Source organism: Cylas formicarius, unplaced genomic scaffold, assembly GCF_029955315.1.
Source record: "Cylas formicarius isolate icCylForm1 unplaced genomic scaffold, icCylForm1.1 PGA_scaffold_4__25_contigs__length_36172078, whole genome shotgun sequence".
In the NCBI taxonomy this organism is placed as follows: Eukaryota; Metazoa; Arthropoda; class Insecta; order Coleoptera; family Brentidae; genus Cylas; species Cylas formicarius.
The window spans coordinates 269006-413184 of NW_026844334.1; the positions used below are offsets into that span (position 1 = coordinate 269006).

Sequence of the window (144179 nt, forward strand, 5' to 3'; positions counted from 1 at the left end):
CAACGGCCGAACCTGTGACGACGGTCCACTATATTTCGCCCGCGAGCACGGCGTCGGGACGCAGCGAGCGCGAGGGTGACTTCGTCGACTATTATTGGCCGTTTTACGCGCGTGACGGCGCCGAAAGGCGCCCGGTCGAGGGGCCGGACTCGTCTTCTTCAAGTAGCGTCGCGTCGTGCGCGGAACACGGCCTGCAACGCACTCTGGCCATCGTGAAACCGGAAGCTTTCCAGTTCAGGGACGTGGTGCTGCGCGCCGTTCGCGAGAGCAGCTTGAAAATCGTCAACGTAAGCACAACGGTTACCGTAACATACACGCTATTCACTCATCCGAAGTGGTTCCGCGTCGTCGTGGTCTGTGGCGACCTGCTTCGCTGTTTTTGTTAATGGGCGAACGGCCTAGGTTGATTTACCTTATGTCACGTTCGGTGCGTAATCTGTCAAAGAGCTAAATCGCAGCGGTCCGTCATTTTGTCCATTGGCCTCGCCTTTATTTCGTTCGTACGTTTTAGGAGAGGGTGGTGCGTTTGACGCCCGAGCAGGTCTCGGAGGTGTACGAGAAGTACTACGGTACCCCCGCGTTTCCGCATCTCGTGGTGAGCGCGAGTCTGTCGCCGGTGTTGGTGCTCTCGCTGCAGGGGATCGGCGCGGTCGATGAGTGGGAGCGCGTGATCGGGCCTCGCGGGCCGCTGAGGGCCGAGTGGTTCCTGCCGGCGGCCCCGGACCCGCGAACCGCGCGCAGGGAGAACCGCTACTTTTTCCCGCGAGGTGAGAAACGAGACGTAGCGAATTTCTGGAAAACGCATCCAAAATCTGGGTTTTTCAATATCTTTTTCCTATAAAAAAAATCGTCCCGGTGGTAAGTAAGTTAGGGAATCATGATTTATTTACATATACAACTTTATCTGGGAACGCGTTGCAATATTTACATGGGAAATTGCATCTTGTCTACTTTGTGTGTGTGTGTTAAGATGTGTTGGAGCCGTTGCCCAGGGAACCCCGTACAGTCGGCGACTACGTTTCGACTAGAGTCGGACCCATTCTGCTCGAAGGACTGACCGAGATCGTCCGGGCGAAGCCACTCGATCCAGTGGTGGCGTTGGCTGAGTGGCTGCTGCTGCACAACCCGAACCGGCCCAAGTATCCGTATTCCGTCGCGATGGTACCGACTTAACGGATAAAGAATTTTTTTAAAATATATATACGGATCGCAGTATGAAATTTTTAACCTTATTTATGCTGCGGCTTAAGTTTTAAGCTTTTTGTTTAGTTCTTCGCACAAATTCGTGTAGATGATAGAAAAATGGCGTTTCTGTGGGACCAAATTAATTAATCCGTCGATTTTCGCTAAAGGGCCACTTTGCGTCTTGTTGCCTACAAAAGCTTAAACCGGCGAAATATTATTTGAACGTAATTTCCATATAACCTAAAATCTTTAAAATCCCATTCTTTCGAGTCATTATCTATATTAAGATAAATAATCTAATGCCGAGTAGGGAAAAACTTCATTGCGGCTACAAAATCCCAGTTTGACTGCTAACAGTTTCGAAAAGATACTTTTCACGGTGATTTGACTTCAAACAATTATCTAACAGCTTCGGCTCTTCATGCTTTACTAACCGTGCGTGACTTATTTTTAATTCAAAGTATCCGTGATTCTATGAAAGGGTGAGGTTAATGTTCAAACGCTTATACTTTGACTAATAATTGGCGAGCATGTTTGAAAGTTTATATATCAAATCGTGGCATTGAAGGTTGGCCGGGTGATTGTAGCAATTAGGGCCAACGGAAGCAAAGAAGAAGGTTTAATAGTCTTTGTATTTGGGCAATTTGTTTGCCGAGCTACGCTATTTAAGAATTTTGATTGTCGAAGATGATAAAAAGTCGTTAGCGGCCAGGGCCGTCGGTGGGGTTAGGTGGTTTTGTGGAGTGTGTAGGCATACAATTTTAGGCAACTAAGCGTGGGTCCCTTTTCCCAGGTGTAAAGTGTAAAATCACCTATGAATTATTAATATATATTGTGTTCGGCCGATATAGCCGGTTCAGGCTATATATTACTTTGCTTTTATTTTTTAGGCTCTACGGTTAATTCAAAAAGCATAATGTGATACGACATTAATCATCATTTAATCTACCCTGACGTTCGTCATCTAGTTTGAGGTGTCTGTTAATCCTTTCATAATAATAAAATGTTTTAAGTTTAATTCCAGGTTTCTATGCTACTTCGGTAAAACTGAAATAGTTTGTGGTTGTTTATTATATAAAATAAAAGAATTTCAATTAAGATGAGTGTCTTCCTTTGGACGGTAATTCCTTGAAATAATTATTTCATAGAAAATGGAGGTACACTGAGCATTTAATTCCATCTGTTGTTGCATACTTCAACTAAGGAAAAAAGTAAATTAACGATCTATCAATGCTGGCATCAATTAATTTTAAACCTACAGGTACACGACACAACTAACGCACAATTGGCGCCTGCTTGAATCGATTCCGCGAATTAGTGATAGATGGCGCCACTATCGCTTCACAATTAATTAATTCCACGAGTTGTCGGCAGAAGGCGAAACACAGGCACCTTCGAGTAATTAGTTCCGTATGCCAATGAAAGATGGTCTTGTTATTGTTTCAACTAATTAGTTTAATTTATAAGGACAAATGAGAGTGCAGAGAAGACAACCAGAAAAATTTTAAAACCTTTTAATAGAAATTGCAATTATACTACATAAATGTTCGAGGCCCATCACGAGCACAAAATGATCCAAGCCCCAACCGCGGGGACTCTGTTTTAGGGATCTTTTTCTTGCACCCACCTAAGAATAAGTCAAATCATGCTAGGATAGTTACAAAGCAAACAACTTATGTGCGGGTGTGCATTTAAAGCCCTTCCGTTAACCCGCACTTTCTTCCCTAGACTTTCATCGAAATTCTTCCCATTTCACGTTAAAAGTTTCTTAGTGGTTCCTGACAGTTTCTTCTAAGTTTGTCCAAGATGACCGACGCTACTTTCGTCGCCAATTTTTTGAAAATACTTCTGGGGCCATCGTAATCGGCGGATCATTTAACTAACGTGAGAAACCACGTCCACCATTACAATTTCCTACGATCTGGCGACCTTACTTCTGAGCTTTTCCTATAGGATGAGCTACAAGTCAGACGCGATTCGATTTCCTCATTCTGCAATTGCTTCTTGCACATTTTTTACCGCTCGTCACGATGTTTTCCATCCCGTGGCTTCGAAAATGTGGATCTAAACGGTTTTCCTGATATAAAAGCCTCAATACGAAATACATGTTACACTTTGGCGAGGTTTAACCTAAAAGTTTCTTCTTCTCTTATGAAATCCCGTTGCAGTGGACAGCAGTAGAATTTCCACTATTCCAAATTTAATAAAAAATAACTCGCGCTTTTATCTGGCAAATTTCTCGACAAAATCTTTGCGAACCGAACCAAGGAGCGCGCGTTACGCGGCGATTACGCGAGGCACGGATCGCGGACGACCGACGTTCGGCACGGACCACAGAGTGAACGGCTCGACCTCGGGGTCCGGAGTCGAATTGGCGGGTTCCGGGCGCGGGCCACGGGAGCGGCCCGCCGAAGAACCGGCCACCGCCGCTCAGTTTATCGCGAGTTTCGTCGGGGTGCGGACGACGAGGACGAACGAGCGCACAGAGAAAGAGAAAGAGAGAGAGAGAGCGCGACGCGATGTGACAGCTCGAAATGTGTGCCACAGCCGCCCCTGCTCTGCTCTTCGTTCTTGTCCAGTGGGTCCTCATGACGCTATTAGTGAGTAGCCCGCGTTTTTTTGTGCTTTTTTCATGCCGGACTCGATGCGCTCTGTCCGGTGATCGAAAATCTCGTAAACATAACAATAGATGAGAAAGACGTCGATATCTTTCGACGTTTTCGTCGTTGTTTTCGTGGTCTGCGATCGGCATGGACGAGAGGCTACGCGCCGAAATTCCTACGCTACCGAAAAGTGACACCCCCGCGCCTTCACCGCAAGGTCGGCCGGTGACGTCACGCTTTCCCGCGGCAACAATGAAAAGTACGCGACCTTGTCAAAAATTCCGCGCCCGTGCATTTTTTCCGTTTTTTTTTTTCGTTAGCTCGACGCGCCGAAAACGACCGAGCTTCCTCGATTGTCGCCGGTCGAGACGGTTTTTGACCTTTGGCGCGACGATTCTTTGTTTTCGGACGAAATAAGGAAAACCGCATTAGCGCGGGTTGTTTACCCGACGGCCAAGTTCAATTAATACGGCCGACCGCGATTTAACGCTTGTTCTCTTTCGAATCAATTTCTGGAAATAATTTAATAATAATAATGGGTACCGGGTGATCATTTATATTTTGGGAGAAATTGATGGTACGCCACTGATTTCTCTTTAAAAGAAAATATCCTTACAATCTAAAGTCATTTCCAAAGAAATTTAGTTTCTTGATGTTTTTCGGTCCGACGTACGCTAAAAAAATAAAAACCTCTTCCCTATATGACAGTACGCAGAGAATTATTGTCATCGTCAAAACTCACCAAAAAATATTGAAAATATGAACATGCGTGAAAAATGACGTCAGTTTAGGCTGTTTAAACTTTGTTTTTAGGTTGATTTCTACAATTTTCTGCCTTCAATCATGCAATACAATCAAGCTGTTATATTCTACTACATCGCCATTTTCTTCAGCCCATTGGATAACGTCATTAACAGATCGGCTCGTTGAAACAGGCTTGTCTTCTGCATTTGACACAGTATTGTCATTGTCATCTTTTTCCGAGTGACAATCAATTTTTATTTCATTCCCCAACTGATTTAAGTTTGTTTAGGGCTATTGCTCGCGAAAACTTAAAACATTAACAATAATTGATGAAAAAACGGAGATTTGAAAAAATATGACATGACAGGCTGGAAAATGAACATTTAAAAGCAAGCACAGCCTGGCTGGCGCTATTTTTATTGTTTTTTGTTCGTACTTTAGGTCTAGTAATTAGCATTGTTCGGTTGTTTAGATTTTTTTTTAATAAAAAAATATCATACCTAAAGTACATATGCATTTTTTCTCCCTATAACTCGAACGTTTTTCACAGTCCATTCAAGTTCGAGTCATAGAGGTTTATAGCACTCTGTGCATTTTGACAATAACTGGCTTAGTAGGTTTTTACGATAAAATAACTTGGTAATTCTGATAAAGTTCTAGTCCGTTGGCTGTATTAAAGGTGTCAGATTTCGCGGCATAAATGTTACAGTAATAAATAAAGTCGAAAGAAGAACATTAAAAACTTTTCTGGGCAGCGATTTTTTCAAAAACCGTTTTTCAATATGTAAACCACCTAATTTGAATCGCTGCGCGCCGCCTGGCGGCAATTTTAGGGACTCGTCATTTCAGGCACTTCCTTCCTCTGGACATGCCTGCTTTTTTTTTTTTTTCAAAATTTTAGTATTTTTAGTATGCACTGGCACACCCTGTAAGCGTGGCTTACTGTCGACCGCCATTGTTGGCCGACGACCTTGGACCGGCATTTTTAGCGACACTGTTCAACTCGACTAACGATTTTTCCGTTGCATACTCCGCGTTGCTTAATTTAGAAAAAAAAGCATACATATCGATATAACGCTAATGATAATGAAAAAACCGTTTTAAAAGTGTCTTTCTTGTCGCGTTCTCACGCCTGCAAATTTTTCAGCGTGATATTCCACTTTCCGAGCCGCACCTCTGTGTCGCCAAAGGCGCTTTTTATTTTCATTTGTTTTTCAAAGAAACTTCCATAGCCGACTGCGATACTGTTTACGAATATTACGCTGACGTCTCGCCGATCATCACTTGCTCGACTTGCTCAAGAATGGGCAATAGTTAATACATTCTATATGGACCAGGAATATAGCGCTTTTACGACCCCGTGATTAACGGACCTATAATAAAGCTTGATGTCGTGATCATCCACCCTATAGTCCAGATATGGCCCCCAGCGACTATTATTTGTTTGGATATTTGAAAAAGGACTTACGTGGACGGCGGTTTAACGACGAAGTAGAGTTAAAAGAGGCTGGTTTAGCTCATTTTGCCGACAAACCAAAAGGGATTCAGTTGTTAATGAAGAGATGTAATACGTGTATTGAAGTTAAGGGGGATTATATTGAAAAATATATAAAAAATTGTTACTCTACTTTTTCATATTCAAGTCGGGAAATTTTGGCGCTGCCCTCGTATTTTAGGACAAGATCCGCATTTCAACCTGTAGACACCTGATTTTTGAGATTTCCGACATTTCGTTTTATTGTTTTTTAAAAATTTTCCCATTATCTTGTTTGTTCTGAAAGCTATTTTTAAACCACATTTTGACAAATGTTTTGAAACTTTTTCACTGGGTTCTCCTATGTATGTAATTGTTTTAAATTGTTCGTGTTCTATATTACGTTTCGGATAAATAGAGTTTATTGTTGTTTTTTTGTTTGTAATTTTATCTATAATGGACGGATTGTAGCCGTTGTTCAGTGCAATTTGTTTAATGTTATTAAGTTTTTTGCCGTAATTTTCTGTTGAGAGTGGCGTAGTATTTTTATTTACGTATTTACGTATTTAAGTTCTAGCAAGTAAAAAGAGTCACCCACCTGTAAAAAGAACTTACCAGATTACAATTTAAATCTTATCAAATTCAAATAACAACTTCATTAAAATGTACTAAATAAGAAAATGTTTCAAAAATATTTTAAAAAAATCAATTTAAATTGCAATCTGCTATCGAAATTGAAAATGATAATCCAATAGACTTTCTTGGCTTAATGTCAATAAGCGATCTTGATGACACTAGCATAACACCGATACTCTCCTTTGCTTTCAGTGGGCAACGTGTCCTGGACACTCGCCCACCGCCGCAGTTAATAGAGCAGCAATAAATAAATTTTGAATAGTTCCACGGCGATGAAAATTGAGAAAACAGCGCCCCTTACCGCGAGACGAACAACTAAATTCACATTTGCGTGTTCGAGCTTCATCCCCGCGGCGCCCGCCCGATCGAGATAGCCGTGGAATTTCTTCGTGACGTAAGCGCGCGCGACGTATATCGATCAGTGTCATCCGCGGCCGCCTGCGTCCCCGCGTTAACCGAAACAAACAACGAGCGGAGGGTTACGTGAGGATTTCGCGGCGTACGTCACGCGAAGGACGTTCATTGCCACGTCCGCGTTTTATGCGCTGCCCGGCGCCATGGTCGCCCGTCGCGCGATACGCCTTTTTAATCGGGCGCGCTTGTCTTTTTTTTTTGTTGGCGCGATAAAGCGGGCGCCGTCGTAACGAATTATTGGCTCTCGTCGAGCGCTTCTGCTTCGGAATTCCGAAAGCGGCGGCGGCGGGAAAGGTCGTCTGAGGGCGGCGACGAAATATGGGGCCGTCGCGATTAAAGTTTTCGTCGAGAAATGTCTCGCAAAAGTCGTAAATTTGTACGATTTTTCACAACAACTTTTTTTGAGGGCGATTTAAAAATAATGTCTCAAATCTGAAGCGGAAAAACGGACTCTTTAATTTTATACAAGTGATTAAAGTCTGAGTTAAAAATTTCTTATAAAACATTCGAGTTTCGAGATCGATTTAAAAATATGGAGTCATTATCAGCAAATAGCTGAGATCTTGTACTACAACGGTTTAAAATTTGAAGCGGAAAAACCGGCTCGTTAATTTTTTACAAGTGATTAAAATTTGATCTACAAAATTCCTTATAAAACATCCCAGTTTCGCAAAAAAAACGCAACTTTTTTAAGGGCGATTTAAAAATATGGAGTGGTTGAAGCGGAAAAATCAAATCCTTTATTTTTTTACAAGTGGTTACAATTTGACTTACAAAAAAATTACAAAGCGTTGAGAGTTTACAAAAAAAAGTTTGAGTTACAAAATTTCTTGTAAAATATTGGCAACGCCATCGATTTCCTTATTTTTCCTTTAAGAGCAGATTTGGTTTCCTGTTTTTTTTTTTGGAAATTATTCATCTGACCCAAAAAATAAACACGCTATTTGGAAGACAATTTAATATGCTTTAGTATGAGTTTAAATTTGTCAACAGCGGTTAAACAAATGAAACGTGTTCGTGCAGTAGTTATAGCGATAGTAACAAACGTGTTATAGACTTTGCAACTGGAATTTTTCTTTTTAAAACGTACTCTGGGTACTAATTGAAGACATTCGCCGTGCATATTTTGTTTAAATCGTAAGCGAAGGTTCGACGCCTGATCGCCCGTCGACGTCGCCCCGGCATCCCAATTATTAGGCAACCCGTCCGACGAATTTGTATTTGGGGTTGAGGCGCCATCAAGGCCGAGAGAGAACGGTGCAGTGCCGACGGTTTTTATCCGCAAGTGTTTTTTCTCCGCGCAAATCAAAATGTCGGCCTTGGACAATGCTATTTATACAATTAAAAATGGTCAAGGTTAATGCGTAGGTAAATATATATTATATTGTTCTTACATTTTCGTGACAGCAACGTTTGGATTTTAAGCAGAAGCAAAAAAAAAATGCATAATTTTGATTATCCATCTGGTAATCTTTACAAGTTTTGTATTTACCAATTTCTCATCAATCAGATAATGAATGTTACTCTATCGTTATTTACTAGTTGCCTTTTGTGCTTGTTCTGAAGTGACGAAAGATATTTGCATGCTTAACATGGAAATTCTTGAAAATAATTGTAAAAAAAAAACCTAAAAAATTAACCTGAAATGATTGGCTGAAGTTATTAAAAAAATATATATATTTTCTAATCTCTCCGTATTACTTGATTAAATACACAGATTTCTTTTCTAAGAGCGTTAACTCGATAATTGAAAAAAATCGAATTAACTATTGAAAAAGGAAAAAATTTCGATATAAATAATAAAAATAATAATTTAGAAGTTAAGGAAAACTATATTAGACGAAAAATGACATAAACAAAGAAAAATTCGATCAAGATTTTATTAATAACTGAAATATATGATATCATACAAATGAAGTCAGTAAAAAAAACAATAGCTAAAAACAAGTATTACAGTAAACAAGTGTTACGAAGTAATACGAGGAAATACGGTGATACGAAGAAATACGGCGAAATATTAGGGTAATACCAGGAAATACGGAGGAAAACTTGGGAAATATGAAGAAATATTTGGGTAATGGGAGGGAATTCGGGGAAATATTTAGGCAATACGAGGAAATACGGTGACATATATTGAGTAAATATAAAAAAATGTGGAAAATTATTTCGTAAATACGAAGAAATACGAGGAAATATTTAGGTAATAGGAGGAAAACGGAGAAATATAAGGAATTACAGGAAAATATTAGGGTTAAATAACCCCTATATATATTGGAGAATATAGAGAAATTTGGGAAAATACTTGGGTGATTCGAGGAAATACGGAAAGGAAATTTTAGAACAATACGAAGAAATACGGGGAAATATTAGGGTAATACCAGGAAATACGGAGGAAAACTTGGGAAATATGAAGAAATATTTGGGTAATGGGAGGGAATTCGGGGAAATATTTAGGCAATACGAGGAAATACGGTGACATATATTGAGTAAATATAAAAAAATGTGGAAAATTATTTCGTAAATACGAAGAAATACGAGGAAATATTTAGGTAATAGGAGGAAAACGGAGAAATATAAGGAATTACAGGAAAATATTAGGGTTAAATAACCCCTATATATATTGGAGAATATAGAGAAATTTGGGAAAATACTTGGGTGATTCGAGGAAATACGGAAAGGAAATTTTAGAACAATACGAAGAAATACGGGGAAATATTAGGGTAATACCAGGAAATACGGAGGAAAACTTGGGAAATATGAAGAAATATTTGGGTAATGGGAGGAAATTCGGGGAAATATTTAGGCAATACGAGGAAATACGGTGACATATATCGAGTAAATATAAAAAAATGTGGAAAATTATTTCGTAAATAGGAAGAAATACGAGGAAATATTCAGTTAATAGGAGGAAAACGGAGAAATATAAGGAATTACAGGGAAATATTAGGGTTAAACAACCCCTATATATATTGGAGAATATAGGGAAATTTGGGAAAATACTTGGGTGATACGAGGAAATACGGAAAGGAAATTTTAGAACAATACGAAGAAATACGGGGAAATATTGCAGAACTATAGGGAAACATGGATAAATATTTGGGCAATAGGAGGAAATATGTCGAAATATTTAGGTAATATGAGGAAACATGGGGAAATATTGAGTAAATATAATGAATTACGGGAAGATATTATGGAAAAATGAGTAAATATGGGGATATATTGAAAGAACGCGGGGCAATATTTGGGTGAAAGAAGGAAATACTGGAAAATATATTTGGATAATACAACGGTGGACTATATATTATTAAATATTAGGGTAACACGAGAAAACACGGGAAATATTGAGGAAATATAGGGAAATGACGAAGAAATATTTGGGCAATAGCAGGAAATACGGGGAAATATTATGGTAATATATTGAACGAATATAAGCAAAGGCGAGGAAATATTTGGGTGATACGAGTCAATACTGGAAAATATAGGGAAACATTTGGTAATCCGGGTAATATGACGAAACACAAGGAAATACGGGAAAACATTAAAGTAATACGAGAAAATAAGGGGAAATATGAAGAAATATTTAGGTAATACTTCTAAATATCGAGGAAATATAGGAAAATACGGAGAAATATTTAGGTAATATGAGAAATCACGGGAAAATAAGGAGAAATACGGGGATATATTGAAACAATATACTGAATGCGGGAAAATATAGGTATATATTTTGGAAAAACTTCCCTATGAGAAAATATTTATCTAAATTTTTGAAGGAGATTTCCTCTGGTTTCTTCTTTATTCGCTAGAGACTTTACATTTTCTTTCCTCGTAAAGCAATTCTTTCCGCCTTCGTTTTATATTATCTTTATTTTTCCTTTTTTTTTTCTTCAAATCAAGTCAAACATCGCCGGGTTTTCTTTTCCTTTTGTCGACTTCGATTTCGACATTATTTTTTCCGCAATCGAATCGAAAAAAAAAAATTCGCTCAACGCTTGCGTAACTTTAATCGCCCGCATGTTCGTGTCCTTAACTCCGATCATTTCGTTAAAAAAAAATAAAAATACGGCCGAATACCAGAAATGCCGACCCACATACGACCGCCGCCGACCTAACCTCAAAGAAGAAAGTGACGTTTCGTAATTTCGTAATGGCGGTCTATTTTATACAGGGCGGACCACTGCGAAAGCTGTAATCCGCATGAAAGCGCCTCGCGTATCGAAAACAATTGTTAATGTACGGGGTAATTCATAAATTAGGAGCGAAAAATGTGCAAGCGAAAACCTCTAATATGCAAATATTAAAAAATTAACGTCATTTTAAATAAGGCCAGTACTATTTCTTTATAATTAAACTCGTTCTACTAAAATCCTATAATTTTTTACCTATATTTTATTATTTTCTGTAGTTTTTCGATTTATTTTTGACTGAATTTGACTAAATTTACCCAAATTTTGGCTTTGCTAAACTCACCCCTAATGTTATATATAATAATTGTCACTGATAGTAACTATTTAAATTTGTTATTGTAAAATTTATCAGATTCTCGAATGCTCCGGCTTTAAGCTAAATCCATAGAATTGTCCAAAAGATAACATTGAACTGAGGTGGTAACAACTAAAAGTTCAGATTTCCACGAAATTATATGTTTTCACATGACAATTGTTTCGACAACACCGTGTCTTTATCAAATGTAATATTCACAAATTACCTGCTTCTATATATACCGAAAAATGACGATTAAACCTTAATTAATGTTGTGAGAATTTAAGTTTAATCATGGAGACATATTTAAATCTAATTGATCGTTAAGCAATACATTTGAGCGTCTCGTTTTGTTAATTTCCATGGCTTCCAATAAATTTGATTTTCTACTTTTTGTGGCTGTATGTAAAATATCAAAACTGTCGTCAAAAATATGTTTTTCTGTATTAAGCATAATTAAAATCTATTGTTTTTAAACGCCCTTTTATGTTCGTTAATGCGATGTTTGAGAGTTTGGACACTTCGTTTTATTGATTTTTAAAAATTTTCCTATTGTGTTGTTAGTTCTGAAACTATTTTAAAACCTCATTTTGAAAAATGTTTTGAAACTTCTTCGCCGGGTTCTACTATGTTTCAAATTGTTCGTGTTCTGTAGGTTTCGGATAAATAGAGTTTACTGTTGTCTGGATTTGTTTTTTATTTATAATTTTATCAATAATGGACGGATTGTAGCCGTTGTTCAGTGCAATTTGTTTAACGATATCACGTTCTTTGTTGTAATTTCCTGTTGAGAGTGGCGTATTAAGAAGTCTGTGTATAAAAGAGTGAAATGCAGCCATTTTGTGTGTATAAGGCTGATTTGAGCCGTTATTTATGACTGTGTCTGTCCGTGTGTGAAGGTTTATATTATATAAATATAAATTATAGAGTTATCCTATTCAATCTCGATAGTGAATTGTATACGATTATATAATGAGTTAATGTAATTTAAAAAAGAATTGTCACATCATCAAAAATCATCGGTTATAGACTCTCTTGTTTATTTATCAGTGTAAAAGAAAAAGTGAGAAATTCAAGAGGTATAAAATCGGGCGATCAGGGAGTCGAAATCCTTGCTAACTGTTAACGCGCTCCGAGGCTTAGGATGCCGTTTTTCGAATTGGGATTAAAAAAAAAAAGATGACCGTCCATAAGCAAGCTTGTTATTGGCGGAAACTACCGATGTGGGTGCGTTTCCGCAAAGCGTGGGATCCCGAGGCCTTCTGCATAATAAACGAAAGTTCCGTCAAGAAGTAATTAACAAAGTAATTGCGTTCTTCGGGCGTCTATCGTCTTCCTATTTAGTCATCCCTAGAGGACGACGGTTTCGCTACCCAGCGCTAGATGGCGACAGTCGCGTGGTTTTTAAATTATCGCTAAACGAGTAGTGCCGTATCACTTTTTTTAAATCTTGCGAAATTCAATTCTGGAGGGTAGTAAGGATATTGACTATCTAGCCGCTCTTTTGATTGAAAGATAATCAAGATATGTTGTGGAGTGTTTTCATCTAAGGAAATCACTTCCTAATAGACAGAAACCTGTAAAACCTAGAAAACACAATATCAAACAAATTGAGTGAATTGAAAAAAAAAAGGGTTTAAAATGCCAACAACACAAAAACAGCTGGACTTAATTTAACCTTAGCTAATATTAATCTATAGGAAACACAGGAATGGCATTTAACTGAAACCAGAAAAAAAAGTCTGGTGTCGCATCTGCATTTAGGTAATTCTGCGGCATCCGCCGAGACGTAAACAATTGACATAAGCGCTATCGGTTTGTCTGCCTCAGTCCAATTGACTTTTTCATTGCGTCAATTCCTATCGAAGACCGCCATTTACCGTTCGAGGGTTTTATTGATCGCACGTAATCGCCAATATATATATATATATATGTGTGCATTGCGATTACGCAATTTTTGTCGGTTTTCGAGTACCCTGTTCTCGCCTACGTAAATAAACAAGATTGCTTTCGAAAAATCGCCGCTGGGCGGGGCAAGTTCGTAGTGCGTAGCGCGAAGCAGCTTTTTATTTAAAAACAAAGAGCTTCGCGGTTTCTCGTGGTGTTTTTCTATCGTGCTCATGCGGACCACTATTGAACTTTCCCAAAACCGATGTAATTTAATTGCGCATGCACCCTGTATAAAGTGTCCTTCACATCTCGTCGAACTTCAAAACTTCATTTATCGCCAATAATTTAGCCACAAAAACGGAAATTTTTAGGATCTTTTAGATTTTTTGCAAATAAACGACACACCCTGTATATGATACAATCATTGTTCGAATTAGAGGTTATAGCCCTGGACTTTCCACGCTTCCTGGTTCAAGAATTTTTTGTAGTCTTTTAGATTTTTGTCTATAATTGGAAAGCGCTGTATGTAATGGAAATGGATATAGTTCCGGATTTCCTCCATCTCCTGGTTGATAAATTTTGTCTATCGGGTTAATAGTTTTCGAGAAAATAATGTTTTTCTGGAAGTCAAAATATGACAAAAAAAAATCAAAATTTTTAAAAAATTGCTTTGCGGGATTTGAGCAAGTTCTGTTATGACAGATGAAATGTGGGTGTGGACTTCTACCCTTCTGCCCAATCTGAAGTCGATAGCTGCAAATTTGAGACACCTGTTAATTTTTGAATATAGCACTTAATATCTTGAACATCCTGTACAATAGGTGAAAATCTTAAATACAAAAGTTTTAGCTGTCAATGCGAGCTATATCGTCATGTAAAAGAAACTGATTTGCGAAACACGGTCTTTTAATTATGGCCACTTTTCAATAATGGGGGGACCCATCTTCCAGTTTTTTTTTGAATTTGGATATTTTTTAAAAATTGTCAAGAATAGATGTTTATGTTGCCAAATCTTCTGCGTCTTCCCGTTCAAGAATTTTTTCGATAGCACAAACGATCAAATGATCTTTCTCTTGGATCCTTGCAAACGCGATTTTTAATTTTTCAAAAATACTTTTACCATTTTTCAAAAACCGTTTACGAGACCGGAAAAATTCTTGAACCAGAAGCCGCAGAGGAAACCACTCCATAAACTTTTATCCTTGACAATTTTTCAAAAATATACAAATTCAAAAGAACTGAAACTATTATTAAAAAAATTTCAAATATGTGTTTTAGATGTCAGTTTCTTTTACATGACGATATAGCCCACATAAACACATGGTGTTCGCGATATTCCGTGCAAATATTAAAAAACATAATAAGTACTCCAAATTTGCAGCTGAAGACTTCAGACTTGGGAGAGAAATTGGAATCTGGACCCGCACTTACACTCCTTAAATTTTGAACAATGAAATAACGCGAAGTATTTTTTTTTAGTTTTTGATTTTTTTTTAGGTTTTTTTCCATAGTGGTCCGCAGGAACACGATAGAAAAACGATGCGTCCCTCTAGGACAAGAATCCGCGAAGCGCCCTCTTTTTAAAATAAAAAGGTGATTCGCGCTTTCCGTCAATGTTTGTAATAAAAGCTATCTACATAAAATGATACAGAGTTAAATTCCAAACCCAATAAAAGCGTTAAATACAAGGTGTTCCATTTTAAAAAATAAAGTCGGTTATTGTCCTCTGTATACATAAAAATACTGTGAATAAAATATACACGTAGGGTCCAACACTTCTTGTATTTATTTGCTAATTGAGATAAGATAGAGGGGTGTCTTAATTTGGTCTTAGTTCTCGCTCTGAGTTCTATATATTTTATGGTTTTGATATATACGGGGTGTCTCATTTAAGAAAATGTCATGAAACCAGTGATAGGAGCCCGATAACAGCTGGCAAAATCGGGCCTTGGTTGTTTTTCCTTTTCTTCCCGTGTGTGTGTGTATGTATGCGTGTCTAGTTTCAGCGAACGTAACGTTTCAAGGGAGTGTCGTCGATATATCCACCCGTGACCTTAAATGTTTGCGCAACAATCGCCTATCGTAACGCGTAAGACAATCTCTCTTTCTCTCGCGAAAATGATATATAGAAGCAACCCACGAAAGATAACGATAAATGTAAACACCTTCCATACATAGAATTATTAAAAGTTCAGATTTCCACGAAATTATATATTTTCACATGACAATTGTTTCGACAACACCGTGTCTTTATCAAATGTAATATTTACAAACTACCTGCTACTATATATACCGAAAAATGACCATAAAACCTTAATTAATGTTGTTGCGAGAATTCAATAAAGGAGAGGTATTTAAATCTAATTAAATTTAAATCTAACTGATCGTTAAGCAATACATTTGAATGTCTCATTTTGTTAATCCCCATGGCTTCCAATAGATTTAATTTTCTACTTTTTGTGGTTGCATGTAAAATATCAGAATTGTCGTCAAAAATGTGTTTAAGTGTGTAGCATAATTAGAATCTAGACTATTGTTTTTAAACGCTTTTCATGTTAGTTAATGCGTTTCTTGGAGGATCTACCTGTTTGTCCAATATGAATTTTAGGACAAGATTCGCATTTCGACCTGTAGACACCTGGGCACTTCGTTTTATTGTTTTTTAAAAAATTTCCTATTGTGTTGATAGTTCTATATCTAAATATAAAAGAAAGTAAGATCTGAATCATAGTCTTTCAGTTATAACCGATTTTAAATAATAGGGGGACCCATTTTTCAGTTTTTTTGAATTTGCCGCGCACCCTGTATATTTTTGAAAAATTGTCAAGAATAAAAGTTTATAGAGTCGTATCTTCTGCTACTTCTGGTTCAAGAATTTTATTTGGTTTCTTAAACAATTTTTGAAAAATGATGTTTTTTGTAGACCCTGGCACGCGCGATTTTTTATTTTTTTAGAATATTTCCCGACCCGCCAGCCCCCCCATTTTCAATAGGTTCCGTCACGGGGCAAAGGTGCACATACGTGGAAATATGAAGTCGATTGCTTCAAATTTCGGACAATTATCGAGTTTCATAGCAAGATCCAGAAAACAGTCGAAAATCGCGAAAAAAAGATGGATATCGGCGTTGGATCGGGGCCATTTCTTATAAACTTATGTGGCTCTTGGAAGCTTAGAAAGGAGGCAAATTTCAATTTTGTAGCTCCAACGGTTCGAAAGTTATTCAGGAAAAACCAAAAGACGAGAACGGAGAACAGAGAGACAAAAAAATTTTTTTTTGAGGGTGATCATTTCTGTACCAACGGCGATCCCAGAGGGCCTACTTGCGAAAAATTCGACTTCATCGATGTTCGAAAGTAACAAGTGTATTACGATGGACCAGAGCCTAATAAAAAGTTTTAAGAGTCGATACAGGTAAAACATTTTAGTGGAAATGATCGAGTCCGAAGACAAATGCAGTCAACTTTATTAGTCATGCAGGACTTATTACCGGGACAGAATGCGAATAGGACTTGGAAGATGATCAGCCACTAAGCTAGTGGACACAGCAGTTTCAAACAACAATTACGTTTACAAGTGAGGAGTTGCAAGATTTTACGGTGATAGGTCAGGATTTGCCTACAACAGCAGACTTGACAGAGGAATCCATATTACAACAAGCTAGAAAAGACGAGGAAGAGCACCAAGAAGAAGAAGAAGAACAAGAAATGGTGAAAATGCAAGCCAGAGTACGAGATACGTATTGACATACTAAAAAAATTCAAAAGAAAATGACCGATTATTTGAAACATTAAATGTAGTTCTGAAATATTTATATATAATGTTCCTAAGTAGATGTTAAAATATGTATATAAATTAAATAAATATTACAGAACACATATGCGTGTTGTTTATTTTTCAAGTGCCTATAACTGTTTATTAAGTCAAAAAAAGCAGTCCCTTTTTCGACTGTATACTAATTCTTGGTTTTCACAAGGTGACGCGCGTGACCAGCGCGCCCTTGGGCGGCGAATCCGCCCCCGACGACGGCGTCCTCGCCGGCCAGGACTTCCTCTCCGTGTTCCTCGAGTCTTCGATGCGCCGCAACCCCCGCCCCCAGCCCTTCGAGGACGCGACCGAGCCCTACGCGCGCGCCTCGAGGGAGACTTCGCCGGAGGAGACGACGGAGGCGCCGCCCCCGACGACGACGACGCCCGCAGACGCGAAAAGCGTCGCCCCGCGGGACAACCGCGACCTGGCCACGCCTCGTTTCAACGTGTCCGAGCTGATAGGAGTCGGGGGCGGCGCCCGCCAGCCGCCCCCGTTCCATCACAGTTTCATCTACCACGACGGGCCGCGGGAGGCGGCGGGCCGCGCGAGGTCCGTCTCCTACAGCACCGTCATCCGGGCGGCGCCGGAGGCGGCGGGCAAGGGCGCCGCCTCCGACGGGAGACGCGTCTACGGCCGGCCGGAGCAAAACTACGAGGTCGACGAGACCCTCAGCGTAGAAACGAACGGTAGAACGCACGGCGTCCAGGCGAAGACGCCGACTATCGACGCCGCCTCCAAGGAGGAGGACGGCCAGAAGGTCGGCTACGTGGTGGAGGGCCGGAACTACCGGAAGTACAGGGTGGAGGAAAGAACGGCGGACGGGTTCATCGTAGGCGAGTATGGAGTGGTCAGCAACGACGACGGCTCGCTGAGAGGGGTGCGGTATACCGCGGACGGCACCATCAACCCCCGTCTCATCTACGACGCCCTGATGAAGTTCCTGTCGTTGTGACGAAACGCGTAGTCGAAAAATTGCGTACGCCCGAAAAGGGAGCGTCGCGCAAAATACAGAGGGCGGTTCGTTTTTTCGAGGACTTTCGAAAATGTCCCGTGCGTTCTTATTTCAAAGAGTGCGAGTCTACTTTCTGTATAATAAAAGTGCAACCGCGGCTCGTCGTCAGTATATTAGCCTTTATACAGAGCACTGAGCTCATTCAAAACAGATATTTCCAAGGCTCGCAAAGCAATTGGCAGAAAACGGTAACATATTAAGTGACGTGACTGACTGCAAAGTAGAACAAAGTAAAAAATTCTTTAACTATTCTAAATACTGCCGTAGGTGACCACCATTTTTCATCACCCTAATTGTATGATATCTTGAGGGACACCCTCTTGCCTCTTGCTTGCCATATAAGCAGCGCTCATATATTTAGGGGTGAATTTTTTATATATTGTGTCGGTGCTCTAGGAGTTGCAAATAATATACTTTTGATATATAAATATCCGACCCATCTATGATACCACACCATACATTAATTGATTGGTACCCCTGGGTTTTTATTTCACGTATTTTTCTAGTATTACTTAAAGACCGAACTTTCATCAGTCCATAAAATGTTTTTCAAAAAATTATTGTTCTCATTACGTCTATTTAAAAAATCTAAACACAACTCTTTTGTCATTGTTCTGCACTTAGTTTTTGAGTTTAACGGAATTTAAATGCATTATATTTATATTCTTTCAAAACTCAAATCCCAGAGAAATACCTGTGTCTTCATATACTCTAGCAATAGAGGAAACTGAACGTGCTTCATAGAATCCTAGTATGTTTGCCTTATTTTCTTCATTTCAAACAATATGATTCCAGCATACCTTTTTAGGATTTGATACGTTACCGTTTTTGTGCAAATTTCTTTGCAGCCTTGGAAATCTCTGTTTCGTCATATGTCAAAACATATATATATTTCCTTTGTCAGTCGGGACACTCTATCAAATTATATGAAAATACACATATATAATATACACGGTGTTCCATTTTTAAAAATATGATGTAGGCTTATATGTCAGACAATTGATATTGTTTTGTTTTATACGTCACTTGGAAAAAAAGTTGGCCATATCTCCAAAAACAAAAAAGTTTAAAATGTTGAGGTCTAGTACATGTACGCCAAATTTCATTAAAAACGTTCACGTTTAGAACGCAGGCACAAATGAACTTTTAGAAAACACCCTGTAAAGACGTTGGGTCAAAAACCAAGTACATGTGGCGCCACAAATATAGCGGAAAAAGATCATTTTTAATGAAAATAGATACAACAATAAAATATTACGAATGGCACTTTTTGGGAAAGGCTGTATTGGAGTACCCTTGCCAATCTTCATAGATAAATTTATAAAAAAAAATCCGCAATAATAATAATAATATGTGGATTTGTGTTATGAATGATGTGAAAGAGTAGTTCAGCTGCTTGGTTCGCAAAGCGTTTAAAAAAAGTCTCAATTAGATGATATTTAATTGAAAGACACTTGACGGGCATCGAAAGCCTCCGAAAACTCGAAATTTTTTTCGCGTCGATTGCTGTTATTTTCGAAAAAACGCGATATTTTCGTCGGGAGGGGGGTGGGGGGTCGTTCGGCGTCGAGACAATGCGCGTTGCCTCCGCCGAAAGATCCTTCGCCCATAAACTGGGTGTCTCAAAAAAAAAACGATTATTTTTAAACAACAGATTTTGACGTTTTTTTTTTTTTTGAAATACCCCGTGTGTACGGGGCGTTAAAAAGTAATAGGCCGCCTCGTATACGCAAAACGGGTCGGGAACGCGGCGTTGCCAAGTTGTCGTTTATTTCCCCGGATCGACGGGCGCGATAACAATATATCCCGACTGCGCGACGTTGCAAAATCGTGCAGTTTTTCGCTGTTTAACGACGCCGACTTTAGGCACTTGCTCACTGTTTTATTTTAAGTTTAAGTGTAAAGAATATGTAAATAGCGCCCGCGTCATAGACTATCCCAGCTAGCTAATATATATACATTAAACCACGTCCCTAAAGTAAAATGTGTGTTTCTTTTAGTTTTCGTTTTCCGCCGAACGGCGATTTTTCGAAAATCCGACAACGTCGCGACCAAACGGTTGGCGTGCTAATTTTTGTCAATAGTTTTTGGACGAAATTGGGCATTACCCTTTGTTGGACCAATAAATACTATTTACAAATGAAGAAGAACATGACATATTTAATTAGAAACAGATTTAAATAGTTTGGACTTTTTCTTATTCAACTTATATAATTTTCCATTGGACATTTACACTGTATTACTCCCTCGCGTTGAGAAAAATGCTATAAAACCGGCTCCGGTTGAAACAAATTATTATCGTTACGTTACCAACGCGATCTGACACGATCGCATCGATACGAGCCACGGACAGGAAGCCTGCGTCAATTTAACATTCACCATTGTTTACGCTCTCGTGACGTAGCAACGCGATACCGCCCGACCGCATCAGAAATCGCGGGCGGCCTTGCAAGGTCATCGAACACCGAAAAAGTGCGACGCGAGTATAAAATTCTCCGGGCCCAAGTCTATCCACCGGTTTTATGAAAAAATGAACAAACTTCAATGAATGAATAAACGAATTAAGAGTAATAAAAATAGCGAAAAATCAATTAAATAGCCTTTAGACTGGTGAAACGTACGTTTTTTACAATTCCAATAGCTTTTTTCCGATATTTTAAATTTTTCCAAGAAGAAATACTAGTTTTCACATCTGCTATGGCGGTATTTGATATTACCGTGATTCGATGATATATGCAACAGAATTTGAATTAGATGCTACATTGAAAAATCTCGATTTTTTCCCACAAAAACCTACAATTTTTATTAACCATTTTAATATAAATGTTAAATACAAAAGTTATAGAGAAGTGTAAAAAATTTAACACCTATTAGAACCTACCTATCCTTATGGTTTCCATTTGGCAAAAAAATTATTTTCTTAATTCGTCCAAATTAACAAAAACCTAAAAACATAGTACATAGTACATATTTTATATTTATAATATTTGTGGTTGGTAGTTTCGGTAATTTCTCGTAAGTGGAGGCAAATGTGATGGGCTGCCCTGTATGTAAATGTGTGTGAAAATATAATATCCACCTTCAGAAAAATTATTATCAGCGTCAAAAGAGTATTTTTCAAGCAAAAAAAAAAAGTATCCTTCGAGCCGGATTTGAACCAGCGACCTATGGATGTCCGACACGTTTCTCCCACTACAGTCCACCGCTCTACCAACTGAGCTATCGAAGGCTTGACGATTTTCTGGCGGATGACGTATATATCGCGCGCGCCGTCTCCATTAAACCATCGATGGAAAACACTAATTCATAGCGTGCGATAATTTTTTTGAAAAAAATACCACATGGTTAACCGATTTTTGCAACGCTTGCGGATCCCGGGGCAGGTACAAATCCGACTCGGAAATTAAAACATGTTTGTAATCTCGACCTTTCAACGCGACCATTGACGGATTCCGCAAGCGATTTTACGCAGTCATAAAAGGGCGATTTGTCATTCCGATGTCAAACAGATCGTGCCTTTTGTGATCGGATCCGTTGTTACGCCCCCGGCGCTGTTAAAAGGTCCATTCATGCGGAGCACCGGCTTTCCGGCACACAAAACTCCGAAATACCCGAACTGACAAATGACGGCTCCATTGTGCGATACACGAGGTAGCGTAGTCAATTTTAAACGCGTTAAATCCGCGTAGATTTAATCTAGTTGGCAGGCATGCAAAGCGTGATACTACTTACGTCTTATTTGCACAAAAACAAAATTATTAGGCACCCGACAAAATGACGATTAACGGACAGGGAATGCGCCAATCGCGCCATCTAGTTGATGGAGGCGGACGTTTCGCGAACTAATTTAAAAGCGACGCGACTAACGTCATTCAACGGTCGAAAATTCCGATTTCCACGGCCGCCTTTTCGTTGGGATCGCGTTCTCACAACCCGCGGACCTGTTGGAGCGGAAGCGTCTTCTCGAATGACAATGCTGGGGCGCTTTTCAGCGCGGGATAAAAGCAGAGTATCGCGTGACGTATAATAAAGTTCACTTCGGGGGCAAGTTAAGACGTTGTGCGTCAGGTGACGGTTGTTCAGTTGAAGCCGCGGAGGATGTGACCGTGAAAAGTTCCGAAGCTACGTCCGGGGCGGCGCCGCAGCGACCTTTTTTGCCCACCGAGAACGTCGGCAGCGATCGGAAATACCGGTTTTTATTGTTTCGCTTTGCTTTTTAATAATGTTCTAATTGAATTGTTACGGCGTACATAATTGCCAAGAGAGAGACTTATCGGCAAAACAGGCCGCCGGCTGCCCCCCACTCCCGTCGTGTAAGTCGGCCATCATCCTTTTGTGCGAAATCGTCCTACCAACTAATAAGGATGCCGGAGTTAGGTCAATTCTTTGAAGGGAATTCACGCATTCGCATCCAGGTGTGCAGGCTCGGGTTCGGGCCAGTGGCGCGCCGATGGAGTTTTTTCCGAATGCGGAGTAATAAAAAAATGCAGTTCTAACCCTAAAATCTAAAAACTACGGTTTTTCTTCTTCTTTTACAGTTGTATTTAGAACAAGATTGCTTTCAAAAATCGTGGCTGGGCGGGGCAAGTTCGTAGCGCTTAGCACGAAGCAGCTTTTTATTCTAAAAAGAAAGAGCTTCCCGGTTTCTCGTGGGAACGGAACGCAATGTTTTTCTATCGTGCTGTTGTGGACCACTATGGAACTTTCGCTAAATCGATGTTATTTAATTGTGCATGCACGATGCACAAAATGTCATTCACATCTCGTCGAACTTCAAAGTTACAGCAAACAACGGTAAATATTAAAATTTGCTCAAATAAATCTCGCACCCCGTATAATCGACGAAACCTGGAACTCTCTCATGACACGGTTTACGATACTCTTCAAATAAAAATATCCTATCTTTAACGGTTTTTCATTTTTCGCCAATAATTTACCCACAAAATCGGAAATTTTTAGGATATTTTAGATTTTTTGCACATTGTGTATGATAGTCATTGTTCGAAGTAAAGGTTATAGCCCTGAATTTTCCACGGGTCCTAGTTCAAGAATTTTTTGGAAATAGTAAATGGTTTTCGAGAAAATATTTTTTTTCTGAAACCATGCAGTGCGCCTTGATAATCGATGACGTCATCGCGTCTTGACAGCCCCCGAAATCACGATTTCAATATGGATTTTTTCAAAAATCCCGAGCAGTGTATGTGATAGACGAAAACCGCAAATACAAAAATTGTAGCTCTTGATGCGGCCTGTGACACCGTTTGAACCAACTAGCCCTATTTTTTATTCAGGAAAAACCAAAAAACGAGCACGGAGAACGGACAGACAAAAAAAATTTTTTTTTCGACGGTGATAATTTCTGTACCAATGGTGATTCCATAGCACCTACCGTTACCGACATATAAACTTTTTATATGAACGCAGATACTTTCGATAATTCGAGTTCATCGATTTTCGAAAGTAACAGGAGTTGGTTAGTTTTTTAGTAAAACGAAGATCACGCTTGATTAAAATCTACACTTTTTCGGTGATTAAAAATGATTAGCGATTCGTTGCATTGTTTTGTCTGATTCGAAAATTTAACGTCGGAAACTTGAAACGGGCGCTTTTTTCCGACCCCAGCGGCGCGTACGTAGGGGATCGTCTCATTGTCTTCTAGTTCGAACACACCATTGTTGTCGGTACAAGAAGAGCTCGACACAAAAAGCACCCCGATGCGTCAGCTCTTATTACTATTTGTCTGGGAACAGTTTAACTTATCAATTTGTCCATTGAAAAGCCCGTCGAAGTCGAAGTCGAAGCAGCGGCGCCCGTCTCAACGGGTGAATTTTTTTCCTTTCAATTGAGTCGTTTAAAACATCTATCGTTAATTTGTTGATCAATTTAGGGGCTTTATATGAAAAAGATTTTTGAGAAAACGCCGTGTTGTGGTAAAAGTAGCGACCGCTTTTTCTTGTATTAAAACTATTTAGCTTAGTCTACAATAAAATATGTCACCAAGGTTTTTGTTACAATTCACAAATTTCAAACCTTCACCGTTAGGAGAAAAGGACATCACACTGCATTTTTTTGCATTAAGTTGAAGATTATGCTTAGAAGAATATAGAAATAAGTTACGCAAATCCAAATTGATTACATAATTTAGAATCGAAGGAGTAGAATAGCTGGGTGTCATCAGCAAATGAATGCAAATTCAAATATTCGACGGATGTATAAATATCAGAAATATAAATTAAGAATAATATAGGTCCAAGGGCGGAACCTTGCGGCACACCTGATGAAACAGTGAGAAATTCAGAATTTACATAGTCGAGGGTAACTCTCTGATATCTGTTAGCTAAGTTGTTTTCAAAAAATCGGCGCACGTAAGTTTATGGTCAAGCCGATCAAAGGCTTTTGAGTAATCTAAAGATCGTTGATGTGGATACTGATTGGACGAAGATCTGAGAACTGACTGGGATTGTTAGTTTTTGCCAACTTCCAAACAGCAACTAATGATATGTTTAACGTATGGCGCGGTAAGTTGGAGGGTCATCTGAAACTTATAAATTTTTATAAGTGAGCGCGAACCCTTTCATTATAAAGCTTCGAATTTTCGTTTTTTTTTTAGGTATTTCGAAAAATCGCGTCGCATTGCAACTCGTACGTTGCACTATCCGCTTCCGCGCACAAATTCGATAAATAAAATTCCGATGATATCGCCGGGACCACAGATCGTATACGTCAAGCGAAACTGACTCAGCTGCGTGCACTCCTACTTGAGTGCCTTGTTTTTCGATTTCATCGATTTTCGAAAGTGCCTACGCTCGTATAAAAATTTTATATCTCATTAACGGTAGGCCTTATGGGATCGCCGTTGGTAGAGAAATGATCCGTTCTCCGTTCTCGTCTTTTGGTTGTTCCTGAATAACTTTCGAACAGTTGGCGCTACAAAATTGAAATCTGTCTCCTTTTTAACCCTCCACGAGGCACATAAGCTTGTAAGAAATGGCCTCTATCCGAAACCGGCATCCATCTTTTTTTCGCGATTTTCGACTGTTTTTTAAACATTGCTATGAAACACGATAAGTGTACGAAATTCGACTTCATATTCGGCGCATTTATGCAGCTTTGTCCCGTGACGTGAAAATGGGGGGGGGGGTTGGGAAATATTCTAAACAAATAAAAAATAGCTTGTGCAAGGGCCTACAAAAACCATTTAAGAGACCAAAAAAATTCTTGAACCAGAAGACGCAGAAGATACGACTCCATAAACTTTTATTCTTGACAATTTTTCAAAAATATACAGGATGCGCCGCAAATTCAAAAAAACTGAAAAATGGGTCCCCCTATTATGGAAAATTGGTTATGACTGAAATACTATGATTCAGATCTCACTTTCTTTTATGTTGCGATGTAGCCCGCATACACAGCGAAAATTTTTGTATTTAAGGTTTTCACCTATTGTACAGAGCGTTCCCGATATTCCGTACTAAATGAGAAATGTGTTAAGTGTTCTAAATTTGCAGATATCAACTTCAAATTTAGCAGAGAAGTAAAAGTCCGTGTCCACAATTGAACGGTTTTTTTGTTAAAAAATGTTGAAATTTTTTTTTGGCAATTTTAGCTTCCAGAAAAATATGTTTTCCTTCATAATCGTTCGCCCGACATTTTTTTGAAAAAATCCATATTGAAATCGTTATTTCGGGGACTGTCAAGACTCGATTGGAAAAAGTCGCGCGAGCAAGGATTTTTTTTTTAATAAGCTCGAATTCCGGCGCCCACCGTCCCCTCCCTCTCGCGCGGGCCCTCCCGTAATATATCCGGACCACATGGCGTGGATATTTCCACCCCTAATTTAATATTCCGGAATTCTATGCCGCGAGTAATATACCCGGGGGGCGCGGTGGGACTTTCGATCGCGTGGGGGGGAGAGAATTCGGCGTGATTCACCCCCCAATGAAAAAAAAATTGCTCCGGGTAGAACCACTGCCTCAGTACCCGAGAATTTTGCAATTTAGAACCTGAACTCCTGGTGTTTTAGCATCTAAGCTTCGAAATAAAAGTTTGCTCGTTTTCTTTGTATCAAAAGATTTAAAAGCGCCCCTTGGAGGACTGTAGTTCTGCCGGAATTCATTATAAACAGACATTCTAGTTATTTTATCATCTGTCGAAGTCTTTAACATTTATATTTTTTAATTTGACAGCTGCAGATTGGTGGAATCTCTTTAAACCGGATTGAAAGGCACAGAAATCTCGAAAATAATCAAAACAAACCCCCAACAAATTGTTCAAAGTTCGACCCATATAAAATAATATGCGAACTAACCAAAACGAGAAAAGAAAGCGTGAATATAGGATGTTTTCTAATTCAATTTGCCTATATTCTTTGAAGAAGTACTGCATTTAATGTGGTCCTAGTATCTAGTGTCTATGAGTTATTAAAAGATAATTCTGTTAAAAATTATTTATAGTAGGTAGATTTTTTTAAAAATAAGAATCGTTTATTATTTATCTGATTGTATGGATGTTATGTTATTTCATTAAAAGTGTAAAAGTATAAAGAACAGTCTTCCACTGGCAATTAAATTTAAATTAAAAATAATTTTTATTTTAATAGATTTTTTATTTATTTTTATGGACACCCTATATTGTTAGCCACTGATTTCCTTAAAAAAAAAGACATTTGCATTCATTTAATCAGTTCACGATTCAACTTAGCCCACAAAAATTATTACTACACAGCAAACCTTATAACTACTACACTTACACTATTATGTATACCTCACCTAAGTAAAGTAATAGTTCTACGTGCTTAACTGCCCAGACTTTTGTCGTCACAGAAGATTAAATATTAGTATTAATAATAACAGTAATAAAAAGTTTGGAAACATTAAAACCATATCCGAAAAAAAAGGAAAAAAAATACCATACCAACAGTATAACACAAAAAAAAGAAAAAGGAAACGTAAGGCACCTCGAATTCCAATATCGAGAACTATAAGATAACTCGAAATGCGTTATTAATTCACTGATAAGAGATAATGACCAGATTTGATCGAGAAATTAAATTTCTTTAAAAATGATTTGAGATTCTAAAAAAAAAAATTTATGTATTTTATATGTGTATGTTTTATATTCCACTTTTTTTTCAAAAGGTGGTTATTAAATTATTAAAAGACAATTTTGTTAAAAATTATTAATAGTAGGTAGATTTAAAAAAAAGAATCGTATATTATTTATCTGACTCTGAGGATTTTGCGTTATTTCATTAAAAGTGTAAAAGTAAAAAAAAAAAACGGTCTTCTAATTTTGTTTTTCAAAGGGCCACTAGAAATTAAAATTCTTTAGAAATGACTTGAGATTCTAAAAATAATTTTTATTTTAAGAGAAATCAGTGGCGTGCGGTACCCTAAACAATGCCTCTCGAGACATGGTACGTGTGCGCTGAATATCATTAAAATATCTCAAGCGGTATTGCAGATATATTTTTGAAATGCATACAACCAAACGGAGGTTTTTTGCTTGTGTTTTTTTTTTAATTGCCGGTTTTTAACTAAAGAGTATTATAACGTGTGTAAATGTGTTCAAAGTTTCCGCGAAAAAGGCGTTGTTTGCGAGGCCAGGACGCAAATATGGCGGCGGTTGCCTTTGTGACTAAACAGGGGATTATCTTTACCGACTCGGTAGGGTGCCGAGCTGTCGGCGAGGTAATGCAAGGGTAAGAGCCTCGTAGAAGCCGCCTTATTTATAGAAAACACCAAATCCGGTACCTATCTACCTAAAAATCTTTTTTTTTTTTGGTATCGATTGCTTTTTTCACCGAACTTTTCGTCGTACGTCCATGTACGCTGCCTGCCAAATAAAACGACACACTACACGATCTCTGGAACCCCATACGAGATACAGGGTGTCCAAAAAGTATCCCCCCCCCCGACATTAACTTTGTTATTTTAAATGGAATACCCTGTATATTTCGGCATTTTAGGAATCCTTGGTTAAAATAATGGTCACTTTCTTAAGAAATTCCTATTCAAATTTTGCATAGTTTAGGCGGAAATTGAGATTGTGTCTTTTTTTTCATATTTTGATATAACAATATTTGCTATTGCTAACAATACGTGGAAATTTTGAAAAAGATCGGCTCTATGCTAAACACTTAATAAAACTTCAGAATTCATATTTAAAGAAATACATAATTAAAGTTTATAGGCTAACCAAACAAGCTAACAAATTTGAATAAATAAATCTATAAAACAAAAAAAAAAACAGAAATAATAAGTAAAACAAATTAAATATGGTGATACTGTAATATATTTTCAATATACAGTCGAAACCCTATATAGCGAAATTTAATTCGTTATAAAAAGTTATAGGCACTTGAAAAATAACAATTTTAACATCTACTTAGGAACATTTTATATAAATATTTAAGAACCTACATTTAATGTTTCAAACAATCGGTCATTTTCTTTCAAATTTTTTTAGTATGCTAATACGCATCTGCTTGTTGGGCAGGTTGTTTACTTCTGGCATTATTGTATTTTGATGCGATATTAAAAAAAATTCCTGAATAATTCTATTAACTTTTTTTTCGTATTTTAGCCCCGGAAACTTTCTTTGATACTCCGATACTCCCTTAATGCTAAGGCTGCACTTTTACCGTTGGTCAGATAGCATTCATACAATTTTAGCGTTTCCTGAGCAGTATATTGCGGCATTGTAACCAAAAAACTATACAATATTTGAAATACAAATAAAATATACGACTATATTAACAAAAAACTTGTCAACTATGGACTTTTTAAGGAGAAATATGAAAAACAACAAAAACAAACAGAAATGTTAAAGTGTGTTTATACCTCAATCCGTCAAAAAAAAAAAAGATTGTGATGTCATAGCCAACTAAATTTTTAAATATTTTGATATTTCTTTGTTGTTTTGATGCCAGATGAAACGAGCATTTTCAGAAGAACATTTTGAACTAAACTTTATGGACCGAATTAACGAACTACTTCTAGTTAACTTTTTGTTTTATTTTTATTTTTTATCAAATTTGTTACCTTCAAATTGCCACTTATTAATGGACACCCTGTATTGTTAGCAATAGGTTTTATTCGTATATATTTTTAAAAGAATTGCCAAAAAGTGGCCTAACTCGGTCAGCTTTAAATGCAACAAGAATTTATACGGGTGTTATCTTAAACCTAGAATATCTCAAAAAGTAAGTAAAATTGAAATATAAGATAAATTACACACTTACCTTATTACCTAGAATTGAGATCCATTTGGAAATCTTGAGATTTTGTTAATTGAATTCGCCAAAACGGCACCACCTATTTGGGACGCCCTGTATGAACTAAGGCGCAGCTGTCAAACTGATTGACTAGTGCATCATCTCCTTAGTCTGCGGTTAATTTTTCGTCGCAGTGGCGTCCCAACGCAATTTTATAAGGGACAGTCAAAAGAGGAAAAGAAACAGACAAACTCAGTTGCTGCCTAAATTATGTAAAATTCGAATAGGAATTTCTTAATATAGTGAACTTTATTTTAACGGAGGATTCCAAAAATGTCGACATATATAGGGTGTTCCATTTAAAATAACAAAGTTTATGGTTGGGGGAGGACAATTTTGGGACACCCTGTATCAACATAATTATAATATAAAGGGGGAGTCCAAGAAACTTTTGTACGAAACTTATTTTGGTGTATTTATGGGTTTCGGGATCGTATAGTGGGACGTTTTATTTGGCACACGATGTACGTAACGAACGTAACGTGGGTTGATCATAAAGCCCTCATGGACCCTACTCGCGGGGGCAAACCGTAGAATAAAAACCGCAGATAACATCGACGACTTATCTGGCGTTCGCGGTTCAAATCTTCCATTGACCGGGTTTTTTTTTAATTCAACAGTTCTCCCCTGTAAGACACGCACGACGCATAGTTTTAACCCACAACTACACCCGTGCATCGATGGACACTAAATAAAACGGAGAGCCCCTAAATCGGACATTCTTGCGGATATTTTCAATTCTTACGGGCGACACCAACGGCGTTTTAAGGTAAAAAAAATACCGATTTCACATTAAAAGAGTATGAAATATGAGGCGGCAGCTAAAAGATGAAGAATAACAACAAACATCAAACATTTTTTTACATTCAGGTTGTGCTATTTTAAAAATGAAGGTTGTTACTTGTCCATGAAAGTACAAGCACCCCGTATATATAATAATATAATATTTAAATGAGTACAAATGAACTCAAACAACTTTTGTCACTAAATCGGGAGAAAAGGTGGAAAAAAAATTTTACTGGCAGATCGACAGAATTAAAATTAAAAATAGGTATTTGGTAATAAATAATAAAAGTTGTAGTTTTTGTAAGATCTTTCGGAATAAACAATATTATATAAGACTTTTAAAAGGAATCGGAATCAAAATATATACGTTAATATAATTTCAAGTCATAACCTCTGATACCAATAAGATAATGAATCTTACTCTATCATTGAATCACCCTGTATAAAACTATGGCACAAACATTTAAGTTGATCAATTAAATTGTTTCCCTATTATTTTATGTTTCACCAAATATGTTTGTTCAGAATGCCTATCGTCTCTTCCGATGTCGCAGGACTTTTCATTCTGAACAATTAGTTAGATGAGTGTGGGTCGACAAGATTTGGATCTGTTAGCCCTCGAACGCGGTAGTTCTCACAATCCCGACGATAACAGGTCGCTAATTACCCATACGTAATCGTGGGTGATCGATGTCATCACTGACCAAATGACGCGATCAGCTCTCACGATGGGGTCGCGACATATGCCGCGTGGGAATGACGTCAGCGGTCCTGCCGGCCAGATCCTGCGGGGATGTCACGGAATGCGCCGCCATTTGGCCGGAGAGCAACGTGGGAAACTACCGCAGGACTACCTATGTCTACGCAATAAAACATTGACATATGATACGTCTAACGCAATAATAATACAATACACGTAACCTTAACTTTTAAAAATACCATCCCGAATTTTGCTTTAAAATACTCACTCTCATTACTAATTATTCCGTAAAACCATTTTCTAAAAAGCTGGAAAATGTCACTTGGAAAACCATTAGCTAAAAATAATGCCTCGACAAGTTTCAATGACGTAAAAATAATAAGTATATTACCAGTACTATCAAAAATATACGAAAAAGTTCTTTATAATCAAATGTATACCTGTGTAATGGATAATAGAATAGTACCAGAAAGTCAGTGCGGTTTTAAACGAAAGTCAATTACTGCGAATGCTCTTATAAGTGTCATTGATGATATTGTCCGAGCCACTGACAAAAAAAAACTAATGAGTGCCGTAATACTTTTGGATTTTTCAAAGGCATTCGATACGATGAACCATGACCTATTGATTGCCAAGCTGAATTTCTATGGTTTTTCAAATAGTAGCTTTCAAATCGATATCAGAAAATATACTGTGATAGCAGATATTCGAAAGTAATTGAAGTTTTCTCTGGAGTGGTTCCATTCTAGGGCCGTTATATTTTTTTATTAACACCAGGACATTTTAAAATCTTTAATATTTGCAAAATTCAGGCGTACGCCGACGATACTCAATTGTATTGCTGTTTTGATTTTAATGGTAGCATGGATGCAGAGGTATTTGTAAATCGAGATCTTTACAGGATTAGTGAACTTTCTCGTGTCCACAACTTAAAGCTAAACCCATCAAAATCGCATTTGATATTTGGAAATAAACTCACGCGTATTATTATTATAGTTATTTTCAAAATTAATTTTAGCGATTGTGGTGAGACTATAGTAGTTGAATGCGAGTTTCGGGTGAAAAATGAAAGTATTTAATTTTTTCGTAATTTTTTAAAAAAATATTAAGAAACCGTTTTCGCGGATTATCGATATTATCCTATTTTGTATGTTCAGTTGTTTTTTAGTTACAAAACTACAAAATAACAATAGTAAATAGGTAAAAAAGAAAAAATAATAAAAATGAACGATTTTTCGAAAATATTTGATATTTTTCTGACGCATAGTGCTCAACGCGTCGATTACTCTTATCGACGCTTATATACTTGACGTTTGCGCTGCAGTACAGGCACAATTTTATTTTTTCGAGGCAAATAATATTTCGGCATATCTGTAAATACGAAGGAGTAGCTCTCAAACCGCCGAATTACGTCAGAGATTGCGTTTATCTCGAAATTCTAGAAACCTTTTGTGCTATTAATAAATCCGCCCGGAAAATACGATTTGCAATCCGAAACACATAGCGAAAATACAAAAAAAAGAAGACGATGACTCATAGAAAAAACCGTTGTAAAATTTAAAAAAAAAGCTAAAGATTTGAAAATTGAACTTTTGAGCTTTTGAACTTTTACTTGAGAATCCATTTAACAAAATAAATAAGAACTAAAAGTTCAGATTTACACTAAATTATATATATATATATATATATATATATATATATATATATATATATATATATATATATATATATATATATATATATATATATATATATATATATATATATATATATATATATATATATATATTTTTTTTTTTTTTTTCTTAGACCTTCTCTATGTTTATGTTTAGCTTTTGGTTCTTGGGTTATAGGTCTTTGTATTAAAAGCGATTAAAATTTTTTGTCCATATAATGACGTTTCGGTCTTCTATGACCTTCTTCAGAAAGGGGTACAGTCAAAAAGAGACAATCACAAATCTTAAAATTGAAGAGGTAGCGTCATATGGAAGTTTATACTTTAAAAGCGTTTGGTTTTGTCATAGTGCCCCTTGATAAAAGATAAAAGTCCAACAAAAAATGATTTGTATACGGCAGTCACACACACAATACACACAAATTTAACGAAACAGTTAAAAAACACCGCGTCTTCATCAAATGTGATATTTACAAATTACCTGCTACTTATATAACGAAAAATGACAATGAAACCTTAATTAATGTTGTTCGACCGAGAGTGCAACATTCTAATAAATTTTTCACGTCGTTTGCAAAGCCGCAAAAGTCGGTTTTTCAAAATTGCGGCCATTTTTAGCTTTCGCAGTTTGGCGAGACCTCTAAAAATATTTTTTTTTCCAAAAAATTGTTTTTTTTTAATACAAACGCCAATACCTGCGTTTTGTCCGAGGGTAGGGTTTTTCCTTGTTTCTTCCATTCGAGTGGCTAGACAATGCCGCGTCGCCTTGTCAGCGATACTTCGATGAGTCGCGACGCCTCCTTGACCTTGTTTTGACGACGGAAAATAGATTATTTAATCGATCTAAAAGGTTAGTGACGTCTGTTTTTATTTTTTAAACATAAATTCGGCGAAAATCAAAGTGTGAGTATTAAGACGTATTTTATTTTTTACAGCACCGTAAAGTTTAGACCAGTGGTGGGGAAACTTTTTTTAAGACGGGCCATTTGTAAGTAGACGATTGTAACGAGACCAAGAATAATGCTTAATCGTTAAAAAATTTACGCGTTTTATTATAAACAATAATAAATATATTATTACATACAGATATTATCTTAATAGGAAAAAAGCAAAAGGTAAGAAAATTATAAGGATAAAATATAAAATGAATTTAATGTAGTTCTTATTACTGGTTCTCATTACTGGTCGACGTTGCACGAGAAAAATGAAATTGAGACTGTTTTATCAACATTTCATCATAGTCGCTCATCTGTAATTCTGTTTCTTAAAGAAGTTTTCCTAAGCTTCATTGTTGAAAAGATTTGTTCCCATATATGAGATGAGCCGAACGTTGTCATTATCTTCATTGCATGAGTAATTAGACTTGGGAAATTATATGGACTTAAATGGTAGGCATATTTCTCACTAAAAATCTTATACAGTAACAGGCATATTTTAAATTTTAGACTAAGGAAACAATTAGGTGAATCCCTTGTTCCCTCTCATTATAACTACTGTGATGTAGTGTATGGTTTTTTTATTGATGACGAGTGTAAGTTTCAAAGGTTGCAGAATGCTTGCGTTCGTTTTGTTATGGGTCTTCGAAAATATGAAAATTGGCTTAATTGGCTTAAAATGGAACAAAGAAGAGCTCTTCATTTCAACATACTCGTTATGAAAATTATCCGTAACCTCGATTCACCCACTTTGCCAAGAGAGCGGCTTACTCCTAGGAGTATTATCCATTCTGTGAATGTAAGATACAGGAACAGACAACGGTGCCGCATCATCAGAGTGCGTTGTTTCGTAGATCCTTCACATTCAACGCAATTCGTGTTTATAATTCTTTGTCACAGGAATTCATTAACTTAAATTTATATTCATTTAAAAAAAGGTACAAAGATCATTTGTTACCAATACAGTTTTCCTAATAATGTGTTACTAATTATGTTATATTGAGTTATCAACTTTTTTATCTTCAATTGCATTTTCTGTAGTGTGTGGCAGAGTTTTGTTGTTCTTCCGATTTTGCAGGTATTTTTCATATTTTATTTGTTGTTCATTAATTTTTTATTTCAATAAATAATGCGCAATTTATTGATTACATAAATAGTTCTTTAGCGGTTCAGTAGAGTAGCTATTTAAAGCTAGACTGCCCCGCTTTTGAGCTATCTGTTTACTTTGTTTGGAATTATATTAATAAAGGCTATTTATTATTAAAAAACTGAAAAATGGATCCCCCTATTATTGAAAATTGTCTATAACTAACGATATAGCCCGCACAAACAGGTAAAACTTTTGTATTTTAGGTTTTTACCTGTTGTACAGGGTGTTCCAGATATTAAGTGCAATATTCAACAATTAACAGGTGTCTTAAATTTGCAGCTATCGACTTCAGATTTGACAGAAGGGTAGAAGTCCACACCCGCATTTCATCTGTTGAAAAAGGACTTACGCAAATCTTGCTCAAAATATAAAAAAAAAAGATTTTTGACTTTCGATTTTGACTTTCAGAGAACAGATATTTTCTCGAAAATCCAATCGGAAAATTTGTGAACGAGGAAATGCGGGAGATCCAGTATTTTTGCCATTGACAGGGTTTTTCAATTATAGACAAAAATCTAAAAGACCTTGAAAATCGTTCTTTTCGGTATTAAATTATTAATCGTAACTCAAAATTTGTGAAAAATACGCCCAATTGGTTTAAACAGTGACATAGGCCACATTGAGAGCTACAATTTTTTGCTCATCAATGAATGCAAATGTCACATTTATTTAGGTTAATCAGTGACGTGTCGCTGACTGCCTATGGACAAATAATGTTTTGGTTAGTCAGCACTTTTTTTGCGAGAAACGAAATATCTGGTTTTTAGTTTTGGTTAGAAGTCTTTTTACTTTTAAGAAAATAACATAACATCTTAACAGTGAGGTAACGATTATTATTAAAAAGAAATCTACCTACTATTAATAATTTTTAACAAAATTGTCAGTAAATGGAATAATAACAACCTTTTTCAGAAAAAAAATATTTTGTTTTTGAAAACTTTACCACCATGTATAACACATATAACATTATAAATATGGCCAGAGTGGGGCACCACTTATAAAATCAATAAATGAAATAAATCGACTTGACGGTTAAAAACCACAAAAACTAATGAAAAGCTCAAGTGCGCCGCCTTGCCCCGCCCTTCCCTACGTATTATTATTATATCGTTATTATTGTATTTAATATTTATTATTTTATTTATTTGTAGTCCTTTCGGTTGGCCTTTTTTCGGTGCCAATGATTTTACCTCCCGTTCTCTGCACGCATGAGCTTGCTTGGGTTCGCCAGAGAAAAAAGTGTGTCGTTTTTCGGGCGTTTTTTTCGAAAAAAAAAAAACAACGCTCGGATCGGCAGTTTCTGCGCGAGGGTCTCGCGGGACGTCCACTATTCAAAATTCGGCATGTTTTTCCGGTAATCGAAATGGTTGACTGTGGCAAACCGAACCGTTTGAGCTTCTTTTATAGGCGTCGCGACATCGTCCCGCAAGAAGGTGAGTTCGCCGGGGGAGACGCCCTGCGTCAGTCGAAATTTTCAAAATAATCAGCGTTATCAGGTTAATTTTTATAGAAGAAATTAATAAACGATGCATATACATTAAAATGGAAGTTTTGTGCCAAAAAAATGATTAATTGCCTTTATTGTTGTATATTGTTATATACAAGTGTATAACAACAAAGCTACTCCACTTAATACATTGATATATTAAATATACAATAATAGATAAATGTAATAGTAATATGGAACAATAGATAGTTATTAAAAGTAAAAGTCAAAAGAATAACATTGATAAGTTATCAGCTTCAAGAAATATAAATTAAGAATAATATAGGCCCAAGGACGGAACCTTGCGGTACGCCTGGTGAAACAGTAAGAAATTCAGAACTTACATTGTCAAGGGTAACATCATCGAAGCCGTGGTAACTGAATTTGGCGCATAGAAGTTTATGGTTAAGCCGAACAAAATCTTAAAAAGATTTAAGTGCAGTCGCAAAACCATTATTGAAGAACTAATAACGTGATTTGATATGTAAAAGTAGACATACCAATTTTTTTCCTGTGTTTCCTACGTTTTACTAATTGAAAATAACGTTATAACCTTAAAAAAATTTAATTTGATAAAATTTCGTGAAAATCTATTTATTTATTTTTATTATATTTTATAAGAAAACTAGAAAATAAGACTTTGCCAGTCCAAGAATAGCGTTGACAGAAAAAATGGCATTTCTTTACCATTTATAACGATGCCCTCTTTTTGTTTTAAGTCTCCATGTTTAAATTGTTATTTGAATATTCAAAATAAAATTTTGCGACGCTTATTTTATTATAATTTGTATGAGTTCCTTTCCAATCCAAATACAGACAATTTTTTTTAATAATAATAATAATAATAACAATTTATGAAAATGCACCAATGAAGCAAAATCGTATTGAATTTTGATCAAATTTTTGAGTTAAAATTACGAAAAGAGGCAGAATAAGCCATATTCAACAAAACCATACCATACGATACCAAAATACCATAAATAATGCTTTCTTATGGGAAAATTTAGGTATAGAACATTAATTATACGCGAAATATATTTAGAATTTTACGCGGAATCTGAAAATGCAATAATATTTAAAAATAATTCATAAACTTTTTTAGCAAATTTCGTTTCGCAATTTTTATTAACTTTTGGAACAACATTAATTGTGTTTCGGTTTAAATTTGCAATGTGTTAATCTGTGATCAGGAACATTATACGGAATATGGAGTGTATAAAATTAAGCATTACAAAATAGTGCGGCCAAGAGGGCATAAAAGGTCACAAATAAACATTGTTTTATTTTTTTAATTCTAATATCCCATGCTAAGTAAAGCAATTGTATGATTGAAAAAAATCTGTTCGTTTCATTTAAGACTCATGTCATTAATTAAATTTCGTGGAAAATATTAAATTTTATAATAAAACATTAATATTGCATGCGCCTGAAACTAAAAAATTAAAAAATAAGACTTTGCCAGTTCAAGAATAGCGTTGCCAGGAAAAATGGCATTTGAACTTTTTAAATAAAATTTTGTGACGCTTATTTAATTATAATTTGAAGGGGTTCCTTTTCAATTCAAACGCAGATAACACTTTTGTTTTAACAACAACAATAATAATAATAATAATCGTAATAATAATAACAATTTATCAAAAAGCACCAATGGAGCAAAATCATATTGAATTTTGATCAAATTTTTCAGTTAAATTTACCAAAAGAGGAAGAATAAGCCATAACCAACAAAATTTTGGTCGATGACATTTAAAACAATAGCTGCAGCCGAGATATCGCAAATGATTAAGGCTTCCTTATGGGAAAATGTAGGTATAGAATGTTCTACGTGAAACATAACTAGAATTTTTCGCGGAATCTAAATATGCGATAATTTCATAAACTTTTTAATCGAATTTCGTTTGGAACGCTATGAATTACGTAAAAAACCTTTAGAAAATCGAAAAATTTAATTAGAAACAAAGATCAAGTTCGTATTCCAGTGGGGGACCGCTCTAGGAACGGATTCCGATTTGTAAATTCGTCTCGCCTCGCCTCGCACGCTGCCGTGCCTCCCCGCAGTCGTGGGAAGGGCCGTAGGGCCGCGACGCAAGGGTGGGGCGCCAATAGGGATTCGGGGGTTGCCCTTCGGTGGTTGTTTCCTTTTCCCTAATAAATCCCGGGCGATAACGCGGGCGAACTTCACTGTTCGCGACGCTCTCGGGAGTTGCGGAGCAATTTTTCGAAATTTTTTTTTCCGTTTTTTTTTTCGATTTTTCGCCGTGTTTTTTTTTTATGTTGCCGTTCGATGTCGGGATGATGTTGGGTGCGAGTGTGGACGCGTTGGTTAAGCTCGAGCAGGGACAGTTGAAGACCCAGAGCCCCCCGTCTTCCAGTAAGGGTCCCATATGTACAGTATTCACTTGGCTGTAATATTTTTTGTTTTTAAAGATATCAAGGTAAACAAAAAAACAATATCTAGGGTTAGTGGACGAGTTTTTTTCCAAGTGACGTATAAAACACCCTGTATATTATATATAGAATATCTTATTCCGATTACAATGATGTAATACGCTTTATATTTTAGTACACTCGTTTTTGACGTGTGTTACATCATTGTAACTGGAATAAGATATTCTATTAAACGCATATATAATATACAGGGTGTTCCGTTTAAAAAAATATAATGTAGGTTTACATGTCAGAAAATTGATTGTGTTTTGTTTTTTACGCCACTTGAAAAAGAACCTGGTTGGTAACCCTGCATTTTGTTTTTTGTTTGCCTTGATATTTCTAAAAACAAAAAAGTTCCAGCCAATTAAAATGTTGTCGTGAGAAATTGAACGCCCGGTACAGGTTTCCAAAGTTACCACAAAAAAGCACCTCATTTTTAAATGTCGGTTGAATTACAACAAAATGTATTAATCATGTTAATTTATTCGGCTTTACGAAAATTGTTCGAAGTTATTTATTCGGTTATGAGGTAAAAATCTATCATTTTGTCACGGGCGTTATAAAAAGTTGAAACAAATTGAAAATCATCGAAAAATCTTTCGGAAAACATAATAATATGCGCGAGTGCCGTTTAAGAAAATCGAAACCATCCTGTAAAATGAAAATATCGCAAAAGCTATTGGGTTGTTCGGAAAGTCATTTCGTTTTTTTTGGGGAACATGAAAGACAGTTTTCGTATAATGAATAAATATTTTATTAAATTATATATTGCCCATTCTGGTCCAACACCTTTTGCCATCTTTCTGGCAGTAACATAATTCCCCTCTCATAAAAGTTTTGGTCCTTGCTGCCAAAAAACTGGTTCAGGTGGTTTTTGACCTCTTCATTTGAGGTAAAGATTTTGCCATACAAAAAATTTTGCAGGGACCGGAACAAATAGTAGTCGGAAGGCGCCAGATCTGGAGAATATGGTGGATGTTGCAGTACGTCCCATTCAAGCTGTAAAAGTTTTTGGCGAGTGACCAAACTTGTGTGAGGTCTCGCATTATCCTGGTGGAATACTACAGCCTTCCTGTTGATTAATTCGGGCCTCTTCTCTTTAAGTGAATCATTCAATTTGTCCAGTTGATGACAATAGACTTCTGAATTAATCGTTGTATTGTCCGGCAAAAGCTCAAAAAAAACGATTCCTTTGACATCCCACCAAACGGAGAGCATCACCTTTTTTTGGTGAATATTGGCTTTTGACACGCTTTGAGCCGGTTCATCTTTTCGGCTCCATGACCTCTTGCGTTTAACATTGTTGTATACAACCCATTTTTCGTCCCCAGTAATAATCCGCTTCAAAAATGGATAATTTTCTTGACGTTTGAGGAGCGAATCACACACGTCAACGCGACGACACAAATTTCGCTCCGTAAGGATAAGGGGCACCCACACATCGAGCTTCGAAGTTAAGCCCATGCCTTTCAAATGGCCATAAACAGTCGAATTCGACAAATTTAATCTCTCACCGATCTCTCGTGTGGTTATTCGCCGATTTGCATCAACTAATGCCTTTATCGCATCTTCGTCAGCTTCGACCGGCCTTCCAGACCGTGGTGCATCTTCGACATCAAAATTGCCGGATCGAAATTTTGCAAACCAGTTCTGGCACTGGCGTACTGCTAACACGCCTTCTCCATACACATCCGTCAATTTTTTTCTCGCTTGGACAGCATTTTTCCTTTTCTGAAGTAAAAAAGTAAAATATGACGAAAATGCTGCTTATTGCTCTCCATATTTAAAAGGGCACCAACCAAAAACTACTGCGTAGAATTAATAGAACTTTTTCACACACAAGCCTTGCAATATCAACTCTCAAGACATATAATGGTTATGCGGCTTAAGTGTGAAATTGGTTTCGAAAAAACGTAACGTCCTCTGACGGGAAAAAACGAAATGACTTTCCGAACAACCTTATATTTAGGTTTGGGGACGTGTTATTATTAACAGTAAAATGGCTTTGAATTGTGCGTTATAATGATCTTTTCAGCTTTTGGCTTTATCGAGACGATGAATTCTATAATTGACGCACCCTGTACGAGTCTTAGTGTGTTGGAAGAGTTGAAGTACCTTTAGATTTGGAAAACGAATGAGAACGTTACGTTCTATATTGTTTCTGGCCGCAAAAAGGGTTACTGCCAAAGAACTTCACCGATGTGTCAAATATATTTATATTATAATTCATATTAGTTATAAAACCTTAACGAGTGTTATTGGGTAAAGCCATTTACAAAAATTTTATTCCTCATGTATTTCTTGAGTGTAGACCATAGAATAATCGTTTTTACTCTGCGTTTCGGAAAAAGTTAATAATAATAATAATAATAATAATAATAATAATAATAATAGTTATAATTAAATTTATAAATTAAATATAGTATGATAGATAAATGTAATAGTAATATGGAACAATACAAAGTTATTAAAAGTAAACAGATTGCTTTCGAAAAATCGTCGGTGAGCGGGGCAAGTTCGTCGCAAATCGGCTTTTTATTTTAAAAAGAAGGCGCTTTGCGGATCCTTGTCCTAGAGGGACGCAATGTTTATCTATCGTGCTCCTGCGGACCACTATGGAACTGTCGCAAAATCGATCCAATTTGATTGTGGATACACCCTGTATCAAGAGTCCTTCACACCTCGTCGAACTTCAAAGTTACAGCAAACTTCGGTAAATATTAAACATTTTATTGGTAATTGCAATTTCAAATTATAATGGGAACTACTTCTTTTCTGAGACCATGCAATATGTGGTAATATTAAATGACGTCATTGTGTCTAGATTGACAGCGAGAAATAGTCATTTTCATTTGGATTTTTTCAAATATCTCGAACATGTGATAGACGAAAACCGTAAATACAAAAAGAACAATTTTCAGGGTCTTTTAGATTTTTGTCCATAAGTAAAACAGTTATAGCGCCGAGTCTCCCACGTATTACTATCGGATGAACGGCTTTGGAGGAAAAGCTGTTTTTCTGGATGCCATAATAACCACAAAAAAAAATCAAAAATTAAAAAAATATACTTCGCTTTATTTTATTGCTTATGTTTTTTTTAATATTGCACGGAATATCGCGAACACCCTGTACAATACTTGAAAACCGTAAATACAAAAGTTTAAGCTGTCTATATGGGCTATATCGTCGTGTAAAAGAAACTGACATTTAAAACACAGATTTGAAATTATTGCCAATTTTTCATCCATTTTTCTTTTTTTTTAATTTGCAACAGGCGCACCTGTCTATTTTTGAAAAATTGTCAAGAATAGAAGTTTATGGAGTCGTTTCCTCTGCGTCTTCTGGTTCAATAGTTTTTTCGCTCTTGTAAATGGTTTTTGAAAAATGGTCTTCTTTGTAGACCCTTGCACACGCGATTTTTAATTTTTTTAAAATACTTCCCGACTTTTTTTCTAACTCAAAATTACTAAAATTTATATTTAGATAAAAAAATCTCTTTTTTCACCATTAACGATACCAGAACGCTCACTGCAATATGTTCACAAAAACGAATCTTTCGATCGTTGGTATAAAATCCAACCCTTATATATTAACGGCTTTTGGGACAACCTGTATAATACGACAATATTGAAGCCCTCCGAACGCCTTTAATCACGTCCTTTGCTATTGCTCTTATCATAGATGTAGAATGTATACGGAATGTCGGGCGCTTATCGGCCTTATCATCTGTACCATAGGTTATCGATTGGTATTTTGCACGCGAAATCTGTTTTGCACACAGTACCAAAGTCGATTAGCAAAGCACCGTATATACAAATTACACTCAGTTTTAAGGTGCGTTCACAGCACACGGGTGCGTCTGGGTCAGTCCTGGTTATATATGGTTTGGTTTGTTTTTCTTCACTTTTTATGTCGATTTCCATCAGACTACATTCGAAATGGGACTTTCCGCTACATATTGCACCCATGAAACCTACAGAGACTTCGCTATCTGTCGCACTGGGTTAGATACTGTCAAATCGGCACAAAATATACATCAGTAGGCATATTGGTACCTACTGACGAAACCATCAAGTCTCTTATTACTTTAACTTATGTATGTATCAATAATATACTGGGTGTTTCAAAAAAAGCGATTACACACCGCACAGGATTTTTTCCGTAGATTCTAGGGGTGTAGTTTGTCTTTCACTTGCTCTAACAGTTTACTAGTTATCTATATTATTTTTCACATTAATTGGAAATAATTTAAGATTTTCAGAAATATATATTAGCACAGCACAGTTCGTTAGGACTAATATCGGTATATCAGATTTTGGTAACGTTACTTCGGGAGTGCCACAGGGTTCAATTCTTGAACCTCTGTTGTATCTCTTGTACACATTTGATATGTCTAAGGAAGTCAAATTTTCTCAAATTCATTCATATGCTGATGACACCCAGCCCAGCCAAGTATGATAATGTCGAAGCTAATCTTAATTTGGATCTTAAAAGTCTTTTTCAGTATAGCAAAGAACCCAATCTTAAGCAAAATTCTAAAAAAAAAGGCAAATTATGCTACTTGCTCCCCCTAGAAGCTATAATTTTTCGCGTGATCATGTTAAAATTCAATGGGAAAATGAGGATCTTAAATTTACAAATGAAGCAAAAACTTAAGAGCAATAATGGATAGTGGCCCCATTTCTAATTTATGTTGCCCTGGATATCTGTGAAAATGTTTATGTTTTCACGTGTATATATATATATATATATATATATATATATATATATATATATATATATATATATATATATATATATATATATATATATATATATATATACGCAGAACAGCTGAGATCTCAGTTATTCGACAATACGAAGTACCTACACGCGAACCTAAATAAGTTCTTATGAGTTAATACTTCGTTTCAGTTACTGAATATATATTTAAATATGTATTTGTTTTGTCTTTTAAAATATGAGTTCGTCAAGAAGAAAGTGTAAATGTAGTACTGATTTGTTTTGTTATATTTCCGGTATTTATTTATTATTATTATTATTTATTTACCAAAAAAACAACAACGAAACATTACAGACTTTATAAAGGAGGCTTACTCTGAATATTTCGGTTTTAAAATGGACAAACCATGGGTTCCTCATAAAGTTTGTAAGTTATGCGTGGAGTCTTTGCGGTTATGGAAAAAACGAGAACGTTCTGGATTAGACTTTGGTATTCCGATGATCTGGATGGAGCCTACAACATTTCGATGATTGTTACTTAATACGTGATCTCTATTTATCAAAACAAAGGTGAGAATTATTAGCCTCAAGATTGAAAGAATTTATTGGCCCCAACAGTGACAAATACGACATACAGGACACGAGGGTTATTGCAATTTTTTAGTGAAGGTCTGGTGTGCTGTAATGATATCGCGAAGCTGCTTTTATACATGGGCTTTACAGCATACAAACCTACTGAGTGGCGACTTTTTATTGACACTTCTAAAAGAAGTTAGAAACGCTTTTTACTGCACCATAGTAATAAATTTGCATCTATTCCAATTGCCCATTCAACAAAGCTCAAAGAGGAGTATGAAAATGTAAAATTAGTTTGAGAAAAAATTAAATACTTAACATCAATGGCCGATTTGTGTAGATTTGAAAATGGTTAATTTGTTACTCGGTCAACAGAGTGAATACACGAAATACCCGTGCTTTATTTGTATGTGGGAGAGTAGAGCAAAGCAACATCATTGGAATTAAGATGTTTCTTTAACTGTCGGTAAAGGTAATGTAATAAGAGGGCCATTGGTAAGCAGAGACATAATCATACTCCCACCATTACATATTAAGTTAGGAATGATCAAGCAATTTGTAAAAGCATTAGACAAGGACTGAAACTGTTTTAATTACATTTGTAGGAAATTTCCTAACCTTAGTATGGAAAAGTTGAAAGGTGGAATATTTGATGGTCCTCAAATACGGCAAATGATGAAGGATTTTATCAAAGTTCTGACTGTTCCGGAAAGTAAAGCTTGAAAAAGTTTTGTATTGATAGTCGAAAATTTCCTAGGTAATCATAAAGCACCAAATTATGAGAAAATTGTGCAAATATGCTGACAAATTTTCAGATTCTAGGAGCAAAAATGAGTATCAAGTTATACTATCTTCGCAATCATCTAGATAATATATAGTGAAGAACATATAACAAACAGAAGAACTGATGGAACCGCCAGGATCTAAAAGTGATGGAAGGACGGTATCAGGATCGCCGGGATTGTCACATGATGACAGATTACTGCTGGTCTTTAAAAAGAGATTGTCCAAAGAAGAGTTATAAAAGAAAAGCTAATAAAAGGCGTTTTTTGGAAATATAGTATAAATTTTTAACATTTTTTTCTCTATTTACTTCAATCTTAATCTTTCAAAATAAAACTAATGTTTTCAACATTTATGTCATTTTATTTCTTGTTTTCCGATAGAATGTTGTTTCTATCAAGGCAGACTTGACCATTTTCAAATAACTTGGCCATTGTCCAGAAATCGAATGATAATTATTTTTAAACTGAAATATCGCAAAAACGGCTAAACGAAATGTTAATGATATATTCGTTTGTTCCTTTGTTTTCAAAATTAACCCTGTAGGTGGGTGTCAAAATATAATGAATAACCCGGCTCATGGTTTTGAGTGTCTACGGTTTTATGCTAAAACATCTCCGATATCTGTGACGAAGAACGCTCCTCCGACAAGTGTACAGGTGAGACATGCTTGCGCGGTAATTGCAAATTGTATTGAGCCGGAACTTGTCCTCTTCCAGCCACGTAAAACGAGCAACTTCCGCTGGCGACTGCTCCCTTGCTATCGGGGCGGGGCACTAGGGGCGAACCTCTTGTGGGTCGCACCCATAGTAACGGTATAGTGATAGCGCAGGAAGTAGGACGACAATTCAATCGAAAAAATGTAACGAAAACTAAGTTACAATGCCTATTCTACTATACTATAAGTCAGAGACCTGCTGGTAAGATTACTCTGTAAAACCTCATCAGCTTATAAGATTCTTCGTAAATCTAGATTCGCTTTACTTCAAGAAAGAATTCATCAAACCCTTCCTAAGGGAATAGGCCAAGTAGAAGAAGTGCTTCCATCTAGTCCCCATCCGAGGTCGATACCCTTTCAAACATGATCCATGACAAAGTTTTAAATCTTCGTTTATCTTCAGAAATTTGCAAAATTAACACTAGGGAACCCATCAAACTTCTCTCAACTACCAAACACTGTGATCAATGTATCATAGCACCAACTTTCGGAAACGGGAAAATTAGTTATTTCAAAAGGTTCCGACTTTGTCCTTGTCCCACGTATTATTGCGCATGTCAAATCTCGATTCATTACTAAACAAACTACCACGTCAAACAGCTAATGAAAAGAAATCCTTAAATAATCAAAATCCCGTAAATCCAATATTGCAGATATAGGAAAATGCTACGGTGGTCGTGAACACAAATCGTCAACCTTAAATCTATCAATAAGGCTTCTTCTCTATCAGACAAACTAGAATGACCCCTTCGACCTATTGTCAGCACCATTGGTTCTCCAACATACTCTCTAGCAAAATATCCACCTTACTTAATTCCTTTCACTTCAAACTAACCAAAACTCTCTTGTTAAAACACCTTACCTATGCTCTTCCCTCTAATAATTTCCACAATAAACATATTAAGCGTTCTATCACAAAATACACTTCACCACAACCTTCCAATAGCAATGAGGCCGAAAGTAATCCTACACTTGCCACTGTTGTCCTTCGTTACATTCAAAACATCACTGACCACATATCAAAAGTTCAAAAGAAATATAACGTCAAAACCAAATTTACCACTTGTGCAAAAATCCCTCAACATCTTCATTAAAGCATGTTTTTTTCTTCCAAAACGAAAGCAGATTCGATCAAACATTTCCGGATTGCCTCTTAACTGATTGATTACCTCTGAAATCCTTTGCCGAAGCTCCGCAACATTATTGCAAGTGTGCACGTGATTTTTTATGCGTACCCAAATCCATTAAAGTTAAGTCAGGGCTATTGGCTGGCCAATGCATAGTTCCGCCGTTCCCTAACCAACCTTTGGGATATTCCGTGTAAAGAAAACAGTTTAACTTTCACATCATTGTGAGGAGTGCACTGTAATCAGCGCTGGTATATTTACTTCTTCTATATATTGTTCTATTTGGTGTTCTAAGAGTTGCAAATAATGATCTCCAGTTAACTAGGACTCAAAATATGCCCGTCTATGACACCACACCATACATTAATTGATTGGTAAAGTCTGTTAATAGATATAAGAAAGTGACTAACTGATACGAATTAAGGAAAGACCCGGGCAAGCCGTAAGAATGAAATATGGCCGAACTTTGCTTATAATTTAATTATTTGGGGTTTTGTTTGGGAAAGAAAGAAAGAAATTTCGAAACTTGAGGTAATAATCTTGTTGCATTGTATGTTAATGACCACCCTTGGATAATCCCATTCAAAAGCAATTGGCCACTTTCTTATATCTATGAACAGACCATACCCCTGGATTTTAATTTCATGTATTTGTCTACGATTATTTAACTACCAATATCGCGTATTTTTGCAACCCTGTCTTGTAGTGAACGGACTTTCAGAAGTCCATAAACTGTTTTTCAAAAAATCCTTATTCTCATTATGTCTATTTAAAAAATCCAAACAAAACTGCATCCTCCTTTGACATTGTTCTGCACTTAGTTTTGGTTATTATATTTATATTCTTTCAAAACTCAAATCCCAGAGTCTCTGTCTCTTTCTCTTCATATCTGTCTCTTCATATACTCTAGTAATAGAGGAGACTGGGAGTGCTCTTCATGTCAAACATAAACGTATTATTTGACAGTCAGGGCTCTCTTATATAAAAATTAAAATATAAAGTGTGTTACACCATTGTAGTCATGCATACATAATATACATTGTGTTCCGTTTAAAAAAAAAATGATGTAGGCTAGACAGTGTTTTGTTTTATACGTCACTTGGAAAAAAACTGGCTACTAACCCTTCATTTTTTTTTGTTTACCTTGATATCTCGAAGAAAAAGTTACAGCTAATGAAAACGTTATGATGTGAAAAGAGCATATTCGTCACATAATTTTATTTAATTTGCACAAATTATAAAAAAAAAATCACGCGTCCGCGTCGTGATATCAGGCCTCGTTCGTGATTTTGTTTTCCTTCACCTCGGACGTTATCTGCGTCTAATCACCTGGAGTTTGAAGTTAATTGACGAACGCTGACGATCGACAATCGGCTTTCCGCCGCCGTTATCTTTTATTAAAAAAATTCGACCGACTTCGCGATCAGTCCAGATCAGAGTGTCGGCCATTTCTTGCGTAAACGACATCGATTATGTGTGAGTATTCATATATATATACGAGTATATACGCCTAAGCGTCGCTTCTTACGGGCGCAGCAACGGCAAATCTGAAAGATTGTCTCGTTGTGTCGACGTCGTCCCTCACCGCCAGCGTCTCAAAGCCAGTACCGGACTCGCGATATTTTCGTTAGTTATACAAAAAGCGTAAATACAAAATATTCTTGTTCTATTATCTTACGCTAATGTCAGAAAAAACAAACGACGATCGAAAGCTGTCAAAATGACAGCAACGTCATTTTTTAAAAATAGAACATTCTCTCAACATAAAATTACCACATTTTCGTGTATTGTAAGAATGGATATCTCTGAAATAGGTAACTTTTTCGCAAACATAATTGGGAACACAAAAGTGCGGAACAAAAAGGTCAAGTCTGCCTTGATAGCCACCATTTTATCTATGTTTGCAATTGCTTTAACAATGTTCTACTTTTGAGTTAAATAACTAAAAATATTTCAAATGGGTTAGACAGAGGAAGACAAACGCCAAATATAAAAAATATTCAAACAATAAAAATATCAATATTAGTGCTAAACATTACCCACATAACCTCCATTATTTTCTGTACATGCAACAATATCTCCTTTGAATTTCCTATTATTAGGGTTTTCTCTGTTTAGATCGTGTAAAACGATTTTAAGTCTTTCTCTTATCGCTTTCAGGCCCATTATGATAAATTTTGTTTTTTAAGTATCCCCACAAAAAAAAATTACAAGGACTCAGGTCGGGGCTGTTGGCAGGTCATTTGATGGTTCTTTGTCTACCTATCCAAAGTCAATATTTATTATTTAGATAATCGGTGGATTATTGGTGGACCAAAAATGTTTATTCTTGAGATGAAGTACATCTGTTGTTCTGGTTAGTTTCTGGTTGTGTTGGTTTTGTTTTCGGCCCTAAAATTAGACACAAGCAACGACGAGTAAGCAGGAGCATTATCGTGATGCAAAATCCATGAATTGTTCCCACGGTAATCAAATAAAAGAAATTAGCGTCGCAGAAATCGATATCGTGAAACGACCATCATAAAATTTCAATTAAAATGTCCGCTAATGAAAATATTTATTTATTATTATTATTAATTTTCGAATTTTTTTTCGGGACTCGCTTCAAATTTCTGGCGAATACCATCGACAATCATCATTCGCAACGTTATCGGAACTACTTGACGCTAACTGTGCTACACGTTCGATAAGATCGAGCCACTCGCGCGTTATCGATCGACTATCGACTAAACGGAACGCCGGATCAGAGTAGGCTGCGAATTCACTGCGAAATTTGAAGTTAAGGCCGCTTTAAAGCGCGAGACCGTGCTTGATTGTGAAAAAAACGTTTTAAATTAAAAAAAAACGGTAAAGATTTGATCAAAATTCAATCCGAGCGTGCTTCATTGGTGCTTTTCGATGAACAAATAAGGCGCTATAAGATTCTATAACGTCTTCTTCAAAGTAAAATGTAATTTTTAATAAAACAAAAATATTGTGTGAAATTATAATGACGCAGATAATAAGATGAGTATCACAAAACATTATTTTATATGTCTAAAATAACAACAGAAAGAGTGCAGTCTTATTTTTTTAGTATCAGGCACGTGGCGCATTAATGTAACGCGTTTCCTCATAAAATATAAAAGACTATGATAATTCCCATGACGTGATACGCCAGTCTCATATCGCAACCTGCCATGGAGGTGCCTTCATTTTTTGTTTTCTTTACACATATAGTATAAGCTTGGTTTTTGAAAAACTTACTATTTTATAAGTAAATAAATATTTTTATTAGCGGACATTTTAATTGGTTTATTTCTAAAGTAAGTCATGTTTAGGCGTTGAAATTGTATGAATGTCGTTTCTCGATGTCTTTGGAATTTCGGGCGTTTACGTGGTGCGTTCAAAAACTAAGGTGACTTTTGTAAAAAAAAAGGAATACAGTGCTACAAAACCCTTGAAATGTTGACAATGACATGAGGACGATCTATCTGTTGGAACCCACTCTCTAAAATGGCAGCTTGTGCGACACCAACAGTATGGACAGGTGCATTATCGTGCAAAAGACGCACGCCTCTGGTCAGTTTTCCTCGACGTTTTACACGTATGCAGTCTCGCAATTTATGTAGTAATGTTGAGTAATATTTACCATTGACAGTGGTATTAGTTTCTTTAAAATCTATCAAAAAAATTCCTTCACAATCCCAAAACATCGTGGCCATCACCTTTTTTGTTGACTGGCAGACTCTGAATTTTCTTGGAGGTGCTTCACCCTTACGACGCATCTCCATTGATTTTTTTTTGATAGGGGGTCATAATAGAGAACCATAGTTTCATCTCCCGTCACAATAGTTTCTATCACAGGCTTCGGTTCCGACCCATAGAGAAATAAACGAAAAATAAAATACGTATAGTCTGTTTTAAGGGGGAACAGTCCTCACTGACAGTCCTTTCCTTTGCAGGTCGTATATTGGACATCCCCTGCAAGGTCTGCGGAGACTATTCGTCAGGTAAACATTACAACATATTCGCGTGCGATGGCTGCGCAGGATTCTTCAAGCGGTCGATACGCAGGAACCGCCAGTACATCTGCAAGGGCAAGGAGGAGGGTTCCTGCACGATCGACAAGGCTCACAGGAACCAGTGTCGCGCGTGCAGGCTGCAGAAATGCCAGGAGGCCGGCATGAACAAGGACGGTAGGTCCCTTGTACAGCTCAAAAAGTTACCTTTACTTTTTTTATAAAAGAACACAAAAACCATCAATTTTGTGTTTTGCCACTTCTATCAAATGGTGAAGATCTTCGACGCTGGACAATTATTTTGTGGTCAAAATTGCGGATTATTATCACACGGGCAGAAACTGTGGTAAGGGAAGGAGATGCTTTCCTACTTAGTAACGGAAACCTGAAGGACTTAAAAAAATGGTTGCAAGTTTGTGTGGTCTAGATCTGTAACGTTACACACCGTACCCTTGAGAAGACGAATTTAAAAAAAATCAAGGATATGAATTTGAAGGTGCCGTACGCGCTTGTTTAGAACTAAAAGAAAGAAAGGAAAAATTAAGAAATAAAATAGATGTAAAATTTGATGTTACACTATAAAAATTGAAAGGGACATTTCGCCAGAATTGGAACTGCTACTGCGAGAAAGTGATCCGAACTATTGCAGTATAATCGTGTCTTTTTACAAAACTTCTGAATTCCTCCGGCGCTCAGAACTTTGAGTTTTAGTCATGCTCTGAAGAAGCCAACAGGACGACTGGCGAAACGTTTTGCAAGTTCGACGCAGGCGGAATCCAGAAGTTTTGTAAAAAGTATTACGGTAGCCTGTGGATTTTTCTCGAAAAAAAAAAAACACCCTTGCAGCTGTGCAACACGAACGGGGTCCCAGGAATTCGACCCTGCGACGCGTGATGACGTCATTTTTCGAGAACCACCAGCGGTCCTCCAACGCACCGGGACCTTCGCCGCTGGTACCCGCGGGTACCGCCCTCAATCTGGCCATGTCCAAGGGGCCTTCTTCGCAGGACGCGATGTACCAGTCGATGGCGGTCGCCCCGGCAGTACCGCCCGCCTTCCTGTGCCACGGCCTCATGATGCCCAGGGTAAGTACCTTCGTTCAAATTTTCTGGACTCCTCCGGTTTTCAAAGTGCCACAGCAGTACACTCTCATTCTATGAAAAACTCGACGGAAGAGCCCTGCTGGTATTTAATAATAATAATAACTATAATAATAGACTTTAGACTTTATTGGCCATTAAATACATTACAAGAACAACAAATGGCAAGTCACAATATCAAACACATTCTAATAACATTCATAGAGGTGTCTATTGGACAAACAGGTAGATCATTCAAGAAACTCATTAACGAACATAAAAGAGCGTTTAAAAACAATAGTCTAGATTCTAATTATGCTACACACTTAAACACAGAAAAACACATTTTAACACAAATTAAATTTATTGAAAGCCATGGAGATTAGCAAAATGAGACATTCAAATGTATTGATTAAGCAAGTAGTTTGTAAATATTACATTTGATAAAGATGCGGTGTTGTCGAAACAATTGTCATGTAAAAATATATATATATATATATATATATATATATATATATATATATATATATATATATATATATATATATATATATAAATAAAATTTCGTGAAAATCTGAACATTTACTTCTTCTCTAAATGTGTAGATAAAATTTTATTGTTTTTTTTTTTCATACAAAATCAAGTTGCACTATAACTCCTAGTTCAGAATAATTACCAACCCTAAAATAATAAAAATAAAATTATTAAAAGCAATTTTCTTTAATTCTAAAACCAATGCTCAAATTGACGGCCGTTTTCTTATAAACATATCCTACACCTTCCTTTGACGCTATTTTTTGCATTAAGAGGTTCTACCGCACGAAGCTGTCTCAATACAGTACGAAGTGCCTCTTCCAATTCCCTTCTAGTGGTTGGGCGATTTCGAAATACAAGGTCTTGGATTCTCCCTCGTAAAAAGGCAAGGGGTCAGGTCTGGAGACCTGGGGGGCCATTATATAGGACCTTTATTTTCGATCCAGTACATTATTTAGCAAATTAGTAATATCTCTTGCGTCGTGAAGTGCCAAATTGTCAATAAACGCAATTACCTGCTCTTCGAGAATTTGTTGGTATCTTTCTGCATTTAAATTTCTATCAAAAATATATGGGCCAATAATTTGTCCTCTGTCGATTTTCGTTACTTTCAATATAACATTTTATCATGTCGTACTTTTCAAAGTGTTCAAACATTTTTATAGCTTGACGCAGACGCCATTTTTGACTCAGATACCGGGAAACTGCATAGGTCACAGTTAAGCACAGCCTACTATTGTAATTATTAAAAATTGCAGATATCTTTTTAACTACTTAATAAAAATAGGTGTATGGCACATCGTTTGACAGGATATTTTATTAGAAAACCATTTTTCTTTAAATTGGGGTATTCCATTTGAAAAAATGTCACTTTGTGTTATATCCCGTGAACGAAACGCTTTAAGAAAAAAACAAAAAATCTCTATCTTTACAAATGAAAAAATTATAGAGGGTTTTTAGAAACGCGCATTTTTAAGCTCAGAAACGCTTTGACGTATCACGATAAAAATTTTTTTGTTTTCGACTTCTATCGAATTTGGACCACCCTGCCCAATAACCGTGTTTTTTCTGAACAACGAAGACACGGATTTATTCAACTTAAGCCTACATTTGTTGAAGGAAAAATCTACGAAATTTTGTAACATTCTTTTAATCACTTTTTAATTGGGCAGCCTCGTGGCCTTTGGGTTTGTAAGTACAGTGAAAACTTCCTACAGCGAAATTCTGTATAACATAAAACTCTGTATTACGAACAAAATTTGTGGTATTATTACGTCTCCATACAAAGCTATGTATTAATTCACCCTGTACAACGAATTTCTCACTGTCTATACCGAAAGAAAAATGTTGCAGTGGTTCCAACAGCAACATCTTAAAAATGTATCATTCTCTGGACCCATCGTAAAACTAAAAGCAGAAAAGTTTGCTGAACAGCTTGGCGTTATCGGTTTCAAGGCTTCGGAAGGATGGTTGGGGAAGTTCAAATAGAACTTGGAAAAAGGTGTCAGTAGAAACAATTCAACACTCGTATCATCATGCAGGACTTATTACTGAGACAGGATACGAACAGGACTTGGAAGATGATCAGCCACTAAGCGAATGCATTTTATGGTGATAGATCAGGATTTGCCTATAACAGCAGACTTGACAGAGGAAGCCATATTACAACATGCAAGAAAGGGCGAGGAAGAGCACCAAGAGGAAGAAGAAGATGAAGAAGTTGATCTGGGATCACCGCCAACCGTTCAATATTCAGTTAAGCGGCTAGAGAACGTTTTATGTGTCATGGGGAAGATGCGCCTCTCGAAGAAATAGTGAAAATACAAGCGAAAACACTAGATGCGTATCGGCGTACTCAAAAGAAAATGACCGATTATTTGAAACATGTAGTTAAAATGTGTATATAAAATAATTAAATATTACAGAACACATATGCGTATTTTTATTTTTCAAGTGCCCATAACCCTTTATATTAAAAAAAAAGCAGTCACTTCAATTTCGCTATATTGAGCCCCGACTGTATATAAGTAAACCTTTTTACCAATACGGCGGCCCCCTCAAACAGTGGAAGCGTCTGAAGAAGTCGACGGAGAAATAGAGAAGATTTCTAGAAAACGCCAGTTGGGTTTATCACTATTCTCTGGTTTCCAGGTGCCGTCCTTGGCGCACTTCCCGCCCCCTGTAATCAGCCCGCCGCTGACGCCGCCGCCGACTCTCGTCACACCCGAAGCCATATGCGAGTCGGCAGCTAGACTGCTCTTCATGAACGTGCAATGGACGAAAAGTCTGGACGCGTTCACCGCCCTCTCATTACCCGACCAGCTGCTCCTCCTCGAAGAAGGCTGGAAAGAGCTCTTTATCTTGGGGGCGGCGCAGGTGCTGCCCCCGACCGACCTCGCGTCCCTCGCGCGGGGCTCCGAAGATCACACGATTTTCCTGCGGAAGCTACGGGACTTCCAAGAGGTTCTCGCCGACGTCAGACATTTCCAGATGGATCACCAGGAGTTCGCGTGTCTACGGGTGGTCGCGTTGTTCAAGACGCCTCCGCCGACGACGACGTGCAAGAGTCTGGAGGAAGTCACCAGGGTGCAGGCGGTGCAGAACGACGCTCAGCTCGCGCTGAGCAAGTACTTGGGAACGGCGAAACCTCAGCAACCTCTGAGGTTCGGCAAGTTGCTGTTGCTGCTCTCCGGGGTGAGGAACGTCCCCGCGGATACCATAGAGGAGCTCTTCTTCAAGAAAACGATAGGGGACATTCCCATCGTGAAGATTATCTGCGACATGTACAAGTCGCAGCGCTGAGAGGATGAGACGGGACCCCACCAAGCCCACCCAACGATACTACATAGTACTACTGCCAATCTGTGATGCGGGATATTGAAAAAAAAAACGATTTTCTACATAGAAAATGGCCGACGTTGATCGCCGGTCGCCTTTATTTTTCTACGGACTGACTTGTACACTTAAATATATTTTTCGAAAATTTTCGAGTGTTTGTTTTTTTTTTTACTTCCACTAGACGCTCCGCAGAACCGGAAATCTTCATGGTTGGTGAAAAAAAAAGCGTAAGTAATAAAAATAAAAGAAAAACGCGTAAAAGAAAACTATAAAAAAATATAATAGCTCATGTGGTTGGTCTTTCACATAAGAGCGTGAACTGTGACGTCAATAACTTAATATCACAGTAACAATATACAAATGAGATCAATAGTAACAATAGGCCTAATAGTAATATTAACGCTGTAAAGGTACGAGGGCAGCGCCAAAATTTCCCTGCCTGAATATGAAAGAAACAAAGTTGAGTAACAATTTTTTATTATAAAACCCCTGCCTCATGTGACACAAAAGCAACAATCCAAAACTACATGTATCTAAATGTACATTATACATTATAGAAACTGAAGTTCTTAACATCCCTCCACTAAGTTATATATATAGATATATTGTGTGAATAATTTTAAGTAATTTAAGTAGGTAATAAAATTAATTTGTAATTTTATTTTAGATTTAAACATAAATAAAATTAAATTCTAAGCAAAGTCCGGTCCTGTTCGGCCATATGTGTTTGCCCGGGTCTTTCCTTAATTCGTATCAGTTAGTCATTTTCTTATATCCATGAACAGACTTTACCCCTGGCTTTTTATTTCGTGTATTTCTCTAGGATTATTTAAATACCAATATCGTGTATTTGGTCTTTTACAACCCTTTCTTGTAGTGAACGAACTTTCATCGGTCCATAAAATGTTTTTCAAAAAATTATTATTCTCATTATGTTTATTTAAAAAATCCGAACAAAACTGCATCCTCCTTTGACATTGTTCTGCACTTAGTTTTTGAGTTTTACGAAATTTAAATGAAGTTTATTTAGATTTTTTCAAAACTGAGTTTATTGATCGCCTCGAAATACCTGTCTCTTCATATACTCTAGTAATAGAGGAAAATAGATGTGCTTCAGAGAATCCTAATAGGTTTGCCTTATTTTTTTCATTTAAGAAAGTCTACTTGAAGCATATCACTCCTTTCGCGGATGGTTTGGAGAATAATTTAACCACCAAAGTTGTTTACCAATATGTCAAACATAAACGTATTTTTATTTGTCGGTCGGGGCACTCTTTTAAATTATCTGAAAGTTTCCTATTTTTGTCGATTTATCAAAAAAGAGTTTACTAAAAAATAGAGTGTGTTACATTAATGTAATGTAAATAATATACAGGATGTTCCATTTAAAAAAATATGATGTAGGCTTATATGTCAGAAAATTGATAGTGTCACTTGGAAAAAAACTTGTCTACTAACCCCACATTTTTCTTTTTTGTTAAACTATCTCTAAAAGTACATTCCAAAGGTGCAAATTATTGAGCCGTTTTTAAAGGCTGTTTGGAAATCTGCGAGAAAAACTACCTTATTTGATGTGCCTAACATTACCCAAACAAAATAAGTTATCGTTTCTAAGTTATTGAATTATTTTCGGGATCCCGTGTAACACGAGGCAGTAGGAGACCTTCCGAGCCAAATCCGAAGGCAAAATAAACACTCGGCAATCGCGACGCAGATCTGCCGATGGCCCTGACATATGCACACACGGGGCTTAAAAACGCGACCAATGGGAGACGCGCAGCTGCGCGTTCTGACATCACGTATCACCATTCGATTACAGTGACGCGCACGGAGCACTACCCGCCCTTCCCGGCCCGTAACGATGCAAACGTATCGTGGTAGGGATTACAGGGGTGACGGATCAAATAAAATAATGAAGTTTGGTACAAAGTGACCTGCCTTTTAGGCACCGTATTATTATTAAGCTGGGCATTATCTGCGGATGTCACTAAAACCCAACCCGAGCGCCCTTCAGACTGGTAGTTTGCTGTCAGGTTTCGGCTCCGGCTAGGGTAACGTTCTCAGCGGCCGCCGGCGATTCGATTAATTCCACGCCGCCATCTTGCGGCGTCGCGACCGCAAAACAGCCGCTTGGACGTACGTCAATTTAATTTATTGACAATTGACGTGGGGCTCGAAGTACTTTCGCAAATTCATACAAAAACAAATACGATACCATTTTGAAAAACTTCCTGTTGTTGTGAATGGATGTATGACAAGATATCGTCGAATTAAAAAATACTACGTCATCCTTAAATCTGTTATTGCGGCTTCTTTTCCACTCCGTAAGATTCACAAACCAGATTTACGCCTTCTATCTATAGTCAGGACCATTGGTTCTGCAACATGATCTTAAGCAAAAATCTAGCTTCTATATTAATAATAATAAAAATAAAAACTATAATTGTCAACTTTTTGGCAGGTCATTTTCGTAACTTGAAAAAAGCACGTACTTTTTTTCATAATTTGGGTGTTGATTTGTATCCCAAGAACTTATTGCTTAAAATTGTACAAAATACCGTTATAGTTTATAGTGAAATTGCACTATGTTAATGTGCATTAAAATCACCATAAACTAAGAGAAATTTGCAAAAAAATTAATTTTAATAAAGCAAGATTAAAAGAAAGTGAGAATATAACGTTTATTTTTAAAAGAAATCGATCGACATTTTAATAAGTACACACATTGAAACATAAACTGACCAAAATTGTAAAATTACGTTTTTTTTGTTCATATTTAGTGATGCTATGAAAACTCAATACCAACCCCATAATAGTTTATACTTTGCAACAATAAACAACAACAAAAATTAGTTTTTTTGCAAATTTCTCTTAGTTACGACAGTTAGTTTCGGCCTAGTCGCTACTGTCTAGTGACGTAGTCGGGGGTATTTTGGTCGCTGGCGGCAAAGGGCGCGCAAAGAGCTTTAGGAAACGGGGGCGCCGTTAGAAAAGTTAAAGTATTAAAATAAACCACCCTTTCTGTTGTTGTCGACTAATGATCGCCTTGCCGATGTTTTTCTGGGAAGAGGAGAACCGCTAAACCGAAAGTAGCAGTGAAAAAAGTCTAATTCTACAATCTAAAAATATTAATTATCCGAGATGATGGGGCATAAGGTCGGCGAGATCAATTTTGGGACTTTCAGCCATTTTTTCTGGACCTCTAGTTTTTTTTTATTCAAATTTAATTCGTCTAATTTTGTTATTGCAAGAGAAATTATTAGAAAGCCTTTTGATCGTTACTTTTAATATTTTTTTCGGAATTTTATGTTTTTTATGAATCGGAGCAGTAAACACTAACAGGGAGACTTTTACTGAAATTACATTTTCATTTAATTGAGCATAAAAATGAATAAAATAAAATGTCTTTTTATCGCCGCACCTGGAAGATTTTTTATTTATTTTAGTTATTTTAACACACGCAAAGTTTATTCTCGAAGCTCGTGACTAAATTAAAATTAATTAAAACGGAATGATTGAATGAATGATGATACCCTGTCTCAGGGGGTCATAAATTCTGAGACCTGGTCCTCCAGGTTGGGGGTTGTACTGTAGGCCAGCAACCTACATATGGAAAAACTTTATACGCTGCGAATCAAACACTTTTGCCTCGGAGACGGACGGATAACCAGGATAATCGACCTAGGCTACGAAATAAGGATATTCTATTAGGCACATGGAGCGTTTTAAGCTGGTTTAGACCAGGAATAGCTACGAGAGCGATCGATCAATTGGAAAGGTACGGGATGGACATTACTGCCATTCAGGAGATTAGATGGCTAGGCACAGGCAGTGTACAAATGCAGAACTCTTTAGTGTTTTGGTCAGGGTCTGAAAATATACATGAATTCGGATGTGGTTTTGTTGTAAACAAAAAATATCGAACGGCTATTATAGCATTTAAGCCGGTGAACAACAGAATATGCATACTCAGAGTGAAAGGAAGGTGGCACAACGTAACTATGTTCTCAGTGCATGCCCCGACGAATGAAGCAGAAGATGAAAAGAAAGACGAATTCTACGAGCTGTTAGAACAGGAATATCGAGCAGCTCCCAGGAACGACATAAAAATCATAATGGGGGACCTCAACGCCCAGCTAGGAAAGGAAGACCATCTGAGATGTGTAGTGGGAAGACATAGTTTACACAACGTAACAAACGATAATGGGGACAGATTGGCAGACTTCGCAATAGCAATGAACATGTCGGTTAGGAGCACTCAATTCCAAAGAAAGAACATCCATAAAATAACATGGGTATCCAACGATGGAGTAACGCAAAACCAAATTGACCACGTCCTGATAGATGGTCGTTTTTCCAGTAATATTGAAGATGTCAGAAGCATGCGGGGGGCAGATAGTGACTCAGATCATTTCTTAGTAAGATCCAAATTGAAAGAGAAACTGTCCACCAAAAGATCAAGCACGAAAGAAACGAGGAAAAAATGGGACATAAACAAATTTACAAGACTTCAAAAGGTACAAGAATATAAAGAAGCAATTAGGAACAAAATGCAAATGCTACAAACTGAAACTACTGAAGAAAATGTTGAAGTCGAATGGCAACAATTAAAGACGATAGTAAGAGAAGCAGCTAGTGAAACTATAGGAACAACAACAGGAAGTCAGAAAAATGGATGGTACGACCAAGAATGTAAAAATATATTGGATGAGAAGACTAGAAAGAGAATGACTTTTTTGGAGAACCCCACGAATGAAAACAAGGAGATATTTAATATAGCACGTGCCAAAGCCAGAAGACTACTGAGAAGGAAGAAAAAGGAACATTTGGAGGAAAGAGTAAGAAGAATAGAGGAAAACAACACGAGCAACCAAGTAAAAGAATTTTATAGAGGAATAAGAATCGGAAAAACAGGACAGACGATAAGAGAACTAAATTTTGTAGAAGATAGCACCGGAAGACTACTGACGTCGGAGGATGATATAATTCAAAGATGGGGGCAATATTTCTCTGAACTGCTTAATAGACAAGTAGATGGAAGTGACAAAGACACGCACTTCTATACTGCAGAATTGGAATTGGAACCGCCTACACTAGATGACGTTAAGAAGGCTATCAACAAATTAAAGAACTACAAATCCCCAGGGGAAGACGAAATTAATGCAGAACTCGTAAAGAACGGAGGAAATGAACTACACCAAATGATACACCAGATCATATCAACTATATGGAAACACGAAAAGATGCCAGATGAGTGGAACAGTAGCGTAATAATACCAATCCATAAAAAGGGAAAGAAAGCGGACTGTCGTAACCATAGAGGAATATCATTGGTAAATTCCACCTATAAGATAGTGACATTGATCCTTGTGCAGAAACTAACACCATATGCCGAGGAAATATTAGGAGATTACCAATGTGGATTCCGACCGGGGAGGTCTACGACGGATCAAATCTTTATAGTCCGCCAGATTATGGAGAAATGCTGGGAATTCAATAAAGACATACACCAAATATTCTTGGATTTCCAGCAGGCCTACGACTCAGTCAACCGGGATCAGCTATGGTATGCAATGAGGGAATTGGGAATCCCATTAAAATTAATAAGTTTAACTAGAATGTGCGTAGGGGGCTCCAAAGCAAAAGTACGAATTGGTGAGACTACGTCAGAAATATTTGAAATACATACAGGCCTGCGACAGGGAGACCCTCTATCCCCTTTGCTTTTTAACCTGGCTCTGGACTGGGCCATGAAGAAAATCTCTCCCCAAATAACACCGGGTTTCGCAACGGATGGTACGAAACTTATGTTAGCCTTTGCCGATGACATAGATGCTGTGGCACATAATACTATAGATGTTAGAGAAATATTCTCCTCTTTTGAAAATCATGCTCAAAGAATGGGATTAAGGATCAACGAAGCTAAAACTAAATATATGATAACGTCTAAGAACCCCAGGCAAAGAATACGGCAAAATATTACAATAGATAACTACAATTTTGAAGTCGTAAAAGAGTTCAAATACCTAGGAGCGACAATAACAGATGACAACAGGAACGAAAAAGAGGTAGCCGCACGTATTGCATCGGCAAATAGGGCTTTCTATGCGCTATCAGGATTCCTTAGATCCAAAATACTTACAAGAGGAACTAAGATAAAAATATATAAGACCATAATACGCCCTGTTTTATCATACGGTAGCGAAACGTGGGTCCTAAACAAAAGGGAAACCGACAAGCTTCTGGTCTTCGAAAGAAAAATACTACGAGCGATTTTTGGACCAACCAGGGATATTGTAACAGGAGAATGGAGACGTCGAAATAATAATGAACTTGAACAACTATATGGGGTGGAAAACGTAGTAAGATGTATTAAATCTGGTCGACTGAGATGGGCAGGGCATGTTGTTAGGAGCAATGATCAGAGACTCTTAAATATCATATACTGTGAAAGGCCAGAAGGAAAACGATCTGTTGGCCGACCTAGAAGGAGGTGGAAAGACGCAGTTACGGAGGACGCGAGGAAAATGGGTATAACCCTTTGGGAATTGGAAGCTCAGGATAGACAGAGCTGGAGGGCAATAGTGTATGCGGCCAAGACTCACCCAGAGTTGTAGTGCCAAAGAGAGAAGAGAGAGAGAGAATGATTAAATGAAATAATATTGATTCATTTGTTTATTTTCTAATAAGAATATGTTATAATATTTACCGATATGGGAAATAAATAATACAGGCGAACATTTTCACATGTACAAGAACTCCAGAAATTGAAGGGCCAGTTTTAAATTATATTGGCCAAAAATCCCGAACCTACTACTAGAAAAAGTTCAAATAAAATATAAATAAAATAAACATTTTTTTTCCTTTTGAAAAATATCAAACCGTAGACTAAGATTGCAGCCTAAAATAAGAAAATCTAAGCACGCCACTGCGTTGGGCCAACATTTCAATTTTAATTAATTAAAATTAATTAAGAAATAAGTTTTTCCGTCGAAACACTTCAGTTATGACCGCGCTGTACGTAAATGTGGTCGTAAGTCATCGAACCCCTGCCCCCCCCCCCCCATGCGCCCCACGTCAAACCGTGCTGTCTCCCAATTCACAGGAGATAATCCCAAACTAAACGTCCCACTTAGCCCCCTAGTTTTTTTTATTAATCCTCGCCTGCCCTCGAGGGCCCCTCGTTTCGAAGGGGTAATTGTTACAAATTTGCGGGTCGTAGGGTGCCCCGATTTTGCGTCAATTAGGGGCGGGGGGCAGTTCACTTACGAAGCGATTTTTATTTATTGCATCTTCACGAATTATAAACGTGACATACTTACATAGTTATATTAAATTATAATTAAACGAAATAAAAGTTGGATGTTTAATAACGCAATCCAGGGACGTAGACTGTTTTTTACTGGCTCCCGCCTTTTTTTGGTTTCGAAGCAAACACATTTTTTTTAATGTAACGCCCTATATATTATTTTTAACGTTAAAATAAATTTGCTGTGAAAATTACACTTTTTACTTTATTTTGAAAAATACACCCAAGCGGTTATTACTATACAAGAGACTCTTTACTTAATTTCGAAAAAACAGTACGAAAATGTATATTTTTTTAATAATAACGCCTTATTAATATGATAAATATTATGTTTTAATGTGGAGACAGTTGGCTATGACTCATCTATTAAAAACAAAAAAGCAAATGTGTCAAAAACTTACCAGACTGTCAGTTTATAATTATATTTTTATTACTTACGTAATAAACGTAAGTTATTTCTCAGAATGTGCCCCCTCATTTTCTGGTTTGGTTTGTTGCCTCTATGAACCTTCCAGGTTACTTGGCCCTTCTGTAAATCCACCTATTATCTGTCATCTATTTACTATTATTTCGATCATCTGGTCTATCCATCTCCTTGCTGGACTTCCTCTTCTTCTTATACTACCTTTTGTCTGCTCACGATCTATCATTAACTTTTGCCATCTTGCTTTATACTTTCGCTCTCCCTCTTCTTATTTCCTACTCATTATGTGTATGTGTTTCTAATTTGTCCGTCGTGGTTTCTTGTTCTTGTTGGTCTATCTCTTTTCCTTCTGTTTGCTGGCTCGTATTCCATTATCATCTATCGATTTGCTTGTTGAACTTTTTCTTCTTCTTTAACTATTATTTGTCGGTTCATATTTCATCACCATCTTCGGCAATCTTTCCCGTTTGATTCTCCTTTTTATATAACCTTGTTTGTCCTTGTTTCGATAAAAATTATACAAAAAATTATTGTCCAGAGACAACAATATATTTAAACTCGTCAAGATAGTTATATATAAGTTATGTATAAGTAAACACGCACAGACAAACAATGCAGCTCTCGAAGTTAAGTTTGACATCTTACGGAGTTGATAATCCTTACTCATACTCTTCCTGTCGGTTTTCTTATTTCCTCCTCATTATGTGTATTTATCGATAATTTATATATCATGGCTTCTCATATCCCGGCTCTACCTCTTCTTCTTCTTCTGTTTGGCAGCTCATATTCCATCTCTATCTCCTTACGTGGTCTATCTGTAAACCTACTGTCATCTATGATGATCATTTCTTTAACCCAGTCTATCCGTTTCCTTGCTGGATTTCCTCTTCTTCTTGTACTATTGCTTCTTACCATTTTTGACCATCTCCAGGGGTGAACCTTCTTACATGACCTCACGTGAATACTCTTCTTATTGGTCTTCGTATTTCTATCTATCATGGTTTCTCTAATCTCATCTTCTTCTGTTGGTCGGCTTATATTCCTATCGTCTTCTTATTTGTTTGTTCTTTCCGGTTTCCTTGTTCTTCTCTTCTTTTCTTTGCGAGCCCATTCCATCACTACCTCCGGCCAACATTCATGTTCTTCTTCTTATATCCTCGTGGTGTATATGTTCTGGCTTTGATAAAAATTTTAAAAAATAATCCGTATAAACAATACATTTAAACTTGTCAAAATAAACACACACAGGTCTCAATTTTTTATATTTTATGGTGCGATTTATCATCAATAAAGATAATTTACGAATGGGGTTTGTTTACACGATGATAGAGAAGATTTTTATGTCTGGGTCGGAATTTTTGGGTTTCAATTATATTTTTGTTTATATTTATTTATTTATACATGTATTTATTTATTTATAAGAAGAGGGACAGGAAAAGTATGGTGGAAGATGGCCAAGGTCAGTGATAGATCGTGAGCAGACAAACTGTAGTATAAGAAGAGGAGGAAGTAAATAACAACTAAAAGTTCAGATTTTCACAAAGTTATATATTTTCACATGAGAATTGTTTCGACAACACCGTCTCTTTATCACATGTAATATTTAGTAATACCTGCTACTATAAATACCGAAAAATGTCAATAAAATGTTAATTAATGTTGGAGAGGTATTTAAATCTAACTGATCGTTAAGCAATACATTTGAATGTCTCATTTTGTTGATCTCCATGGCTTCCAATAAATTTAATTTTCGGCTTTTGGTGACTGTACGTAAAATATCAAAATTGTCGTCAAAAATGTGTTTTTCTGTGTCTAAGTGTGTAGCAAAATTAGAATCTAGACTATTGTTTTTAAACGCTCTTTTATGTTCGTTAATGCGTTTCTTGAAGAATCTACCTGTTTGCCCAATATAAATTTTAGGTCAAGATCAGCATTTCAACCTGTAGACACCTGATTTTTGAGATTTTGGATATTTCATTTTATTGTTTTATCAAAATTTTCCTATCGTGTTGTTAATTCTGAAAGCTATTTTTAAACCACATTTTCCACCTCAGTTCCATAGAAGAGGAAGTCCAGCAAGGCGATGGATAGACCGTATTAAAGAAATAATAGTGGATAGATGACAGATAAAAGGTAGATGTACAGATATGCCACGTAATCTGGGAGGTTCATAGACCATGTGAGGCAACAAACAAAAGAAGAACAAGAAGTAATTGAAGAACCCACATTCTGAGAGAGAACTTTTTTTTATCTCATGTAATACATGAAACTGACGTGTTTCCTCGGCATTTCAATCGTCGCGAGATAAACGTGTATAGGTGTCATGGCGAGGGCTTTATCAAAGCCGATTGCTACTCATAAACGTTATCAGTATAGTTAGATAGTAGCGACCCACTGCGTTATTTCACTATGTTTTTGCTTTTGTCGAGCTTAGCGTAAATGCGGAACTGTCGGTTCGCTGAAGCAAGCAGTAGACTTCGTAGCCGTACGATCGATATACAGTATGTCCCGTAGATTTTAGAGGTAAAGTATGTTCATAGATATAAGAAAGTGACTAACTGATACGAATTAAGGAAAGACCCGGGCAAGCTGTAAGAATGAAATATGGCCGAACAGGTCCGTACTTTGCTAAGAATTTAATTATTTGGGGTTCTGTTAGGAAAGATACTAAACAATATTTATTTATTTATGTAAGTATTTATATTTAAATCTAAAATAAAATTACAAATAATTTTTATTATTAATATTTTTCGCAGGCAGAGAAAGTCCATTTGGAAACCAACCATCTTTAGAGCCAGCATGCAAAATAGTTATTCTCTTGCCTCTTTTTGATGGCGCGTTTGTTTTACACTTATCATTTGAGTCAACCCAACTTTTTTCCGGGGTATCATAAGTGTCGAACCAGGTTTCATTCAATTAAATAATTGGCCTTTGTTGTCCTCTGTAAATCCAAATTTTTTCTAGATATTCCAGTCGCCATTTGCGAATTCTAAACGGTTCCATTAAAACTTGCCTTTTGTCATTTTTTTTAAATCTGAAACCCATGTGTTGAATACCATAAGGTAGTTCTGGCACATTTAACACCGGTTTCATCTTTTTCAAACCTCCTAATTAAGATATCTAATGTAGGCACGCTTTGTTCCTCGTATAACTGGTAAATTTTACGCAGTATCATATCTCGATCACTTTCATCTACACTCGAGAAAATGTCAGCATCGCTTCTTTTTTTCCTCGCTGAAATGGAATTATTCACAATTTTCCATACAGTTGATGTTGGAATTGTCGTCAACGTTGCCGTTTTTTCTAAAGATGCTTGCTAGCTGGCACCACGTTCAATGAGAGTCAAATAAACATTGTTTATAACTTCCTTAGTCTCAATAGAATAGTGTTTTCTACATTTGGGCGGGAACATCTCCTGAGATACACTAGACTCGCACATATTTTGCATAATTCGCACACGATTCAACAGACACTGTATTACACACGAAATAAGAATGATTACTAATAAACTTAAACTAAGCATTATACCAAAGCAAAGAATATTAAACAGGTAGGTATAAAATTATTTTCCATCACGGATCACAATTTTACCTGAATTTAAATTCCGAAACTTTAGATAATAATCTTGTTGCATTGTATGTTAATGACCACCCATGGTCACTTTCTTATATCTATGGACAGACCATACGCTGTTACAGTTTCGTTGTACTACGACTTGAAACAATATTTTATGTTCAGGCCGCATGGAATTACGCGAATCGCTGTCGTCGAGCATGTTACTGATACCGGCGTTCGTCGCGACTTTGGTCGCCCAATTCGACCTTGCATGTGCCACGTCCGCCAGTCTTAATGAAATAAGGTAATTTTGCTATTTACCTGAGCACCAAGCTTCCAAAGAAGCGATAGGGGTGTCAAATTTGTAACATAAATGTGTTAGCTATAAGGAGTGGTATTAAAATTTTATAATATCGAATTAAAAACAAATGGTATATATATATATATATATATATATATATATATATATATATATATATATATATATATATATATATATATATATATATATATATATATATATATATATATATATATATATATATATATATATATATATATATATATATATATATATATATATATATATATATATATATATATATATATATATATATATATATATATATATATATATATATATATATATATATATATATATATATATATATATATACCTGTGATTCTGGGTAGAAGTTAAATGAAGATTTAAAGCTTTGTCAAGAATCACGTTTGCAAGGCTATAGAACTAGAGATAGAAGAGTCTTCCTTAATAATGAATTATATCTCGAAGTAAAGCAAAAAAAGGCCAGCGTACAGCTTACCATTTACCAATTAGAAAACTCCCTGTATATTTTTCAAATCGGCTTCAGGCGATAAGCAAGAGTTTCCTTGCAGCTCGCGAGCTTTCACGTGCCGGGCCGGCAAGTGCCTGCGCGCCTCCTTCGGAACCTCCCTGGAGACTTGCAGGATGACTTGTCCCGAATCACCCCCCGTATGGCCCAAACCGAAGAGCCTCCTCGTGGCCTACAAGGACTCGTCTCAGTTTCGCAAACGTCACGTTCTGCTCAAAACTTTCGGCCCCAATGCCACCCGCGGCGACCTGGAGGCGATGGCGAACCTCTTCGTCGGGTCGTTCCCCGAAGGCGACGTCCGCCTCGTCGACGACGACGTCGTCTTCATTCGGCTGAACCTCCACGTGCGTTCCGGCGAGAGGAAGCTCGCGCTCTCTACCGACGAGAGCTACGAGCTTTACGTGCAACGTCTGGAAGACCACGTCTTGGTGAACGTCTACGCCGAGAGCGTCTTCGGCGCGAGACACGGCTTGGAGACGCTCAGTCAGCTCGTGTGGTTCGACCCTCATCTCAACCATTCGCGCATACTCCACGACGTCCACGTCAAAGACGCACCCAGTTTCCCTCACCGGGGAGTCATGGTGGACACCGCGAGGAACTTTTTCCCCGTGGCCGACCTGGCGAGGGTCGTGGACGCCATGTCCTACGCGAAACTCAACGCGCTCCACTTGCACCTGACGGACGCGACAAGCTTCCCCGTGATCCTCCCCAGTTACCCCGAATTCGCAGAAGAAGGCGCGTATTCCGCTAAGATGACATACTCCGCGCACCAGGTCCGGACCCTCGTCGAATACGCTCGCGTGAGGGGCGTCAAGGTTATCTTGGAGGTGGACGCGCCCAGCCACGTCAACAGGGGCTGGCCCAGGGAGCTCCTCACGTGCGAGGAGTCGGATTTCTTCGACGCCCTCCTCGACCCCGACAACCCAGAGACCTTGGCGGTGCTGCAGGGTATCTACGAGGATCTCCTCGCGCTGGGAAGCGACGCGGAGGTTTTCCACGTTGGCGGGGACGAGGTGAACCTCGAATGCTGGAGTAAGACGCGCGCGAGCAAACCATTCGGCGACCTCCACTCGTTCTGGCTCAACTTCACCGGCCTGATGATGGAGAGGCTCCTAGCTGCCAACGGGGGCGTCATGCCCCGCCACGTGGTGCTATGGTCGAGTCCATTGACGGACAACCACGCGGAGCGTCTTCCTTTCAAGGAAAACGTGGTCGTGCAGTATTGGTTCGGACGGTATCGTAACCTGCTCGACGCAGGCGTCAAAGTGATCTTCTCCACAGTGGGCAAGTGGTATTTGGACTGTGGCTTCGGCGCTTGGAAGATGAACCAAGAGGAGGGAGTGTGCGATCCGTACACCCCTTGGCAGAAGGCCTACGAGTACCGTCCGTGGAGTGAGTTGAGCAACAGCTCGGGAGTGCTAGGAGGTGAAGCGTGTCTATGGTCCGAGCAGGTGAGCGTGGACGATTTGGACACGAGACTTTGGCCTCGGGCCGCTGCCGTAGCCGAAAGGTTGTGGACGGATCCGGAAGTGTTCGACGAACCGGAAGTGTTCGCCAGACTGGGGGTCTATTCGGAAGTGTTGCGCCGAAGGGGGGTGAGGGTGGCTGCGTTTTGGCCTATGTACTGCTCGATGGAGCCCGAGATTTGTTACCGGTGATCTCGGTTAGGTTTAGGTCGGGTAGAACCCCAGAAGCCGTTTTGGTGGGGAGAAAAAGTTCTGTTCTGGAGGCCGTATCATAAAAGGCGCTCAAGTCGGACGTTTATCAAATCGTTTTAGCTGATTTATTGGTCGCGTACATAATATTGTAAATTGAATTATAAACTTTTAATGCTTTGAAATAAAGAATACTTATACTTATACTTATAAATTAATAATAATAAATTAAAAATAAATTAATAGAACTATAACGCTTTTAATATTGTAAAATTACGAAAGTTGAAAAATGAATAGGAGACTTTTAATACTTCAAAATAAAAAAATCTAAATTAAGTAGAGTGAAAAAAAATGAATTAAAAACATTTAACAGCTTAAAGTTGAAAAACTAAATAAGTTAAAACGCAGTTAAAATTTTAAAATAAGTCGAAATATATTTTAAATGTAATTAGAAATGTTTAATATTTTATTTTTAAGAAATTAACTGAATTAAAACAATATTTTAAAATTGTGAAATGAATCGTAAATTGAATGATAATCTTATGATACTTTTTACAAAACTTCTGGCTTCCTCCTGCGTCGGTTTTTGCTGAGTCGAAATTGCAGACGTTTCGCCAATCGTCCTGTTGGCTTCTTCAGAGCTTGACTGAAACTAAACAATTTTGACTCAGCAAAAACCGACGCAGGAGGAATCCAGAAGTTTTGTAAAAAGTATTACAGTACCTGTTGAAGTTTCTTTGAAAAATTAATAATCTTATGATATTTTAAAATTAAGAAATTCGATTATTTATAACACTTTTATTATTTAAAACTTTTAAAATGAATTAGAATTTAAATCATATTTTATTAAATAATATTTAAAATGTCATTAGAAACTTTTAATATTCTAAAAACTAAGAAATTAATTTAATTAATTGAATTAAAATTTTCAAGACAATTAGAACACTAGTAATATCTTAAAATTGAAAAAAGAAATTATAAATGAAACAAATTATTGTAATTTGAATTATAATCTGTCAATACTTTAAAATAAAAAAAAATAAATGGATTAGAGTAAAAAAAAAGAGTTAGAAACATTTAATAGCTTAAAATTGAAAAACAAAATAAACTAAAACGCGGTAAAAACTTTAAAAATCAATTAAAATATAGTTTAAAAGTAATTAGAATTTTGTAATATTTTATTTTTAAGGAATTAATTGAATTAGAACAATCCTAATATTTTAAAATTGTAAAGCGAATCGTAAATTGAATTATAATCTTATAATATTTTAAAGAAATTAAATTAATTATAACACATTTATTAGATTAAATATTTAAAATGAATTAAAATTTAAATCATATCATATTCTATAATATTTAAATTGTCATTAGAATTTTTTAATATTTTAAAATTTTAAAACGAATTACAATTTGAATGCAAAAATTATAAACTTTTCGTATTTAAAAATAAAGAAATTAATTAAATTAAAAGAATTTTCAAAATTTAAATTAAAACATCTTTAAAATTTTAAATTTGTTTGCAAGTGAGAGTAGTTTTAAAATCTTAACATTAAGAAACTTAATGAATTACAACACTATTTAAATATCGAAATGAATTAGAATATTTGATTGATAGGGGAATACGCAAATAAGTGAGAATAATCATAAAATTTTATAATTAAAAAACGGAACGAAGTAAAATACTTTTTTTAATTTTTTTAAAATTGTCATATTTATTTAAAATTTTCAAATCGTAAACACATTGGTTTATTTTTTGTTTCGTTGCAAATTGTTGAATTACAATTTTTTTTAAATTACATTAGCGCTCTTCCAATATTTCATAATCGTAATTAAATTAGATGAATTAAAGCACGTCTAAAATTTCAAAATCAATCAGTTTCCTTGCTTATTTTCTTTTCTGAAGAAAAGGGGGTTTAAAATAAGTGAGAATACCTTTGAATTTTTAAAAAAATTTCAAATTGATCATATCTATTTAAAATTTTCAAATATTTAAAATGATTTAGTATCTTTTAAAATTTGCTGATTTTTGATGTTGCAGCAAAATACAAATTTTTGAATTTTTGAACCGAGGTTTCTAGCTTTCATTAGAGTTTTTAGATTTCATTGGAACACTTATAATAATTTACAAATTAAAACACGTTTAAAATTTTAAAATCAACTTTCAAAATTATCAAGTTATCAAGTCAAGTGAGAATACTTTTAAATTTTTTAAAAAATTTTGAAAGTGATCATATTTAGTTATAATTTTCAAATTTTTAAAATTACAAAAAAAATGAATATTTAAAAAAAAATAAAATCTAAACATCCAAAATTTCAAAATCACTTAAGATACCGCTCAAATTAGCAAGTTTTCCAAATTTATCGACTTAACCGACTTTTCTCGCTTTCTGATCCGTTTTCTTTTGAAATTCCCGCTTCCGAATGGTGTATCTTCCATGTCGACTGTCGGCGCTTCCTGTATTTGCCACAAACAATACCCGAACACTCGAAGTATACGATGGGAAGTTTAACCACCGCCACTAATAACTCTCGAGCCGTGTTTTGTTGCGCCCACTTCAGGTCTTCATCTGGGAAGGACCCGCATCCATCGGCTGGGCCGTATTTTCCCGTGTGAAGGAAATTCTTCAAATCTTGACGCTTTAGTCGGTACACAGATTGATCGGTGTCTCGCCTAGATAATACAGGATTATACAAACAATATATCCCATTAAAACAACGAACTGATGTAAATGTAATTATCGCTTTGTTTCATTGATGGTACGCCACTGATTTCTCTAAGAATAAAAACTATTCATACAATCTCTAGTCTTTTCAATCCGATCGCTTAAAAAAAAATTATGAAATCATTTCTGCTCATAATTGAATGCAAACGTGGCACGCCACTGACTGTCTGCGAACAAACAGTATGCACTGGTTAAATCGAGTAGTTTTTTTTGTGACTAATAAAATATCTATCTAAAACAAATTATCTACTTTTTACGAACTACCCACTAGTGTCTTTCAGAAAATAAATATTATATATAACGCTGTTATTTTTACTGCTACAAGTATAATGACATAACATAATACCCTAAAAATAAAAACCAATTATGAACTACTCTTATTTAGAAAAAAAAAATACCTACTAATAATTTTTAATAAAATTGTCTGTTAATAAATTAAGAACAACCTTCCTTTTTTTCTATATCTGTTTGAACTTGAGTGAGAACTTCGTTATATAGAGTGGATTAATACGTAGCTTTGTATGGAGACCCAATAATAATATAATCTTTATTTAGCATTATGCTAAATAAAAAATACAAAATACAAATTCTAAATATAAAATATAAAATTCCAGATAAACGGAAACCAAAAGCCAAACACACAGAAATCAGAATTTTGACAATACACGGCGTCTTAAAAGTCTTTTAAATGCATTAAGTGTATCACAGTTTTTAATATCATGCGGTAAATTGTTAAAATGGTTAAGGCCTTTATGTAATATAGAGTTTTGTACTTGACTAGAATAATATTGTCTTAACATAAAATTACCACAATTCCTTGTATTGTAAGAATGAATGTCTTTGAAATAGGTAACTTTTTCACAAACATAAAACATTACTTTTTGTTTTACAGACAAGAAATTAAGAACACTCAACATGCTTTGAATTGGCGTATATCTGTTACACTTTAGTATATTTCTCATGGCCCTATTTTGAACAGTCTGCGATTGCTCTTATTGATAATTAGGTAAATTTAACAAAATTCCAAATGGGGAGCAACTAGGCTGTTATACAATAAAATTTATTCATTATGAAATCGGCATGTGTATGAAACGTCAAATTTGAGTCAAATATAACACGCAGATATTTAGTTTGGTTTTCATGAATTAATTTTTTGTTGTTAATATAACCAAAAATACAAAATTTGGACTTGTCCGTGTTTATAGAAAGGTTATTATTGCACAGCCATTCAAAAGCTTTCTTCAGATCGGCATTCGTTTTTCTTTGCATTTGCACAATAAAAATCATAGTGTCATCAGCAAATAATATCGCTTTAGTATCATCTAAAATATTTACAACATCGTTTATATACATAAAAAACAACAATGGTCCCAAAACTGTCCCCTGAGGAACACCATGTTCTACAGTTATGCAATTTTTATATTTCGTTTTTTGTACCCTACCTGTTAAATACGAACGAAGCCATTTATACGCTATTCCCTTAATACCCATTTTGTACAGTTTTCTTAACAGTCTAGTTCTACTTATTGTTTCGAAAGCACGCTTAAAGTCCAAAAATACAGCCAACACAAATTTACCATCCTCCAAGGCCCTCGAGAAATCATCACAGACAGTAACAACACCTGAATGTTTGGTGCGAAAGCCCGACAGGTTAGGCACGAAAATATTGTTTACGTCACAATAGCTTTGCAGCTGCTGTTTCACCACAACCTCAAGAACCTCCTCATAAACTGGAACGGTATTAATTGGTCTAAACTCTTGACATAGCTCGGTGTTCGGAACCTTCTGTACAGGGATCACCATTGATGTCTTCCATGCCCCCGGAAAAATTCCACTCGTAAGGGAGGTGTTCGCAATGTCCAACAATCGATTTCCAACAACTGCACATGCATCAATCAATACACTCTTTGAGAGGTTTATTATACTAGATATACTATCTACAAAGGTATATATATATATATATATATATATATATATATATATATATATATATATATATATATATATATATATATATATATATATATATATATATATATATATATATATATATATATATATATATATATGAGATAAATTTATGAAATTTTCGGCATCCATGACCAAATTGTCTATACTTCAATTATTAGTATTAGTATTTTTTTTTTTCTAGGTAATTTAGTAAATTATTATTTTTAAATTTTTGACGTTTGTACCTGTCAAAGTACTAGACGCGGATTATGCAACCGATCGTACGCCCGCGTATATTCGGCCCCCCGATCGCAAGGCAACGAAATCACTTTCGTCTGTGTTTTTCGAATGTAATCCCAGCTACCGTTTAACGCCAAAGATCAGATCGCGTCCATTGTAGTCGAACTGTCAGGTAAGCAAAGGGCATCGCTAATTGCTTTTTGTCCGGACCGGATGGCCTTTTTGTGTTTCGAGTTCCCTTTCAACAAACTACGACCAGTAAGCCGGTAGATACGGTCCTTTTTGTTGTCCGCATTGTGCGTCAGGTCCGTCATTTTTTCTTCTTTCTTCGGCTCTGGCCAATCGGCGATGCTGAGTGACAATAATAACAGAATATTCCACTAAGCTAGTAACTGAGCCGCCCTGATACAACCTCAACATCAAGGAAATTGACAAGACGGCGAAGGAAAAAAAGTGAAAGAAAAAAGTTACCGAGGAATAGAAGAAAAGGAACAAATACAAAACGACTTTTATTTCTTGACGAAAATGTGTAAAAAAAACATTCAAAACTTTTTTGTTTCACCCCGTGGCAACTCTCCGGCATTACAGATTTTTACGGCATTATCCGGTCCCTCGATTTTTAACAGCAGAGCGGTTAATTAGGCCCCAGTAGGCCCGGGGTTGAACCCGAATTCGAGGGTTTTCCACGCAAGAAGTTAATCGGACTGTAACGAGTGCTTCCTGGGTGTATCTCGGAGTATATCCTATTTTTCTTTTCACTTTACTGAATGATAATAATAGTAAAATGTTTTCGCACTAAGCTGCTCAAGTACAACCCCCCAATCATAGAAAAAAGTGGCCAATCAAAAGAAGACAAGGAAAAAGATATATTATACAGGGTGTTTGTTTTAAATATAACTCATTAAAACTGTAAAAGTAAAAAGAAGGAGGCGATCTAATTGCCCAAAATATTATTTGTTCTTAGGCAGTCAGTAGCACGCCACTGATTCCCTTAAAAAAAAACGGACGTAAACATGATATTTTTGGAAATGTTTTTTGAAATTTTGGGTCTTCAAGTTGAATTAAGTTTTTTTCTCATAGAAAAGGACACGTTCAACACACTTCCTTGGCAACTAACCAAACCCTAGCGGAGATCCTCGTGCTAGATTGCATTGCAATCCTCACATTTCGAAGAATATACCCCGATTTATAAAAATAATCTTTTGCAATCTTAACTTAAACGCTATATATAAATTTTTGCTCTTGAAAAATTTAAAAAATTGAGAAAACAAGATTGCTTTCGAAAAATCGTCGGTGAGCGGGGTAAGTTCGTCGCAAATAGCGCGAATCACCTTTTTATTTTAAAAAGAAGGCGCTTCGCGGATTCTTGTCCTAGAGGGCCGCATGATGTAATTTGTTTGTGAATACTCCCTGGATAAAGTGTCCTTTGGGTCTCGTCGAACTTCAAAAAGCGTTCCGGATTTTTTTTAGAACTTGCCAACACCAACGTCGATGTAGATGCGCACAAAAACTTTGCCAAATAAAAAGTATTTTCCTTCTCAGTTGTTCAAAATTTAAATTTTTAGGTTTCATTTTGTTTTACGATTTTTCCAAGCTATCCATTCAGAGCGTATCCCTGGGATTTTCTTAGTATATATGCGACTTAAATGGGACATTGACCGGATATACTGGGGATATTGTGTGCTATCTGAGATTTTATTACTGCAAAATTATTATGAATTGAGAATACATAATTTTTTCCAAAACTTTGGAAACTGTTTCACATTTCACCTTTCTTTGGAAACTTCCGGATTTATTCCGGTGAGGAAACACCTATTGATTATATCAGTTAATGGAAAAACTATTACATTGCAGCATTCTTTAATAATAATAACCGCGCCATCAATGTCTGCCAAAATACAGCGCCGCCACTGGTGTACTTCAAAAAAATAATTCATATGAAGCTTTCTTTTTAGAATTCACATTAGAAAACGCCCTGCGTGTCTTCATAACTTAACGTCTGTTAAAACATTTGATTTAGTTTTCTCCCAACGGATCTTCGAAAAACGACATAGTAACAAAACCGTGGGGGGCAACAAAAGCCACTCGGGCCACAAAGGCAGCCCTAATGGCCTCGCGGAGCAACAAATTTAAAACAAAGGCCACTCGATGTTGTAACATTGGCGCGGAAACACGCACAAACAGCGTCCATTGTTTAACGGCAACAAAGCGTAACGTCCGCGCGGTTATTTCGTCAATACCCGCACGAGTGCCACTCGTTTCTGAAGCGGCGAGCCACAATCGCGTTTAGAAAACTTTTCCCAACCGATCTCCGCGTTTCCGTCGCCGCTACGAGTCGTTATTGTCGTCGCGAAAATGAAAAGCTCAGCGAAAAGAAACAGTTTGTTCGGTGGACGGCGTTTAGGGCGTATGCAACCAGACGTACGCTGTTTCGCGAGACGACGTTCACGTTGATTGCGTCATCTGGCGCGCGTCGATTGAAACTTTTGTTACCGCTTCTTGGTTTCACGGCCCGACGCCAGATGGGGTACAAGTTGACATTTTAATTTGCGATGTGTGGATTTCAGGCAATAAATCAACAATTCGGAGTTTGTGTGTTATTCCGATATTTTTATTGAAAACGGGCCGGAATGTCGTACGATGTTACTATGGTAACATAATATTTCCTGGGCTTAGTCGGCTACTACACTGCCATCGAGTAAGTATGGGTAATAATTATGAGTTATTTCGGTTAGTTACTGTTTCGCCTAGTTTTTTGCGTTAACCTCACTGGGTGCATCAACTATACTACTATACTATAGATTTTGTTTGCAGCGTTTTTTCGATTATATACAGGGTTTTTCAATCATAGACAAAAATATAATTGACCCTAAAAATTGTTGTTTTCCAGAGTAAATTATTAGCCGTAAATCGAAATTGGTAGACAATACGGCTAACTGGTTTAAACAGTATTATAGACCGCATCGAGAGCTACGAATTTTCTATTTACGGTTGTCGTCTGTCACGCACGCTGCTCGAGACATTTGAAAAAATGCATATGGAAATCACTCGCGATGACGTCATTGACTACTACGGTGTACTGCATGGTTTCAGAAAAAAATATTTTTTTGAAAACCATTTACTCCATGGGAAAAATTCTTTTACCAGGAAACGCGTGAGATTCAGGACTATGACCTCTATTTCCGCCATTTTTCCAATTACGTACATGGTGTGTCGATTATCGGCGAAAAATCCAAAAGACCCTTAAAATTGCCGTTTTTGTGGGTAAATTTGCAGCCGTGTTATAATTTGGTTTAAATGGTATCGTAAAATGTATCGAGAGAGTTTCAGGTTTCGTCATACAGGGTGCGCGATTTAGTTGAAAAAATATCATTGGAAATCGTTATTGCTTGTACAATTTTTTATATTGATTAAAATTCGTCGCGACTTTGAAGTTCAATCAATCAATCTTATTGAACACGTCCTCTACTGATTAAACTTTCATACATAGTGGACGATAACGATTGGGAATTGCTAATAACATCGTTAAAGTTTTATCGGGTACAGTTTGGTTTTAAAAACGAGATCCAGCATTATTTTAAACGGCCGTAGAGGCTTCGAGTACGTGTGAAGGGATCTTGTGCGGACCGACCGGCCCATTGCTCCACGTCATGTTATGCCGAATTCTGCCGAAATCCGGACCTGTGGGCGTTCCGTCGACGAATTGGCGGATGCGCCGGGTTTTTCAAATGTTGAAAAACTGACCCGACAGGCACTTTGCATACTGGTAGACATTGATACGTCGGGAAAGGCCACGGGACTTTCATTTCCGCGGTTCGAGGGTGGTGGAGGGGGGGGGGGGATTTCGAACTTAAACTTCGCAACATTCGATACGGTTTTATTGAGAACAGTCTCTTTATGCGTCCGACGCGAACTTACACGCTAATAAAATATAATAATGTAGTAACAAGGTTAGGTAGTGGGGGAAGCGTATTTTTTACGTCTTGTTGAAGCTGTAGGCGTAACCGTCGGGTAGTCTGTTGAGCGACAGCCTGCCGGGCGGGTAGAACCTGTGGGGGGCGGGGGTGGTCGTCCTGTATTCCGGCTGGGCCCTGGAAACGGTCCTTTTTTATACGGGGGCGACCAGAAAACGCAAAATCAATAGCCAAAGTTTCCATTTGGTTAGTCTTAATTTTGAAGGAGCGAAAATCATTGATTAAAAAAAAGAATCATGATTTTTTTTATTTTAATTTTTATCCGACAATATACAGGGCGTCCCACGATACGACCACCGTAGCTCGGGAACGTGTTGCCGGGGTGATTTCAAATTAAAACCGAGCTACGAGCATTGAAACACCCCGTATATAAATGTCTATATATAATAAATATGATATACAAAATTGAATTATTTTTTATTACATACGCGGTGTCGCGCTGTCTCGATTGTAAATCAAACACCCCGTATATTTTCGCTTTTTCAGATACAATTCAACAAAAATTCTTCGAGATAAATGTTGGTATCAATACCGATATATTTTTCAAAATAAATAAGAAATAAAAGTTCAGATTTTCACGAAATTATATATATTCACATGACAATTGTTTCGACAACACCGTGTCTTTATCGAATGTAATATTTACAAACTACTTGCTACGATATATACCGAAAAATTGATCGTTAAGCAATACATTTGAATGTCTCATTTTGTTAATCTCCATGGCTTCCAATAAATGTAATTTTCTAATTTTTGTGGCTGTATGTAAAATATCAAAATTGTCGTCAAAAATGTGTTTTTCTCTTTTTTGTTCGTTTGTACGTTAATGCGTTTCTTGAAGGATCTATATGTTTGTCCAACATAAATTTTATTATTAATTAAAAATTAAAAACAAAATATTAAATAAAAAAATAATATAATAAAAAAATTAATAATAAAAAGTTATCATGTCAAAATGAATATTTTTAAACAGTCTTTCTGAATCTTTTATCACAAAAAAACTTTTCGTTTTATAAGCTTTGTGAAACTTACCTGGATATCTTGCAGCAATAAAACCCAAAATGTTATTATTATTTATATAACCGTTATGAATCCTTGAAGTTTTATTTATAATAAGGTTTTTAAGAACATTAATTAAGAAAATTAATTAAATAATTAATTAAAAACCTATATAAACGGAAAACACAAACGGCGTAGTATAATATCTGACGTTTGAATCGCTATCATTTTATTTCGAAACGCGAATGAAAATAATTAATTATTACATTAATATCAATTAAATTTTGTATTCTTACCTTTTATTTAATTACGTCACCTTTTCCAAAAAGACAGGTAAGAATATTTTGGACGAAACGTCGGGGATAGGTAAAGACGTGATCGCAAGAAAAATACTACTCGGTAAACGATATATTGACGGTAAACGCGGCAAAATCAGAACGCTATCGTGTAGTTAGCTGCGTAACTGTTGCCGTCGTACCTGTACTGGGGCTGAGGCTGCTGGTACTGAGGCTGGGGCGGCTGGTACTGAGGCTGGGGCTGGTACTGGGGCTGCGGCTGGTACTGAGCCCTCGGCGGCTGATAATCCGGAGGATTGTACTGCGGCAAGGGCTGGTACTGTGGCTGGGGCGCTACGGGCAGTACCGTGGGCGGGGGTTTCGGTACCCCGTCGCCGGTAGCCATGAAACCGTGTTTACCGGCGGTGTAGCTGATGGTGTGCCTGTGCAGGACGCGGGATACCATTAATATCGAAGCTTAGATGGTAAAAAGCGTTATACTTTTGGCCGTTGGGATCGAGGTAAGAGTAACTGCCCCTTCGGGTGCCGTCGGGATCGCTCTCCTCCTTGAAGTTGACGCCGTCTTCCTGGGAGTACTGGGCGCCGAATCTGCCGTCGGCGATGAGGTAGCGCTGCTCGGCGATAATGGCCGCGTTCCTCGGGTCCCCCCGGTATCCCCCCTGCTGCCCCCACGCGGACGCCGCCATGCAACACGCCAGTATCTGCGGCATTTGCGCTTGTTTACCGGCGTGCCTTCTTTTTTATTTATAACGACATTTCACGACTCGTTTCGCAATCCGAGAGAAGAACTTCCCGATTTCAAACATTTTTGAAAAAAATCGTTGTCGTTTCTTTATAACAGTATTGGCGGATTAAAAATATGCGGCCCATTTCCTATATTCCTTATCTGAGAATATGCAGGGCGTACGAAAAAAATGTTAAAAAATGTTAAAAAATGTAGGCCGACATGTAATTAATAGTCCCTTACCTTCTCAGACTTCCTTACCCTAATAATCTAATTACCGAGAACCTGGTCGCCCTAAGTGTTTTTCTCGTAATAAGCGATTATCTTAATGCCTTTATCGGTATGTATAAAAGCACACCATTGTTTCAGTCAGTTCTAATTTGACTTAGCGAATATGGCGAGCATGGCTAGCAAGCGAAACATTTTATCTCTAGATGATAAAGTTGCTTTCTTGCTGACTTACACCGTCGACTGTATCCACGATTTGGAAGTGCAAAGGAAAAATCATTCAGGCTGAAGCGGCAGGCAGTTCTAGTAAAAAACTAAGAAAGCCGACAGTGGACCTATCGTAAAACTAAAAGCAGAAAAATTTTCAAGGCTTCGGAAGGATGGTTGGAGAAGTTAAAAATAGAGGCATGGTACAAATTATGGACAGATAAGTGGCGAAGCCCGTGATGTCGACAGAAACGTCACTAACGATTACCTCGAGAAGACGTGGCCAAAACTAGCAGAAAAGCACCCTGCTGCTGACAAAACTTGTATTTTTCACCAAATGGCGCCAGATAAAACTCTTAAATTTCGAAGTGAAAAGTGTGTGGGTGGAAAACTTTCTAAAGAACATATAACAGTGCTAGTAGCTGCCAATATGAGTGGGAGAGAAAGAAGAAAGCTGGTCGTGATTGGAAAATCGACTAACCCACCATGTTTTCACAACATCAAGCACCTGCCGGGCACTTACAAGGCAGACAAGTCTGCATGGATGGCAGGGGATGGAGGATGGGAGGAAAATATTACTTCTCTTAGATAACTGCCCTGCACATCTGCATTTCTTCCAGCCACAACAAGTGTATTACAGCCGATGGACCAGAGCGTAATAAAAAGTTTTAAGAGTCGATACGGGAAAAACATTTTAATGGAAATGATAGAGTTCGAAGACAAAGTTGCCATTAATATGCTAGATGCAGTCAACTTTATTAGTAAAGCTTGGAAAGAGGTGACAGCAGAACCAATTCAACACTCCTATCGTCATGCAGGACTTACTAAAGAGACAGAATGCGAACAGGACTCGGGAGTTGAGCAGCCACTAACAGAGTGGATAAAACAGTTTCATACAACAATTACGTTTACAAGTGAGGAGTTGCAAGACTTTATGCAAGATAGACCAGGATTTGCCTCCAACAGCAGACTTGACAGAGGAAGCCATTTTACAACAAGCAAGAAAGGACGAGGAAGAGCACCAAGAGGAAGAAGAAGATGAAGAAGTTAATCTGGGACCACCACCAACCATTCAACAAGCCCAATATTCAGTTACGCTGCTAGAGAATTTGAAACATTAAATGTAGTTCTTAAATATTTATATAAAATGTTCCTAAGAAAAAAAAGCAGTCCCTTCAATTTCGCTATATAGAGTTTCGACTGTATTTGAGATCAAAACTTAAATATGTCAAAAACCATTGGACATAGGTATATAATATTCTATATGAAATTTTAGTAGAACCTCGAGTAGAATCCAAAAATGTAATAATATACGGAATGTTCCATTTAAAAAAAAAAGAAAATGGGTTGACCCAGGCAACACTGGGTGCCCTGTATATGCAAAAATATAATAAAATAAAATTGCGTTTCAAACCAGGTGACTTTTGTATTATATTCTTCGGAAAATTTAAAATACCATAATTTTGTTGATACAGGGAATATCAAAAGTGTCCGTCCGACATCAACTTTGTTATTTTAAATAGAACACCCTGTATATTTCGACATTTTTGGAATCCTTGGTTAAAATAAAGGTCACTTTCTTCAGAAATTCCTATTGGAATTTCGCATAGTTTAGGCAGAAATTGAGGTTATGTGTTTTTTTTTCATATTTTGATTGCCCCATATAAAATTGTGTTGTTCCGCTACTGATCCAGGTATTTTTTTGCGAAAGCCAAAATAGATAAAAAAAAAAAACAAATCTGAAGTCGATCTTACCCCCTGTACAATATGTGGAAACGTTAAATAAAAAAAGACTACCCCATTTTTTAGTTTTTCGCAAATTTCCGAAGCGCCCTGCACATTTTCGAAAAATATTATTCCTAATGATTTTTACACTTGGATCTCGCGCGTTTTCTGGTCCAAGAATTTCTTCGGCGTCCGTAAGCGTTTTCGAGAAACAAAAATTTTTTCAACCACTGCAAATGTAGTTTTTATTTATTTTTCTTAAATAGTTCCCGACCTCCCGACTCCCCCGGCTTCGATAGGTCGATTATATATAGGGTTTTTCAATTATGGACAAAAATTATTGGCCATTAATGAAAATTCCTAAAAAATATGGCGAATTGGTTGAGACAGCATTGTAGAATTGTTGTATTTGCAGTTGTCGTCTGTCGCATACGCGGTTCGCGATATTCGAAAAATTCCAAAAGAAAATTACATCAATCTAGACGCGATGACGTCATTTATTATTAACATTAAATTTACTGTATTTGAAAAATTCGTGTACCAGGAAAAATGGGAGATCCAAGGCTAAAGCCTCTATTTCGAACATTCTTCGAATTATATACAGGGTGTGTCGTTTTTGGGCAAAAAAATCTAAAAGATCCTACAAATTTTCGTTTTTGTGGGTAAATTATCGGCGATAAATGAAAAACTGTTAAAGATGGGACGATTTAATTTGAACGGTATCGTAAACTCGGGTTCCGTTAGGTGACCAAACACAGTCGAAAATCGAAAAAAAAAGATGAACGCCGAAGCTTGAACGCCGTCATTTTTATATATTTTGTGCACCCCGTGGACGGTTAAAAAGGAGCAAAATTAGAAGCGTGTAGCTCAAACCGTTCGGAAGTTACCGTCGAAAAACCGTGGAACAAAGAACGGAGAAAGAAGAGAGAACGGACTGGCAAAAAAAAAATGTTTCGACGCTGATCATTTCTGTACCGATAACGGTCCTCCGTTACTGAGATTTCTTGTCAAAAAAGGGACCCCATTATTTTTCTATCCTGCTCCTGCGGACCACTACGGAACTTTCGCAAAATCGATGTAATTGTATCGTAGCTCTCGATCCAGTTTACGGTATTGTTTACCCACAAGAAGGGATTTTTTTTTCCCAAAAACAACACACCCGGTATAAAATTCAAAAAATGTTCGTATTAGAGGTTGTCGCCTTGGATCTCCCACGTTTCCTATATCCATGAATCTTTCCGACACAGCAAATGGTTTTCTAGAAAATATTTTTTTTCTCTAAACCGAAATGACCCAACAAAAATTCAATTTAAAAAAATACTTCGCCATATTGGATGGCGTCAAATTTCATTAGTTTAAACGTAGGTGCCGACTTCTACTTCTCTGCCAAATCTGAAGTCGTTAGCTGCAAATTTGGAGCGCCTATTAGGTTTTTTAATATTGCACGGAATATCACAATCACCTTGTTTAATTCGTAAAAATCTTAAATACATTAGTTTTAGCCGTCTATACGGGCCATATCGTCATGTAAAAGAAACAGACATCTGAAACACGGTATTTAAATTATAGCGAATTTTCAATAATTGGGGGACCCTCAATGCGTTCCGTTAGGGGACCAAGCTTTATACGTGTGCCAAATTTGAAGTCGATAACTTCAACTCTCGGAGACTTATCGTGTTCCATAGCAAAGCCCAAAAAACAGTCGATAATCGGCAAAACAAGATGGACGCCGAGGTTCGACCGCTGCCATTTTTACATATCTTATGCACCCCGTGGACTGCTTAAAAGGAGCAACTTTCGTAGCGCCTACTTCAAACCGTTCGAAAGTTATCGTCGTAAAATCGTGGAACACAGAACAGAGAAACGGAGAACGGAGAGACAAAAAATAGAAACGGTTTTTTTTTCATCGATTTCTCGAAAGTAATAAGCCTCGCGATTGATCGACGTCAAAGAGTTTCGAAAAAAAAATGGAAACGGTCGGTACGCGGAACAAGCAAAGTTCAAAATGCAAATGACCGCGCCCGTTATACCGCGCGTTCCCCTTTCCGTGGTCCACGCCCGCCATTTTTTCTGCGGCATGTTTTTTTGTCGGCGCATTTTCCAAGGCCGAAAGCTCGTTCGAGTTCTCTTTTCGTGTTTTCGTTTAATAATTTACGTAAAAACAGTTAGGCCGTAAGTTAATTACCCCGCTTGCGTGGATTGCCACGCGAATCGGCCTTAAAAAATATCCGTGCTCGATCGAACGCCGTTTTTGTCTTTTTCCAAGGTTGCCAGATTTTACCGTTATGATTGCGTAAGCGTAAAAATTTTCCGCGTCGGAAAATGAATTTTGGCAAGCGATTCGGGAAAACTCACCAGGAAAATCATCGTCGGGGTTCGAAACAACCGGAAGTCAGTGTACAAGCGCCGAAACAACTACTGCCCCTCCAGTACCGTCGCTTTTACGTTTTATATCGGGTATCCAGCCTTGACTGGTTCGACCCTGGCAGCACTCCCCGAAGAACCTGTAGCTTATGGTTACCGACCGGTCGCTGGCCTACTTAGGACGCCGCCATTGGAATGGCGGACATTTCAGGTGCCGGAATTTCCGCGAATGTCGCGGGTCTCTATCCTCCGCAAGCCGTTTTCACGGCCACGGGATAAACGATAGAACGCACCTGAAAGTTGGTGTCGTCAGAAACACGAGCATCCGCCTCGCCGTCAACAAAGCTTCGATGGAAACGCAAGGATTCGGACGGGCAACGTGCCGCCATCTGGCGGGGAACGATCGCACCGAGCCGAGCGGTTGCGACGGCGACCGATAGATCCCCCGATCCCGGCTGTCCGCGTGAAATGCATTTTGTTGCGACTTTTACATAATAACAAGTTCGTAGCGCGTAGCGCGAATCAGCTTTTTATTTTAAAAAGCAAGAGCTTCGCGGTTTCCTGTGGTAAAGGAACGCATAGTTTTTCTATCGGACCACTATGGAACTTTTTCAAAATCGATGTAATTTTATTGTGTACGTCTTTTACTCATCGCAGAATTTCACGACAAACTTTGATAAATATTAAAAATTATACTTTTAAAACTCAATTATCCCATGTTTTGTAGTAAAATAAAATTGTCATGATTGTATCCTATATTTGGATGATGCGTCAGATAACAATGAACTATAAATAGCAGTTAATGGTTAAAATTGTACCACAAAGTGAGAGGCAGACGAACAAAGAAAAGGAAAAGCTTCGACCAAACTTCTTGTGCACATGAGAAGCCAAAACCTTGCCCGAAATTGACATTTTGAAGAGAAAGTGGCATCTTCAAGAAAGAAATGTGTCATCCACTCCACACAACGGATCATTTTTCAATACACAAAAGTATAAGGCAGTGTTAAAAAAATAGCGAAACCCACTGCACTGCTTTTATTCCATTTGTTAATAATATTAGAGGATCATAATTATTTCGCCACGTTGTCGTCACTCCTTAAAAATTCGAAATTTGAATTTAAATGTCAGTAAAACCCTATTTTTTAAGTAATTTAATGTAGTCGCTGACATTTCAAAAAAAGTTTACCTAGAATCGGATATTTTTTTCCACACCCGGATGTAACCGTTTAAGATAAAAAAAAACCATTTATTTCACAAAGAACCGTTATAAGCATAAGTACTTACTTTCACATCAAATGACGGTAAAAATCGCGTAATTTTATTTAATATAATACAATTTTCATCTCGATCCGTTTAAATGAACCAAGATTACTTAACTTTTAGGTTGAACTGCAAAAAAATCTTGTAGAGAAGCACAACTAAATATCTACCCACTGAGCTAACCAAAACTACACAAACTGTATTAGGCATAATATCATTATTTACTACTAAATTATTTGGTTTTGGTAAATTTACAGTGAAAGTGATTAAAACGCCATATCGAAATCCCCATTTGTTACTGCGTACTGATATCTATCGTCGGCTGCGTCAACTTTAATTTTCTGGCCGCAATAAAGTTGTCACGGCGACCGGGAGATGTCGCCCAGACGGCCGACGGACAGATATCGTTTGTTTGAGATTTTGATTGCCCAAATATATCCCGATAATCTAAAATCTCCTGATGAGGTCCCATCTATCGTGAAACGCGCGTCCGACATTCAGCAATTAGTCGACGACGTCGCCGACAGAGGGCGCCGCCGAATACGATTTTGAATTCCGTTTTTTTGCCGGTAAAAGTTCGTTTGGGCGCGGATAGTCGCGGCCTTGGGAATTAGTTTCACGTCAGTTTTTTTTTATCGCCTATCAATATACCGGGGCGTGTCCGCCTAATAGGACGCGTGTGCGTGACGTGTTCTCTGCCCACAATATTAAGCAACTCACGCAGGGTCACACTTTTTCGCGACCCGCGAAAAGAAACTCTCAATACAAATGCAGCGATTGAAACCGATACTGAAATGACCGTGATCGATTTTAACCTAAGAATAGAAGTAAAAAGCAGTTAGATGGCACTGGACAAAAGCCGCTGATGTGCCGTCAACGTTTCGAACGGGAAAGCCCGCCGTAAACACTCTCGTTTGCGTTGAACTTGAAAATCATTGCTGAAAGGATCGCGATCGGGGGGTAATCTGTTGTTGTTTTGACTGGCTCGCGTCAGTCAAACGTTATTTCTGGTGCGTAGCACAGGACGCTCGAGTTTTTACGTTATGGTTAGTGCTCTCATGTTTGTCGTCCGTCATCTTTTCGCGCAACCTTGAACGTGCATACTCCGGGATTATCGCTAAAGCCGTCCGTACACGGGGTTTCTTCCGCGCTGTGGTCCGTGACAAGGCAATTTCGAAGCTTAGCTATCGTTCGTGCGGATAACGGCGAATTTACCTCGTTATTTTCTATAAAAATGGCTATTAATTTGTGCGCCGCTTCGATGACAAACGCGCGATATTTTTTTTCAATGACGAACCGATTTCTTTTAGGGTACGAACACGAAATGCCTAATCCTAGTAGTGGTCGCGTGTTTCTCCGCCGGCGATGCCCAGTACCGGCAAGAAATCGTTTTTCCGGGCTTCGGAGCTCAGGTATATTGCGAAATTGCTCGCCTGGATTGAATATCTACATAAATTAACGAACCGGTACGTGCGGTTAATTAAGCAAACATCGATCCAGTTTCAGGGCGAGACCAGAGTGGGCGGGCGGCCAATTCAAACTACGGCGGGATTCAACCTGAACCCTCCGCCCCCCTTGACGATAATCCAGTCGTTTCCTTTTAGCTCCGCGCTGTTTTCCGGCAATTATCGCAGCGGTTTTTTGCCGCCCCCGCCGCCCTTTACAAACCTGTTCACCCCCAACACCATCAGGCAGCCAGTCGAGAGCAGAGGGCAAGCGGAGGAATACAAGTAGCCGTTACGAATCGCATTGTTGGTTCTTATTTAGTTTTATTGTAACAGGAAAGCTGTGGACGAAGAACAGCGCGCCGAAACGACGACGAACGCGGACAGCTCGGACGGCACGACCTTGGGGCCTCAGCAGAACGCTTTCGTCAAGCTTCACGTCCAAGGAAAAGACTACGGCTATTCTACGCGTCAATAAACGCGTCATCATTTTAGTACTTAATCCCAAATATTAGATTGTAACACATGAGCACTATAATTAAATAACATAGCGGAAATCAATTAGTAATTTCATTGAGGCCCGTGGGCGAGTGGCCTCTATCACTTTGCCACAGGATTTGGGTCCTAAATCTGAGTAGATTGGAAAACCAAATGTCTGCGATCCTAACCTCGAATAATTGTCGAAATGAAATCGACTTGTAGTTTGAAGACGATTGTGATGTAATTGTCCGCAAACATGGGCAACGACCAGTCGGATCAACGCGGCGTCGAGGTTACGGGCAAACCGATCCAAACGACCAACTTTTGGTCGCATCATGTCGGGGTTTTGCCCGTCGACGCGGCGAACTTGTCGATATTTATAGGCGATTCGATAGTCCCAGAAGCGTGTTGGACCGACGACTCGCCCCTGAAAAGGAATGGCAAGGTAAGCTTGCCGAGTCGGTCTATGAAAAACCGCCGCGTGATTCGATTATAGAACCTGATGATCTACCGACACCCCTGCATATTGAAATACGTCTCGTCCTGGCAAAGGATGTCGAAATTTTACCTGGCGACGGAGGAGGCGGCGCCGCTCGCGCAGTCGCTACCGTCCCTCACCCAGTTGGAAATATGCGTCGGGTTGCATTCCGTTTTGAAAGCGTTGTGCTTTTTGCACCGGCAAGCGAACGTTTCCCACAATAACGTTTGCGTGGCTTCCGTTTACGTCGCCAAAGATCGCACTTGGAAACTGGGCGGTATGGAATACGCGTGTCGCTACAAAGAACTGACCTCGGACTACTTGGTTAAAACTCAGTCGAGCCGGTACGGCAAAGCTCGCGACGCTAACGAGGTTAAGTACGTCGGCGGGTGCAAGGGACGCGAGGATTTCATCGACGCCTACGCCTTCGCCACTTTGGCGACGGAGCTGCTGAGTTCAAAAGTCGAGGGTAAGTTAGAAAATTGAAAATGTTCGTCTTTCTGTGATCGTGGGCGCTGTCAAATGTCACTTGAAAATTCCGCCGTTCTGTGATCAAAGTCGCTGTTAAATGTCATAGTTTTTTTAGTAGTCGGTAATTGTTTGAGCCTGGTTGAATGTTGCTTTTGGCTTTTTGCGTTTTAATTGTGTAGAATTAACCAAGTATTTGGTTAGTTTTGATTAATTTACGTTATTCTATTGGTAGAGAACAGAGGAGAGGGAATATGCACATTTAAATCATTATTATTACATGGTAAGGAGAAGGAAGATACCAACTTGCTAACAATGGCACTCTTGCACTCTTCAGAAATTTTACCCAGTTTATTGGTTATTAAGGGTTCATAGCCTAATTTTAGTGACGTTTGTATTCATCTAATTTATTTCATCATATAATGTTATATACTACTTTTTTCTCGAAATTGGATTGTTATCGTGTTGAACCGCTTGATTGTACCCTGCTTTAATATATTGAATATCTACATTTTCCTCACCATTTTTATCACAAGCAGAGTCTAGAATCCTTGAATATTAAAAATTAATTTAATTAATTATTCGTTGTGGTCCCTGGTAACCCACTCCAACCATGATCTTCGGATTTTTAGAACACTTTTTTTTAAGAAGAATACGGCGACATAAAAGCAAGCAGATTTTTTTCATTTGTTCCAGCAGATTTTTATTATTTATATTATATTTTGCTTTTAAATTTCTGAAGTTCATACGAATTATCGTCCTCAGCTTACAAAAATCTCTAACTAAACTAAATGGTAATTCTTTCTTTGTTTTAAATATTTTTTTTGCTCAGTTTTTTACCACCTGGCCGGAGTTCTGGAGATGGATTTTTCTCTAGAATTTCACTTGTGGCATTCGATGTTGTTACTAAAAGCTCAGACAATACCTGCTTCTTTTTTGGCATTTTTTGCCTACATTATGATGTGTAATATTTTGAGCTTATCTCCTAATAACACCGCCAATAAGCAGCACGAACAGAAAACTTTTAAGTCCTTGTTTAAGGGTAAAAATACTGTATTTCTCAGTTCTCGCCACTTAAGTCCAAGTTTTTTTTTTAGAGAAATACAATTAACACAAACATAAGCGCACTACTCACTAGTTTAAATTATTTTAATTGTTCAAAGAATACAAAATACCACGGTTTAATACGCCGTCAAATGCATTGATAGAATACACAAAAACCGTTAGAGGACTTCGCTTACGTCACAAGCGACCACGTGCGATCGATAATTTTGGCGAACTTATATCTTATGGGATTGGGCAATCCTATTAGGTTTACGATTCTTGGTTTTGGGCTGATTCCGTTCTAATTTACCCTTCCTTATTTTATCTTTGGTGTCGTGGGCGGTCGACCACTGTTACTTATTTGATCTGAGGTCGAACTTTGTCGGTTAACGTTATTTATCGTCGAGAGTTGTAAAAAGTTGCGGAAAAACTCGCGACCGTGGCTTATTTTAGGTACCACAGCTGCATTGGACAGTTTCAAGGACCTGTGCAAGGCCGTGCTTCATACGGCCGACTTGGCCGACAGACCCGGCCTGCACGCGATCATAGGCCACGAGTTTTTTAAAAACAAATTCCTCGCGATTCACTCTTTCCTCGTCGAGTTGCCATTGAAAAGCGAAACGGAGAAGAACGAATTCTTCGTCGCGTTGGCCGAGGAACTGAAAAGATTCGACGAGGAAGTAGTCGCGAGACACCTGGGCGGCCTGTTGCTCTCGAGGATGGTGTTTCTGGACAAGACCGCGGAAAAACACCTCCTGCCGAGAGTCCTGCGCATAGCCGACGGGTTATTTTCGAAAGCGGTTTTCGTAGAATATATAGCGCAGAAAATACTCCGGATCATGACCGTGAGGGACCTGCAGATCCGGTCCGTGTTGCTGACTTATTTTTCGGGGTTTGTGGACGCCTTCTCCGAAGCGGAGCTGGAAACTCGCGTTCTGCCGGAGGTATTCGGGCCCTAGCTCGATATTGTACGAAAGCGAAGGAAGGCCGACGAAAATAAAATACGGGTTCCTGCAAACTTTTGAGGAGTGAGTCGGAATTATTAATTCAGATCAGAATTTCTAAAAAACAAACCTGAAATCTTGAAAAGTAAGCCGGAATTTCTGTGCTAAATCAGAAATTTTGGATAATCAAAATTTGTAATTTCTCAGTTAAATCAGAATTTCTTCAAAATGTGTCAGAATATCTGGAAAATATGTCTGGATTTCTGAAGAACAGGTCACAATTTATGGGTTAAGTGAGATTTTCTGAGAAAAAAGGAGCTATAATTTTTGAGTTACGTTAGAATATCTGGAAAATAAGTCAAAATTTTCGAAAAAATAAGTACGAATTTTTAAAAAATATCTGAATATCTATAAATGCTTAAATACAATAAAACTTCATACTTCCAATAAGACACCAATAAAAAAAAATCAAATGAAATATTCGATTTGTCGACCATCTACCATCATACGGGCACCTAAATATCCTTGAATGTTGTAGGAAAACTGCTATCATGTGTAAACCACATATTTTCTCTTAAAGCGAGGAATATGTTTTATCTTTTTTTCCCGACATATTCCAGACTTTACTCAAAAAATGACTCATTTTTCAGAAATTTTACCTTATATGTAGAATTATTTTTTGGATATTCTTCTTTTTAGAAATTCTGATTTAACTCTGATTTATTTTACATAAGTTTTGACATATCCCGGAAATTCTTACTTGTTTTCAGAAATTCTGACATATATTCCATGATGTTTGGTTTAACTCAGAACTTCTAACTTATTTTGCAGAAACTTTCACTTATATTTCAAATTATCTGATGTAATTCAGTAATTCTGACATATTTTTAAGAGATTGTAACTTATTTCTCAGAAATGTTGTCTTATATTTTATATGTTTGACTTTATTTAAAAATTCTGACATATTGTTAGAAATTATGACATATGTTCGACTTAACTCAAAAAATCTGACTTATTTTCCAAAAAGTTGTGACTTATTTTTTTAACATTTCTGTAGTAACTTACAAATTCTGACTTATTTCAACGAAATTCTGACGTATTTCTCAGAAATGTTGGCTTAATTTCATAAAATCTTACTTATTTTTAGCGCATCTCAAATTCTGACTTATTTTTCGGAAATTCTGAGTTATGTTCTATAACGTACGACTTAATTCAGAACTTCTGACCCATTTTGCAGGAATTTTGATTTATTTATCAAAATTTTTTACGTAATTCAAATATTCTGACGTGTTTTGAAGAAATTCGAAGTTATTTCTCTGAAATGTTGACTTATATTTCGGAAATTGTTACTTATTTTTGCAGAAATTCTGACTCAACTCAGAAATTCTTATTATTTTTCATAAATTCTGACTTAACTCAGAAACGCTGATGAATATGTCCGACTTAACTCAGAACTTCTGACTTATTTTTCAACAGTTCTGAAGTAACTTACCAACCTATATTTTATTTTTGGTGACCTTCCTGTGGTTTCATAATATATCGCGTCGCGACATTTGAGGGGTTTTCCAGCTGCTGGTGGGTATTAAAGACACCAACGGCGAGTTGGTGGCGGCGACGCTGCGCGCCCTCGCCGACCTGGTGCCCGTGTTGGGCGCTGACGTGGTGATCGGAGGCCAAAGGGCGCGACTCTTCAACGACGGCCGACCCGTCACCCGTAAGGGTTCCAAGCCGGTCGACACCCAACAGGTCGAGGTGCAGATCGAAGAAAACCAACCGAGTCTGAGTAACTCGATCGTGTCGACGCAGATGGCGCTGCAGGAGAGATCGAGACCCGACGGCGAAGAGGGCGAATCCTCAACGGAGGAGACGTTCGACGACGAAGATTTGGGCAACTGGGAGGAGTGGACCAACGCGGAGGACGAGGAGGGGGGGACGCGGTGCCACGCGCAGCCGCCAAAAAAATTGCCGGACATCACCAAGCTGGACATAAAAAATCAAGAGGGGTCGGGTTTGGGCGGCGAGGAGGTCGATTTTTTTCAGGACATGGAGCCCGTCATCGAGACGAAGGGTAAGTTCGTCGTCGACCACGTGACCGAAGGCGGTTACGTCAGCAAGCTGAGGGTGACTGCGGACGACGGAAACGAGGACGGTTGGGGTAACGACGAGTGGACTTAAATCGGGAAGTGTCAGTCGTGTAAATATCGTTAATTTCGTGTAAGTAATAAAATCTCGAAAGATTTTTTCGCCTAAACACGATACGCTTCCCCCCCCACACTTCGGGGCCCGCTAGGCGATGACGTCACCGACCGACCCACGCGCATTTACAAGATACGGGAACAATAGAAATTTAAAATAACACGTAACACTTTGTGAATAATTTTAGACCCTCGAACATGCTCCTATGGGTGGTTCCGTTCAAACTGTTACGTTTTTACTTAACATTTCTAAGATTTTAAACTTAGACTTTTTTATGCATATTATTTTACTGTAGAAACAAAAGTCTGAAAAGATTCGGTCGCAACTTCAACTTCAAATTTGACTTCTAAAATCATGTAAACTCTTTGCACACTGTTTCATCAACTCCATGATTGTAAAAACAAGTACTGAGATGTACTTTCCGCATGATTTGCTAGAGGTTTCGTAAATCTCAAATTCAGAAATTCATTAAATTTGAAACGAAATGTTAACATTAACCAAAGAAGGTATATTTTTTTAGTTTAAATCATTTAACGCAAGTTGATTTTGAAGTGAAAAGTCCGACGCATAAACCAAAGGAACGCTTTATTTGACAGAATTTGATACAATTTCTAACGGTTGCCTGATCCGAAGGCGCGATCCCACGCTTCGTAGTGAGTCAAATCCTGTGAGGAAACGCTTGGTCTGACCCGCTTGAACGACTCCTCAAAGTCTCCCATGGTAACGGGTCTTACCTGAAACGCGGACGCCACTGCTTAACGCCGCACATTGGGCCAACAAGATCACAGAACAAAGTGTTTTTTAGCAAATACATCTTAAGTTATCTTTGTATAGCATGCAATCGAAAAAAGTGGGAGGTGCTTCTACTTGCTGAAGTTTTGCCAATCATCCGGAGCTTCACTAAAACTAATTTCGCTTGGGTGGCTTTTGCCAATTAAATTAGAACAAATTATGTAATAAATGACACCGCGAAAATTTGGGCATATTTGGTTAATTGTTAATTTGTTGTTCAATTTTGTAATTGAAACTGATTTGCATTCTACTCTGAACCTGCCTATGTACGGTGAAAAAAATGTTCACGTGCCCCTCAAACAGTATCCGAGAAGATACTGAGTAGAATGAAACTAGACTGTTCACTAAAGCTCTGAAATCTAAACGATTGTTTTTAATTTTATCTTGGTTAAAATTAAGATCGCCCCCTCGACCTATTATCAGCACTATGTAATCTAGCAAAATATCAAGCTTTTTTATTTATTTATTTACGGTTTAACCAATTATTAAAGGCACAGAGAGAAAGACATCAAGTATAACAACTAGAAAGCAGAACAAAATGTAACGATAACAATAAATAGAATTACGTGGCAGCACTCAAACGGAACACATCAGAATGAAACGAACCCTTTCAGCATTCTAGTAAGGGGTGAATAAACTCCAGCTTCTGTAATATGCGTTAAATTGTATGTAACAGAGCTGACAATAATACCAACCATTCAGAATCTTAAAGAGAAAAACTAAATCACTCTGAGATCTTCCGGTTTGAAGAGTATCAATATTGAAACCCTTAGCTATAATACTGTAATTGATCTGATACCCATTATAGATATTAATATGCGCCTTTGAAGCCAAAAATCTTAAAAATACTTTCTGAACGGCTTCGATATTATCTATATGGCAGGCATAATATGGAGACCATACCACAGATGCATACTTCAGTTTAGAGCGAACCAAAGAGATATAAAGGAGTTTAAGGCAATGTGGAGTAAGTTGGCCACTATTGCGTACAACGAACGCAAGGACTCGTATTGACCTGTTCTACTTCCGCAAAATGTGTCACAAAATTTAGTTTACAATCGAAGCAAACACCCATACTAGTGACAGCCTCGATCTTTACTCCATCAATGCTATATTGATTAGTTATTGCTATATATCTATCTTCAAATCATCCGCGAACAAAAGACGCTACCATTCGGAGACTACACTGACAATATCATTTATAAGCAAGTGAAAAAGAATGGGTCCAGTGTGAGAACCTTGGGGGACTCCCGAAAAAATATCAATTTTAACTGAGACATAATTATTAATACGAACCAACTGAGTACGACCAGACAGAAAACACTTAATCCATTATACGAGCCCAGGAATAAGCAATAAAATTAGGTCACAGAAATTTTCCGCGAAGCCACTGACGTGCAAGTTGCCGAGTTCGAATCAAAATAAATGTGCAACGGTACTCACTTCGGAGGGCGTTATTTTTTCCAGCATGCCAAACTCGATGGACCTTATGGGCCCCAGCGAAGCCTCGGAGCACAGATTCTTAATGTCCGCCCCCGAGAACCCGTCGGACTGGTGGGCGATGCGCTCGAAATCGTCGTCCGTCAGGCAGTGGCGTTCGTCACCGATTAGTTTGCGGACCAAATGCGACCGAGCTTCGTGCTCGGGCAGGGGAACATATAACCTTTTGACGAAACGCCTTCTGGCGGCTTCGTCCAACTCCTGAGGCCTGTTCGTCGCCCCTATTAGAAGCAGACGTTCCTCGCTACTAGTAGTAGCCCCGTCCAACTGGACTAGGAATTCGGTCTTGATGCGCCGCGAGCTTTCGTGTTCGGTGTCGCTCCGCTGCGTCAGCAAAGAATCGACTTCGTCGATGAATATGACCTACGAGACCTAGTTTTTCTTTTGCGACTCGCGGTGGGGCGGGGGATACCCAAACGTGTGAAAAAATTCTAATGGGCTATTCTTACAGTCTTTTGGTCATAACTAAGGCATGTTCACGTTCTTTTAGCCTAGCCAGGCCTAAGACCAAACGTCGACAAGTTCATTTTATCAGCAACCGACGCGAGAGGAAACCAGAAGATTTGTTAATAGTCCATCTCATTCTAAGATAGACCTAACATGGGATCATCTCTCTTGTTGACATCTGTACTCCTCCACACATAAAATAAATTTGTAAACTCTTTGTACTATTTCATCAACTCCATGTTTGTACAGTACTCGGACTTTCGACACGATTCGCTAGAGGTTTCATAAATCTTAAGGTAGATGGCGCTCGGGTCATGTAAATTCAAATTCCTTAAATTTAGTTATTTAACCGGAAGTCAGTGTTAAAAAAAATACACACATATATATAGTTCACCTCAACCTTCCTTGCCAGTGTGGTCTAAGAACTCAAGAGTGCGGAAGAAATATGACCGCACACTTCGATAACACTGACATTCTGTCAACTCTGCTACCAAAATCCGAGACCCCATAACAGTATTAACCGCGATTCATGTCTTCGCCTTTCCTCCGCGAAGCTCTGAAGAAGCCAACAGAAGATTTGGAACAACTATTAACTAGTTCGAATTCGAATCATTTTCATAGGGTGACAAATGATGACTGCTGAGTCTTTAAAACATTTCTGTCAAGGCGAGGCTGTTATACCTAGGTTATGTAAGATTGTTGTGGAGAATGCCCTTTTATTGACTTTGGGGTCCCTTTTCCAGAAAACCTTTTCCTCTAGTAGCTAATATAGTTGCGACTATCCTTGCCGTCACAATAGTGTTTGATCTAAACCAATTTTCATCAACCCTATTATAACTGATAATAATTGCAAGAACCACAGAGTCTTTTTAAAACATTCCTATTAAGGCGAGGCTGGTTATATCTAAATTATGTAAAACTGTTATTGACTTTGGAGGTGCCTTTTCCAGAAAACCTTTTCCTCTAGTAGCTAATATGGTGGCCCCTAATATCGTTGCCGCCTCAATAGTGTTGGATCTAAACCAATTTTCATCAATCCTATTATAACTGGTAATATCTGCAAGAACCACAGAGTCTTTTTAAAACATTTCTATCAATTTGAGATTGGTTATGTCTATCAACCCTATTATAACTGGTAATAATTGCAAGAACCACAAAGTCTTTTTAAAACATTCCTATTAAGGCGAGGCTGGTTATATCTAAATTATGTAAAACTGTTATTGACTTTGGAGGTGCCTTTTCCAGAAAACCTTTTCCTCTAGTAGCTAATATGGTGGCCCCTAATATCGTTGCCGCCTCAATAGTGTTGGATCTAAACCAATTTTCATCAATCCTATTATAACTGGTAATATCTGCAAGAACCACAGAGTCTTTTTAAAACATTTCTATCAATTTGAGATTGGTTATGTCTATCAACCCTATTATAACTGGTAATAATTGCAAGAACCACAAAGTCTTTTTAAAACATTCCTATTAAGGCGAGGCTGGTTATATCTAAATTATGTAAAACTGTTATTGACTTTGGAGGTGCCTTTTCCAGAAAACCTTTTCCTCTAGTAGCTAATATGGTGGCCCCTAATATCGTTGCCGCCTCAATAGTGTTGGATCTAAACCAATTTTCATCAATCCTATTATAACTGGTAATATCTGCAAGAACCACAGAGTCTTTTTAAAACATTTCTATCAATTTGAGATTGGTTATGTCTATCAACCCTATTATAACTGGTAATAATTGCAAGAACCACAGAGTCTTTTTAAAACATTCCTATTAAGGCGAGGCTGGTTATATCTAAATTATGTAAAACTGTTATTGACTTTGGAGGTGCCTTTTCCAGAAAACCTTTTCCTCTAGTAGCTAATATGGTGGCCCCTAATATCGTTGCCGCCTCAATAGTGTTGGATCTAAACCAATTTTCATCAATCCTATTATAACTGGTAATATCTGCAAGAACCACAGAGTCCTTTTAAAACATTTCTATCAATTTGGGGTTGGTTATGTCTAAGTTACGTGAAACTGTTATCCAGAAAACCCTTTCCACTAGTAGCTAATATGGTTGCGGCTAATATCGTTGCCGTCTCAATAGTGTTGGATCCAAACCAATTTCCAACAATCCTATAACTGGTAATAACAGCAAGAACCACTGAGTCTTTTTAAAACATTGCTGTTAAGGCGAGGCTGTTATACCTAGGTTATGTAAAACTGTTGTGGAGAATGCCCTTTTATTGACTTTGGGGTCCCTTTTCCAGAAAACCTTTTCCTCTAGTGGCTAATATGGTTGGTTAGGTAGATCTAAAGCAATTTTCATCAATCCTATTATAACTGGTAATATCTGCAAATACCACACGAGTCTTTTTAAAACATTTCTATCAATTCGCAGTTGGTTGTATCTAGGTTATGTAAAACTGTTGCAGAGAATGACTTTGGGGGTCCCTTTTCCAGAAAACCTTTTCCTCTAGCACCTAATACGGTTGCAGCTAATATCCTTACCATCTCAATAGTGCAGGATCTAAACAAGTTTTTATCAAGCGTATTGTTAACTGGTAACAACTGCAAGGACCACAGTAACGTATCTCTCTCAGTGCGACGCTGTTATATCTAGGTTTAAGAAAAAAAACGCCTTGCAGTTAACGAGCTCTGGCTAATCAAGTTTTTTAAATTCTATTTGAAAAATAGCATTCTGGCAGGGTAAATAAACATCTGGAAAGGAATGGAAATGGAAAGGATCCTTAAAAGCTCTTCATTTAGGCAGGATAACGGTTTTAGGCGCTTGACCGCGAATCATATTATTGTGTACACAATTTACGCAGCGTTTCTATCATTTCTTTGAGTATTATAAATAATAGTATTTGTCTAAGAAATCAATTTTCAAATTCAAACAATCAGAAGAATGCTGTGTGATTCGCTTATTCCTTGAATTAACAGCAAAAAAAATCGCAGAAAAGTCAAAATTATTGTAGTATCTATCCTTGTTTCTCTATTTAATAGATTTTTTTTGTGCCTAATTTGAAACTGGACTCCGTACGATAAGTTTACGTTCCTCGTGATCAGTTTGGTTTGCAAATTAATAAGTTTCGAGGTTTTTTTTTCCACGTTCAAGTAACCCCCGCACCAATGTGCAACGGAGTGACTCTTACGGCAGGCTGATGCACCCTGGCGACAGCGAACAAAGTCCTGACCATTTTTTCGCCGTCGCCTATCCACTTGGATGTCAGCGACGATGCGCTGATACTGAAAAACGTCGACTTACTCTGGGACGCTACGCATTTACCTGAAATCCCCCCCCCCCACACTTAAAGAAACATTTAAAAAAACTATAATAATCCCGGAATCTTAAATTGTGTGACTGTGACATGTGACTGAAACAGAAGAATGTGAGAAAGTAATAACATGCCAGGAAACACCGCAGAGGTCTTTATTGTTCCTCTGCACTCCAACAACCATAGTTTACTTTACATTACTTAAAAATTTGATTTAAAAAAATCACTAACGTTGGTGTTCTGTGATTGCGGTCCGTGGACACAGAACCTAACCAAATTGTTTGACAGTGGTCCAGTGTTGTTAACTTTGTGAAAATAAAAAACCATTTGGGAGGGTTAGTGTCATTTCGATATTGTGTCGAGAAAAAAGGGAGAGTTTATGCTGTTATGTAAGTGAAACGTTTACCCCATTCTATGTTTTTTAAGGCAAAGGCTTCAAATGTCGCTGATATTTAAAGGTTCCGGTGGATTTTAAGATAAGTTTACTATTTAGAAGGGAAACGTCACTCACCTATCAACGTCTTGCCGGTGCCGGGGGGGCCGAACAGCAATATCCCTTTGGGGGGTCGCCTGAGCCCCGTAAATATGTCGGGCCTCAAAATAGGCCACACGACCGCCTCTTTGATCGCCGTCTTGGCGAACTCCAAGCCCGCGATGTCGTCCCAGCCGACGGCAGGCCCCGCGTCCATTATTTCCGCCCGGATAAGCTCCGCCATTTTGGGATCGATATTTTTGAGACGCTCGTCGCGCGAATCGTCCGTTTTTACGTCGTCGTGGCTGAAAGTTTCGCCGTTAACCTTTTAACGGACGGCCTTTTCAAACCCTACGATCTGATTTTTTTGTGAAAGTCGTTTCGCAGGAATTTCGTTTGCATTTTTTCCTCGCCTAAATCGGAAAAATGTTCGAAAACAAAGGACGCTTTCGCACCGCCCATCGTGATTTGTTTGAAAGGCCTCGTAAAAAATTACCACCGAGTGTATCCCATTTTGGGCACTTTTACAGGGTGAAATCCAAAAATATCGATTTTGGGACCACCCTCGTATCTCCGTAGTCCTTTATATGAATCCAGCAGCGAACTTGCACGAAGCAAGCAGAAATATATTATGAAGTTGGTTTGAAAATAAAGCTCAAAAAATAATTAAAACTCAACACCTTAAAATTCAATTATTTAAATGTGTTTTATAGGTTGTGAATTACTATTTGTAATAATTTTCAACTTTCATTTTTGAAAAGTTTAATGGTGATAAGGCTTCTAAGGAGAGAGGAACGGCATTGTAAAGTTTGTAAACGTTATGGGAGAAGCTTTGAAAAAGAGACGTCCTGTGTGGTGGCGGAGAGATAAGACCCCTAAATTTGTGAACATCTGTCCGATATGTTATTTTATTTGTCAAGTAAGGAGGACTGTTATTAAAAATAATGTTGTGAAAAAATACTACGCCTATTTTGCATATTCAACCACTTAGCATCTTGTAATTTGTGTGAGACTGGATCATATTTTCTTATACCATAAATTAACCGCAAACAGTTTTTTTGTACTCTCTCAATTCTATATGTGTCAGTTTTATCTAGGCACGGGCCATACAAAAGATTTTTTGCACAATTTGTAAACTGCGAAACTCTACCACTCACTTTTATGTTAACTTTCCATTCATCTGGAAACACGCCTTCAAGGAGGCATGAGTTTACTATATTAGTAAGAAATCGTAGAATTCTGGGGCAACACATTAACGACATTTCTATATTTATGTTAGCGATATCTTTTATATGGCCGCCAAAAGTCACGTATGCTGAGTCAGCAACGAAGAACGAACGGTAGTACGACATAGACCGAAGAGCCGATAGGCAACGTTGTAATAGGTGGTACCAATAGAACAATGCTTTGGTTTTTGAGAAGAGTTTTATTCAGGGTTGAAACCCTTACGGCACCCCTTAAGTTAACATTTATTAAATCCGAATCTGCAATAACTGTTAGATGTATCTTATTTTTAGTTGAATCAGTTGATGGACTACTGCTGCAAATAAAGTAAAAAATGAAAAAAAAATAATTTTGAGGAAAATTTTCAAAACAATTTTATACTAATATATGTTTTTGAAAAGCTTAAATGATTTCCAGTTTATGTAACATGTAGGGTGTTTCATTTAAACAACAGATATACTGCAGCTCAAAAAACAGGGGGAATCATGATAGTTTTGTTTAAAAATAACCGAGGATACCGCCTAAAAATGTCCAAAATGGGATACCGTGTACACTAAATGCTTTACCAAACAATAATAGTATCGTCCTAAAATTGACGAGAAAGCCAAATTTACACGGAACAAAAAGGTGGGTATGAAATAAAAGCACAACGTGCTTAGTGACGACGCCAGCTTTGCAATAGTATCAAAGATCCACTACCTCCTATAACTTTTCACGTTACAATTTAAATTAATACCAAAGACGTATTTATATACAAGGTGTGACAATTTTTTTTTAAATTGGAAGCTATGTAATTATTCCGCAAAAACATAGGCCCGTTTATGCTGATTTTGAAAATATATAACGCGTCTTGGTTATTGTTGACATTAAGGCCAGATTTAGCTAAAAATAATATTGTCACTTAGTTGGCCAAGCATCATCATGGCGCAGGCTAACGCCACTGTTGTTCGATATTATTTTTGTTCAAAATTTTTATACACAGGGTGTTTAAAAAGTATTGAGAGTATTCTTTTTTGTGTAAATAATGTGTATATGGTGTGAAATTGCCTGTTCTGTGTATTGTAATCCAATGTTATTTGTGCTATGAGTGTACTGTCCAAATGAGATTCCCTGGTTAATTGTCAACAATGAATACGCGCACATAGGTAGGTGATTACTTTTGGTGTTTGGCCTTAACATAAAAAATCACCATAACATGTTATATATTTTGAAAATAAGCGGAAAGGATCCTTTTTTTATAAAATCATATACAGCATTTCCAATTTAAAAAATTATATAATGAATCCCCAGTCCCGCAAGTTAACTTTATTATTAAGATAATAATTATAAAACAACAAGAAAAGTTTGTAAATAAAAATTAGAATGGGGTCCTTTTTAACCTCAGTCTAGGGTTTCTGTAGGCCCCCTATTAAAGTTTAACTTATCCAACCGAAAGAAACTAACCTGTCTGTTCTCGATAGAAGGGGCGAGACGAATTTACTTTTCACGTTCCTCCGCAGGCCCAGCTTTCTCTTCTGGCCCCCGTTTTCTACGCACGTCGAGGTACCAAATTTAGAGGAAGTTTGACCTTCCAGCTCCTCCCTCGCGGTCCTAAAGCTACCGCTGGCCTCGAAGTTCCTTTTGGCACTCGGTTTACTTTTCCCCGACGATTCGACGTCTGTTTTACCGGTTCTCTTCGGGTTAAACGCGTAGAAGAAATCGTTCAGTTCGGCCTGGCTCATGGTTTCCGATTGTCGGCAGTAAAACTTGTCGCCCTGTTGGCAACCGAGCTCCGCGACCATCGCTTCCAAGTCTACACTCGCCGGAGCTTTGCTAAAATCGGTTTTAAAGTTGGTCCCCGCATTCACTTGGGGATACTTTTCATATAACAACTCGTCGTAGATGGTCGCGTTTTCTTTAATGACCGCGGCCGAGTATTTGGCGAGTTTCCACTCCAGCAGTTCGCACACGCCCTTGTTGTCCATGCTGCAAATCGCATTTACCGGTATTCAATATCTGATTACTAATAAAAGGAACCTTTTTAATGCGGCGTTGTAAGCTAGAACCAAACACTTTCTTTCGATGTCCGCCGATTGCAGCGGATCGTCCGCGCTATCGAGCCGGATCGCCCTGTAATTTTTAATGTCGAAGTCGTCGCCGGCGCTCATCTCGTGCGATTTTTCAAATGGAATTGCGAATTTTGAATTCAGTTTTGGTTAGGTTTTAATGCGTGGCTCATTGGCCTAACCGACGACGGCACGCAAACGAAGAAAAATTAGGCCTCGCGGCCCTCTGTCGGTAAAACAGCAAAACGCGGCGTTTCCCGAGCTATCCGCCAGGGGTCGAGGACGGCCGCCCGTGAAAATTGTCAATTTCTTCTTTCTCGGTAAACAAAAATGTGGAAAAGAGCCTCTCGCGGAAGTGATCAGTCATCCCGATTTCTAGAAGTTTAGGAAATAACTTTAAGCACAGGGCGTCGAATAATCCGCGGGATCGCGTTCGTTTTTTAATTTTTCACGTCGAAATTCCCAAGGCTGTGCGTAATCTAAGCATACGACCCGTTCGAATTTGTTGTTAAGTTTTCAGTTGAGTTACGTCGTGTCAGTTAGTTTTGAAGGAGGCCATCTTTGCAATCTCCGTTCGGAGGTCTTTCGTTTGCCGTTCCGTTGTCTGGTGAAACGCCAGCATTTATCACACACAGATAATAAAATGGCGTTAAAAAGAATCAATAAGGTACGTTTGAGTAAGCTGCGTGGACTCGGGCGGCCCCCGTGCACAACGTGCCAGCGTAATAAGTGTTTTCGTTGGACCCGAACGCCCTTAACGATTCCGTCGTGCGTTTTTTTTGTCCGGCACTTTTTCCGCTTGACGATTGCGATTTTTTCGTTATTTAAGCGGGTCGAAAGGTTGCAGTGGTGGAGGGGGGGGACCGCGAGTGCAAAATTTGCGTCGTCTCTCGCGCCTTAAAGCCCCAACGGGGCCCGATAGAAGCCCCGAAGGGGCGAATGGTCGCCGTTTTCGGCGATCGCGTTACGAAATCGCAACCACACGCGTCAGCCTTCTAACCTCACCATATTAGGACCTTGTCTTTCAGATATCTATTATTATCCCGCAAGGTAATATTTTTTCGTTTTAGGAACTACAGGACCTCGGGAGGGATCCACCCGCGCAGTGTTCGGCGGGGCCCGTCGGCGACGACCGTAAGTCAACGTCCGCTTTAGGTTCAATTGATCCTTAAAAATTTTGTATCGCTTTTTTTAGTGTTCCACTGGCAGGCGACCATAATGGGGCCGGTAAGTGTCGCGGCGCCCGCGGAAACGCGGTTTTTACGTTGTTTGTTTTAGCCCGACAGTCCGTACCAGGGCGGCGTGTTCTTCTTAACCATACACTTTCCCACAGACTATCCGTTTAAACCGCCGAAGGTGGCGTTTACGACAAGAATCTATCATCCAAATATAAATAGCAACGGTAGCATTTGCCTGGATATATTAAGGTCCCAGTGGTCCCCGGCGTTAACTATTTCGAAAGGTAAGCACCGCCAAGTGTTAGGTTAGGTGGATGAGACTGAATCGGTCAGACGCCTGTTGGGGGACGCCATTTTTTCGGTTTTGACGGCGCGTCTCTCACGCCGAATCCTCCAAAATAATATATACGGCATTATTATTATTGGGTTTGTTAAAAAAAAAAAAAAATCCGAGGATATGGTAGACCTCCGCATGTTAAGAAAATTATCAAAATTAATTAATTTACAGGGTGGTTTAGAACCGATTCGATAAAAGTGTTGAGAGTGAGTTTATTTTAATCCTTTAGGGTGTTAAGAAAAGTATACGAAGTAAAACAAATACAACCAAAGTTCAATGAAAATTTGTTACGACTTCAAAGATAATAATAATATTGTTCATTTTTGGTGTTAAAGAGGTTTGTTAATGGATTTATTAAACAAAAGAGCATCTCTCCATGTCAACGTGAGTACCGTATCCGAAACTTTTAAACACCCAAAACTTTTCGTTTTTTTTTTTAAGGTACTCATATTTGATATTAGCACTGTTCAAAAACGACGTAAAAGATATACGAAACGGATTTTGAATTATATGCTACACGGTGTTCAAAATAAACATATTATTTTTTCTGTTACAAAAACCCACAACTTTTGTTTAAGTGCGTTATATACCTATTTTTAACACTGCGATTCTATTGCTTTCATTTATAACCGTTCAGTAATGCTCGGTATAGTTCCATATGGAAAGGATGTGTTGTGATTTCCAACAACGGAGAATTAATTTTTACACTGAACATTTTAAAAAACAAGGGAAATCTCTAAGCTCAGGAATAACAAGTTGTTGAAAGCGTCCTTCACCTTGAGGGATACACGCTTCATCCCTTTTCCTCATATTTTCGCGAAACCAGACTTTTAATGGTAAGAAATAATTATAAAATGTATTGAAAAATACACCTAAAACAGTAAGTGAGAAATAATAATGATAACGATGTTGTTACGACCACGCAGAGAAGAAATTTTTATTAAGAGAAATCAGTGGCTTGCCATCCATGTCTGCTAAAATAGACAGGTAAAATTCCGCACGTTCAGCACTAGTGTATTTAAAATAAAAAATGTGCTACACTTTTGATACATGTGCGCCAAATTTCATTAAAATATTTAAGGTGGTATTACAAACATTTAAAAAATATATTTCATATTCCAAAAGTCTATCACCCTGTATCTAAAAAGTTGCGACTTTTAAGACGTGTGTTCATATCAAGTTTTCTTTTTAAAATGGACCCAAAAGAAGTAGTTTTGGTAATAATTGTGCAATCTCGCGATATTGTTTTTTTTTTTAACGATCAAAACCAAAAAATTGCACGTCAGCTCGGCTGTTACTATTTTCTTTTTGTAAAACATACTATATTTTCGGGTACTACATACTATATTTCGGGTTTTGTGCTAAGTAAGTCCCCTTATTTTATTAAAATGGAATTAATTCCTCGATGTAGAGTCTGTCTTGATAGAGAAGTAATTGCGTTTTTTATCCTGTATTTTATGGTTCAATGCCTGGCGCACCCACCAGATTTTTAATATACATAATGTTTATTATTCTAGCACATTGTGTTAAGTTTTAATTCGTTACAACTGATAATGTTGGGTAAAAGTGTACAGCTATTTACATATTGTTCTTTGCGAAGATTACTGGAAATTTTTATGAAAAACTAAAACATTTTACACATTTTTCTTTAACATTGCGAAAACTAAAAGAAATCGTCAATTTCTGCCAAACTTTCCAAAAATCAGACGGGATTTTCCGGCTTAGCGAAGACAGGGAAAATATTAAATTATTTAGAACTAAGTTTCTTTGGCGACATTTTAAGGAATAATCTAAACAGAGAACATCTGTTTACTCACTTTTGGTTATCAGTGAGTAGAACAGGTATAGTCTGTTCATAGATATAAGAAAGTGACTAACTGATACGAATTAAGGAAAGATCCGGGCAAGCTGTAAGAATGAAATATTTGGGGTTTTGTTAGGAAAGATGCTAAACAATATTTATGTATTTATGTTTAAATCTAAAATATAAGTACAAATTATTTTTATTACCTACTTAAATTACTTAAAATTATTCACATAATATACCAGTATCACTATCGCTATCATCGCCTGTTCTTATTATTGTTTTATATTATTTGCAATATAGATATACGATTGTTCTGCTTTTTCTATATGTTTAACAGAATTTGCTCAACTTTGTGGAGGGATGTTAAAAACTTCATTACACACGAAATAAGAGTGATTACTAGTAAACTTAAACTAAGTAGGTAGGTATAAAATTATTTTCTATCACAGATCACAATATTCCCTGCATTTAAATTCCGAAACTTTAGGTAATAATGTTGTTGCACTGTATGTTAATGACCGCCCTTGGATAATCCCATTCAAAAGCAATTGGTCACTTTCTTATATCTATGAGCAGACCATACTTAAATGACAGCGAAATGTATGTAATACTGCTAATAATTAAAACTGATGGCCGTTTCAAATTTTCTTCTCTATTGAGACGGACTCTATGTATTAGTATGGCCACTGTGAGGCGGTTTGAACGGTTCGTTTTTTTTGTTTTTTTTTTCAGTACTGTTATCAATCTGCTCACTTTTATGCGATCCCAATCCGGACGATCCCCTAGTCCCGGAAATCGCTAGGATATACAAAACGGACCGGGAAAAGTACAACGAATTGGCGCGCGAGTGGACCCGCAAGTATGCCATGTGATGGCCCGGCCCCGCCCCCTCAAACCCGCACTTCACCTAATTAGATAAAGCAAAACGGAAAAAAAACTTATTTAATTTCAAAACAACAAACGAGAGAGAGACATGCGCGCTCGCGCGAGACAACAGGAGCATCAAAATATCCAAAAATATTATCAAATACATAAAAACAGTTGTAATAATAATAAAAAAAAACAATGGAGTCGGAGGGGACAATTTTCAGCTTCAAAAAAAAAAGGATCCGACCCGACTGGAAAACTCTTGTACATTATTCGCTGTCCGGGAACCCGCGCCCCCTCCCGTCACCCCTCTGCCAAAAACGCGAATTTCCCCGCGGGTGCGGGGCGTGGGGAGGTTCAGTCCTCCCTCCGTCCGCCCGCGGTCGGGTCGGCCTTCGTATATTCATAAAAATTACATAATTACTGTTAGTAAATTAATATTGTAGGTTTTTGTGGTTTAACTAGGTGTATAAAATAAATATCATTTTCCAAAATGGAGTCGCATTCGTCACTTTTCGTTTTCCGCCTCCTAGCGAGCGTTTTTTTTATTATTATTTTACTTTTAGTAAAATCCGGCTCGCTTGGCGTTCGCTTCGAAAAATAATAAAATTATTTGGTATTTAAAAAGATTTCGAAATCGTTTTAACCTCGAAATGTCAAAAAATGGTTTTGACATTTTAAACTGTCAACTAGAGAAGATATCAGAATGTAATTTTTTCGTTTATTTTGGATGTAGGTTAAAATTTTACAGATACTAGTGCCTGAAAGAAAAAACACCAAATCTAGTTGTCGGGGGTTTTTAAAAACCATCCTGGCAGTAGCGCCTTCATTAGTGTCTAAGATTTCCGCTTTCATTTGCTCCCATATTTCGAATTGCCCTTTTACAAAAACAGTTTACGTTCAGAAGAAATTTTTGCTTTTGAAGTTTTTTATAAACGTCAAATCTTCAAAAGTGGCGTTTCGAAGTGGGTTGGCGCCGAACGAGCCGTGGAAATCGAAAAAAATCAAAATTTAATTTGAAAAAGATGTATATATTTATACAGGGCGTCCAGGAATAACGTTCGCATTGCTACGTGAAAAAATTATAATTTTTTTATGCGAACACGTGTTTCTTGACTTTTGGCGGCTCGTTTAAGACAATTAAGTTGAAATTATGAAGTCCAGTGCTGTCCCTGGAGGCGCCCCAACATTTTTCACAGGTGACGCGCGGCCGCTGACTTTCTTACCAACTTTGTATTCTTTTCCAAACTAAAAAAAACTAATAAATTGCCGAAATTTTCGAGAAACAAAAAGGTTGCATTTTTAATCGTTTAAATTAAAAAAATGTTTAAAAAAGTCAGTGGCGCACGTCTCTTTTTATAAGACACTACACTACACTTCATAATTTTAACTTAATCAAATAAGTTTTTTTTAAGTTTGACGCCCTGTGTCTAGAATTTTCATATTTTTATTACGCCCTGTATATCCGCGCGATTTGCATTTTTTTACCGGAGCGAAGAGAATTGTCTCCTCTTCTTGTCCACCCCCACCCCTCCCCTCACCCGTAAATCCTTAGAGATTTCTCCGAGCCCTTCGCATAGGTATTTTTTAATTTCGGTCTCGTCAAATGTCAACTGTCAAAGTGAGAAACACGATCTTTTTTAGGTTATGTTCCTTCCCCCGCCCTTATTCAAAAACTTTATTAAAATCTATTTAAAAACCGAACAAGGCTCGTTTTCTTTGTGTACTTTTTTATCGGCCGCAAATTTGAAAATTCCGCACTTCAACCAAGGTAAGTAAGAACTCGAAAAAGTTCTATGCGAAACGCATGAGGTTTCAACTTTTTGGGCGAAATAAACTAAATATTAATTTATATTAATTTAGAAACAAGTAAATGATCTATTATTTGTTTTTTTTTTAATAAAAGTAGGTAAAAAAAATAACAATATGTTCCAATTTATTTATTTATTACCAATAAATATCCATTTATTTTCGTCGAAATAGTCAAAAGCTCCGTAGACATTATCGCATTCGACGATACTAACACAGGAATGCGTTCAGATTTATCTCAAAGGTATTCAACGGAGTTCAGATTGAAAGGGCCAATCAAACATGGTTATTGTCCATTATCTCTTTGTCCGCACTTCAAGCAGCCCCCAGACCATTATCCTCGATAGTTCACAGCGGGAATTCGGTATTTTTACCTTGAATCTTGTCTGGAAACGGGGAAACTTTTGCTTCCGTCACTCTAATTCATATTCCAATTTTCTCCTGACCGAGATAAACGAGCTCTGGAAAATTCCATTCCGGCCTTTCATTCATCTTCGATGCCAAACTGTTCCGCGATTCCTGTTTCAATTTGTTTCGGTTTTGCCAATTTTGGAAATAGTTTTGGAAGGTCTCCCTACTTGGATGCATTTCTCACATCACCGCGACTTCTAGAAATATTTAAAGACTACACCGTTACCGACGTGTATGCCCATTTCAAATTAATTTACATCTTTTTTGTCTAAAACCGGACAAAAACAAACGATAACCGGGCACGATAAATAAAAGTCAAAACGCCAACTTTCTATGACCAAAAATCCCCAGTCGCCGTCGCCTCTGGCGTTGCACCCACCGTAAAAATCGAGGAAAAGAAGAACGCCAAGGGTGTTTAAACGGGCGCCCGCTAGATGGCGCGCCGCATTGTCCGACAACCGTGCGGAATCGCCCTTACCGACATTCCAACGGAAGACGAAGTTTTGACAGCGCGTCCACAGAACACCGACGAACGTGCGAATTAGTTAACCAACGCGATAGTTGTCGGTCGTATTTTGACAAAAGTCTATGGTAACTTGCGGTCCCGCGGCGAGCGCTGTAACCGAATTTTGCGTCATATGCGTTCTGTGACGTCACGCGCCTCGCGAGGGAAATCGGTGGAAGAGAAAGAGCCTCCGGGTCCCCTGGTCGGCGGGAAATCGTAAACATTGTGATTTTTGCGCCTATTACGGACGCAGGTGAACGCAAAGCCAGTTGTGCGTTCGCCGTGACGGAAGTGGGATCGATGTATTCGATGGCCGATCTAGGTGGCTTCGTCCAATAGAGAGTAGGCTGCGATTTTTTGCCCGTCAACGTCGTCGGCCTAGTGTGTTGTGTTGGCGTAGCTTCGACGCGTTTTCGCATCTCGACGACAGTCATCAGGTCAGTGCAACGAACGTTTTCGTTCGAAGATATTGCCATTATGCAAGTCTCGCGTATAATTGGGTGGGATGTCGACACATACGCGCCCGTTGTTACGCAGAACGTGTCATTACGTAGATATTTTTTAACGAAATATATTCGGCTACTATAAGCCGTTTGACGTGCACGGATAATGTCAAAACGTTTTACGCGTTAAATGTTTGATCGCGGTCCGATGTTGCTGTTGGCTTACTTTCTGCAGGATCGCGAAATATTCGTAAACAATAACGTATTTCGTGAATCGCTTGTACATTATTTGTTAAATTAGTGCCAGCCAGCATGGGCGTAATTTTTAACCAATCAAAACGCGTTTCTTTGACAGATCACCACGTTGTCATGGAAATCTGTCAACAACATCGACATATCTTATTTACAATTTTTTTTATTCGTTTATTTTGAAGGCGATGGTTTTTTTTTAATGAAGGACAGTTTATACATATTTTTGGTTTCGTAATTTTTAAATCGACTACAACTTGGCAACGACGGACCACAGTCAAATATTTACCGCCTTCTGATTTATTATTTATTTAATCGAAAAAACCTTGCCGTATTGATTCGCGAATTGAATTTTTTCGTCGAGGTTGATAAAATTTTACGATTCCGTATTAATGGTTTTCAATAATCAAATCTTTTCGACATCGGTTTAATCGGTTTTCCGTCACGTTTGTAAAGGGTTACGACATTAAAGAGACCGTTTTTGACGTTTCGGCCCGCCTGCTGAAAGATCCGTTCAATTTCAAAGGTAGGTATAGTGTGTTTCAAAGTATATCATATTGATTGTTGACGCAGCCTCGTGAGTTACAAGTTGAATAACCGCAGGATTCATCAAACGGAAAGCTTAAAAAAAAAGACACGCCTTATATTTGATCTATATATTTGATAGTAATAGTAATAAAATGTCTGAATATTCCGAAATATCGGATCTATGTCACGTAAGATTTAATAAATAAAATAAAGCGAGTAAAAGATAGGGGACAAAGTGTAAAATTTTTGGGGATTGCATCGGATAGTGAATTAATAATAATGATATCTTTCAAAAGATTGTACAGGGTGTTGCATTGCGCCAGGACAACCAACTTTATTTTTTTAATGCTATGAATATTTAAAAAATTTCTAATTATTCTCTTGATTTCAAGTATTTTTTGTTATTACATAGCATACGAAATTTTGAATGGTTTTTGAGAAAAATGAACTTTTCCACTTTTCTAATTTTGGGAAATGTTATTTTGGATCCATGACAGTGGTTAATATTTCATGCTTTGACCTATGTATGGCGAAATATATTATACAGGGTGGTCACAGATGATCATCAAAAAAATATATTTTTTATATGATATAAAATGGAAAATCCTATATTTAGCACTTTTATTGGGTTTGGAATGTGCCCTTGCCCATAAAAATAAAGTAAAAATTTAATTCCCGATTATTAATAATATTTTTTTTTAATATTTATTATTTGTGATTCTGCTTAAGGCAATCTGTTCTATTTTGCAATATCAGTCCAAATAAATAAAATACAGGCAAAATAAAAAAGTTTTTTTTCAGTTTTATTTTAGTTTCTTTTTTCACTTACATTTAATGAGAAATATATTTCAAGTAAATATGGACAATCTCATTAAGAGTAATAAAAATAAAAATCATTTGAGACACTTTAATAAATCTCTATTCAGAACTTCAGGTAGAAGCGTTAATTATCAATATTTTATCAAGTCAAATGATTTTTATTTTATTTTTATTACTCTTAATGAGATACCATGTGTACCGAGCATTTTTTGACCGACTATATCTATTCGTTTATTTCGCCGATTGCCGTCAAACACCGAGACGATATACTTAGGGACAAAGTATACGGCGTGTTTCGCACAGTTAACCGCACATCTAACCCGTTCGACAGGGATGACGGTGACGTTAGTGCCGGCGAAACACGAAGTCGTCCAGTCTTCGGACGGCGAGGAACGTTGCGACGCCTGCGAGACGCCGAAGGTAAGAGCCTCGCTCGAAATCGCATTTCATAATTCGAAACGGGACCCGTTGCATGCTCGAAAACTTTCACGTCCGGTTAAAAACGACACCTGACACACAAACGCCGGCAGTGAAAGCGACCGTTCAACGATATCGGGCCGTATTTATTTTTCAATCGGTGCCCTGTACAATCTTCGAAACTTTTTCTAATTTGCCACAATACGTAATAATAGGCGGTTTCCAACACGAATCAAGTTGTTAAGTAAAACGGTATCTTGGTATATTGTGCAAAGGTACTTATGAAAAAAGCGGGCACTATTCACTCGCACAACCCACATCTCTGTCTGAAAATATGCTGTCAAATGACAAAGAGAACGCGCGACCTTTCTTACCGGGCGCATAACGCACGGAGTCGCTTGTGCGCCAAACGCGCCATCTGTCCGACGGTGCCGGAAGTCGCGCACGACACCGGAAGACACCAATCGTCTCGAGCCAACTCTTCTTCTTACCTTCTGACAGTACCATTCGCACTAAATACAACGTGGACAAGGTATTGCGCATGCCACATCCTTTATTAGCCGCGTAATATACATGGTTTCTATTTACTTTTTTTCTCTGGGGGATTTCTGCAGCATTCCGTATATATAAAAATATATCTTGCAAATAGCTTAATAAATTTTTATTACTTGGCGTTAAATAAAGTACACAGACACTTATCTATATTTCATAAAAATTAAATAAAAATAAAACATACATAAATATAAATACAAATTCCTTACATATTGCAAGTAAATATCACACCCAATTTATAATATAAATAATAACTTTCGTTCAGATGCGGATTTCCGTCTGACCTTCCTGTCTTGCTCTACCATATGTATGCAGATACCCCATAACAGAACTTTGGATGCAAGTTTCAATTTTAGTGGCAAGTGTTTCACATTTCGGGTGTTTAAAATACAAACAACACTGAATGTGGGGCAACGTGTCAAGTTCCCGCGGGCGTTTTCGCAACCGAGTCGATCTCCATGGACGAATTGCCAAACGCGACATTAACCTTGCGTTATTCGAAACGTGGACGACGTGACTAAAGTTCTAAACGTCTCCCATCTGTTAGGTTCACACTTATGACCACACTGAATCTCTCCTGGAAGATTTGGCCCTGGTCGCCAGTTACGACGATGAAAAACGCGTCGAGAAGGACGGGGGCTGCGAGCCCCACGACTACCCCAAAGCGAAGAAGCTGCTCCACTACGAAGACGCCCCGAACTTCATGAAACACAACTCGTTTATCCGGAAAGGATACAGGGGCATCTTGAACACGGACCTGTGCATGGAAAGGTTATAAAATCGTACTTCTTCAACCCTTTCCCTGACTTCACGAACCTGAAAAGAAAGTCTACAATATTAGGTTAGGCGAAATCCTGGAGGAAACCATTAAAAACTCCAGTTTTTGATAAAAGCACGGCGTTGCCGAAATAACTGGCGCAAACCGATAAATAACTGTGAAAATTTTTCTACTCAAATTTAACCTCTTTGAGTGGATTTCCATCACGTAAAAGCCACCTACGTTTACAAATGTCATCCAGCCGCGCGGAGTTGCCAAACCATTATGTCTATTTATTGAAAACTCTCGCAATGATTGCAAAATACGCAGTAATAAAATTCACTATTACTAATTGATTACTTCAACTGTTTGGAACATTTATGAGCGTTACACGTCACAGAAAATAGTTTTTGAACTAATTCTTTTTATTTATTGCAACTACGGCGGATCTACATCTAACCATAGGTTCACATAGAACAGTCAAATCTTAAATACACACGTAACGCAAACGCAATTGTAATTTTATTATTAACAGTAATATTGTATGGCAATACATCAGTTGGCGCCTCAAAATCGTCATGAAAACAATAAGAACGGAATATTTGGCATCAGGGGGTGAAAAATTCTGTAAATTATGTGTATTAGGGACTTTTGCATCGCTTTTTTGGGTTACGGTATTATGGATTAAAAAAATTAAAAATTTACTTTCGTTTCATTGAGAGAGAAAAAAATACTCGCGAAGCACCCACAATTTTAATTAATTTTAATAATTTTATCTATTACTTGAAACGCATTCCCAAAAATAATTTAAGATTAATAATCCATCATCTACTAAATGTCCTTCGATTGACAAGTTTTATATTGACTGAATAATCATTGCGTTGTATTTCAGTTTCGTCTACTCTCTTAATCATTCATATTGTTTGTCATTATAAGAAAATCCGCGTTGTTTCTTTTTTTTTTGCTCCTTGAACATGTTTACCACTTAGATGTTTCTTAGAGGTTATGACAACGAACCTTTTGCTCCATTTTGGTTAGTTTTGTCAACGGTCTGTCAACGGCCATGTTGGTTGTTGAAAGCCGCAAGGTGTTATGGATCCAACGTCAGAATTCGACATTAGAGCTCAAAATTTTTTTACATAATTGCTTCATGAATTCCTCTATTGTCAGCGTTAAATATGTAGTAGCTATATGGTAGTAACCAATTTTTGTTATCTGCGGCCTGGGCAGAGACAAACTTATGTTGTCTCTGGTTTGGACGCGCGCGTCACGGACCACAACGCCACGTACCATGTCATTCGTTTTGCAGCGTGTTCTGGTGGACGAACGAGACAATCAACATATGGTCCCACATATTCGGTTTGGTTCTCTTCGTGTCGCTGACGATCTACGATCTGATCATATTGAAAATCGACGCCCCGCTAAGCGACAAGATTCTCGTCAGCGTTATACTGATCTGTTTCCAGGTGATATAGATGCGCGGTTGCCGCCACTACGACTATGCGTTTTTCGCCTTTTAGGCATGCATGGCCCTCTCCGCGTTGTACCACACGTTTTGCTGCCGTTCGGAGACCGATTGCGACTACTTTTTACGCTACGACCTGTTCGGCATCGCGCTCTCGCTGTACGCGATTTACGTGTCCGGCATTTACTACGCGTTCTGGTGCGATCAGGTGAGCGCACGAAATGGGCGACAGCGCCATCTGTAAATCCGAATTTGTACCGCAGCCGTTGCAAAACTTTTATCTGCTGACGGTCACCGCGATATTCGTCGTCGCGATGGCGCTGCAAGCGCCGCGGTTCAACGTTAACGTCAACGTCAAGATGGCCACGTTCGTGGCGTGGGCCGTGTACGGCGTGTTGCCGACGTTCCACTGGGCCGTCAAAATGGGCGGCTTCGAGAATCCCGTGGTTAGCGTAAGTCGACAATTATATCTTACTCATTTCGGATTCTATCGACTAATGTCAATGGCAATGGGCGAGCATCCAAAGTAGCTTTGCCCAATGAACGCAAAAAAAGAAGAGATGTACTTTGCATCTGGTTATGCTTTTAACTGCTTTTTTTTTTTAACTTTTTATGTTTTCTGCGTTAGTTAAAAAGTCGTAAAGTTTTTTTATATATCTAAATATTGCAAAAGTGGAATTAAGCCTGATGGAATATAGGAGTTACATGGGTGAAAATGAAAAAGTCTGTTCTGGAAGAAGTATTAGATGCGGAACAAATTATATTTGGAAAACTGAATGTCGACCCTATTACATAAAATTTTGTGCACTCTGCCTTGAAATAAGTGCTTTATATGGAAGTCCTCATGAAATTTCGTGAGATTTATGAACTACAAAACCTGGAGGACGTTGTACATATATTTCGGGAATGTTAATTCTCTTAAAGAGGCGTGCAATGTTGATTTCATAATAAGTGGCCAGTGTAAATATTATGCATGCTTTCTTTGTCACAGATTTGCCCATACTTAACTTGTATGTGCATACTTTTGTCCTTCGAATCAGTTGCCTTTCAAAGGCTCCTTGTCGATAAATCATCTGTTCAATTTCAGAAAGAAACCGGTGAAAGTTTACTTCACTATCCAGAATACACTTGGCTTTGTTAATTTTTCATTAACAGGCAGGCGATCAGAATAGAATACGATTCAGGTTGTAACAAAAAGAGATTTATAAACGCAGCCACTTTGTTACTGAGTTTTATGTAATTTCGAATAAATAAGACTTAGACGTTGTACGTTAGCTCCTGTTGCCGAGAGTTTTCGGCATGTACGTCATCAGTGGGACCGCGTTCGGGATTTACCTGGCGAAAATTCCCGAACGATGGTCTGCCGGCACTTTCGATTTCGTGGGCCATTCGCACCAGTGGTGGCACTTTTTCGTAGTCGGCGCCCTTTACTACTGGCACAACACCGGAATGATCTACGTGGACTACAGGCTGAACCACGCATGCGCGAACAGCATGAGGATACCTTAGGCCCCGTCAAATATACAGGGTGTGCCGGAATCAAGAGAAATAAAAATAATAATTTTTTATCCAGTTTTGACCTTTGTAACGATGCTCCCTGTGTTACTGAGTTATTAGGTGATGAGTACTAGAAATAAATAACGTCTTGCCTCGTATCGATATTCTGTTGGCTATCTGCTACTTCTGTATTCTGTGATATTTTTCACTCATCTGCTCCTTATATGTTACGGAAATAAAGTACATTTTATTATCTACAACAGTGTCCTTTTTTCCATATTTTTCGAAAAAAATCTATTCGATTTATACGCCCTTATGTATTATGTAATGTTGTGTGAATAAAATACGTTTTGTTACTTACTTTTGTTTTTTATGTTTATTTTTGATGAAAAGTAACCAAAACAAAGCTCACCAGTGTAACATCATCTTTAAACAGCGAAATGGGAAATTTTAACTGTGGTTGCCCAATGACCTCGTGATGCACGGTGTTGCTAAACTGCTATATTTATACAATTTATCCAGGACATTCTGTAAAATTGCGAAATTGCGATTATATAAAACTGCCCCTTTGCATGAAAAACTCCCAACGTCTCCGATGCAACATAAATAAGCTACGATTTTAAAATATGCAGTAATTATTTTTAGTTTTTTTATTATCATGAAAGTAATAGGTAACATTATGGCAGCAGAAGGTCTACCGTAACGGATAAATGAAAATCAAAGTCTTAAGGTCATTTCAACAAATGTAACAATTTAATGGAAAATAAAATTCGTAAATTCTAGACACCAAAAAAACTCTCCTAAATAATGAAAAACTAAAAATAAAAACTGAAGGAATTCCAAGTAGAATGAACGTTACACTTTTTTGAGATGTATTTATTGGAAAATTGGAATTGCTACGCTACTGCCATATGTTTTGCATAAATTAACTGAATACTATCGGAAAATCCCTGAATATAACAAAAAATTAGCATTTAGAATATTTGGCAACAGCGGTCGAAGAATGCCATAAAGAACCATGGTTGCGCCAACTAAGAATTTTGATATCTGTGATTCTATCTGTTAAATACGACCTATATAATATACAAAGTAATATTATGCCGGACAACCAGAAAATAACAGAAACTCAGAAATTATATGCTTATTTAACAAATGAGACTCTGTGAAACGGTAGCGAAACTACGCTGCGATCGGCCACTTCTCCTTCCGTCAGGGAATCGTCCACGCTCGTCGTTGTCGTTTTGACCGGTAGATGGCGGCGCGACGCTGGATTCGCGTTTACCAGGGAAATGCAGTTGCAAACGAATTTTTATATGCATTTTATGCCATATTTAATATTGGCCTTGCTCGGGGAAGCGTCGAATATTTCGCAGTCGCATAATTCCGACCCTGCTCGAATGAAATTTAAATGGCGAGAAAGGCGACGCGAAAGGGAACGGCGGCAAGAAGTATGGCTCTTGGCTTGAGCCATTGATCCCGAACTTGTGCCGCTAACTCCGACTGGATTTGCTGGATTCCGACTCTTCCTTAATAATTCTTTTTTTATTGTCTCCCGGTGCCAGAGGCCAGCGTGTTCGCGTCTTATCCCGAAGCTCTCGCGTTTTACCCGAAACGGACGTTTATTATATTTATGTTTCGTACGTTATATTTTTTCGACTCGCGCGTCTTTCCGATAGTGGCTCCATCCGACGGCGACTACCGAAACGTTTCGTTTTATAGGTTAGGGTCGCTTTGTACATGTTTATCAAGTTTCGAATTGCTTTCGTTGCTTAATTCGCGAGGAACTTTTACAAAATTAGAAAAAGAAATGAATACGATAATAAAGGTGGCTTAAAAGTTTTTTTAACATGTTGCGTCACGTATAAAGGTCAACACAAATTGAAACCTATTATACAGCTCTCCACCATTTTGCTATTCGCAATAAAACCTTGTAGAGTGACATATGACGTTTTACAAGTGAGTACACCATTTTTTCTTATTATCTTGCTTGTAACAATAACATAACCTTGCTTTTGGATGTGTGCTTCGTAAACAATAGACTCGATAAGCATTTCACTGCACAGAGGTCGATATTTCGTACTTCTAGTAGTCTTTGTACGGGGTGATAATTTGTACTAAAAGGTAATTCAAATTAAATATTTGTCGCTTCATTTTAAAATTTTAGATATTTACGTAGCAACTTCAATCGAGCATACATCGATTCTTTTTAAAATATACTGTATTTAAATGAGCATATCTAGTTTTAAATTAGTTTGATATATACTTAAAATTATAGCTCTTCGCTGAGTTTGAAGTAGATAGCTGCAAATTTCTTCTGGTTTCCGTCATCAACATTCGTGTGAGTCTGTGATAGTGAATATATGTGACAAAGCTGTTAATACTATACTGTTAAGAAAATGGAAAAGCTAGGCATACGAGGTTCAGTTTTAAATTGGTTCAGATCTTATTTGCATAACAGAACCCAAAAAGTTAGATTTAAAAATAGTGTGTCTGATACCGTCGATACAATGTATGGAGTGCCGCAAGGAACTGTACTGGGGCCTCTATTATTCGTACTGTATAGTTTTAACGATAGCAGAATCGAATTATACCCGGATGAGACAATGTTATATATAGTTGGTAGTGACATAGATCAGATGAAGCGTGGTTATGTAAATACAAACTTAATATTAATACGTCAAAGTCTAAATTTTGTATTTTTTGGAAAAAACAAAAATTGGGTACTGTTAATATGGAAAACATAAAAATTGAAATAAATAATGACATGCTAGTACACGAAAATACCGCATGCTGATTATGTAATAAGAAAATTTTCACAAAAAATAGGATTATTTGTAGAATAGGCCATAGTCTTTCCCTGTACACCAAATAAAGTCTGTTCATAGATATAAGAAAGTGACTAACTGATATGAATTAAGGAAAGACCCGCGCAAGCTGTAAGAATGAAATATGGCCGAACAGGTCCGTACTTTGCTTAGAATTTAATTATTTGGGGTTTTGTTAGGAAAGATACTAAACAATATTTATTTATTTATGTACGTATTTATGTTTAAATCTAAAATAAAATTACAAATTATTTTTATTACCTACTTAAATTACTTAAAATTATTCACATAATATATCAGTATCACTATCACTATCATCGCCTGTTCTAATTATTATTTGTTCTATATTATTTGCAATATGGATATACGATTGTTATGCTTTTTCTATATGTTTAACAGGATTTGCCAACTTTGTGGAGGGAAAAAAAAAAGAAAAAAAGAAAAAAGAAAAAAAAAGAAGATCCAGCAGACCATCAGGTCAGCGAAGGACAAGAGGGGCTCACTTTCAGCTGCGGGAGTCTACCGCATTCCGTGTTCATGCAGAAAGGTCTACATCGGAACTACCAAGGGATCAATGGGAACGAGACTTAAGGAGCATAAAGCAAGCTGCAGGCTAGGACATACAGAGAAGTCTGCAGTGGCTGAACACGCACTGGGCAGCGGGGAACACAGGATACACTTTGAGAGCTGTAAGTTACTAGCATCGGTCAACGGCTATCACAACAGACTAGTCAGGGAAGCCATTGAGATTCAAAAACACCCACACAATTTCAACCGAAAGGAGGAGACCCTTAGACTCAACCAAATCTGGAACCCGATCCTTAGGAACGCCCGAGCAGTACCGATCGATATCCCGAGACCAACCGAAGCGGAACAAGCCCCGCCCTCCACCAATCGGCATAAATACAACCTGCGCAGGAGAAATCGTCAGTCTACGTCCAACATCGGAGATGGAAGGACCTCTGAAGAAGCTCGTCACTCGTGCTAGCGAAACGTTAGGAAGTAATTCCAATCGACGACGGCCTTTAAACCCGAATGAAGATAATAGCTTATTGTATGTTAATGACCACCATTGGATAATCCCACATTCTCATATCTATGAACAGACCATACCTGTTTAGTGTGCAATGCCAATGTCCATAAATATGCTTTGTAGCTCCCAGTTTCTGTCAGTGAATATAGTTGTTTTTTTTTTATTAATCTTAAGTTACGTTATACCGCTATCTTACAATATTATATTTTAATTTTTTCATATAATTTTAAAAAAACATCGTACAAGAATCCGACGATTTGGGGTTCAGTAGAGAAGCCCGTTCGGCTGGACTGCGCTCTGACTCAAGTCGGAACTGTTCGTATTATATTGTTAATATGTATATGTTTTTTTTTATTTGACTAATAAAAAAAGCCGTTTATTATTATTATTAAAACGCAAAAATCCCGCAGGGAAAACCGAAAGGGGTGAAAGAAAGAAATAATAAGGCAGGTAAAGAACGCCGACAAATAGATCAAACCGTGTGCGATCCGCAATTGAGTAGAAAGCTTTAGTAATGATCTCTTTTGAGCCTGCGGATGAGGCGGATATAAATTTGGGGCGCTCGCAGCGAGGGGGCGGGGGACAAAATGGCGCGCGGTGCCCGTCGCCTTGGAAACGGACTTCTTCCGCGTTTAGGACGTGACTTCGCGTCGAAGGCAGCGCGTGGTTGCCGCAACGGTCTTAGGCGTGGGGGAAAGCACGAGCGCCCCAAAGTGCTTCCGCAAAGCCACCCCCGCCAGCCCCCCACCACGCGTTGGCTTCCGTTTTTTGAAGCTATCTAGTCGTAACGTCTTTTGGGAAACGTAATATTCATTACCCAAAAAAAAATATGGAATTTGCGCCTCGTGATGATCACTGTTTTGCGGCATTAAAATGTCAGACTTCTTTGTCACGTAGAATAAAAGTTATAATAAATTGCCCTTATTGTTGTATATTGTTATATACCAATATACAGCGAGAAGAGGCGAAGTCTAGCAAAAGCTTACGATAAAACTTTGTCTACTTTTAAATATATATCTTAGTAGGCTAGGAAAAAAAATCGAAGTCTTGCGTGAAATAGTTTTTTATTGACAGCATTTTAAACAAGACGTGTCCGAAAAAAATGTCGCAAATAACGAAAATTGAGTATAGAGCAGCCATAAAGTTTTTGACAAGAGAAGGGTTAGCAGCTAAAATTATTAAAGGAAGGCTGTCAATGGTGAATATTACGCAACATTATTACATAAATTGCGAGACTACATACGTGTAAAACGTCGTGGAAAACTGACCAGAGGCGTGCGTCTTTTGCACGATAATGCACCTGTCCGTACTGCTGGTGTTGCACAAGCTGCCATTTTAGAGTGTGGGTTCCAAGAGATAGATCATCCTCCCTATAGTCCAGATATGGCCCCCAGCGACTATTATTTGTTTGGATATTTGAAAAAGGACTTACGTGGACGGCGGTTTAACGACGAAGTTGAGTTAAAAGAGGCTCTTTTAGCTCATTTTACAGACAAACCAAAAGAATATTTTTATAAAGTTATTGAATTGTTAATAGTGAGATGTAATAAGTGTATTGAAGTTAAGAAGGATTATATTGAAAAATAATAAAAAATTGTTACTCTACTTCGTTTCTTTCATATTCAGGCAGGGAACTTTTGGCGCCGCCCTCGTAACCTTTTAAATGTTTAAAATTAATAGGAAAAATAAATAGGAAGTTATAATTACATTGTTAGATTAAATATAGTATAATAGATAAATGCAATAGCAATATGGAACAATAGAAAAGAATAGAAAGAGTAACATTGAAAATCAAATTATTTGAAAAGTTAGCAGTTTCAACGTGATATATTTTTTAAACAACCGGGTATACTATGAAAAATTACTACTGCGTTATAAGAAAGTAATCTGGGGAAGAAAGATAAACGATATCGTGGCAGTGAGAGTCTGTACGGGTGCCTTAAAGCCACCGATTGAACATTTCGAAACCGTAATTTAGCTCGTAAGTAGGACGGATTGGATGTGCTAATAATTTGCAAAACCGTAGACGCCACAAAGTACTTGAAAGTACTGTCAATTTTTAGCCTGTTAAGTTCCTGGACTTTGTGGGAAATCGTATCTAATTTACGCTAGGCGAAAATAAATTTGCAACAGCTGTTTTGAATTTTTTGCAATCGTGGCTAATAGAAGACTAAACAATAGTTCATAATCGAAAGGACGTTTCCATAAACTGAAATTAAAGACAATTATATGCCTGTTTAAACGGCGCAAAACCAGACTTTCACCAACATCACGAACCTAAGTCTACAATCAAATATAACACCAAGGTTTTTATTACAACTAATTAATAAATACATTTGGGATATTTGTCCAATGTTAGGTTTAGGACAAAAGAACATTACGCTGCATTTTTTAGCATTAAGTTGAAGATTGTGCCTAGAAGAATATAGAAATAAATTATGCAAATCTAAATTGACATAAATTGAAGCAATATCAAATAATTTAGGATCGAAGGAGTAAAATAGCTGGGCGTCATCAGCAAATGAATGCAAATTCAAATATTCGACGGATGTATAAATATTAGAAATATAAATTAAGAATGATATAAGTTCAAGGACGGAACCTTGCGGTACACCTGATGAAACAGGCAGAAATTCAGAACTTACATAGTCAAGGGTAACTCTCTGATATCTGTTAGGTAAATAACATCGTCGAAGCCGTAGTGACTCAGTTTGGTTCACGTCAGTTTATGGTCAAGCCCATCAAAGGCTTTAGAGTAATCTAAAAATATAAGTGTAGTCGAAAAGTTATCTAAAGAACTAATAATCTGATCGTTGATGTATAAAAAACTAATAGTACTAAAACCTTTACGAAATCCAGATTAACTGTTAGTTACAATATGATTGGAAATAATATAATAACAAATGTGTATAAGGTTGTTCGGAAAGTCATTTCGTTTTTTCCCGTCAGAGGACTTACTTACGTTTTTTCGAAACCAACTTCACACTTAAGCCGCATAACCATTATATGCCTTGAGAGCTGCAAGGCTTGTGTGTGAAAAAGTTCTATTAATTCTACGCAGTAGTTTTTGGTTGGTGCCCTTTTAAATATGGAGAGCAATAAGCAGCATTTTCGTCATATTTTACTTTTTTACTTCAGAAAAGGTAAAAATGCTGTCCAAGCGAGAAAAAAATTGACGGATGTGTATGGAGAAGGCGTGTTAACAGTACGCCAGTGCCAGGACTGGTTTGCAAAATTTCGATCCGGCAATTTTGATGTCGAAGATGCACCACGGTCTGGAAGGCCGGTCGAAGCTGACAAAGATGCGATAAAGGCATTAGTTGATGCAAATCGGCGAATCACCACACGAGAGATCGGTGAGAGATTAAATTTGTCGAATTTACGGCCATTTGAAAGGCATGGGCTTAACCTCGAAGCTCGATGTGTGGGTGCCCCATGTCCTTACGGAGCGAAATTTGTGTCGTCGCGTTGACTTGTGTGATTCGCTCCTCAAACGTCAAGAAAATGATCCATTTTTGAAGCGGATTATTACTGGGGACGAAAAATGAGTTGTATACAACAATGTTAAACGCAAGAGGTCATGGAGCGGAAAAGATGAACCGGCTCAAAGCGTGTCAAAAGCCAACATTCACCAAAAAAAGGTGATGCTCTCCGTTTGGTGGGATGTCAAAGGAATCGTTTTTTTTGAGCTTTTGCCGGACAATACAACGATTAATTCAGAAGTCTATTGTCATCAACTGGACAAATTGAATGATTCACTTAAAGAGAAGAGGCCCGAATTAATCAACAGGAAGGGTGTAGTGTTCCGCCAGGATAATGCGAGACCTCGCACAAGTTTGGTCACTCGCCAAAAACTTTTACAGCTTGAATGGGACGTACTGCAACATCCACCATATTCTCCAGATCTGGCGCCTTCCGACTACTATTCGGTCCGGTCCCTGCAAAATTTTTTGGATGGCAAAACCTTTACCTCAAATGAAGATGTCAAAAACCACCTGAACCAGTTTTTTGCCAGCAAGGACCAAAACTTTTATGAGAGGGGAATTATGTTACTGCCAGAAAGATGGCAAAAGGTGTTGGACCAGAATGGCCAATATATAATTTAATAAAATATTTATTCATTACACGAAAACTGTCTTTCATGTTCCCCAAAAAAAACGAAATGACTTTCCGAACAACCCAATACATATATGACTTTCTGCAAAATTTTAGATAAGGTTGGAAGAATACTGATTGAGAATTGTTGTTGTTTGCCAATGGCGTGATCAAAGCAAACTTGAAGTTGTCCCTATTTTGTCGGGGTGCAAATGTTTGTGCGTGACTTGGTTCAATATATACTTGATAGCAATAAGATCTTTTATAGCTTGAGCAATACCGATACGACCATTGGTATCTTCAAAAATAATAAGTCCAATCTAATTATAATATCTATTAAAACAGAAGAATCTGAACCCTGACTGCAAATCGGGTACTATATACAGGGTTTTTCAATTAAAACTCCGCACGCCAATAAGTCCAAAACGAAAAGAAATATTTAATTTATGTAAAAAGTAGTCAAAGTGTGGGGGTCAAGTAGATATTTCCTAAAGTTTAAAAAATTCGACGCCTGCAAAGAGCTGGGCGTCGCGACGCGTTGAAAAATTATTCGATTGCAGAGACTTTGGAAATACGCGCATACAAAAGTACATATTATTTAAAAACAAATGATGAAAATACTGCTACTGTAATTCAGCAGGTTGATAATAACCCCAACATATCCCTATCAGAGATAAAAGAAAATACCGGTGTTACCATAAGTTCTTCGTGGAGAATTCTACATAGAAACTCTTTTCACCCGTACAAAAGTAAACTAGTTCATAAACTAGAACCAGGCGATTATGCTAGAAGAATGTATTTCTTAGCGACATTGTCCGATTTGTATAGCCAAGATGCAAATTTTCTCTCGAAAATTTTATGGAGCGATGAAAGTCGATTTCAAAATAATGGAATCGTTAATAGACACAACTGTCGTTTTTGGTCCGAAAACCGTCCTCGTTGGATTACAGAAAGAGGTAACCAACGAATTTTTAGTATCAATGTTTGGTGCGGCATATTAAATGGATTCCTTATTGGACCTTACTTTTATGAAGGAACTTTAAATGCAGATCGCTATTTAAGATTTCTTCAAACTACACTTCCGGAACTATTAGAAGAAGTGCCTCTTGACACTAGAATGAATATGTGGCTACAGCAGGATGGAGCGCCTGCACATAATGTCCAAATAGTAACGAGGTATGTGAACCGAGAATATCCCAATAGATGGTTTGGTACTAATGGACCGGTAAGGTGGCCGGCGAGGTCCCCGGACATTACACGACCAGATTATTTTCTTGGGGCTACCTAAAAAACGTTATCTATGAAGAACCTATCGAAGATATGGCTGATCTCATTAACAAAATTAGTGCAGCGTGTGCCGCTATCATAAGAAGGACTCTCCTACAAGTGACCCAAGCTCATCTGTTAAAAGATTTTGATAGTTGCGTTCGAGCAGATGGACATAATTTTGAACAAAATTTTTGAAATGTCTTATTATGTAGTTAATTGCAATAATAATTTTGGTTATTAACTTGTAGGTATTTTACTGTTTTTTCATTTATTTATCATGTTATCAGAACTAAATCGATAAAAAATAATAAATAAAATCATACTAAAATAGTTGAAATCTATTGTTTGTAATTGCACTTAAAACAACTGCGATAACAATGGTTGCCATAGTAACTAACATTCATGGCATACTTGAAAAAATAAGCGTTAATCACATATTTTATTAATCAAGAAATGTTTACTTTAAATCGGTATAACTTAGAAACGGGTAAAGTAAATAAGTTTGAGTAAATAACAAAAAAGTTTTTAAATAATATGTACTTTTGTATGCGCGTATTTCCAAAGTCTCTGCAATCGAATAATTTTTCGACGCGTCGCGACGCCCAGCTTTTTGCAGGCGTCGAATTTTTTAAACTTTATTAAATATCTACTTGACCCCCACACTTTGACTACTTTTTACATAAATTAAATATTTCTTTTCGTTTTGGAGTTATTGGCGTGCGGAGTTTTAAGTGAAAAACCCTGTATACTAGCCAATGAAAGATACCACTTTTTCAAGTCTTTTCGAGACAGCAGGAGAATGCTCATTTCAACCTTGAGCAGGGGGTAATGAGACTGGGCAAATTGTTAAAACTGAACCAGACCGTATTAACTAATCGCTTTATAGATCAGGATGGAGAAAGTGTTAACACTTTCAGGGAAATCTGGACCACACCAATGATAGTGCCAATATTGCGTCCTCAGATTCTAAGTTGAAGTGAAATGTTGTTGTTAATTGTTAATCACAACAGGTTCCCTAAAGTTATTTCAGTACCTAGATTCTTTAGTGTTAATGTCCTTGTTGCTACTGTTACTACAAAGGCTACGTAATTTTTTTAATGAAGATGGCACTGTTTTACTATCATGAGCTTAGTGCTTCAAATTATAGGTAAGCCAGAAAAGACAATAGACACTATAGAGACACTACAAATTGATATTGAAGCCATTTAATTTGAACCTAATTTGGGATAGAAATGTCACTCGCCTGGTATTTTTTTCAATTCCTCGTTGATATTTCAAAATGAATCTCCTCGAGTAGATATTGATTGCTCAATTCAAACTTAACAACGCGGCGTTGCCTGCCCGAAGGCAAAAAGAAGCTTAACTTTCTTTTACACCGACGAATTTTGTCTTGCAATGGGCAAGTGTCCTTAACCTGCTCGCCCAAGCCAGTAAAAAGTAAAAAAGGAGAAGAAGAGGAATGTATGCCATGGAAACTGTCTTTTGAAGTACTGGGGCGATAGAAGCTGTGAAAGGATATCGAAGGATAACAACGACAAACGAAGAGACGACACTGTGCAAGGAAATGGGGGTTTGGGGTGGTGGGGAAATTTCGACCTGCCCGCCTCCGTGGGGACTAAATTAAGCGGAAAATCTTTTGCGTGCATAATTAGAAGCAACGGGCTGTGTCCCGGCTTTAAGGGATGTCGCGTATAGGCGCGGGGATCCGCCCCTCGAAAGGGGGCCCCCTTATTCCGGTCGCGGCCGTTTGATTTATGCGGGGGGTGGAGGAAGGGGGAGCGACGCGAATAGTCTCTCCGGTCTTCGAAATACACACTTTTTGTTTAGTTGTTAGTTGGTTACTAAATATTCAGTGGCCTTCGCGATCTCCGGATTTAAGCCGACGGCAGGGGCACTTCTAAAGCGAGTATCGGCAAAAGTTGGGATCAGACCTATCGAGTTCTGAGCACCACAGGAAGAAAAATAGTACAGCTGGTACTGTATATAAGACAGGCCCAAATGGCTCCTTAAATTTCTCGTAGTCACTCTTGTAGAACCCTGTTCCCACTTTCTTTATATTAGGTATCATAATTTACGTAAGGAGGAATCTATCTAATTACTGCATGACCAGAATTGATGAAGATTACAATTTTAGAGCTAATCTTGCAGGTACCAAATCATAAGTTAGCCCTATGATTTTACCAATAAGACTATATAATAAGTTGCCTTTGTGTGTTTGTAGGTATCTGTTTTTAAAGTTTGTATTTTAGTGTTCTAATGTTTTTTTTTTTACTTGTTGACCGATACTTTTGTTAAAAGTCAATGGAAATAAACATTATTATTATTATATTGCCATGTTTAAAAGGAGGACTTTTCGGTTAATGCGACTTCTAACTGGACGCAGATGCCGCCCGGAAGTCAATACGAGCGAGATATATAAATCTTCGGCCGTTTCGCGCGAAACAAATGGACCAAATAATCGATGTCGATGTGTCCCGGGGGAAGATTCATTGCCCTGGCGCGCCGTATATACGTACAGACGAAGACGGAGAGCCTCCGAACCGGGTTGTCCTTTTTTTTTCCAGTTCCGAGACGTTTAGGATACACCGTGGCAAAACAGAATCTGGGGTATCCCCCCACCACCCGAAATTGTAAAAGAGCACGCCAAATTGCGACTGCGGGCAGTTGTTGTTATTGCTTAGTCGAATAAGGGTCTGACAACCTTTAACCTAACCTATATGAATGAAAAAATGCGAAAAAAAGACAAAGACAAAACCTTATGAATAGAATAAAAAAATAACAAATATAAAAATAAAATAAAATAAAAAACAAGATACAAGAAAGCGGGAACATTCTATAACTTTCAAACGGCTTGAGATAGTGCATATACGCTCAATGTCCAATTTTTTGACAATGTGTGCAGTAACTTTCGATTTTTAAATGGCGAAACCTTTGTTTTTGCGTATTTTTGGATTCAGGAAATCATTCTACATAAGATAAGACGGCTTTCGTCATTTCTTTTTGTTTTTTTAAGTTTTTATTTAATTTTTGAAAATTGTGTCTAGGAGGCTGTGACCTGTCACCTGATCATGGGAAAAATTGTAGATGAAACTTTTCGTTACTTGTCTAATGTCTAATGGCAAATAGCAATGTAATGAACTATTAATTCTTAAGGACAACCTAGTTTTTTCAAAGAGCACCCTAGTGGGAAAAACTTTTTAAGACTGATACTTTTTTTGCAACATTTTGACAAAACCTGTAAAAAAATCAGCTCACAGGAAGGAAAAGACCAGATAAATAAATACATTTTTATAAAAACAAAACATTACTTACGTGGTTTTGCTTCTATTCATCATCAAGTCGGCATGATTGAAAATTCTGACAGTTTGTACATTTTGATTTTTTTTCTATTCCACTGCATGAGCTTGTGGAGAGTTTCTTTTGCATTTTTAATCTTATCGACTTTTAATAATGAATAGAAGCAAAGTAATATTTTGTTTTTATAAAAATGTATTTTTCTACTCCCGTCTGTAAAATATCTAATTACCCAGCGATCCAGTGTGCGGGAAGCGTTACTTTACCACGTCAGTTTCGTTTAATTTGGGGTATATTTTCGAATATTTTATTATTTTTCTATATTTACGTTTGAATAAAACAATTGAATTGAATTGAATTGAATAAAACAAAAGAATCAGACCAGTCAGTCATGCTTTGAAATAGCCGACAGGCCCAAGTCTCTTTGAAAAAATAACTGAAAAGTTTTCGAAGATCCAAACCCGATATATTCAAAAAACTCTATTTTCTAACTCAACGGTGAAAGAAAATGTAATATTTTGAAAAACAAATTACTTTTTTGTACCTGTACCTCTTTTTTTTTTTGGCAGATTCAGTGGTTTCAACAAATCAGTTTGACACATAAAAGACGCAGTTTTCTTTTGGGAAATTTCGAAAAACATTTAGTGTTTAAAAGCGCAAATTCTATGTTGTGCAAGAATATACAATAAATTCATTGCTAGGAATATCTACAAAATTACTAATACATCAAAATCATCAAATTTCATCAAACATGGCTTCAATTAAATTTCTATTACTATGATACTGGTGCCAGTGGAAATTTAAAATTTTGGGCATAGCTTAGAGAAGTACTGTATATTGGTCAAACCATTAGATTTGGCTACGAGATAAAAAAAAGTGTTGTACAGTGCATTTTTTACAGCGAACACATTCTAAATCTAAAATTCTAAAATAAGAGCAAGTTTCCCTGAAAACTGGATTATTTTGGCATTATTCACAATAAAAGACGTTTTCAGTGATACTTTTATTTCAAAAACGAAACGGTTTAGGTATAGATACGTGATTCATCATTGGAAACGGAATTTAATTTAAAAAATGTCGTTAATTAGTTAAAAAAATTAAAATGAGATTGTAATAAGAATTTTTGAGAGTTTGCAGCTGTTATTGTAAACCATGATTACTAACACAAGGAATCACAAAACACGCCAAGTGACTCTAACACAGACCTCAAAAATGTTGAACTCAACTCCCAACGAAAAAGGAGTTCAAAAATTAAAATCTCACTGGGGAACTTCTTTTTCAAAACGAAGTCGAACTGAACTCTTCTAAAAAATTGTACTTCCGAAAGCTCCGCGTTTTCCTTATCGCTGTTATCAAAAGGAAAAGGGAGTTCTACTATTAACATCGCAGTGGGTTACCGCTTTTTCTGTACTGGATGGAGGTTGTGAAGAACCCGGGGGTCCTCAAAAAGGTAGTCGGGTTGAACTCCTCTAAAAACTGTACTTCTGAAAGCTCCGTTTCCTCCTTATCGCAATCATCAGGTGGACAAAACGGAAAAGGAGTTCAAAAATTAAAATCGCACTCGGTTACCGCTTTTTCTGTACTGACGATAGTTGAATGGAGGTTTTGAAGAACGCGGGTGACTCAAACACAGACTTCAAAAAGGTTAAAAACCTTTCTCAAAGTTCGCTCCACTTGCAAAAGCCTCCTCCTCCTCCTAATTAAAGTCTCACTATGGAACAACTTTTTCAAAAGGCAACTTCTCTAAAAATTGTACTTCTGAAAGCTCCGCCTTCTCCTTATCGCTTTAATCACGTCGATAAAAACAAAAAGGAGTTCAAAAATTAAAATCGCCCTGGATTACGGTTTTTTCTGTACTGAAGATGATTGGATGGAGATTTTGTAGACACCGGGCGATCCTTAAAAAGTTGAACTCCTCTAAAAACTTTATTTCTGAAAGCTCCGTTTCCTCCTTATGGCAGTTATCGCGCTGACAAAACGAAAAAGGAGTTCAGAAATTAAAATAGCACTTTGTTACTCCTTTTTCAAAAAGCAGTCGAGCTGAACTGCTTTAAAACTTCTACTTCCGAAAGCTCCGCCTTTTCCTTATCGCTGTTATCGCGTTGACAAAAGGAAAAAGGAGTTCAAAAACTAAAATCACACTTTTCTATACTGAAGATGGTTGGATGGAGGTTTTGAAGAACCCGGGTGATCCTTAAAAACTAGTCTAGTTGAACTCCTCTAAAAACTGTATTTCCGAAAGCTCCGCCTTTTCCTTATCGCTGTTATCGCGTTGACAAAAGGAAAAAGGAGTTCAAAAATTAAAATAGCACTTTGTTACTCCTTTTTCAAAAGGCAGTCGCGCTGAACCCCTCCAAAACTTCTACTTCACAAAGTTTCACCTTCTCCTTATCGCTGTTATCACGTTGGCAAAACAAAAAAGGAGTTCAAAAATTAAAATCGCACTGGATTGCCGCGTTTTCTTTACTGAAGACGACCGAAGGTGGATGTTTTTCCTCGTCGATCCATTACCGTCTCAGAAACAACAACATACGTTCGTACGTGTGAGAGTTCCCTTAAAATATTAAATTATTCGGGACGTCGGTGTCAAGGGGGCGGGTTCGCCGACGTCACCAGCCCGCTCTCGGGTCATAAATTAGAGCGGCAGCAGCGGCACCATATTGAGGTTGCATTGATATGTATCACTGCCGGTTTTATTGCCGGTGTAATCCCTCTATCATAGCTCGATCAGCATAATAATGGTTCGAAACATCTGGGGGAGTAAGAATTCGATTAGGGAAAAGATTGGAGCGGGGTCGGGCGGACCTCATCAGGTCTTTTCTCGTTTAACGACGGGTTTTTAAGTAACGGCAGTAGAAACCACCGACCCCTGCATTTGGGGCCGATTTTTTATATATAAAAATTATTCCCGGGTTCAATATTGATATTTCGATTGACTAATACGGTTCATTTATCTTATAGTTATATATATATATATATATATATATATATATATATATATATATATATATATATATATATATATATATATATATATATATATATATATATATATATATATATATATATATATATATATATATATATATATATATATATATATATATATATATACAGTGTGTCCAAGATAAGGATGCACAGCATGGGGATCTCGGAAACTATAAGAGATACAGTGTCGGTTAAATTAGACAAAAGTTGCGCATTTTGATACCGAACAAGATCCCGTTTTACAAATTTGAAAATTCCAAGCCGTTCCGGAAATATCCGAGAAAAACCGAAATATTGCGATTTCGTTTTTATTATTTTTTAAAGCTATTTGAAAAGATATGAAAAAACGGAAAACACTTTTCCATTGGCACTTTTTAATCTCTCCAAATTGACGTTAACAAATTTTCATTACAGCGTTTCGATTCCATGGAACCACCATCAACTTTGATTTTTCTTATGGGACGGAAAAAAAGTACACACAGTATTAGGTTGTGCTTTTCATTGCGAATTCAACGATGTACGATACAATACGGTTACTTATGTTTTTATCCAGAAAAATGGCTTTTTAATACATTTCTAGTATTTTATTGTAGTAGGCCATGAGATCCGAACGATGAAAGGCAAAAGAAAATGGTTGACAAGTTCGAGTTAATGTGTTTATTTATTTACTAACTCTAACTGTTCATTTAACATAACAACTAAATCCAACAAGTTAATGAAAAACAAATTCTATAACAAATGTTCGAATAAATGACCTCCATTTTCTAGGCATAAGTACGCCCGTCTCACGGTAGACTCCAAAACACGACTTAACATTTCAGGAGTAATTTTATTAAACGCTGCTCGTACTGATTGACGTAATTGTTCCTCGTTGTCAAAACATTCTTTGAATACCTCATTTTTTATGTAGCCCCATAAGAAAAAGTCCAAGGGAGTTAAGTCCGGGGACCTTGGAGGCCAAGGGGTTTCACTGTAAGTCCCAATGTATTTTCCATCAAACCGTTCAGTTAAATATTGGCGAACTTCTCTGGAGTTATGCAGCAGCCTTGCACAGCGCCTAGCGGTAAATCATCTAAGGCATCTTCTAAATCGTGCCTCAAGATGTCAAGGTACCGCTCGGAAGTTAAGGAATTATTATAGAAAATAGGGCCTATAATCTTGCTACCAAAAATCCCACACCAAATATTAAACCCAAAGCGAACTTGATGTCTGGATAGTCTATTAACACGTGGATTTTGTTGCGACCAATAGTGTGTATTGCGCCTGTTATAAATACCGTTATTGGTCACCATACTTCAGACCAAATCACTTTATATGGAAAATTAAAACTCTCATCACACATCCTGGTATGCCACTCACAAAAATGTCTACATCGTTCGTCGTCACCCGGTTTTAATCCTTGACATATTCTGAATTTGTAAGGCTTAAATTCATTTTTCCTTAAAATAAACTGAGCTGTAGATTTAGCTACCCCATTCTGGTCTTCTAAACTAACCAAAACTAACCGACACTGTATCTCTTATAGTTTCCGAGATCCCCATGCTGTGCATCCTTATCTTGGACACACTGTATATATATATATATATATATATATATATATATATATATATATATATATATATATATATATATATATATATATATATATATATATATATATATATATATATATATATATATATATATAAAAGGTATTTGGTGTAGATGGAAAGACTATGGCCTATTCTACATATAAATCGTACTTTTTGTGAAAAATTTAACACACAATCACACCAAATTCATAATCATTTTTTTGAGAAATTTGAAAGCTCTACGTACTTTTCGTGTAGAATGAAACAAAAAGTTTGAGGATTTTTTATGAAGTTCGTGAAATACCTTAACGCTTCATTGTGTTTAAGAGGCATATATTTAGAAAATAGATGATGCGGTAATTCCACGCATTGTAATTCCTGCTTCAAACCGTAATTTTCTTGAAATTGTGTGACAATTCGTCCATAAAAATAAAACAGCCCTTGTTCCCTGTTGCGACAGCTTTAATCAATAAAGTTTATTTTTGCATTATCAATTTTTTTATGTCTATTTGATTTTCAAATTTCGCTTATAAATTTTGCGAATATGGAGAAATCTGTAAATCAAAAACTCGCCACGAAACCGAGAGGAGGAGAATAAAAATCCTACAATGTTACTATTACATAAGTACCTTAATATATTTTTATAAAATAAATTTTTTACTCAATTTTAGAGACATCTTTAAGCAAAATTAAAGAATTTACTTTATTGATCTTAAATTCTCACAATAACATTAATTAAGGTTTTATGGTTACTGTTCGGTATACATAGTAGCAGGTAATTGGTAAATATTACATTTGATAGAGACAAATAGAGATAATTTCGTGAAAATCTGAACTTTTAGTTCTTATTTATTTTGAAGATTATACGCACCTAAACAAACGGAAACTGTCTTAACTTATATTCCGTTCAAAATCGGCATGTCAAATTTCTCTCAGTACAAAAATATAATAAAAACGCATTTATTAATTCTATATGTGAATATTTTACGACACCATTTTAAAAAATTAACGCGAAAACCTGTATTGGCGATTTTTATTTTCAGTTCGCTTCCGCGCAAAAACTTATTAAGTGCGGCGCTTATCCCAAAACTATAGGGCGGATAAAACCTGCGTCAACAGGTAGCCGATATCGGGCGCCTTTTTTAATTGCCCGCTATCGCGTCGCCGTCGCTGTTAATTAAATTTCGAAAAAAAAAAAAAAAACGGAAAAATTCAATTCAATTCCCGGTTTTACACACGCCGTTCCCTTTTTTCAAGTTTCATTTTAAACATTTGTTTATTTGTCTACCATACTTAACTTTTAGATTTCAGTCACTCTTTTCAATCGATATAGTATCTACGATCCTTAGAGTAAGTACATATTTATGTAAAGTCTGTTCATAGATATAAGAAAATTACTAACTGATACGGGCAAGCTGTAAGAATGAAATATGGTCCGTACTTTGCTTAATTATTTGGGGTTTCGTTAGGAAATATACTAAACAATACTTATTTATTTTTGTAAGTATTTATGTTCAAATCTAAAATAAAATTACAAATTATTTTTATTACCTATTTGAATTATTTCAATTAATTCGCACAATATATCAGTATCACTATCGCTATCATCGCCTGTTCTAATTATTATTTTTCTGTATTATTTGCAATATGGATATACGATTGTTCTGCTTTTTCTATATGTTTAATTTCAGTTGGTGCCAAACATGTTCAATGGGATTAAATATACAGCGGCCTTAAAACTGTATGCCCTAGATTTGTTGCATAATTATCATTAATTATTGTAGGTTCAAGCTTTGTAATTTTTGGTATAATCTCCGTGAAAATAAATGTCGTTATTATACATGTAGTTTTGGATTGTTGCTTTTGTGTCACGTGAGGAAGGGGTTTTAGTCAACTGTCTACTAACTACTAACTTCGATATAAAAATTTCATATCTCGATAGCGGTAGGTCCTACAGGATCGCCGTTGGTACAGAAATGATCACCGTCGAAAAAAAAATTTTTTTGTTTGTTTGTCCGTTCTCCATTCTCCGTTCTCGTCTTTTGGTTTTTCCTGAATAACTTTCAAACCGTTGGAGCTACAAAATTGACATTTGCCTCCTTTTTAACTCTCCACGGCCCTGGTCCGACGCCGGTATCCATCTTTTTTTCGCGATTTTCGACTGTTTTTTGGACCTTTCTAAGAAACACGATAAGTGTTCGAAATTTGAAGCAATCGACTTCATATTTGCCACATATATGCAGCTTTGCCCAGTGACGAAACCTATTGAAAATAGTTGGCTGGGGGGTCGGGAAGTATTTAAAAAAAAATAAAAATCGCCTGTGCAAGAGTCTGCAAAAAAGATCATTGTTCAGAAACTGTTCACAAGACCGAAAAAAATTCTTGAACCAGAAGAAGCAGAGGAAACGACTCCATAAACTTTTATTCTTGTCAATTTTTCAAAAATATACAAAAAAAAAACTGAAAAATGGGGCCCACTATTATTGAAAATTTAGATGTTAGTTTCTTTTACACGACGATATAGCCCATATAGACTAGCTTAAACTTTTGTATTTACGGTTTTTAAGTATTGTACAGGGTGTTTGCGATATTCCGTGCAATATTAAAAAACATAATAAGTACTGCAAATTTGAAGCTACCGATTTCAAAGAAAGAGAATCAAAAATTTCCGCTTTTGTGGGAGAATTTGATATGAACAGTATCGTAACCTATGTCGAGAGAGAGTTTAAGGTTTCGTCTATAGCACATGGGACGCATATAATTTTAAATTGCAATTACCACTACAAATTTTAACATTTGCTTAAGTTTTTGTTTTTTCCCAGTGGTTCGTTTGCGCACCAGTATTTCTTTGTATATACTTTTCACAAAACTTCTGGGTTCCTCCTGCGTCGGTTTTTGCAAAAGGCGGAGTCCAGAAGTTTCTTTGAAAAATATGCAGTCGCATGTAATGTATTCTTAAGTGCAACAAAATAAACAATTTCAGAGCAAAAAAGTATTTTTTATGCTGGGGATAATATGTACCTCCAACTACTGTACCTCAAAAGTGAAGAAGGTTAGGAAATACGCGCGTATGAGGTTTCAATTCGATATCCGACGCTATCTAGACCTGGCCGCGTGGTATTTGATCAACTGTTTACCCAACCGGTTTACACTTGTCACGCGGAAATCGCGGAAAAGTGTCCAACACACATGACGCGTTCAATCAGAGATGTCACCCGGCCCGATATCGTTGCATATGTCGAACGTCATCGAAACTGTTTAATTAACTAAATTAAACTCCCAAAAACGACCACTTTTCCGGGATTACGCCCGACATATGGTCGGCTGCCAGTAGGCACTAATTCTACCCGATAACTCCTCGTTATAGTTATTACTATTTGCTATTTGTTTTGATTTCGACGCCTGTTCGTGTACCGACAGTTCGTCCAACAGTCATAATAAATATTAATTTTATCTCTGCGATGGAGCTTCATCATATGAGGTGTAATTTGCAAGATACTCTCTCTCTCTCTGTCTCTCTCTATTGCCCTTTCTGTTTGCCTCCCTGTTTCGATCTTCAATCCAGTGAAACGATAGTTGAAGATGCTGGTCTGGGACGAAAGTATACGCTCTCCTCACTAAATTCCGCGAAAAAAAATCGGTTTTTGTCTGTCCGATCATTTCCATTAAAATGTTTTTCCTGTAGACTAAGACTTTTTATTACACTCTGGCCCATCGGCCGTAATACACTGGTTGTTTTGACTGGAATAAATGCCAGTTCAATATTCCGTGGATTTGGAATATGGGGATGTGCTAAGAGAAGTAATATGTTCCTCCCCTTTAATTCTATAATAATAATGATAATGAATTTCACCAACCATCCTTCCGAAGCATTGAAATCGATAATGCCAAGCTGTTCAGCAAACTTTTCTGCTTAAAAGTAAAAGTAGGTTGAGAGCCAGTTTCAGTTAAAATCTGAAGATGGCGACAACAATGACCGACGGAGTAGGAATCCAGAAGATTTGCAAATATTGGGTTGTTCGGAAAGTCATTTCGTTTTTTTTGGGGAACATGAAAGACAGTTTTCGTATAATGAATAAATATTTTATTAAATTATATATTGGCCATTCTGGTCCAACACCTTTTGCCATCTTTCTGGCAGTAACATAATTCCCCTCTCATAAAAGTTTTGGTCCTTGCTGGCAAAAAACTGGTTCAGGTGGTTTTTGACATCTTCATTTGAGGTAAAGGTTTTGCCATCCAAAAAATTTTACAGGGACCGGAACAAATAGTAGTCGGAAGGCGCCAGATCTGGAGAATATGGTGGATGTTGCAGTACGTCCCATTCAAGCTGTAAAAGTTTTTGGCGAGTGACCAAACTTGTGTGAGGTCTCGCATTATCCTGGTGGAACACTACACCCTTCCTGTTGATTAATTCGGGCCTCTTCTCTTTAAGTGAATCATTCAATTTGTCCAGTTGATGACAATAGACTTCTGAATTAATCGTTGTATTGTCCGGCAAAAGCTAAAAAAAAACGATTCCTTTGACATCCCACCAAACGGAGAGCATCACCTTTTTTTGGTGAATGTTGGCTTTTGACACGCTTTGAGCCGGTTCATCTTTTCTGCTCCATGACTTCTTGCGTTTAACATTGTTGTATACAACCCATTTTTCGTCCCCAGTAATAATCCGCTTCAAAAATGGATCATTTTCTTGACGTTTGAGGAGCAAATCACACACGTCAACGCGACGATACAAATTTCGCTCCGTAAGGACATGGGGCACCCACACATCGAGCTTCGAGGTTAAGCCCATGCCTTTCAAATGGCCATAAACAGTCGAATTCGACAAATTTAATCTCTCACCGACCTCTCGTGTGGTTATTCGCCGATTTGCATCAACTAATGCCTTTATCGCATCTTTGTCAGCTTCGACCGGCCTTCCAGACCGTGGTGCATCTTCGACATCAAAATTGCCGGATCGAAATTTTGCAAACCAGTTCTGGCACTGGCGTACTGCTAACACGCCTTCTCCATACACATCCGTCAATTTTTTTCTTGCTTGGACAGCATTTTTACGTTTTCTGAAGTAAAAAAGTAAAATATGACGAAAATGCTGCTTATTGCTCTCCATATTTAAAAGGGCACCAACCAAAAACTACTGCGTAGAATTAATAGAACTTTTTCACACACAAGCCTTGCAATATCAGCTCTCAAGACATATAATGGTAATGCGGCTTAAGTGTGAAGTTGGTTTCGAAAAAACGTAATTAAGTCCTCTGACGGGAAAAAACGAAATGACTTTCCGAACAACCTTATAGTATCAACGTAACGATCCAAATATTAATGTAAAATTTGTTTAAGTATTTTATAAAAATTACTTGAACGACTAGTAGCATTCTTGAAGAACAATTGTAATACGGCAACAAGTTATAATAAAAACTCGTGCAGTAGCAATTTGCTTGGGGCAGCGAGGGTCGTTCTTCCAAATCCAAAACTCGGTTCGAGATACTCGTCATAATTATTATGAAGTTTCTTGAAATTTCATACTTCTTAGCGACCGGTTTTGTTAAGAAAAATAACGGCGGAAAAAGAAAAACTCTGAATTTCGTGTCCCTGAAGGTTCAGTTTTAGGCCCTGAACTGGTTTAGAAAAATTAATCTATATTCAAACTCAAGCAAAACCCAAACTATAAGGATTCATAATTATCTATGACACTATCGTAAGTATGTAAGATGAATATTTATTTATTTATTTTTTATTTATTTATTTATTTATTTATATGTAACAGGCCATTCAACAGGCAGACGCAGCTACCCAATTACAAAATGAAAGCAAAGGTTGGATTTAAACAAATTATAACTGCGAGCAAAGGAATTTTTTATACGTTTGTTTCAAATAAACTAAGGCTTAAACTGAACATATCTATATCTATTCCGTTTAAAAAAAAAACAATTATTATAACCTGCAAAAGTTTAAAACAAAATGTAGGGTTAGCAGCCAAATTCTTTTCTAAGTAACGTAAAGACAAAACACAATCAATTTTCTGATATATTTTAATAGAATATCTAATTCGGGTTAAAATGATGTAACACGCTTTATGTTTTAGTCGGCTCGTTTTTGAGAAATCGGCAAAAATAAGAAATTTTTATATACAAACAGATCACTAAAGATGACAAGACACACTAAAATAAAAAAGGCTTTAACTGTTCTAAATACTGCTGTATGTGACCGCCATTTTCGTGAAGCAATATTTATTTATTTATGTACGTATTTATGTTTAAATCTAAAATAAAATTACAAATTATTTTTATTACCTACTTAAATTACTTAAAATTATTCACATAATATATCAGTATCACTATCGCTATCATCAAGTTAACAATCAACATCAAGTTAACAATGGCAATCCCATTATTAAAAAAAAAGTGAGGTTAATGATGGCGATCCCATTATTGAAAAAAAAATTAAAAGAGATTAATAATGGCGATCCTGTTATTAATTAGCGGAATAATGGCCATCCTAGTATTAAAAAAAAAGTGTAAAACAGAGATAATGGCAATCCAATTATTGAATAAAAATTATTATTTGTTCTATATTATTTGCAATATGGATATACGATTGTTCTGCTTTTTCTGTATGTTTAACGGAATTTGCGCAACTTTGTGGAGGGATGTTAAAAACTTCGGTTTCTATAAGTTTGAGGACATTTCAGTTGGTACCAAACATGTTCAATGGGATTAAATACACAGTGGTAAGGTCTTAAAACTGTATGCCCTAGATTTTTTGCATAATTATCATAGACGTATTCCTTTTGTAGGTTCAAGCTTTATAGAACCTGAAATAATTGCTTTTTGGTATAATCTTCGTGAAAATAAATGTCGTTATTATACATGTAGTTTTGGATTGTTGCTTTTGTGTCACGTGAGCTAGGGGTTTTAGTCAACTGCCTATTGTGATAGCTTGCATTGCCAACCTTCAAATAAATCAGAGGTGGTATCGTCATGGTAATCCAGAGAAGAATCTTTAATATTTTTACCAGACAGAGAAAGTCAGCATGCAAAATACTTATTCTTTTACCTCTTTTCGATGGCGCGTTTGTTTTACACTTATCAGTTGAGTCAACCCAACCCTTTTCCGGGGTATCATAAGTGTCGAACCAGGTTTCATCCAAGTAAATAATTAGACTTTGTTGTTTTCCGTTCGAGATATTCCAGTCGCCATTTCCGAATTCTAAAAGATTCCATAAAACTTGCATTTTGTCAATTTTTTTAAATCTAAAACCCATGTGTTGAATACACTTCCATAAAATAGTTCTGCCACATTTAACACCGGTTTTATATTTTTCAAGCCTCCTAATTAAGATATCTAATGTAGGCAAGCTAGTATAACTGGTAAATTGATCACTTTCATCTACACCCGAGAAAATGTCAGCATCGCTTCTTTTTTTCCTCGCTGAAATGGGATTATTCACAATTTTCCATACAGTTGATGTTGGAATTTTCGTCAATGTGGCCGTTTCTTCTAAAGATGCTTGCTTGCTGGCACCACGTTCAATGGGAGTCAAATAAACATTGTTTATAAATTCCTTGGTCTCAATAGAATAGTGTTTTCTGCATTTGCGCATATTTTGCATAATTCGCACACGAAATAAGAATGATTACTAATAAACTTAAACTAAGTCGTATACCAAACCAAAGAATGTTAAACACAGGTAGGTATAAAATTATTTTGTATTACGGACCACAATTTTTAGGTAATAATCTTGTTGCATTGTATGTTAATGACCACCCTTGGATAATCCCATTCAAAAGCAATTTGTCACTTTCTTATATCTATGGACAGACCATACCCCAGGGTTTATATTTCGTGTATTTGCCTAGGACTATTTAAAGACCAATATCGCGTATTTTGTCTATTACAACCACTTCTTGTAGCAAACAAAGCTGCATCCTCCTTTTTCTGAGTTTTACGAAATTTAAAAACATTACTTATATTCTTTCAAAACTGAGCGGATTGATCGCCGAGAAGTACCTGTCTCTTCATACTCTCCAGTAATAGAGGAAACTGGATGTCTTCATAGAATGTTCCTATTTTTGCCGATTTGTCAGAAACGAGTGGAATATAGTGTGTTACATCATTGTATAAACACATATTTAAATATACAGGGTGTTCCATTTGTAAAAAAAAAAAGATTTTGTTTGTGATAGTGTTTTGTCGTCACTTGCCTACTAACCCTAAATTTTGTTTTTTCTATTATGTATTTTGACCGTTCCTATACAATTTTGTAGTTGTCTTTGGGAAAATAAATATTATTATTGTTATTATTGTTTGTTGGAGGTGTCGCGGGAGAAATTGGAATCTCTCAAAGGGGAACCGAAAGTGACCAAAAATGGTCGCGTTTTCCCAAATTCTATTTTAAATATTTTTCCGGGGCGTTTCTGCTTGCTTTTTTGCTTATTTTTGCGGTTTTTCGAAAACTTTAAATTTCCGGCGTCGATTGCGAAGGGGGGTAGGGGGGTCGGCGCGGGGGGGTTCCCCCGCGATGCGAGTTCTTTCGGGACGGGGCAATAAAACTATTTAATTAGTTAAAAGCGGGAGCGTGTGAGTGAATGGCCGGAAAATGCGGTGCCATTTTAAACGTATATACGCCCGGGCAGCGCGTAATCCTCCTTTAACGAGTTTCTGCCACCCCCGCCCCCTCTCGTTTTACGGGGGACAATCAACATTAAGGATCTCTTCTCCCGGAAAGTCTCCCCCTTCCCGGTTATTTCCTTTTTCACTTACAGCGTCGCACCCCTCCCCCCTTCGGCTTTTTCGGTAAATTCGTACAAAAATACCCCCCCCCCCCCAAGGGATTCTAAAAATGCCGAAATATACGTTCCGTTTAAAATAACAAAGTTGATGTCGGGAGGGGGGCACTTTTGGGACACCCTGTATCAACAAAATTCAGGATATTTTGACATTATATTTTGACACTCTCCTGCATGGTTAATTTTGAAAAATAGAAAAAAAATTAAAGGCTTTTGCCCTGTTTTTTTATGCAAAATGACTGCGACATCATTTTTTTTTAAATGGAATCCCTATATATTATTAGATTAAACCGTTGATCTTTTTTTTCTGATTTCAAAAACATATAGTTTATTGACATTTGATATAGTTGTTTTTGAGATATTTCAGCTTAAATATAATTGTCATTCGATTTCTGGACAATAGTCACATTGTTTAAAAATGTTGTCCAGTCTTCGTTACCGATGTTAATATGATATACGCGGCTTTTATAACTAACATAAACCATATATATATTGCTTATAAAAAGTTTAAGCACGCTAAGTTGTAGACCGATTGGCGTTATTATCAGACCAAAAGGAATACATTTGTGAGGGATTTAAGAAGTGAGAAGTGAGACCTATTCCCAAAGTATCAGTTCCGAGTAAACTTAACCGAATAAACTAATTTTTAAAAGGCAGTCCGTGTTTCGTGTGAATTTTCTTAACAATATGTGTGCTCGAAATGGCGGTCTGACATTCATTACGGTAATATAGTTTTGGTTAGTTTGAGACCATTGATAGAGGACGTCTGGTGGATAAACTGTTTGCTTATGGGATCAGAGGCAATGTGCTTGTGTGGATAGATGATGATCTACGTGACAGATTCCATGTAACAAGGGTTAATAACGTGGTATCTGATAAGTTAGGAAACAAGGGCGGTGTGTTAGGACCTTTGCTTTTTATTCTATATGGGAACGATTTAGACAAAATTTTGAAAAATTCTTTTGTCAACCTTTTCGAGGATGACTGCTATCAATTTCTGGGAAAAATGACTTAGAAATGGAAGACAATACGAACCCGGAATTCGGGTTACTTAGTGACTGGTTGTGCGTAAATAAATTCAAGTTAAATTGAAATATAAGGTTGTTCGGAAAGTCATTTCGTTTTTTCCCGTCAGAGGACTTAATTACGTTTTTTCGAAACCAATTTCCCACTTAAGCCGCATAACCATTATATGTCTTGAGAGCTGATATTGCAAGGCTTGTGTGTGAAAAAGTTCTATTAATTCTACGCAGTAGTTTTTGGTTGGTGCCCTTTTAAATATGGAGAGCAATAAGCAGCATTTTCGTCATATTTTACTTTTTTACTTCAGAAAAGGTAAAAATGCTATCCAAGCGAGAAAAAAATTGACGGATGTGTATGGAGAAGGCGTGTTAACAGTACGCCAGTGCCAGAACTGGTTTGCAAAATTTCGATCCGGCAATTTTGATGTCGAAGATGCACCACGGTCTGGAAGGTCGGTCGAAGCTGACAAAGATGCGATAAAGGCATTAGTTGATGCAAATCGGCGAATAACCACACGAGAGATCGGTGAGAGATTAAATTTGTCGAATTCGACTGTTTATGGCCATTTGAAAGGCATGGGCTTAACCTCGAAGCTCGACGTGTGGGTGCCCCATGTCCTTACGGAGCGAAATTTGTGTCGTCGCGTTGACGTGTGTGATTTGCTCCTCAAACGTCAAGAAAATGATCCATTTTTGAAGCGGATTATTACTGGGGACGAAAAATGGGTTGTATACAACAATGTTAAACGCAAGAGGTCATGGAGCGGAAAAGATGAACCGGCTCAAAGCGTGTCAAAAGCCAACATTCACCAAAAAAAGGTGATGCTCTTCGTTTGGTGGGATGTCGAAGGAATCGTTTTTTTGAGCTTTTGCCGGACAATACAACGATTAATTCAGAAGTCTATTGTCATCAACTGGACAAATTGACTGATTCACTTAAAGAGAAGAGGCCCGAATTAATCAACAGGAAGGGTGTAGTGTTCCACCAGGATAATGCGAGACCTCACACAAGTTTGGTCACTCGCCAAAAACTTTTACAGCTTGAATGGGACGTACTGCAACATCCACCATATTCTCCAGATCTGGCGCCTTCCGACTACTATTTGTTCCGGTCCCTGCAAAATTTTTTGGATGGCAAAACCTTTAACTCAAATGAAGATGTCAAAAACCACCTGAACCAGTTTTTTGCCAGCAAGGACCAAAACTTTTATGAGAGGGGAATTATGTTACTGCCAGAAAGATGGCAAAAGGTGTTGGACCAGAATGGCCAATATATAATTTAATAAAATATTTATTCATTATACGAAA

The 144179-nt window shown here is 37.4% G+C and overlaps 10 protein-coding genes and 1 non-coding gene across 14 annotated transcripts in view; 8 read left to right on the forward strand and 3 right to left on the reverse strand.

Annotated features, from left to right (window-relative positions):
- Positions 1–1173, forward strand: part of LOC132701085 (nucleoside diphosphate kinase homolog 5-like) — an 8391-nt gene extending 7218 nt beyond the window's left edge. The window contains exons 3-5 of one of the 2 annotated variants that reach the window (XM_060668759.1): positions 1–287; positions 512–767; positions 971–1173. The exon at positions 1–287 is cut by the window's left edge and continues 1 nt beyond it. In XM_060668759.1, the coding sequence (XP_060524742.1) occupies positions 1–287; positions 512–767; positions 971–1173 (746 nt within the window). Of the gene's footprint in view, positions 288–511; positions 859–970 lie in introns of both variants that reach the window. The other variant, XM_060668761.1, reaches the window with a different exon arrangement.
- A 2474-nt stretch (positions 1174–3647) lies between these two features.
- On the forward strand, positions 3648–20215 carry LOC132701086 (uncharacterized). The gene is made up of 2 exons (XM_060668762.1): positions 3648–3785; positions 17401–20215. Exons 1-2 carry the CDS (start codon positions 3720–3722, stop codon positions 18184–18186), a joined length of 852 nt encoding a protein of 283 aa, XP_060524745.1. The 5' UTR covers positions 3648–3719; the 3' UTR covers positions 18187–20215.
- Positions 20216–21383: 1168 nt separating this feature from the next.
- Trnay-gua (transfer RNA tyrosine (anticodon GUA)) lies at positions 21384–21475 on the reverse strand. Its single transcript is given in 2 exon segments — positions 21384–21419; positions 21439–21475. It is a non-coding gene; the product is annotated as a tRNA-Tyr (tRNA).
- A 14503-nt stretch (positions 21476–35978) lies between these two features.
- Positions 35979–55225, forward strand: LOC132700685 (nuclear receptor subfamily 2 group E member 1). Of its 2 annotated transcripts, none has more exons than XM_060668168.1 (4): positions 35979–36200; positions 50554–50787; positions 51457–51695; positions 54375–55225. In XM_060668168.1, exons 1-4 carry the CDS (start codon positions 36131–36133, stop codon positions 55023–55025), a joined length of 1194 nt encoding a protein of 397 aa, XP_060524151.1. In that variant the 5' UTR covers positions 35979–36130; the 3' UTR covers positions 55026–55225. The 2 variants fall into 2 exon arrangements, with proteins under 2 accessions (XP_060524151.1, XP_060524152.1); XM_060668169.1 differs by lacking the exon at positions 35979–36200 and adding an exon at positions 48022–48085.
- Positions 55226–65198: 9973 nt separating this feature from the next.
- Positions 65199–69091, forward strand: LOC132700747 (probable beta-hexosaminidase fdl). Its single transcript, XM_060668266.1, has 3 exons — positions 65199–65317; positions 66533–66653; positions 67247–69091. The coding sequence occupies exons 2-3, from the start codon at positions 66538–66540 to the stop codon at positions 68859–68861; spliced, it is 1731 nt and encodes a 576-aa protein (XP_060524249.1). The 5' UTR covers positions 65199–65317; positions 66533–66537; the 3' UTR covers positions 68862–69091.
- An 8540-nt stretch (positions 69092–77631) lies between these two features.
- On the reverse strand, positions 77632–84440 carry LOC132701096 (DNA translocase FtsK). Its single transcript, XM_060668777.1, has 4 exons — positions 84280–84440; positions 79521–79741; positions 79223–79462; positions 77632–77862 (listed from the first exon to the last, which is right to left on the reverse strand). Exons 1-4 carry the CDS (start codon positions 84289–84291, stop codon positions 77748–77750), a joined length of 588 nt encoding a protein of 195 aa, XP_060524760.1. The 5' UTR covers positions 84292–84440; the 3' UTR covers positions 77632–77747.
- A 2010-nt stretch (positions 84441–86450) lies between these two features.
- Positions 86451–87554, forward strand: LOC132701021 (uncharacterized). The gene is made up of 4 exons (XM_060668648.1): positions 86451–86594; positions 86859–86960; positions 87049–87278; positions 87330–87554. The coding sequence occupies exons 1-4, from the start codon at positions 86592–86594 to the stop codon at positions 87469–87471; spliced, it is 477 nt and encodes a 158-aa protein (XP_060524631.1). The 5' UTR covers positions 86451–86591; the 3' UTR covers positions 87472–87554.
- A 93-nt stretch (positions 87555–87647) lies between these two features.
- Positions 87648–92733, forward strand: LOC132701490 (protein-associating with the carboxyl-terminal domain of ezrin). The gene is made up of 4 exons (XM_060669445.1): positions 87648–87918; positions 87970–88420; positions 89917–90407; positions 91977–92733. The coding sequence occupies exons 1-4, from the start codon at positions 87730–87732 to the stop codon at positions 92580–92582; spliced, it is 1737 nt and encodes a 578-aa protein (XP_060525428.1). The 5' UTR covers positions 87648–87729; the 3' UTR covers positions 92583–92733.
- Positions 92734–93037: 304 nt separating this feature from the next.
- Positions 93038–102545, reverse strand: LOC132701491 (fidgetin-like protein 1). The gene is made up of 6 exons (XM_060669447.1): positions 102313–102545; positions 101740–102261; positions 99112–99377; positions 98478–98611; positions 94839–95258; positions 93038–93337 (listed from the first exon to the last, which is right to left on the reverse strand). Exons 1-6 carry the CDS (start codon positions 102441–102443, stop codon positions 93215–93217), a joined length of 1596 nt encoding a protein of 531 aa, XP_060525430.1. The 5' UTR covers positions 102444–102545; the 3' UTR covers positions 93038–93214.
- Positions 102546–102644: 99 nt separating this feature from the next.
- On the forward strand, positions 102645–108249 carry LOC132701492 (ubiquitin-conjugating enzyme E2-17 kDa). The gene is made up of 5 exons (XM_060669448.1): positions 102645–103008; positions 103412–103475; positions 103537–103568; positions 103620–103803; positions 106396–108249. Exons 1-5 carry the CDS (start codon positions 102985–102987, stop codon positions 106533–106535), a joined length of 444 nt encoding a protein of 147 aa, XP_060525431.1. The 5' UTR covers positions 102645–102984; the 3' UTR covers positions 106536–108249.
- Positions 108250–109308: 1059 nt separating this feature from the next.
- LOC132701040 (progestin and adipoQ receptor family member 3) lies at positions 109309–116311 on the forward strand. Of its 2 annotated transcripts, XM_060668670.1 has the most exons (8): positions 109733–109805; positions 110404–110473; positions 111626–111714; positions 112811–113034; positions 114330–114486; positions 114541–114693; positions 114749–114937; positions 115761–116311. In XM_060668670.1, exons 1-8 carry the CDS (start codon positions 109761–109763, stop codon positions 115992–115994), a joined length of 1161 nt encoding a protein of 386 aa, XP_060524653.1. In that variant the 5' UTR covers positions 109733–109760; the 3' UTR covers positions 115995–116311. The 2 variants fall into 2 exon arrangements, with proteins under 2 accessions (XP_060524655.1, XP_060524653.1); XM_060668672.1 differs by lacking the exons at positions 109733–109805; positions 110404–110473 and adding an exon at positions 109309–109692.
- Positions 116312–144179: the final 27868 nt, after the last annotated feature.

Excerpts from the sequence above, each read along its gene's own strand:
- LOC132701490 (XM_060669445.1), top strand. The coding sequence starts at position 87,730 with ATGGGCAACGACCAGTCGGATCAACGCGGCGTCGAGGTTACGGGCAAA. Across the intron at positions 88,421-89,916 it reads GCTGAGTTCAAAAGTCGAGG|GTACCACAGCTGCATTGGAC; the intron begins GTAAGTTAGAAA and ends GGCTTATTTTAG. Across the intron at positions 90,408-91,976 it reads AAACTCGCGTTCTGCCGGAG|CTGCTGGTGGGTATTAAAGA; the intron begins GTATTCGGGCCC and ends GGGGTTTTCCAG.
- LOC132701021 (XM_060668648.1), top strand. Across the intron at positions 86,961-87,048 it reads TTCCGGGCTTCGGAGCTCAG|TTTCAGGGCGAGACCAGAGT; the intron begins GTATATTGCGAA and ends ACATCGATCCAG. Across the intron at positions 87,279-87,329 it reads GGGCAAGCGGAGGAATACAA|GAAAGCTGTGGACGAAGAAC; the intron begins GTAGCCGTTACG and ends TTATTGTAACAG.
- LOC132700685 (XM_060668168.1), top strand. The coding sequence starts at position 36,131 with ATGGTTGACTGTGGCAAACCGAACCGTTTGAGCTTCTTTTATAGGCGT. Across the intron at positions 50,788-51,456 it reads GGCCGGCATGAACAAGGACG|CTGTGCAACACGAACGGGGT; the intron begins GTAGGTCCCTTG and ends ACACCCTTGCAG. Across the intron at positions 51,696-54,374 it reads ACGGCCTCATGATGCCCAGG|GTGCCGTCCTTGGCGCACTT; the intron begins GTAAGTACCTTC and ends TCTGGTTTCCAG.
- LOC132701086 (XM_060668762.1), top strand. The coding sequence starts at position 3,720 with ATGTGTGCCACAGCCGCCCCTGCTCTGCTCTTCGTTCTTGTCCAGTGG. Across the intron at positions 3,786-17,400 it reads GGGTCCTCATGACGCTATTA|GTGACGCGCGTGACCAGCGC; the intron begins GTGAGTAGCCCG and ends GGTTTTCACAAG.
- LOC132701492 (XM_060669448.1), top strand. The coding sequence starts at position 102,985 with ATGGCGTTAAAAAGAATCAATAAG. Across the intron at positions 103,009-103,411 it reads CGTTAAAAAGAATCAATAAG|GAACTACAGGACCTCGGGAG; the intron begins GTACGTTTGAGT and ends TTTTCGTTTTAG. Across the intron at positions 103,569-103,619 it reads AGGCGACCATAATGGGGCCG|CCCGACAGTCCGTACCAGGG; the intron begins GTAAGTGTCGCG and ends TGTTTGTTTTAG.
- LOC132701040 (XM_060668670.1), top strand. The coding sequence starts at position 109,761 with ATGTCGACACATACGCGCCCGTTGTTACGCAGAACGTGTCATTAC. Across the intron at positions 114,487-114,540 it reads TTATACTGATCTGTTTCCAG|GCATGCATGGCCCTCTCCGC; the intron begins GTGATATAGATG and ends TTCGCCTTTTAG. Across the intron at positions 114,694-114,748 it reads ACGCGTTCTGGTGCGATCAG|CCGTTGCAAAACTTTTATCT; the intron begins GTGAGCGCACGA and ends TTTGTACCGCAG.
- LOC132701096 (XM_060668777.1), bottom strand. Across the intron at positions 79,463-79,520 it reads CTCGATCCCAACGGCCAAAA|GCACACCATCAGCTACACCG; the intron begins GTATAACGCTTT and ends CGTCCTGCACAG. Across the intron at positions 77,863-79,222 it reads CAGCCTCAGCCCCAGTACAG|GGCCCAGCCGGAATACAGGA; the intron begins GTACGACGGCAA and ends GACCGTTTCCAG.
- LOC132701491 (XM_060669447.1), bottom strand. The coding sequence starts at position 102,443 with ATGAGCGCCGGCGACGACTTCGACATTAAAAATTACAGGGCGATCCGG. Across the intron at positions 102,262-102,312 it reads TACAACGCCGCATTAAAAAG|CATGGACAACAAGGGCGTGT; the intron begins GTTCCTTTTATT and ends TGCGATTTGCAG. Across the intron at positions 95,259-98,477 it reads CCAGGGTGCATCAGCCTGCC|GTCATATTCATCGACGAAGT; the intron begins GTAAGAGTCACT and ends TAGGTCTCGTAG.
- LOC132700747 (XM_060668266.1), top strand. The coding sequence starts at position 66,538 with ATGGAATTACGCGAATCGCTGTCGTCGAGCATGTTACTGATACCGGCG. Across the intron at positions 66,654-67,246 it reads GCCAGTCTTAATGAAATAAG|CTCGCGAGCTTTCACGTGCC; the intron begins GTAATTTTGCTA and ends GTTTCCTTGCAG.